The sequence below is a fragment of the Aulonocara stuartgranti genome, assembly GCF_965226115.1.
Source record: "Aulonocara stuartgranti genome assembly, chromosome: 11".
Classification (NCBI taxonomy): Eukaryota; Metazoa; Chordata; class Actinopteri; order Cichliformes; family Cichlidae; genus Aulonocara; species Aulonocara stuartgranti.
Window position 1 is genome coordinate 7,473,213 of NC_138947.1, and position 144,179 is coordinate 7,617,391.

General features: G+C 40.3%; 4 protein-coding genes across 27 annotated transcripts; 3 read left to right on the top strand and 1 right to left on the bottom strand.

Annotated features, from left to right (window-relative positions):
- The first annotated feature begins 9,356 nt into the window (after nucleotides 1-9,356).
- cspg5a (chondroitin sulfate proteoglycan 5a) lies at nucleotides 9,357-68,633 on the top strand. 12 transcript variants are annotated; one of them, XM_082551921.1, is made up of 7 exons: nucleotides 9,357-9,923; nucleotides 31,232-32,216; nucleotides 49,482-49,670; nucleotides 57,278-57,434; nucleotides 60,487-60,543; nucleotides 64,119-64,220; nucleotides 67,574-67,664. In XM_082551921.1, the coding sequence occupies exons 1-6, from the start codon at nucleotides 9,827-9,829 to the stop codon at nucleotides 64,203-64,205; spliced, it is 1,572 nt and encodes a 523-aa protein (XP_082408047.1). In that variant the 5' UTR covers nucleotides 9,357-9,826; the 3' UTR covers nucleotides 64,206-64,220; nucleotides 67,574-67,664. The 12 variants fall into 12 exon arrangements, with proteins under 12 accessions (XP_082408047.1, XP_082408039.1, XP_082408038.1 ...); XM_082551913.1 differs by having other exon boundaries at nucleotides 57,278-57,356; XM_082551912.1 differs by lacking the exon at nucleotides 64,119-64,220 and having other exon boundaries at nucleotides 67,574-68,633.
- A 12,241-nt stretch (nucleotides 68,634-80,874) lies between these two features.
- On the top strand, nucleotides 80,875-83,505 carry elp6 (elongator acetyltransferase complex subunit 6). The gene is made up of 7 exons (XM_082553050.1): nucleotides 80,875-81,355; nucleotides 81,482-81,560; nucleotides 81,657-81,727; nucleotides 81,958-82,082; nucleotides 82,221-82,428; nucleotides 82,522-82,683; nucleotides 83,031-83,505. The coding sequence occupies exons 1-7, from the start codon at nucleotides 81,302-81,304 to the stop codon at nucleotides 83,154-83,156; spliced, it is 825 nt and encodes a 274-aa protein (XP_082409176.1). The 5' UTR covers nucleotides 80,875-81,301; the 3' UTR covers nucleotides 83,157-83,505.
- Nucleotides 83,506-83,544: 39 nt separating this feature from the next.
- Nucleotides 83,545-118,573, top strand: scap (SREBF chaperone). 9 transcript variants are annotated; one of them, XM_082553043.1, is made up of 25 exons: nucleotides 85,405-86,334; nucleotides 87,474-87,524; nucleotides 89,799-89,999; nucleotides 93,219-93,339; nucleotides 93,707-93,864; nucleotides 94,354-94,574; nucleotides 96,302-96,407; nucleotides 97,153-97,325; nucleotides 100,432-100,558; nucleotides 102,244-102,356; nucleotides 102,444-102,538; nucleotides 102,690-102,788; nucleotides 103,091-103,303; nucleotides 103,696-104,081; nucleotides 104,564-104,713; nucleotides 110,617-110,818; nucleotides 111,382-111,497; nucleotides 112,043-112,187; nucleotides 112,278-112,586; nucleotides 112,678-112,763; nucleotides 113,154-113,236; nucleotides 113,510-113,676; nucleotides 113,865-113,945; nucleotides 114,117-114,323; nucleotides 114,709-118,573. In XM_082553043.1, the coding sequence occupies exons 1-25, from the start codon at nucleotides 86,192-86,194 to the stop codon at nucleotides 114,952-114,954; spliced, it is 3,999 nt and encodes a 1,332-aa protein (XP_082409169.1). In that variant the 5' UTR covers nucleotides 85,405-86,191; the 3' UTR covers nucleotides 114,955-118,573. The 9 variants fall into 9 exon arrangements, with proteins under 9 accessions (XP_082409173.1, XP_082409174.1, XP_082409168.1 ...); XM_082553047.1 differs by lacking the exon at nucleotides 85,405-86,334 and adding an exon at nucleotides 83,545-84,892 and having other exon boundaries at nucleotides 112,043-112,586; XM_082553042.1 differs by lacking the exon at nucleotides 85,405-86,334 and adding an exon at nucleotides 84,908-85,204 and having other exon boundaries at nucleotides 87,107-87,524; nucleotides 112,043-112,586.
- On the bottom strand, nucleotides 116,264-135,805 carry ptpn23a (protein tyrosine phosphatase, non-receptor type 23, a). Of its 5 annotated transcripts, XM_082553040.1 has the most exons (25): nucleotides 135,568-135,805; nucleotides 133,524-133,598; nucleotides 132,623-132,750; nucleotides 132,148-132,224; nucleotides 130,704-130,753; nucleotides 130,483-130,614; nucleotides 130,308-130,388; nucleotides 130,090-130,221; nucleotides 129,946-129,993; nucleotides 128,576-128,632; nucleotides 128,268-128,326; nucleotides 128,104-128,183; nucleotides 126,920-127,034; nucleotides 126,743-126,808; nucleotides 126,372-126,517; nucleotides 125,520-125,837; nucleotides 124,882-125,036; nucleotides 124,450-124,781; nucleotides 121,761-124,281; nucleotides 121,369-121,553; nucleotides 121,160-121,264; nucleotides 120,795-120,933; nucleotides 120,361-120,474; nucleotides 120,003-120,032; nucleotides 119,833-119,900 (listed from the first exon to the last, which is right to left on the bottom strand). In XM_082553040.1, the coding sequence occupies exons 1-24, from the start codon at nucleotides 135,649-135,651 to the stop codon at nucleotides 120,006-120,008; spliced, it is 5,226 nt and encodes a 1,741-aa protein (XP_082409166.1). In that variant the 5' UTR covers nucleotides 135,652-135,805; the 3' UTR covers nucleotides 119,833-119,900; nucleotides 120,003-120,005. The 5 variants fall into 5 exon arrangements, with proteins under 5 accessions (XP_082409162.1, XP_082409165.1, XP_082409163.1 ...); XM_082553036.1 differs by lacking the exon at nucleotides 120,003-120,032 and having other exon boundaries at nucleotides 116,264-119,900; XM_082553039.1 differs by lacking the exon at nucleotides 120,003-120,032 and having other exon boundaries at nucleotides 116,264-119,900; nucleotides 135,572-135,761.
- Between the last annotated feature and the right edge of the window lie 8,374 nt (nucleotides 135,806-144,179).

A 144,179-nucleotide genomic window follows, 5' to 3' on the forward strand; every position in this document is an offset into this window, starting at 1 on the left:
GATATTTGACTGCTGTATCTGCATGTTTAAAAGGGCATAAATGTTGTGCCTGTGTGTGCACTGTGTATGTGCCAATAAGTGTCTGTGAGTATCATAAAAAATGGAGAAGGGTAAAGTAGGCCAGCTGTTCACAGCACTACAGGAGCTGGTGGAGTGAAGGAGTGATACAAAGACTGCACCCTTCCCTTCCTCTCTTTCTCATCTTTTGTCTCCTCCCCCAAAGCCATTGTTTCACTATAGTCCTTTATCTGACTTTTACACACATGTAGTCAGTGATGTGGACTGAAAACTGCAATGTTGTTTGAAAGCATGACGTGATAGTGATGACTTGAGTCATGATTTAAACCACGATATACAGATGAGGATTTATTCTGGTTAAATTAATGATTCAGTTAACTCTGCATTAATTTTTATTGCTACAGTCATTCTAATGATTGAAATAGACCTGCAGCAGGTTAGGGTTATTAAGGACAGAAATGTCAGTGTACTAACAAGTAAAGTGAGCGTGCTGAGAAGATGGATGGAGTGCTTTGAGGCGCTGATGAATGAAGAAAATGAGGGAAAGTTAGTCAATTGGAAGGTGGCTGGCCTAAATAACTTGCCTGTGGAGGTATGAAGATGTGTAGGAAAGAGGACAGTGATGTGCAGGGGTGCAGTAACCACAGAGGGATACATCTGAGGAGGCATACCTTGAAGATATGGGGAAGAGTTGCGGGAGCTAGGTTAAGAGGAGACGTGATGGTCAGTAAGTAGCAGTATGGTTTCATGCAGAGACAGAGTCAATGTTTGCTTTGAGAGTGATACTGGGGAAGTATAGACAAGGTCAGAAGAAGCATCACTGTGTCTTCTAGAGAAAGCCTATAATAAACTGTCAAGAGAGGAACTGCGGTACTGCAAGTTTGCGGTAGGGGTGACTGATGGGTTCAAGGTGGCCATGAGATCATCAGGTGTCAGCTCTTAGGCCCTTCTTATTTGGTGATGGACAGGTTAACAAATAAGGCCAGACAGGAGTCTCTGTGGACTATGTTGTTTGCAACAACATAAGTGAGAGCAGGGAGCAGGTGGACAAGAGTCTGGAGAGGTAATATATGTAGCAAAGACGATGCAAAGAATTGAGGTATTGAAGGTGGACGAGTTTCCATACCTTGGGTCAACCATCCAAAACAACAGACAGTGTTTAACGGAGGAAAGAAGAGAGTGAAGGCAGGGTGACGTGGGTGAAGATGAGTGTCGGGGTAATTTGTGACAGACGGACAGAAGAATGAAAGCTGATGTTTACAGACATGACAGTGGTGTACAGTGACGTTTACAGAAGGGCAAACAGAGATTCAGCAGTGTCATTGAGTTTCATGGGGCCCTGTTTTGAGACCAATAACCTTTGCTCCATACATCTGTCCCTTAAGTAACGTTATAAAAAAACGCAAAACCTAAATTTTTATTGCTATTTAAAGAGGTATATTTATCTGTGAAGCCAGATGATAAAGAGCAGTTAAACTACAGGCATGTTTAAAAGACATACAGGCCTGGGTGACCTGTAGTTTCCTACTTCTAAATTCAAACAAAACTGAAATTTTCGTACTTGGCCCTTGAAGAAACAATGTGTCTAACCAGATACTGACTTGGATGGCATTACCCTCGTCCCTAGCAGCACTGTGGGGACTCTTGGAATCATTTATAATTCATTATTATTGGGTTGTTCTGTAAGTTCCCTTAAAAGCTTTCAGTTTGTCCAAAACACTGCAGCGAGAGCACTGACAGGGAAGGGGGAGATAATATTTCTCCCATATTTTGACTTGTCTTTATTGGCTTCCTCTAAAATCTAAATTTCAACTTAAAATCCTTCTACTCACCACAAAACATTGTATAACCATGTCCCATCATATTGTTAAGACCTCATAGTATTATATTAGATGTCATATTAGCACCTATCTTATCAATTGAACACTTTGCTCTCAGATTGCAATCTTATTTTTTTCCTAGAGTTTCCAAAAGTAGAATGGGAGACAAAGCCTTCAGATGTCAGAGTTTAGCTAGGGCTAGATCAGGTGACCCTTAAGCCTCCCTTAGTTAAGCTTCTGTAACTTCTGGCCTGCTGTGGAACTTCCTGTGATCCACAGCATTTCTTCTTCCAACACTGACCTCATTGGATTTTACAATTCAGTTCAATTCAAGTTTATTTATATAGCACCAAATCACAACAACAGTTGCCTCAACAGTCGCTTTACATTGTAAGGTAGACCCTACAATAATACATACAGAGAAAACCCAACAATCACAGAAAGGGGGATTTTTTACTCTAAACTCAATAAGAGTTTAAATTGCACATTAGATTTTGATTGGCTTTTGTCTAAGTTAACAGTTTAAATGAATTTATATTACATACAACTGGCATGCCACTGTCATGGAATGGGCCCCAGTCCTCTCGTGACTCAAACAAACAGCCGCATGGATTTTCTTATCATTTCTACCTAATTGTGTTATAGTTCTTAGTGGGTCTTATTAACTAATGAAAACAAATTATTTAAATCTAGCTTAGATTTGGTTGGTTCTTTTTCTTCTCTGCCACCTCTCTGTACTTTCTGGCAAGCGTGTCTCTCTCACTCTGGAACTACTCGATCTGTGGTGACTGGTCCCACCAACCTGCCAAGTATTTGTTATGCTGTTTGCCATCTCTCTACATTCTTTTCTCTATCCTCGCTTTTTCCTAACCTTTAGTCAGAGCACATGGCTGTTCTCACTGAGCCTGGTTCTGCTGGAGGTTTTTTCCTGATAAATCGGTTGATATTTATGCCCAGGTGTCAAGTATTTCCTTACAGGAGATTGTTGGCTTCTCTATAAAGTTTTTTAAGGTAAGTGAGGTTAGTGTTTATTTTTTATTAATTTGCAGTACATAATTCAAATTTAACTGAAATGAATGAGTGTATGTGGCTACAAATGAAACATCTGTTGAATGATCATGACAAGGACAGAAGTGATGTACATTAAATTTTAATTTCCGCAGAGCTTCCAAGTTCCTGTGTTCACCACAAATGTAACATCTTTTCACTGAGATAGATTTAGTTTTGTCAGGTGTTTAGAGCATGTTGGACATGAATCAGGTGGATTTCCTGTAGAAGAAACCTGTTGTATTCTCTCCCTGTGAAGCAAATCCACTCAATACTGCACCTGAAGCTTGTACTATGAAGCTGGATTTGAGCTTATCTGGATAACTTCAGGGTTAACTCTGAGTTGTCGGTATGATGAAGGGAATTCCATCACCATGGTAACTTGTTCAGCTGAGCTGATCTAACGTGCTCCGAAGCAGGCCATGTTTGAGATCAACAGATATGAAATAGCCGCTTACTGACAGTCAGTTCACAGGAAAACAGTGCCACCATTCCTGGAAGATGCCTCAGACCTCTGTGCAAAGATGACTTTTAAAGATGCTGCGAACACTACATGTTTTTTGTAGCTAGACTGGTAAACCTTGGGTTGAGCTATCGAGTTGCTAATCACCTTTGTGTGACCCCTTACCCAAGTGAGGGCAATCTGAACCCCTAACCCACATCTGAAAAATGGTCATATGACTCATTTGACCATTTTAGCACTTTGACATGACCCTGACTCATTTCAAATGAGTCAGGGTCATGTCAAAGTGCCAAAATTGCTAACATAGGTTAGCTGTGTCCATAAACTATGCAGCTACATCACACAGACGGCCTCTAATGAGTGCTACGTGCTTATAAAACACATTTTCATTCACCAAAACTGCAGCACAAACTTCTTGGATGTTTTTTCCTCACAGCAATATTTATCAGATAATCCTATGAAAATGCTCCAAAAGGCAACAAAACAATAAACATTCGTGAGAAGTGGCAATACTAAATGTCAGGTTGGAATTAGAAGGAGTAAAATTTATCCCACATGGGGAGAGACGATCCAAGTTTTTTTGACAGGAATGATTTCAAGATATTTATACGAAGAATAAGTGAATGAAAATGTGAAGATGGGTGAGAGCCTCCATCTGGAGATAGACATTGCTGCTGTAGTCTACAAACAGGAAACAAACGGGAAATGTTTGAAATGCTCTGTTTGTTTTTTGAACCACGCTGTTCTGCTAAAAATAAAGTATCAAAAGATACAGCACACAACAAATTATTGTTAGGTTTCAAGTACTGTGTAATCATAACAATACTTTAATACGTGGTAAATTTGGGACTTTATTACATAAGCCTTTTTAAAATGTATCTATCTGGCTGAGGGTCTTTTGCGGTGGTCTGTTGGTGCAGCACATTCTATCTTGGGATGCTCAATGGATGTAACGGAGGTGTGGGGAGAGAGAAGAGCTCTCTCTCTGTCTTCACTGAGGAAGAAAGCCTCCCTCCCCCTGCATGAAACTCTGACAGCACTGGACAGCTCCTTCAGTGACCGGATGCTCCACATACAGAGTTCAAAGGAGCAACGCTGCACGTCTTTTCCTCCCGCTGCTGTCAGATTGTTCAAACACTGTTCCCTAAACCCTCCTGAAATATGTACACTATTTGTTTGTGTTTTAATGTGTAATAAAAACAGTCACACTGTAGCATTTATGTTTTTAATGTGTGAAACTCATGCAAATGAAATCTGTAAGTATATCAAACACAGTAATTATTCCTCATCTTTTTGGACCACAAATGTTTTTTTTTAGGATATAGGCAAGAAAATGAATGAGCATCAACTCTAAAAAGACTGACTTACAAAATCTGTAACAATAAGTCAGGAAACAGCATCTTATTTTCACATGTATGCCAAGCAGCATTCTCCTGGTTTCAAAACCAGATTCTGCTCTCGTCACCCTTTGTCAAAGTAACCTAATGAGACTGGATATAATTTACGCTGCGTGTATGGAGATATAGGTCATACAATAACCCCAGGTCTGCAATTACTTACAAGACTGCTGTGGCGTTTGTTTCAGGAAGCTCCAGTTGTTTGGAACACCACCAGTGAGCAATTTGCTTTATGGGTCACAACTACATCTACCTTGTGCAGATGCTGACTTAAACTGGCAGGGTACGTGTCCCCTCACAAAGCCCCAGCACAGTTATTTTCATACATGTCCTAAAATGATTTCTGTCTTTATTATTATGGGCCAGAATAATGCACCAGCCAGTCATCCAAAAGTGTATATTTTCCTCTTTTATTTCAAAATTTTGAGGATGTTGTTCTTGGCTGGAACTTCTAGATAAGGAAATGACACTGCAGCAGGGAAATGTGAAACTCGTTGGTTGTTCAACTTTATTAGAAATGATTTTCATTATTCTGCTTGCACTGTGACAACAGAGCAAGTGGAGGATGGAGGAAAACAAGAGTAGGTGATGAAGAATGTAATGCTCAGGATGCCATATCATTTATTATTCCATCAGAGGTGCTGAGCCGGGGGGGATGGGGGTGGGGTGGAGGCTTCTTTTGTTTCAGGGGTTGACCGAGAGATTAAATGGGCCTAATCTGTGTGTTGATGAGCACCGTTTCCTGTTTAATAACACAGAAGCGCCCGGACTGTCATAACAACAGCACGTGACCCTGATACGTACACGATAGTAGAAAGCATTGACCCTAAAACAGTGGGAAATGCCACACGTCCAGACAGAATTAGGCTGATGTTCATGTGTAGTTCCTAATCTGTGTGCTTGTTTACAGTGAACATGAAGGTTATCCCGTTGTAACAGAAGACATCAGACCTTACTATCGATACACATTTTGTTTGCAGCTGCCAAAGAAACTGTGTTGGAGTTTCTGTGATACCAGTTCTTGTACATTTGAAGACTTTTAATTATGTAAACAAGTAGCCTGTTGACTAGAAATTCAACAACAATTTTAGCGATCAATTAAACTTTCATGAATAGCTGGGTTTCCGACTGATGCAAACAGGAAATTTGAGTCACCACCATTTAAGATTTTTAATTTAAAAATATTAAATTATATTTTTAATCCTAATTTAATGAACATTCTCCTTTCACAGCAGATTTATGACATTACGTTTTATGAAATTGCCATGTTTACTTGTGCGACTTTATCTCAGTGCTGTTTCTACACACCGATTTAAATGATGCATACAATACACTGAGGACATTTTGAGTGCCCAGAATAAGAATCCTTTTATCTTATTGACTTTTTGTTCCTCAAGTGCTATCATGAGGTCGATCATTTGCTGTTTTGATTCAATTGTCAAAACAACTCTTGGAAAGATTTCCACGAGATCTGGTGCCCAACAGCCAGCTGAAAGTCACGGCAAACCATGAAATAGTCACCAAACTCTGGTTTCTTGCTGTAGGGCCTTCTGTGGAATTTGTTCTATTGTAACCCTTGTGTTGTCCTCGGGTCAAAAATGGTCCCTAGGTGAATGGCAAACAAGTATATGGGAATCCCGAGGACAACAGTGCTGTGCTCCAGTTTCCTCAATAAGAAAAATTAAACAAATAAGGAAAATGAAGCAGTACTCATCAGAGCAGCATAACACCTAATCCTTTTTGTTTCATACTATTACTTACCTCTCTATTAATTAATTACTTGACCTACATCTGCCAAAATGTGAATCTCTTCATTGTTGGTAACTTAAGGTTACCTCTTCACAATGTGGAGAAAACAAAAATCTGTGAAATGTAACTCTTTAGTTTTTCTACTTTGAGATTTGGTCCTGATTAGGATTCATTCTAACTCTAATGCTACATATTCACCATAGGCCATATCTGATATGTTATCCTGCTAAACTATGGGCATGATACCCATGAAACACCAGCATGCTTAGACTGTTAGCGTGGAAATCTTGCTTTGCACACCTTAGTTCTCCTTTATTGCATCTTCCAAAATCATTAGTTTATAAAAATGATGAATTTTGGACCAATAATTCAGCCTGCCAACTGACAACATTAATGCAAACAGCTGAATGAGATGAAGAAAACACTGGTGAAAAGGCAAATAAACCATTTTATTAGACTTGGGAGATATCTCGTTTTGGTGAAAGATTGTTCTGAAATGCACCAGAAATGAATTTTCATACCAGATAGGGCAACTTTTGTTATTTCTTCTCTGTCCAGCATTGCTGTCAGTGGCATCACACAGTGGAATAGATAAAGCAGTCGCCCAGAAAATCAGATGAAAGCTGAAATGAACAGAAAGGTCAGCAGTGTGGATGCATTATTGTTGTGGTCATGAGTACACTGAAGCTTCTGTGGGTCATTGCAGGAGGTGGAAGGAGAGAGGGAGATGAAGAGTATTTTGGTTGAGGATAGGTCTTTGTTACATGCTGGATCTGTAATATTTTATATTATTTAAATCAAAGCTGCCAAGTTGTCCTTGTGACCCACTTTTCACAATTCACTGCACACATTTTCTATTCTGCTAAACATTTAGTAAAAAATCCAAAATCTGCCATTGCTGCTGCTTTCAAATGCACAGATGCACATAAGCAGCCAAGTAGAGTTACAAGAACACACACATATATGTATAAATATAAATACACATGCACACCCAAGCACAAAACACCTCCTGTTGCCCAGCTTCGTTCTCTTCCTTTATGCTGTTTTTGTGTGGAAGAATGCCCACGACCCCCACCACGATCATTACCCCCAAGGCCCTTGGGCATTCATCACCATGTGCATCCCCCTCTTTTCACCGCAGACACCCCCATCCCTCCTCTAGGCCTACTCCCCCTCTTTTGTTTGAGTCTCTGTGTCACACCATCAAACAAAGCTAGTTGTTTTGACTGCACTACACTTTTTTTTTAACATGATCTCAAACTACCTCATTCTCTCTGAGACGCATATGCAGTGAACAAAGGAAAGTAAAGCTCCTTCGATAGTGACTGATCTCCTTCGTCGGAAAAAAAGTGGCCAGAGTGAAGAGTGCACTTCTATTGAGATCCAGCATGATCAGATGAATAGCAAATGATCGCAACCTGTGGGAAAGGGTTGGAAGGAGGGTGGAGGTGATGAAAAGTTTAGAAAAAGAAAAGTGGGAATGGAAGAGTGATGGATGAGGAAAACTTTGACTCTCGGGGAAGAAGTGAGAAGTCTTGGGATGCAGGTGGAAAATCGAAGAAAATGTTTATTGAAGGAAAAGGAGGCTTTGACTTAATCAGTGAAGAAGAGGAGGGAAACTTTCTTAAAGAATGAGAATAAAAGGTTTTAACAAGAATGGGAAAGGTTTTTGGAAAAATGAAGAATGAGATATATTCTGCAATAAATACATGAATTAATGTATGTATAATGAGTCAGAGGAAGAAGGACAAAAAACAAAGGCATTAAAAAGAGGGGGTGATGAAGAGAGGTGAATGAAACAGTATGGAAAGAATAAACCATCAACAATGGGAAGACAACATTCCATGTTGACCTTAAAAAAGAGTGAAATGAGGTGGAAAAGTTGGGAGAGGAAGAAAAGAGTCACCCAGAAAAGGATTCACTTGTTTTTAGAAAAAAGGGGAAAGGGCAAGTGCCTTAGGATGAGGAACTAGAGAAAAAAGAGTTCAAAATGAATGAGGGAAAGGAGGAGGGAATGTGTTTTGAGAGAGGATGGATTTAGAAAGAATAGAGACAAAGACAAGAATTTTGAAGAAGAGGAAGCTGCCAGGATTAAACATATATATATATATATATATATATATATATATATATATATATCTGTGGGAGATTCAGCAGTACTGGGAATGGTTGGCGTGCTAGTGGGAGATGCTTAGGCAACAAAAGACCAGCATCAGGTGTAGTAGGCCTCTTTGCTCAGTGAAGGAGACTGAATCAGTCCTCCAAGCTAAATGTGTGCAGTAAATGTACCATCAGTTAGTGAGTTACTACAGCTGATTAGCTGATAACTTGGGGATGGATGCTTCCCCTAGATGTCAAAGCACTTCTTTAGGAATCATAAACTAAACCTGTAGCTGCCTGGGCTGTGCGAACTTCAATTTATGTCAAGCACAGATTATTATCCATAGCGTTTTAACTGTTTTGAACTTTTACCATACATCTTGCTCTGTTCTGTTTGTGTTTTAAGATTTTTTTTGACTTAGTGAGGAGGAAAATAATGCCAGAGAAAATTGTAAGGATGGCAGCAATAATGGGCAAAAGTAGAGGTTTAGGGTCTGGAAAGGGGGCGAAATGGAATATGAGGGAAGGAAGAATATTGTAGGAGATGTATACATGGGGGGAGACAAAATGTTTTATGGATAAGCAAGATGGATAAAAGGGCTTTGGCGATAGAAAAAGTCGGGGAAAGTTTTAGGAAACCGGAGGATGAGGGGAGTAGGAGTAGGGAGACTTCAAGGGGAAATGAACGAGGGAGGGAAGGGAGGAGGGATGAGGATGGGGGCGTAGGGAAGAAGAGGAGGGGGGCATCACCGGCCCTTTTTTCTCCTCCCCAGATGATGAGAAGGCTGCCGAGCGCACTGCACACCGCCGTACGTTTGTTCCCTTCTCAGTCACAAAGTGCCCAAAGCACCAATCCGTTCCGAGCTAAACCGAGCCACGGCGTGCGTCTACTCCCCCAAAAGTAACCCCCGCCTCCACCACCACCACCACCACCAACACCCCACCACCGCCGTCTCCGACCGCCGCTTTTTGGCGATGGAGCCGTAACCAGCCTCACTGCGTTGAACAAGCGAGTGAAAGAACGGAGCAGATACGCGGAGACAGCTGAGACCAAGCGGCTATGGAGGAGAAGCGCGGGGAGGCTTGAGTCTAGACCGCACGCAAATCAGCAGCTGCACTTGTCCGGATTACTTTTTGCAACCTCCACCGAACTCTCTTGTTATTAAAATTATAACAAAAAGGAATCTCTCTTCTTTCGTCTGACCATCAAAGCCTATCACTCTACAGCAAGGATGCAGGAGAAGCAAGCGATCTTTTGCACGGGATGCTGGAGACTAACGCTGCTGTCGTGCGTCCTGGCTCTGCACTTGATCCCGTTGTCTGTCCGCGGTAAGAAACTGCCCTTCACTGTCCAGTTTAATCACCTCAAAATGTTTTATTCCTTGATTTTTCTTTTTCTTTTTTTTTCCTTTCTTCCTTTCTTTTTTTTTGTTAAATTTCTTGCTGCTGCAGCAAGTCAGGGTACCTTAACACACTCCCACAGGGCAGCCAGAAAGGAGGTCAGTGAGGCTCTGATTGTAGGTTAGGCAACACTTCACACTCAATAGACTACAGTTGGGTGCCATATTAATAACGTTTTATTGGTCATTTTCTAATCAATGCAATCTGAAATAAATCTGATTTCGGAGGATGCGTCGTCGAAAATGGGCTATATGTTAAATAAATATATACATTTTATTGACAGTAAAACAGCTGTCACCTGGACATCACGCTGTAGGGCTTCCTGTGCAATTTCGTGTGAATCTTTACATTTTAGGAGAGAAAATGTCCTGATTAGCTCACCATTGAACACAGGTCCCAGTGGGGATGTCATGGAGATGCTACGAGAAACAAAAATGGCATAAAGCAAAATCAGGTCAGGATAAACGCACGAGTCGGCAATTTAAGTCCTCGTGAATATATTATGGAAACACCAGAGGAGGCAACAACTGGGTCAATTTAAACCCATACGGACACGGCGCAAGAGGGGGTGTTAAGACATAAGTTAAAATATTACCGTGAGTCTGTGGAAGGGCTTATATGGGGATGTCATAGAAGTATACGACTATATGTTCTCAGTGTTCAGTGTTGCAAGCAATGTAAGTCATTATGCAGCAGGGGAGGGTTTAAAAACCGTTTAACTGGCTCCAGCATTAAAGACATGCCGATGCACCGACACGGCGGCATTTTGGACGTCAGTCACCGACAAATCAACTCAGTAAATCATCACTTTGAGCACTGCGGGCACACATTAAGCAGCAGCAGGAACATTTTTGGGAGAATTTAGAGATTTGTGGCAGTGACAGCGTCCAGTCGATGCAGTAAACCGGTTCCCTGGAGGCGCACTGGCACTACAGCGACACAAAGGCGAGGATTAGGGCCGGGGGGGACCTGATGAATAATTCATGAAGGGATCTGAACGGACATTCTGATACACAGAGAGGAAGGGGAAAAAACATTAAAAAAGACAAGAAAGCTCTCTGCCTCTGCCTGTGTGTCTGTGTGTGTGTGTGTGTGTGTGTGTGTGTCTTTGTCTGAGATTCATTGCGCACGGCCGAGCTACATTGCTGTCAGATTAATAATGCAGGAGCGTGCACGAGATGGAATCAGTCTGGCGTTATAATCTAATATAATCTGGCTGATTCCTTTCATAACGCTCGCTGAAATTCATGGAGTGTGATTGTGAGGTTAAAGCCACATATTTTATTGTCCGCCTGTTTAATACTGAGCAAAATCCATAAATGTGTCTGGAAGCTTTCTACACATTCAGCAGCAGCCGAACAAAAATAATGACTTAACCCTCCGACCAAATTATGTCATTTCATTCAGCAGCCTTTGTTCCAGTTTCCCGCACCAATGTCATGGATGCAAGCAGGCCGTTTCTCCTGCTTTGTCACACTAAAGTGTGATGATGAAAACCAGTTTTTAAAGGATTTTAAAAGTTTTTCAAACCTTACCCATGCAATGTAATGCACATTGATGATAGAGCTTTAGATTCATTTAAATGAATATTTTTTTTAAATGTATTTATCCCAAGCAAAGTTATATGTGAGGATTAATAATGCTGCAAGGCTTTCTAGGACAACTGGAACCCTCCCCCAAAAGTTAAAAACATTCAACTACATGCATCTCTAAAATTATTTGCTGGAACTATTTCTAATCTGGGCGCAGTAACTCAGTGGTGTCTTTGCTGTATGCACATTTGTCAGAATATTAAGAAGTTCCCTTAAAGGTGTGTATTGATATTGCATCACGACTCCAAACTTAAATCTTTTTGGCAATATTAATCAGTTATTGCAGTGGAATCATTAAAAAATTTCCTCACAGCTACACTATCATCTGTTTGAGAGTGTAGGGGCAGCACTGCTTTGAGCTAAACATGATGAACACATATATTCTTTCCCAAATTCACCATATTAGTTTAGCACCAGGTGCTAATGAGCTAATGATTCAACCTCTTAAGCCCTCAAATGTCAGTAAGAAAATATAATTCGTTCAGCAGCTGTTGTTCATCATCACCTTTGTGGGTCAAGCTAAGAATTTTAGGGTAATAAAATACAGTTTGATCACCTTAAACTCAACTTGAGTACCAATAACTCATTTAGGGTCTTTTGTCCACACTATAGCAGGCATTTGGTGTCAGCGCAACCTTAAGTGGATGGATAACAAAAACAGGTCAGCTGATGTGGTGCAGACAACATAAAACAACCTTGGGCTAACAATCCTTCCCCCTCCTCCTTCTCCATCCACACATACACGCACATCATCATCATCATCATCATCATCATCATCACATCTTCTCGCTTCACCGGTGAATAAGGAGGCGGCAGCTTGCCCCACATCTGTGACTGATGCTCAGACGACCAAGGCCAACTGTGCTGAGACGATGACAGCCGACCAGAAACCCGTCACTCATTTGCTGTCGTCTTTTTCTCCCGTGGCCATTTGCAATCCTCCTCCCTCTTGTGTGTTTAACACTTTTATGTCGCCGTCTCTCCCGTCGTCCCATCCCCTATGAGCATTTCAGGTGGTTGATATGTGATGGATGGCGTAACGGTGTCCAGCGCTTGTTTCTGTAATGAATCTCATGAATCTACGCAGCCTTTCCTCATCTTATGCTCTCCCTTCATCTCCCCCCTCCTCTCTCAGTGTCTCTTCTCTTCTGGCCTGCTGACACATATCTGCATGTTGACAGATTATCTTTGATGTGCACTGGGTTAATCTTCAAGCCAAATCCTCCCTCCATGACTCCACTAACCCAGTCCAGCCTCTTTATTTTAAAAAGCAAGCAACACAAAATTTACTCCGTCTATGCTCTGGTTATTGGTGAACAATGGCTTTGCACTCGCTCATCCTCCACCTTTTGGTCTCCATGGAAACCACACACATCCACTGAACAGTGTGTTCATATCACGGGCATAATGTGCGATCGCGCTTTGAATTCCATTAAGTTCAAAATGTTGGTTGGATTTTTGGCTAATGCTTACATTTCTTGCCAAGTCTGGTGGTTCTCCGCCTACTGACCATACATGCATGTGTGTGTCTGTGTCCACTGAGAGTGGACGTAGTCTTTTATTACCAGCTCTAATTTGTAGATGTTATCATTATTTGTACTGTCTATTCATTATTTCTGGATAATGATTTCATACTCGGCGCAGTGTTTGATTTCCAGTGGAGCCAATTTAGTATTGGCTCCAGAAACAATAGTGTCTAAACTCAGCACATAGAAGCAGTCTTCATCTCTTCATGCCACCTTGCAGCTCATATACAGTTAGCCTTGGTGCTTGTTACATGTTCAGAGTTTGCATATGCACTCCAGGTTTTATAAGAAAGTACAGAAAGTGATGTGATTTTATATATTGCATCATATCTTCTATCTGAGCTGGCATGAGTGTGTCGTGGACATGCAGAGCAGCCAGGATTGATGGCTGGCGTTTCCAAAACGCTGCAGTTGTGTATAAAGAGCAGAGTTCAGGAAGCAATTAGCCGCGACAAGCGGTCTTGTTAGTAAAGTGACAGAAAATGAAAAGACAGCAGTGATATCCATTTTGTCTTCCTTGAATCAGAACAAGGAATCTGTGATGCAACACTCTGAAGATGTTTTTTTTTTTTTAAATGATTCATTTTCAACTTCTTCTCTCAGCTGATCGCTTTGTGAGGTAACCCCAGCATATCATTTTCCTCTATTCTATATTTTATGCCCAATGCAGCCCTCCTCATTTATCCAGGCTTGGCACTGACTGAAGGAGTACCAGGGCTTGTGACTTCACTGTGACTGTGTTATTTCCTGTAATACACTTAGTAGCTTTATTTTGATGCTTTAGCAAAAGTGACACAAAAAGCTTTAACATATTAAAAACATGGATTGCATATTGCATTGGATGTGATGCATATCATTAACAATACTACTTGCCTTTTAATGGTCTGTATGAGACTCACATCAGTTCATATAAAGGTCACATCCCTCTGCACACACTCACAAACTGGGCTGCACCATAGACCTAGTTATCTGGTATTCCAGTTTTTAATCCAAACATAACTGATGCTTGTTTATCAGACCAGCTCTCTGTCATTTTTGATGTGCTGCTCCCTCTCTCCCCTACAAAAACCACATCTCCCTTTCCGCCAGTCACATTATATTAATTCCTCCATTGCTAACAGTTTTTGTGGGGCCTTCAAAGCCGCCTTAGATATTTGGACTGTACAGGCTCCCCTGCCCTATCCCAGCACTGAGGACCTTACTAATTTATTAAACACCACTTGCTCCTCAGTTATGGAGAATCATACTCCATATAAACCGAAGAATCCCAGGCCTAAACAGTCACCCTGGATCAGTGACGCCACTAGAGCTCTTAGCAGAAGATCAGAAAGAAAATGGAAACAGGACAAGATTTAAGTCTCATTTGAAATCTTAAAAAATAAACTTCATCAGCACTTCTAGGTCTATCATTTCTCTTCAAACAGGCAGTTGTTCAACCCCTGCTGAAGTGAAGAACAACCAGCTAGACCCCATCTTACCCAACAGCTACCAAGCTATGTCTTAACTTTTCTTCCTCTTCGAAGTCTTGGAAAAATAATTTTAAATCAGTTTCTTACATATTTGCAACATAACCAAATCTTTGAAAAGTTTCAGTTGGATTTCGGGGCCAATTATAACACAGAGTCAGCCCTGCTGAAAGTATTACACCGATCTGCTCCTGTCAGCTGATTTAAGGCTAGCTGATATCAAAGCAACATCCCCTGGTATTATGAAGCATACATATCCCAGTGACCGACAGTGATGATATTCCACAGATCTGAATTTCAGTGGCTGACATGAGGGCACAGATGGATATTTGATTAAAGTAGTATTCAGCACAAAGTGAATCTGCCCACAGTTTACGATATAAGTCAAGCAGGATGTTATGAAACTTTTATGTTAACTTTTGAAGTTGTGCACTTTTGCAGTATTTTAAAGGTACTGTTTGATACTTTTAGCATTTTTTCTTTCTTACTTACTGTTTGGTGGTGTGTGGAAATAATGCAAAGTTGCATCCCAAGTATAGGAAGCGTTATATGAATACAGTTATACATGTGATGACTTATGTACAAAGCATTATCATGTCATTGGCTATTATGTGTTTCATCCCAGATAAATCTGTTTGTTAGGAACCTATATGATCCTAATCTTACCTGAAATATCCTCACACCTGGATCTGCCCACAGATCACTGCTAGCATACGCAGGTGGCCACGGGCTTGACCCGACCAGCTGCTGTCCAGGCTTTATTGGCATTGCTGTGTGTGTGCAGACAGACTGTCCTCTACACAAAAGTGTGTGTGTGTGATTTGTCGAAAAGTAGCAATGCCCAGTGAAAAAGGACAAAAAGTCTAAAATGTGTGTTGTATGTTCCAGGCAAAGTGGTACCAGTTTGCTTATAGTTTCAGCGATACATCACGACACAAGCATAATTTGTTAAGTTAATAAAACTAAATGTCAGATTTTGCTTATTGAGGTCACAAGTGAATAATGTCCTTAAAAGCAGACACTGAGCCAAATGGAGCAGCAAGCTATGAAAATAGAACGCAAAGTATGTTGAGTTATTTTATGTGAACACTGAGTGTTTTCATTATGCATAGTAAAGAAATTATAAATTGATTCAGAAACTGTTGGGTATCTCTGGAAGGGCAGTCAGTCTCATATTTCTAAAGGTTCTTGTGTTTATTTGAGAAAAGTTGTGGCTTTTAAAAAATTGAACAACAGCAATACTGCAAGAAAAACTCTTTAACATGAAGATAAATGCAGAGTGCGATACCAGAACTCCTGCTGAATGTAATCACATTTATTCACTGATGGTAGTTTAAATGGTTTCGCTGGTTGGAGTGTGATTGAACGTGCAAATTTACTGCATCAGTTCCACACATTTGGTGCGATTACTTAATTTGTTCTTGTAGACAAAATCACCAAAGTGACAGCGGAGTTATTTTTGCCATACTTATTAAGACGCCCAGTCTCAGGGCTGTCGCATTTAAATAAACCACCCACCTCTGCACTTGGAACAGCTGCTCCTTAGTGTCGCTCATATTATTGTTTCAAACAAGAGCTCAGAAAGTGAGTCCACAAGTGCAGCAGAATTAACAGAGTCCACCTACACTCGCCGTTCCTTGTTCCACAACCTGTGAATTACAGCCCACATCTGACATTTCTTCTTCCAGGCTGGTGGTGTTCATTGACGTCTGTTTTTTGCAGTGTAATGTTTATTTGTATCAGGACAAGTACAGTATGTAATATAAATTAACGCAATAGTCACCTGCATTCATAGCTAAAACACTGCACTGTTTGAAGTACCCAACATAGGTTGGGTTTACAAAGAGGAACATGGGAAAAATATTCTTACATAGCCTTGAAGCTTTAAAAATTGCCACAGAATAATGAGAAGAATTAAACTGATATGCTGGAGTGAGAACGGTCTGCCTTTGATATGGTGAAACTGGTAATCTTGCAACAGATAAAAACTGCTAAAGCTCACCTGTGTCCCTCTATTTTCATTTTCTTCCCTTTTATGTCATCATCCTTGTGCCCAGGTGTTTTTGCTGCAGCTCTGACTCACAGGTGTGATTGTTGTCAGTAACCGTCCTTGGCATTGATCCTCTGCCGTTTTTTTCCTTTCCTTTTCTTTTTTGACTAAAGAGAGTCATGAAAATCCTTGACAAAGTTTCATGAGCAGTTTGACAGTCATTGGGTGCCTCTGTCCTTTCTCCCCCCTCAAAGACAATATGATACAGGATGTGTGCTTTTTTTTTCCTTTGCAGTGCTGAGTTGGCGCACTCAAACTCTGCATACCCTTGAACATTAATTTACATGTTTCTGTCTTTATGCAGGTAGTGTGTGTGTGAGGCAAAAGGTGAAAAATGTATGAAAGATGAATCAGATCTTTTTTCGCTTGTGTGTAGGCTTGCACCTGTCTCTTTGTGTTACCAGTACTACAGAGTAGCAGCTTTCTACTGTCTATCTCTCTTAAAATGTGTTTGTTTTTAATGTGTTATGTAGGTGCTAGACTGCCTGTCTGAGAGCGTGTCCTTGGTGATGCGAGTCACTGAGTTCATGCTCGTGCACCAGCTCTCCTTAGCTGGCTGTGCGCATTCCCGCCTCTACTGCAGGTTGTCATATTAACATTCAGTCTGCCCATCACACACCACTGTGAGCGTATACACAGACGCACACACACCTGTCGTGGCTAACAACCAGGAAGGAAAGGACATAATTATGCAGCTGGGTTTATATAGTTTACATAGTGGTTTGTTTTTTTCCTATTGTGTGATGTTTGCTTCACAGTTTACGGTCAAATTTGCATGACAGTAAACTCTAGTATCACACAAGGCAGGCAGGCAATTAGTCTTTATCACCAATCAAGCACATTAAGTGATTGGACATTAAATAAATTGTTTAATCAGAGTTAGTCTTAATAAAACTGATTTCAGGCTTTGGGAAATTGTCATGGTAACATGACAAAAACATTTTAAATCCAGTATTTCTGACACTAATGAGCACAGGGTCTGCAGCATCAGAGTCTTATATTACAATGTCCAGATAGATATAGGTCCTGCTAACAGTAAATGCTGATCTGTGTACATCTGACTGATTCATTCATGCATGCAGCAGCATTGTGGTTCATGCAAAATAAACAGGTTTGCCTTTTGTAATAACTATGAGGGGAGTAGGCTGGGGTGGATGGATGGGTCAAAACATCAGTTTTTTCATGTTTATTCATCGTCTTCTGCAAGCTGGTGAACCCAGACCCAATTTAACTCCTAAAGTTATATATTTAAATATTTCCCAAGCTTTCCAAAACAGACTATCTAGCATTTGCATGGAGTTCTTGCTGTGATTGGCTACGTGTTTGGACCATTGAAAGATGTTTATTGTTATCCCATTAATTAAAAAAAACAAAAGTCATACCATTTATGTCCACTGTGAACGACCATCTTTGAACAGAGGCGGTGGCTTACGACACCTACTGTCTGCCATCTATAACCCAGTTTTGAGATTCCTGCCCAGACACCTTAACGCCCACTCACATCCTGGGCCTGTTGACCTTAGGAATTCACATGATAGGGTAGGGCCAGGTTTCACAATGAGTTGACCCGAAACCTTGGCTGAATGCGAGCTACACCCGTTTTCACACCTTGGCTCATGTGATTAGGTAGAGGATCAGTATGGGGTCCTTGACCCTCTTGGGGGGACACTCCTACAGGGCTCAAGTCTGGAACCCTCCACTGTTTGACCTTAGAACTGAAGAAGCTTCTCAGATGAGACGTGAAACGTCTTCAAGCAACTTAAGGAAGTCCAGACGCTTTTCTTTCCAACCTCCTTAGACTACGATGACCTGAGTGACTGAGAACCTTCACAGACGTCATACCTTTGATGACTTTCCATCAAGACACATTTTATTTACACATAAACAAACTTAACCAGATCATTGTCATTTAAACAAAACACTAAAAAAAAACACTTCAGTTTTTGAAATATATGTAAGGAGTTTGAAAGGTAGAGACAAAGGACATAAGATAAGAAAATTCCTGTTTGTGTCATTCTAATGGCAGCTACAAGCTGAGTAAGTTGACTTTGAGTTAGTAAATGTCAAAACAGTTTGAATCATTTTTTTGCCTCTTTTGTCAGTACCAATGATTTTGTGTGATCTTTGCTTAATTCACACAATGCTATATGTTGAACACAATGCTATTTGACCTGAAATTTCTACAAGCGTTGAAATAAATTGTCCTTGTAGAGGAGCGTTCTGATCATTCTCTCACTCCCTTTTAAACTATGAGATACAAAACTTAATACTTGACCCCAATTTATAAGAAACTTGTTGGGTGTGGATGAGTGAGACAGTTGGAGTGAGCTGGTTGTAGTGGGAGTTAAGGTTGATCTGGCTGCAGTCTTTATAATGACATTTTTTGTAGTCTCCATGGGAAGCAGAGGGCAAGTTGCTTCGAGTGTTTGACCATTTTTCAATACTAGTGACAGAAACAAGGTCCACATGCAACATCCAGCTACTCCTTGTACAATGGTAACAAATTACTAGCAGACTGAAATCATCCACTCATTGCTCAAGGCACCTAAATGCAACTGCCTAAAATGATGCAGCAGATATCCTTGTTGTACGAAATTCCCGCTCACCATTCATAAATTAATACCAAAAAATTTGGCATTCAAATTTCAGATGAGGGTGTTGAGTGTGCTGTTGCGCTCTCATAAACCCATATTTGTTGCAGCAGAGGAGGAAAACAAACTGTGTAACTTTAGATGCGTATATGGACTTGTACCAAATCTGTCACTGAAATGAAAAGAGGTGGAGGAAAAGCTCATGTGTGAGCAAATGTGCACAAAACTTTGAGATCAACCTTCACAGACAAATGTTGTATTATTTAGTGTGCATGTGTGTGTGTTTGTCCATGAGTGTGTTAGTGTATGTTTTATGTGTATGTATGTCGTTCTTGTTGGGTTCAGAGCACTACATCAACCCTAGAGAGGCTGAGAGTGTATCCATGGCAACACATCCTTCCTCCATCCCACCACCTGTAGAATCAGAAATGAAAGGATTTATACGACGGAAGGGAAAAAAGGCAGCGTCAGACTGGAAAAGAGAAATCAGTGTGAATCAGAGAAAATTACCGGTAAGAGACGGTGATAGAGAGGAAGAATTGCACAAATGAAAGGGAAAGTGAAGGAGGAAGGGATGACATGATGAGTAATATTTATGATGTAAGATGTGGGGAGGTTAGGAGCATGTAAGGAGATGGCAGGTCAGAGAGAATAGGAAAGGAAATGGATGAGTGAAAAATAAGAGAGAGTGAGGAAAAACAGTTGCAGAGTGCAGAACGCTGCTTTATGTCGATATTAATGAGCAGCACGAGTAAAGATAAAGAGGCCTTGTGTCCCATTCGTTAGAACGAGTGTGGGAATGGGATAAGAGATGAGGAATGTGTCTGTGGCTCTCATGTGGTTCAGGTATTTGAAGCTGGGATCAATGAGAATGAGTTAAAGAGGCTCTCAGTCACTCTGTTTCATCACCATTCACTGGGCTTCACTGGTCTCTTCTGTGGTCACTTCTGTGCCAGCGCCTTCACAGAATCATCTCATTCCTGTGAATAACATCCAGTCACTACTAGAAAAACACCAAAGTCCTGTTTTTTGCCTTTAACAACTTGGGAAAACCATTTTGGGGATAGATTCGGGTTTTATCATGACTACATGATCAAATTGGAGTTAGATTGCTGTGTTTTTAATGAATCTTTATTTAAGGCAAAGATACTATTTGTAGTGGGTTTTTTTTTAAATCCATAATGACTAATCCAATAAACTATGAAAAATGAATGGCAAATATTCCACCTAGATAAGGGTGTATTCAAAGTGAAAGCATTTTTTGTCAAGAAAGCAAAAAATGTGAACTGTCCTAGTAAAACTAGAAACTCATGTCAGTTGTTGTGTTATTTTTCAGTCTATTGGTTTTCAAATGCTTTTGGTATGTCAAACCCCTCACAAAATATTATATGTAGAGGGGAAAAAATTCCCTTTTAACAGCAACATGCCTGTTATGTTACGCTACTTTGCAATCTTTGTTTCTGTAGATGTTTGTGTTGTTCACCTTTGGATTAGATTTTGGCTAAAATATTTACAGATAAATGTGAGAAGTTTCAATCAAAATAACAAAATTGTGTGATTTAGTAGGTTACAGGATTTTTTTTTTAATGCAATGAGTTCTATTTGCGAAAGTCAAGTAAAGGGCCATAAACAGACAAAAGATGATCCAAGGGACTGCTTGAAGATCCAGTAAAAATTAAATAGATATTCACTTTTTAGTCACTCAACTATTAGTCACTCATAGCTACGTAACAGAGTCCAAGACTGAGAATATGGAGTACTAATACCATTTGAGAAACAGTTCTCTTCCCACTAGCACCATGTAATTATTCACCTTTAGTTCGTTTTAAAGAGATGCTGATTTTTTCAGGATTTCCCTTTTTCAATACAATTTGCATTATTTAGTTCACACAAATACTACTTTGTGCGCTTTTTGCAAGGATCCTCCCCTCGTAGATATTTTTTATCTGCCCACCACATCCAACCCAACTCCACAGCACTTTATGACTGATGAATAAACTTACACTGCCTCCAATTTTCCTTTTCTTTTTTCTTGGCAGAGCAAGTGATTACAGATAATCTGTTACATGCTTTCAAATTTTAAGCTAATACTGTAATGTAGACACACCAAAACAGCATCATGGGCAGTTTAGCACCACAGTGCTTAAACGGACGCTTACAAGCCTTTCTATGTCATCTGTCCACTGTCCAACCTTTCACCTTCAAAGTCCACTCTGGGTCACCAAAGTGACTGGCGGGCCCTAACTGTCACTATCAATCAACTTCTTCTTTACAGTCTGTCAAGGCCAGTCGGAGTCCCCTAGGTCTGTGGGTGGTTTAGTGGCTTCCTCTCTCCAAACTGATCTGGGTTAAACAAAGGGCGAAGCCTGAGGGTCGGCAGCTCGCCAGAACAGGCTAACAGCACTTGGCCTTGAGGCGCCATCACCCCCTAACAATCAGTCTGATGCGCACGCACACACACACTAAAGCCGAACTCTCTCTTCTCATTATGACCATCCACACCCTTCACTGGGGGAGCTGGAAGCCACCCCAATTACCAGTGGGCTGTGCTGGCAGAGAGACAGCACAGACACATACACACTCAAAATCACAACCATAAACAGATTCACAGACATGCGGCGTGAGGCGTCATCTTGCGTAATGCTGTTTAATTGTCTCATTTGAAGTGGGAGGGAAACAAACAAAGGCTCTTTTATTTCGGTGGTTTCTCATTTGAGCCTCAACTGGTGTGTCTCAGACCCTGACAGAGTCCAAAATCCTGTACTGACGCTCTCTGACTGAACCTTGCAGCTTAGGTTAACCAGTTTTGTGGCATTACTCGGGTATAAGGCCGTTCGGTTAAGTTCTTCTTTTTAATGCAAACCCTACTGTATTATAGAGTAAACTATTTTGAGCAGGGGCAAAATGTTGGACTTTTGAAAACTAATTTCCAAAACAGTCTCTGATAAAATGCAAAAAAAAAAAAAATATCCCCATGTTATCAACACATGAACTCACGAATCTCACTTTTGATTTAAAAATAAGATGAGACAACTTTCAGCTTAATACCAAAGTTCAAATGTCAACCAAATTTTAGAGGTGTGATTCACTGAGAAAATGATACTGTAAAACAGGCCTTTTGTCCATTTTAGTATCTGCTCTAAACCTTTGACGATCTCTATGATGTACCCTGCTCGGCTGATTTGTGGGTGAATTTATTTCTTCTGTGTACTTTGAGAACTTTCCATTTATTCTTGGTGTGAAAGCTGAGGTTGAACATTTCTTAATCCTAGAAAGTGCAGGGTGCAAAGCCACACCATCAAAAGGTCCAAGCAACAAATGGTGAGTTTTGAATGTGCAATAAAAGAACTGAAGATGTCACTAGTGACATGATTAAAAGCAATAGAACATCTACTGAACTGACTGTGTGATGAAACTGTTAGTGGCTGCTTTGATGTGTTATGGAAATTCTATGTTTAGTTTTTAGTTTTGTTGGAGGTTGTGCTTCTATCATCGGCGAATCATAATGAGATCTGAGTTTTTAATGACACATACACAGACTGGGTTATCGCAGCCCACAGGTAAACAGCTCTGTAACAGCATTTACATAAACGTTGGTCCTTTTGTTCTTAAGTTTCCTCTTATGTTCTGAAGGCATGAACATAAACAATGAAACGCTTATGTATGAGTCTTAGACAAGGCAATAAGTCATAGCCTGATTATACCATTTATTAATTTAGTTGTGGATATTGTGCACATTAAAAATGCTAAAGTACTTCAGGTGACTTATACCACCACTGAATAGCAAATATTTATTCTGTATAAATTGTGAATTTTCTACATTACCTGCAGCTCATTAGAACAACTGTGGGATAAACATGCCGTGTACCGATGTGATGCAGAACTTACTTTCTCGGGCTGTCACAGACGCAGCTCCTTAACCAGCTGTCTGTCAAACGGTTCCTCCTCGTTAATCCAATTAAGCTAATGAGCCATTGAAAGGAAGACAATTGCACTTAACTGGAGCCCAGTCCACAGATGCACAGTGAGGCACATTGACACCACTGTGGTCTCAAACAGCAGACCGCATGAGTTCTGTCTGCAGAAGTTATTGTGCATAAACAAGTTTGAGTGTGCTAACTTGTAGATGAGCCTTCTGTACTCAGCGTCTAGCAGTTGGAATGTGGGCTCAAAGTTATCTTTCATGTGTAGAGGAACAGGTCTTCAAGTAGTTTTAAAGCAACTACAGTTTTAAAGCAACAGCTCTACTCTTCTTTGGAGTGTTTTTTCATTGGTGATACAGTATGAGAAACTTTGTGGCTGTGCCTTACTCATTTTTTAATTACTGTAGGCGGGTTGCACAACATTGCATATGTAAAGATGTAAGAAAAAAATGCTTATTCTGAATAATGCAGAGTCAGTCAGTAAAGTGCATCAGCTGTCAGTAAAGCGAGTGCACATCCACATTGATTTCAAGCTTTAGAGATGCAAACTGCTGGTGAAAAGTTCACTGTGCAGAGTAGAGAACAGGCTTTAAGTTAGAGGTTTGGCTCTTGTAGAGTCGCTTAGTGGATATCGGCATACTGGCTACATGAGATCTGTGTAAAGTTACCCCAAAAGATTGTGAGGAGAGCTGATTACAAATCTACTTTGTGCAAAGAACTGAGAATATAAGAAAAACTGTCATATAACAAAATGTTAACTAACCGAACTCATTTCTTTCTTTGAATCCTACAAATCAGACTTATACTGTGTTTCATTGTGCTTATAACAGTGACGGAAAAAGATCTATTCTATTCTATTCCACTAAAAACTGTCAAATGACAAGCTCCAAAATTTTTGAGACTGGCACGACGCCAGCCTCAGCTTCGGTAATTTTTGTGCTCCACCCATCCTCCATTTTTATTCAGAATGACGCTTTTCTGGCTCATAAACAGCTGCCAAGAATGAAGCAATGTTAAGATCCAGTTTCCGTAATGTCCTGTCATTACTCATATCTCACAACAGAATTATGTCAGTGCTGTTTTACATCCCGTATGGTAACAAAGTGACAAGTCATTAGAGATGTTTGTCCTAAAGGCTCGGTCATGCCTGTCACGACTCCTTGCAATTACTGTCGGTGAAAGCCTACGACAAATCACCCTGCTAATTCAACATGTTTGTGGAGACCTGTGTACCTATGATACTGCAAAGCACTGATAGTACAGTTGACTACAGCTGAATATTAAATGTGGAACTAGAAACTAAAGTGTACATATTCTTCCAAAACACGTCACAGACTCTGGATCTGATCTGATCATGCAATTTTGTGTAAGTTGAATGGTACCAATTGCAAATGCTGTCAAGCATGCACACACCAGTGGTCTTTAAGCACTGCCTGTTGAACCAGAAGCATACTGTAATATTATCCAGCAGAAACAGTGTTAGATTTAAGGTGACTGACAGCTGACAGTACAGAGTGGATAGGAGATCTTTGCAGTGTACTTTTTTCACTTTGGCTACTGACAGACATAGTGAGAGTAAAACTCCAAGAGTATTTCATAGACCATGAAAGTATCCTCCTCTCTCTCTCTCTTTGTCACTCTTACTTTGGCTTTTTCACCATCTCACTCCATCCCTCACACTGTCACCCCCTCCCTTAGTTTTTCTTTGAGCTCCCCCCCCCTCCCTCTGTCACTGTGTTACTTCTCTTGCCTTGTCATCATCTCTCACCATCACCCTGCTGTCATTATCTACGGTTGTGCTGTAGCCATTACTGTCTGCTTCTCAGCCTGTACGGTTTGTATTCATCAGGTTTGTTGCAGCAGCTAAAGGAGGAGTATGTTATGTCGAATACTGTCTGTCTGTCTCAGATATTGTGCTCATGTGGACAAGCTGTCATGCGGTGAGTCTATTCCCATCAGGTGTGTGTAGACAAAGAGCACGAGATATGGGAAGCAAACGAAAGGCAGTGTGTTTATGCACGCATCTTAAATCCTAATTTTCTAGTGAGCATCAAATATTAGGCATGTAAAATGTTTTTGTGTAGTTACTGTGAAGCCCATTTCTTTAATGTGTGTGAGGGAGCAATAGAGAGATTGTGGTTTTGGCATATTATCCCCTGGCTGCTCAGTTGATGTGTTAAACAGCAGTACATTGAGGGACTGCTGGAGGGATTAGCCCCAGAATGACCGCAGCTTCAAAGATGCAGCTCAATGTTGCAGCGCCAGAAAAGAATCTTTGAATAAACTGAAGGCTTCCACCTGTCAAATACCTTGCAGCTGATGTGACAGCCTACTGCCTAATGATGACAGGACCGCTTGGAAGGAGCCTTACGCACGTGCGCTTATTTGGATTAGTTTGTTTTAGTGCAGTGTATTGCGTCTTTGAACATACTGTGTGATCTTGTTTACTATACAGTGAATATAATTGTGAGTCTGAGGGAGTATCTGCAGGTTTTCACGATCCCAGAAGCATGATAAGACCGCACACTGAACTTACATACAACAGGCCCCAATCTCATGATATTGCAGCTTTAAACTTGAAGTGACATAGTCAGGTGAATTATGGTCCTATACTTATGTGTGCTGATGTGATATTTTTAATTATAAATCATAAATTTGCCAGTCTATCTCTACAGTTTTCATATTTTATTAATTTTTTAATTTATTTATCATATTCAAGGCTCATTATTTGTAATTTTGTGGTAATTTTTCAATAATTAAACATGTCATTTGGGCAGTTACAATTTTCAGATATTTTAATCTTTTTCTCTACCAAAATATTCAGTAGCCAGATGTTTCTTTTTTTTCTGCACTTGTGAAGTGACGCCACTATTAGATTGCAGCTTCTGACTATCTAAGGGCGTGTGTTTGCTTTGGTCAGACATCTCGTCATAGTCATAAAATTTTGGTGGCAATGAGATTTAACGAACTTCTCGCTGTGTAAGTGGAGATAACACCGAGTGTTCAGGAAAACGTTTAGAGATTAAAATGCCCACAGCCTCACCATCTGAGATTAACAGCAGTCAGCAAAGATCCTCGCAGATATCCTCACATATGCTTTTTGGAGGAGGCTGTTAGCCAAAGCTCCTTACAGGACCAACAGTGCATTTATTCACTGTGTGGGGATCATTGGTGACTCAACTTTGGTGACTTGAATTAGTGCATGCCCAAAACAGGTTACATAAATGTGATGTCAGTCCTTTTTATGAGTGCAGATAATAAATGGTGAATATTGCAGTCAGACTCAATATTAATATTAAACTCCAGGCTGATACGATCTTTTCTTATAAAGCAGATATGATCTCTCTTCAGATAAATATGTCATGCAGAAGACCTTTTTAATATCTTGTGCTTATTAAAAACTCATTGTGCATAATGTTTTCTTTTCTATTGGAGCTGACTAGGCCTTGGTCTCTGATACAGTAGTCAGTTAATTAGGAAATCTTATCCTCTTAACATGGAAAAATATTTTTGACTGGAACCATTACTATTGCATTTGAGCAGAAAGTTGGATCTAGGAAAATGTAATAAACTAGAGTACTAAATCAAACCATCGCCGTAACAAATTTAGTCTGAGTCACAGCCTGATATGACTTGTGTCTCTGCCAAAAGAGACTGAAGAGCCATTTTATTTATTTATCATTATTCATTTATCTTTTTTTCCTCCGAATAAAACTACTACCTGCCTAAAAGAAACAGTTTTCCAATGTAAATTTCTATTAAAACACTTCATTATCAATTAGTGGCTTATAGCAAAACTAGCAGGAGATATAGTAGCAGAGACGTTAGTGAAAAAAATTCCACTATTTACCAACTGACGGCTGAACGTGTCAGTCGGTAAGAGTCATGTCGAGAACATTACTTCTATGTTTGAGATCAGTTGGGAGGTTCTCTGTGATTGGTTTACTGGAAAGAACTGGCACATACTCATTCTGAAAATGAAGTGCAATGTTTCATTATGATTTACGGTATAAATGGCATGTTACACTACAAATTTAGGTTACAGTTTTCTTACAGCTGTCGAGACATTGTCTTGTCTGAGTCTCCCCAAGATCATCACCTCCCCCCTGCAGGGCACCCCCAAATCCCTTCCATTCTCTAGTCCTGTAATCCCTAATCCCAGCTCCTCACCATTCAGAGACATTAGTGAATTATTCTTTTAATCCAAAGAGGGAGCGGCAGCAAAGCAGCTTTCTGCATGACTCAACAAGCCACCCTCGGATGAAGTAATCGACCAAAGGATAAGGATACAGCCAATCATGCCTCGTTTTGATTTGTTTTACTAGCCAGCCTCCTTGAGCCCACTCTGTTCGTTCTGTAATGACAAATAAGCTCCGCGTGTGAAGTCACTGTGTGGATCACTGGTTTGTGAAACTTAAATTCTCTGGAAAGCGCAAACAGGACCAGCTGAATCATTATTGAATATGTATGTAGTTAATTAGAATTAGAATTAGAATTCAACTTTATTGTCATTGCACATGCACAGGTACAGGGCAACGAAATGCAGTTTGCATCCATCCAGAAGTTAACAACAGATGTTGCATTTCCTTCAGTTTTTCTTGTTACGTTGCCAATATTTGTGTTCCCATGATCTGATTTTAAGCCTCTTCCTGGTGATAGGCAGAGTACATTGGTGTTAGATACCCATAAATAAGCATTCACTTTGTGCTGCTTTGCTTACAGGGCCAGGTCACATACAAAAAGATGGTGATGTTTTCGGTGATCTGTTCCCAACTCCTGTTTCAGTCCCTTGATGGTTTAATATTTCATAGTAATAGTTCTGATGTCACGGCTTATTTGGGATCAGCATTTTTCTTCTATTTCTGGATGCACACAATTTTTTATTAGCTAAGGCTGTTTCACAAGCCAGGTCATAAAGGGGAGCTTTATTTAAGGCAAAGTTACTGCATGAGGTGAAAAAGATAGTTTCCACCTTTTGGATGTTGATTTGGCTTTTTTATCAGCACAGTTCATCTCATCAAGGTTATTTAACTACCTTAAAAGCTTTCTGATTGTCAGATGTAAAAATCTCTAAGGTAGAGATGGCACGATACCACTTTTTTATGTCCGATACCGATACCGATATCATAAATTTGGATATCTGCCGATACCGATATGAATCCGATATAGTGTTTTTTAATCAATAAAACTGTTTTTTTAATATCTTGCTGCATTTTGTATAAGTTCATACTCAAGTTTAAATAAACAACAACACTAAAGCTATTCTGTTATACCTGTATGTAAAAAATACACTGCACCCAAAATATTTCATAGTTCAGCTAAAATGATCAATCTAATAAACTTAAACCTACTCCATCCTTCCTATTCTGGTATTTTAAAGAGTATTTAACAGAAATATTAAGCAACCTAACTAATAGGGTTTCAAACTCCCAGCAAAAAAAAAAAAAAATAGGGAACCACCCCCCACCCTCCACCTCATGATGCTTAATCAACGTAATCAACTTTAATTTGATGCAGTGTGGAAAAAAAAATACAGAGAAATAAATTATTTTTCAAGAATAATTAAATAGATTCAACATCTTTCTTCAACAGAATTGCAGACTGCACAGATGGTATCTTCCCAAAGGAAAAAGTACTATAGCTTACTAGGGTTTATTAGACTTAACAGTTACTATATACAGTAATGGACTTCTATATATTTTACATCAGATTAAAACTTTGGGTGTAAGATTCAGATAATTATTTATTAAAAGCTAGACATTTTAAATGAGAATAAGAAAGAAAAGTATGTCTTTGTGCCCCCCTTTTCCCTGTTCATACCCTATCGGCCCCCCTGGCTAAACTTTGCTAGATCCGCCCCTGCACAGTTACCAGTTGTCAGCTGCATAGAAAAGGATCCTGGTGTAGAAAGTAATATTAAATACATTCTAACAATAGCTTATCAAGGTTAAACGTGCTGCTGCTGTTCAGCCGCTGGTTTCCTCTTTCTGGTGCAAAGTGGGCCAAAAACAAAGAAGAGAGATGGACTTGCGACAGAAAAGCCGATCAGCTGATCATTGATCAGTTTCATGATTGAAGTAGCAACAGGAGAGGGAAGGAGAGAGAAGAGGCGCTCCATAAATCGGTTGTTAAGCTTAACGCTGGAATGCTTTACAAACATTCAGAGATGAACTTACACACTTGCTTTACTTCTCTCTGGGATAACTTCCTCGGAGATGAAATGCCGGTTTGGTAGGGAGGCTACAAATACACACAGCCGCTCTATCACGTGAGCACACTGCTCTGACGTGCTATGGTTATGAGCCGAGTTACGCCATGTTGCAAGTTTTGTGAGGTGCTTTTTTGATATTTAATGGATCGGATTACATTTTTTATTTCTCTCCAATATCCGATCCAGTAATTTACGTCAGTATCGGACCGATAGCGATATGTAATATCGGATTGGTCCATCTCTACTCTAAGCAGGTATGCTGCATATAACGTATAACATGGTGGTCATTAAACCCATTGTTGCATTGGAATTTAGAGGAACTACACTGGTAATAGGAGTTTGTTTTAACCTGTCTTAGAGCACAGCTTTCTCTGATGTTGGTACACAGTGGTCCAGATGATAACAAAAGAAATTTGAAAACTGCAGTTTTGGCTTTAAATTAATAATCTGTGGTAACTGCAGCCGGATTAACCTGTTGGGGGTCCATGAGCACAAATTTCCTGTTGGGCCTCTTTTGTTATAATTTAATTAAGGACAACTTAGTGTAGGAATACATGTAGAGCACAGAGCCTTATAATGAGCTAATAAAAATGGGGTTATTTGCTGAAGTTGTGACAAAGTGGTTCAAATATTTGTGAATTAAATCATCCAAAAATCAAAACATGCTCAGAGGGTTTGGGGCTTTCGGGATCCTCGGGGAATTGAGGTTATCATCACCTTTTAGTCAGCAGTACAAACATATCCAAAAAAGGAATATTAACATAGTTTGATCATTGTTTTTTTTTAAAGTGTATTTTATGGAATTTCTCAGTCACTGTTAATAATGCAGTCACTCAGCGTCAGAATCATACAGTTTAGGTCCTACAAGTCAAAGCAGCTATGTTTCATAGAAATAGGTTAATTGGAGGGTTAAAAGGTTTTTAATGATGCAAATTTGTCTCTTTTCGGGAGCTAAATTGTTTTCACCTCATTAAACTCTATGTTTTCATTCAAGCGGTACTGAAGCATGACTCTGCTCACAGTTTCAAAAAGAAATTCATGCATAATGGTAAACCCCAGTGTTTACAATTATATTCATGGCTTGAATATTCATAATGCAGAGTGATATTTATGTAAGGCGGCGTTTCCCATGGGCCACTTTTCAAATGCTAACAGAGTCGATTGACAGCTTTGGCTGCAGTTCACATAGAGGCCGCTGTAGATGTAGTAATGAGTGAATAAGAGTTAAAGGGGGCTAAATGGCTAAATTGCTTACACCTGCTTTTGACAGAAGAACTGTATTTTATTTTCGTTTTTGCAGTGTTGATCATATGATTAAACTGAAATGAAATAATACAGATGTCCATTTGTTTTTTCTTGCAGTGAAGCGGATTTTGCTGAGAGAAAAGGTTGCACTCTGCTAATGTGGAATTATGACTTATTAACTTGAAGGCACCTTTTTTTCAAATGATGACTTCAAGAGATGCTATTGGTAGTTAAATCACACCAGAAACTTAGGCTGTGCAAGAGAAGCAGCTAAGGTGGTCAAAAATGACGTCTGTCAGATGGCTTCTGATCAAGTATTGTGTGAAATTAAAATGCAAAATATCAAAAAGTAGCTTGTAGTGCTGTTACCAAATGTTACTTAGTAAAAACTTTTTACTACATTTTAAACCCACATAAAAAATTAACAAACTCAACCACATTCCTTGTCTCTGAACTGAAAACTAAAAATATTAGAATTTTCTTTTTTTAGATCATCTATTTTACACTTTTGGGCCTCTTCACTCTGGATGATTTTGCAAGTGGCGTCTTCCAGAGAGTTCAGAAAGTGGGAATTCTTTGCTATTCCAAAATTCCCTTCTGTTTACTTTACACCTCTTTCTGTGTCTTTGCAGGAAACGCTGTTGGGATCAATGTCACTGAGCCGGATAGTGCGTCCAATGTCACCTCCCTGCTTAATGAAGAGGAAGGGCCAATCAAAGTCAACAAAATGTTTGCTGTGGTAACTGGAATAAATAGCCCAGCCACCCCTGAGCCAGTCAGCACCGTGACCCCAAGGGCTGGCCGTATCCCCCGTGGCGGCGAGGAGGAGGAGCAGAGTAGTGGCATGTTTGGTGAAACGGTGGTTTCCACAGTAGAAGATGCCAGTGTGGCTACTCCACCACAGCTCAGCCCCGACTCAGCTGAGACGGAGCATCTGTTGCCTAGCAACCCACGCAAACAGGGAGTTGACGAGGGCAAGGAGGAGGATGATGATGAAGAGGAGCGTCAGCCACACACTGACCCACCTTGGATCCATGCCAAGGACACAGCTGTGTTCGACCTGGACCACCTTTTCACCACAACCGCTGCCCCACCCCCAGCCGCCACTAACCCCTCTAACCCTGATGTCCTCCACGTGGACTTCTTTGACCCCTCTTCTCGTGGGCGCAACCTAGACCTCGCCCCCGCCTCACCTTCATCACTGGCCCATGAGCTGCAAGGTGGCGACACAACCTCCTGGGCAATGCCAGATACTTACGACTATCTTACACCCTATGACGACGGTGTATCCCCCACTGCTGATGAGTACACCTACAGCACCACAACTGATGCTTATGACACCGATGAAGATCTCCGACTTGCTGCTGGGTCTCCTGCTCGTTCCAAGCCACAGCTTCCCGGGTCTGGCTCATTCTTCCCTGGGGGGTCATTTCCTGGTGCAAGAGCTCCAGTACCAAAAGACCCTGTGGTAGCCCCTCCAGCGGCCTTACCAAATGGATGCCGTGTGGGCTACCAGATGATAAACGGAAGTTGCCGCTCGCAGTGTGACATGCTGCCCAACTATTGCTTCAATGGAGGACAGTGTTACCAGCTGGATGGCGTGGAGGTTTTCTGCAGGTATGACACATGACGATCACTCAGTCACACCAGCCTATACAAACACTATATGAAACAAGACCAAACCACTCAGCAGGTTCTGTTAGTGTGCTTTAACCTGCCTCAAAAATATCACCCACTTAATACAAATGTAGCTGTGTGAGGCTTAAACGGGTTAACTTATTTGCGACTGTGTTAAAAAATAAACAAATAAATGTGTTATCTGATAGGCTGAATGGAGCTTCAGCAAACTTCTGATTTAGTTTTCTGCTTTTTGGTTAGAAACATGTGGAAAAGCTCAGAAACAAAATAAAAAACAATGCATTTTAAGAGCATTTTATGAGGGAATGGCCCCCCATTTGCCAGAGCTGGACTTTGCACAGACTCTAATAAACAGGATTTTATGAACACACATGCATAAAGTTGAAGGCAAAGTTTTGTAAACACATACAAAGACTCTCTCAGATGTATATAACAAACTGTAAATTAGATGCTATCTTAAATTTAGGATCTCATATTTAGGACCAGTTCTGTGTCATTACATTACGACTAGCTTCTCGGGCATCAGCTACACGCTGCATTAATAACTTTCCTCGGGACTCAGTCCAATGGGGTTGCTGTGGAGGCGAATCTAGGTGGAGGTCAAAAGTCAAACGGATTAAGTGCATCATTTATGAAAATTTAATGTAAGCCACTGAGCATTTTCAGGTCAATGTGAGCACTGAACGTCAACTATCAGAGAGCATCTGTGGATCAAAACATTGCCTTGTAGTCCTGTCCACATTCAGATGAGGGCAAAATCATTTCACATTTAAAATGACTGAGTTCTGAATACTAAGATTCATTCCAGCCCCGGCTTTGTGCGCCAAACTAAGGGTTTGCTTTTCAGAAAACAAAACTGACTTTTGAAAAACACAGACAGCTGTTCACAGCCCTCACTCCAGCTCTGAAAAGCTTTCTAGGATCCTCAAAGAGTCTCAATTAACATGTTGATTAGAACAAAAACATAAGGTAAGGCTTTGGTGTTTGTGCTGTTACACACAGCTCTGGAGACTGGAGAAATTGGAGTGACGATGATATAGATCACACAGCTGTCAACTAGGAGACCACATCATGTCCCTTGTGGGAGTTTTGGTTTGGTTTAGTTTTGTTTTCACTTTAGCTTTCATAGTTTGGTCAGAATCAGGCGCTAAAACTATTTGGTTATGATTAAGAAAATAAATTGTGGTTTGTTTTAGAGAAGGCAAGTTCACAAAAATGCGTTAAAACTTGACACTGGACTGAGATCAGCTGATATGCAACACTGCAGCTGTGGTATGCTTGGGTTTATACAACTCAACAAAGGCATTACCACAATCCAATCACATCCCAATTTCCCTCGGGATGAATAAAGTATGATCAATCAATCACTCAATCAATTATTATATTATTTATAGTGCAGCTCAAACTTAATATACTTTAATCATACAATTAATCATACAGAATTATTTTCACTGCATTTATACCCGCATTGTGCACCTACTTTAAAGAGAGAATTGTTTTGACCTCTTTTTCATCTTTATATTATTAAGTACTTTTCAGTATGCAATAAATGAAGTCTTTGAGGCTGTTGATCACCTAATATTTTATTTTATTTTAATTTTTATTATATTATATGTTATTATTTATCCATTTATTTTGAAAAACAAATACTTAACTATTCATGCATTTAAACACGGGTACATTTAGTAACGCTGCTGTACTTGGTGGGCCAGGTGGACCCTCATCAGCGCATGTTGGCTGGTACTGAGATCGGCCGATATGCAGCACTGCAGCTGTGGTAAGCTTGCATTTATGTAACTTGAAACAGGCACTATTACCGCAGCACAGTCGATGCAGCTCAAGATTAATATACTTAATTAATAATTATTAATTATTAATATGCTATATTAATCATGCATTATCAAATTCTCTGTGCTTACACCTACTCTGCACTGAGTATTTTCTTTCATCATGCAATAATTGTAATCATTTCTTGTGCAGTTTTTGTTGCTCTTGCTTGCTTTAATATGACTGTACATTTAATATTTGACGAGCTAACTGCTGACACAACAGCACACTCGAACACCTCATTTTCTTAATGTGTGTATTTTATTCTGGCATTTTAAACTTACTAGCAGGGGCACTAAAGTTTCTTCACTATATTTAAAGGATATGCTTTTTGTTACAGTCTTCATAACCATGACTGTTTCTTGATGCAGCACAGCCACTAATCTGCATCAGACTTCTCAGTTTTGAACTCTTTGATGCCTCGTTCACTCAAAGGTCAGCGTTGTCAAGGCAGCTTGCAAAAGGTTAATTGTATGAACTTTCAAAATTTGTGTGTCTATAGTTGAAGTTTAATGATTTCATCATAAAATTTTGCATTTTTCTCTTCTGTGATATATTAAAAAACAAACAAACAAATAAACAAACAAACAGAGATTCTGTGATTTGTAAGCAGCTACTAACTAAAACAGTTAAAAGGAAAACAGCTACACCAAAAACAAAAATCAACCACAGCACACCAATGATCTCTGATGGTGGCTCGTCTGTGATTTTACACACATTTTCCTTTAATTATGAAAGGAATCAACTAATCGGTGAGAAGCTACTTCTAGTTGCTGAACAGCTGCATTGATTGACATGCAAATTTATGCACAATGGTGATCAGCTCCACCACTGGAACTCAAAATGTTGCTCTCATTCACACACACCAAACACACTAACAAAACTCTGTATGCACTCCAACAAGAATGTAACATTGTGAATAAAAAGCCCAGATTTACCTTCATTAAAGCAACAAGGTCAGCGATTTATCCCCTCAGCTTACTTTAACTTAATGGACCACATCGCATCTCATCAATGTGGGACTGACTGCCTTTTATCCCATTTGGTCATGACTTCTTTCTTAGCTGTTGTTTACCTCACTTTCCTGAAATAAATGTATTGCAGGTAGTGGTGTTGTAAAGAGGAGACGATTGATTTAATGTCTGGTTTGAATGACGTTGCATCAAAGTTACTTAACAGAACAAAACCCATCCCAAGTATTTTAATTTCAAGTATTTTTATATTTTTTATTACTGGGGATGATTCAGGAATCAATCAAGTAGTCAGTATGTGGTTGATGTAAATTCAGATTTAGATGTGGTATTATGAGCTTGACGAGTTAGTCACTGCTAAATGTCACTTAGCTGTCTCTCTGGTATGGTTGCTAAGTAGACAATTAACTTTATAAACGGATCTATTTCTGGAGACTGACTGGCCATGATTATTGAACAGTATGTCTCATGATGCACATCAGTTCACACTAGAAAAAGCTGCATTTCCTGCGAAAATGCAGTGTGAATGCCTTGTATTGGAATCTGCTGAAAACAACTGAAAAAGCAGAATTATCTGCTGAAAAGAGGTGTAGAAGCAGAAGTGCTTGCTGACGATGGCTGTATGTGTAAGGATACACTGGAGAGTGTCAAGAAAGCAGAGCGCATACAAGCAAGAAACATGTGTGGCAACTGTCACAAGTAGGATTTGATCCTCTGCCACCAGGTCTCACAGCAGCTGCTCATCCCTCTGAGCCAAATGAGTTCTGTTCACAAACAAAGATATGATGAGAGGAAAAATGTGCAATGTGGAGCAGAAGCTCAAATTAGCAGAAAAGAGGTGAAGAGGAAGAACTTTGTTGTGAAATGAGGTAAAGAAACTGAAATTTGGGAAAAATAGAGTTGAAGAGATAAGGAACCTGAAAATTGTGCTGAAAAGAGGTGAAAAAGCTGAAATTCTTCTGAAAGAGCAGAAGAGGCTGACATTTTTCAGCTACTCATTGAGCCAAACTGGTTCTCGCGTAACTGAAAAAAGGTGAAAAAGCTGAAAATTCTAATAAAAACAGCAGAAGAGGATGAGATTTCTGCTGGTAAGAGGTGAAAATGCTGAACCAATCAGAGGTACTACTTCTGTCTGCTTCATCAGGCTTTGTACTTGTATGTATTTCTGCCATGGAGCGTTAACAAGAATCTGAGGTCCATATTAGAAAAGCTGCCAAAATCATAAAACGTTGCCGAATTGTAATAAATTACCAATATGAATTACAGGTCTGTGATAGTGTATCAATTTGTAGTGAAAAGATAATATTAGACAAGGTGGATTCGAACCCAAGACCTTTGGTGTGAAGATCCGTTTCATTACCAATCAGCTCCACCACTGGAACTCAAAATGTTGCTCTCATTCACACACACCAAACACACTCACAAAACTCTGTATGCACTCCAACAAAAATGTAACATTGTGAATAAAAAGCCCAGATTTACCTTCATTAAAGCAACAAGGTCAGCGATTTATCCCCTCAGCTTACTTTAACTTAATGGACCACATCACATCTCATCAATGTGGGACTGACTGCCTTTTATCCCATTTGGTCATGACTTCTTTCTTAGCTGTTGTTTACCTCACTTTCCTGAAATAAATGTATTGCAGGTAGTGGTGTTGTAAAGAGGAGACGATTGATTTAATGTCTGGTTTGAATGACGTTGCATCAAAGTTACTTAACAGAACAAAACCCATCCCAAGTATTTAAATTTCAAGTGTTTTTATATATATTTTTATTACTGGGGATGATTCAGGAATCAATCAAGTAGTCAGTATGTGGTTGATGTAAATTCAGATTTAGATGTGGTATTATGAGCTTGACGAGTCAGTCACTGCTAAATGTCACTTAGCTGTCTCTCTGGTATGGTTGCTAAGTAGACAATTAACTTTATAAATGGATCTATTTCTGGAGACTGACTGGCCATGATTATTGAACAGTATGTCTCATGATGCACATCAGTTCACATTATGCAAAAGTGGATGGTGCACCACAGCTGTAAATCCTGGGTTGCATTGTCTCTGGACGGTCTCACCGTACTAAGTCCTTAAAGGTCACCGTTGCTTTTATGGAATGATGCTAATTCAAATTTATCTTTTCTCATTCATCCTTTGACTACGATGACCTGGATGACTGAGAACCTTCACAGACAATTCACATTTATAGTTCACCAAATTTGATCTCGATATGAAAAAATTGGGTGAATACATATTTCTATACTACAATCACAGGTGTTTCTAGAAGAATACGTTCAACACATGTGCACTAGACAACACAATGGCAACCTCCTGACAGCAACAGGAAGTGATGCTCTGTTTTGTGATTGTCAATGTACAGTATAAACAACAGGACATAAGTATTGTACACACAACAAGCATCCAGTTTACTTTTCAGGCACATACGCATCCCATGTAGCCTCAGATTTTGGGCTGCACTTAGACGTCCATACAGTGGTCCATACGAACCTTCACAGGCATGAGCAGGTTTTCAAATATATGTCGCACAGATGCTCAAGGACACTCAGGCATAGAAACCATGAGTTTGAGCACATGCTTTACTTCAACTTGATCAGTTCTTCTTAAAACCTGCAGTAAATTAAAGCTTAACCTACTGAATAAAAACTATTATTATATATATTCGCAGACGTCATGCAAACATCATGCAAACAAGTGTCAATTTGGCTCTCAGAGAATTACAACATAGACTTAATCTCAAGTATTTTACCTGCTTTTAGTATAGTAATTTCCAAATCAATAAAACCTAAAACCCTAAAAGAAAAAAGCCATTACGGACCGAGCACGACTGAAATAATCATCTCTGTTGCATGAAATCAACAGATTACAAATATCATTGACTGAATGGGAAATGGAGCAAAGCTCACTCAGCGATGCTGAAAAACTCTTGCTAAGCGGACAGTGTGATCCAGATATTTAGGGCAGATTTTGGGCTTCAGTCACTGATGAACCTCCTGAGAGTGAGTCAGATGAGGGCTGAGAGATACTGAGAGGCGTTTGACTGCTGGGCAAAAGCTCAATGTGGGTCAATAGAGCGCTGGCACAGATGAGGACCAATATATTCGTCTGTGTGTGCGTCTGATTACACATGTGACTAGGTTTGCGTGTATGTTTCTAATTGTGTGTATGTGTGTGTGGTGTACATTTCTGTGCATGTGTGTTGGAGTTGGAGCTGGACATGGAGCCAATTCAATTACAGGGGGATGAATGTTTGGACCTTTGACCCTCTGCAGTAAAACTCATGACCCTTTGAAGTGTGTTTTACTGACCTCAGACATGCCCATCATATCTCTTTTAAAGATAGAATTACATACCTGCAGAGGTGCAAAGCTTTCCATTTTCATCATCAGTGCTTGTAGGTATGGGCTGCACTGCAGTGGTTAGCATTGTTTACCTCTTTAAGCAAGAAAATCATCTGTTCAAATGCACCAATTCACCATCCCTTTCTGTGTGGTGTTTGCACGTTCTCCCCGTGTCTGCATAGGTTGTCTCTTTCTCTATTCTACACTGGCTGTAGGTTAGGATGTGACTATGAATGGTTGCTTGGTAACCTCTACCCGACTAGTGACCCTGACCTGTATAAACAGTTTAGAATATGGATGACTGCTATTGAACAGTTTCTAAATTTATACTTTTTATTAATATTTAGCAAATAATAATAAGGCAAAGTATACATTTCACTGAATGAAACACAGACAGAACAGCTACTGCTGGTAGAATGACTTTGAATGGGCACTCTATTGATTTTACTCGTTAAAAGGGATGTCACAGCTTTTGAAAACTGTTGGCTGCAGCTTGATATGCTGATGCACTGTTTCACAGCACTATTGCCTAATAACAAAGACGTCCCCCAGTTTTGATCTTGTTCCTTATCTTAGGCTAGTTTTCTGCTTTTACAGAAAAGTGCTGTGGGCCTAAATTGCTGCATTTCAAATAATGCAATAATGTGTGGCACACACTAATAAATGACTGAATCATTTATACTTTTGTGTGGTCATGGAGGTAATTTCACACACAGCGCAAAATTTGAACAGCATCTAACAGCAGATGTCCCAGGTGGTATTCAACAATGGAAATTAACTAAACATTAACATTAACGACTTGTGTGTAATGAAAGCAGAGTTTCTAATAAAATATGTGCAATTCAGCATAGCTGGGCCTTCAGTGAAGTTCCATGACTGGGATTTATAGGAAGCAGTAGTTTGATCAATACCATAGACTAAAAGTTGATATATTTTAGCCTTTTCTGCTTAGAATATCCCTTTTTTATGCTGTATATTTGTACTTCAGAGTCAAGGTCAATGTAAGGATGTAAATATATATTTTACGTGATAAATACTGAAGATTGGAGATGTTTCATTAACAACAAAAACGGCACCAGATGGAAGTTCCTGAGAAGTTTCAGCTCCACTGCAGCCTGAGCTGTCTTGGACACACACTCGCACTCGCCTGTCTGTAGCAAGCTGAGACACCACATGTCAGAGCTGTCATTTTCTTTTCAACTAAAATCACATTTTTATTGGTCAAGTTTACTCTGTTTAAGCAAATTAGATTCTTACGTGGCCTTCAGTTTGTACATGCATTTGTGACTGCTTTCATTTTGTGAGATGTTAACTCTAAACCTCAGTCGTTATAAACATACTGCAATGTGATATCTTGTTTTTTAAGCTATCTGAGGCATCTCCGGTGCTGGCTTCCCTTGTCCTCCTGACTGATGGGATCTGACAGCATTAGTGCCATAAATTGCCTTCTCCTCTGGAGCTGCAGGACTGAAAGGACCATATTCGGAGAAACAGATGAGAAATCTGAGGGAGTGAAGAGCGAGGGTATGCATCAGGGAAAGAGAAAGAGAGGAGAGGAGAGAGTGTTTATGTTCTGCTTGTGGTAGGGAAAGCAGATTAATGGAAGGAGAAAGAAAGTGACATACAAAGGAAATCAAAAGAGTGATCAGGGAAAAACAGAGCGAGAAACTATCGGCATGAAATAAAAAGGAGACAGATATAAAGGGAGAAGTGGACAGAGAAAACAAGAGGAGGTGGAGGGGAAACTGACTGAGAGAATGAGTCAGAACCTTATAATGTTTGCCAGTATGGAAACGACTTGGGCGAGCCAGATCGAGTTTACTAGTGTATGTGTGTCTGTGTGTGCGTCTTGCAGCTTGATATAATTAAGTGAGGTTTTGAGAACCAACAGCAGTTTGCATTCATTTAAGATTTCATGATCAGGACATGGAAACACACAAAATACCCACTTAGATGCACACAAACACTCAAATGCTCTCACACACTGGATTATGGGTGCATGAGGGATCACCTCAGAGTCACAGAGCGTGGGGGTCATGGAAGCAGCTCGGAGTTCAAACACACAGGAGATTTACAGCTGAGGAGAACGCCAGGGAAAAAAGACACGCACGCATTAACAGACACAGTTTGTTTTTGCCAAAAATCTTGTCTGACATAATGAATCGCTGGCTGCACACACGCATACATATTCACAAATTTGTTTTTGGCCAGGTTTGTCTAGCTGCAGGTTAGCTATGTTTCGATTATTAGCTTGTGTGTACACAGAAATGCAAACAGACACACACACACACACACACACACACACACACACACACACACACACACACACACACACACACACAAACAATTCCAATCCAGGTTTTTTTCTAATCTATTAATCACTGTTCAGAGTCCATCATATCTCTCTGTCTCTGTTTTGGTTTCTGCATGCTCTTATTTTGAAAGAATTGTAAAAAATAAATAAAAAATAAATAAAATAGTCTCTCCTGCATTTTTTTGTGCTCTATCATAGTTTTCCCCCTTTCCACAAAATCCAACCAGATGCTCAAAAAGATGATTGAATTGCAAAAGAAGTTGTGATTTAAGAATATAATCACGACACTTTACTACAATTGAAAAAATGAAGTAAAAATGCCAAAGAGGTAAAAATGTGATTGCACACCTGCTGGTTTTTGTTGTTGTTGTTGTTGTTGGGTTTTGGGGTTTTTTTGGGTTTTTTTTTTAGCAAAAATCCAATAAAATCAAAACCATCTGCAGTCATATAAACCTAAAAAAACAAAAACTGTGAGAAAATCCAGTTAGAGAGTTTAGTAGCCTGAATCAGCTGTGAGATGAATCAAATGTAATGCAGGTTTCATATGTTTATATCCCCACAAAATAGGTTTTGCTTATAATCTTGGAGCCACAGTGCTCAATGTAGCTCAGCTAGTATGGTTAGTGCTTCATCTTAGACTCTTTAAGACATAAACATAAGGTGGGTTGGATTTGGCTGCCAAAGGTTCAAGCTATCTATTTTTATTCTCAGCTATACTAACAACACTATCTGCACTGAAATGGTCAAGTTCAGCAGAAATAAATGCTGGGTCCGATCTCCTCTCTACATTAGTGGTTGTAAGTGGATTTTGTTATCTGTTCACCAACATTTCATTTTTTCATTTCATTATTTAATTGCATTAAGATGAATCCATTTGTCAGCCTGTTTGGGAAACCCAGAGCATCGTTTGATCTAATTTACTGTATTCCTCTCAGGGTCACACACACAGAAGCTTTCAATGCACACATCCCCCACGTAATTCCTATAGTTAGTGTGACATGGGACACATCTGCAAATCTGTAATTGGTTTGCAGTTTATAGTGTTGCGTGGGTGCTCTCCAGGGATACAGGGGTTTTATGTAAATAGGTTTTGGTTACAATCATATCTGCAGCTCTGTGCTGAGTGACTCATTTGCAACATTAAGCAGCCTCAGTTTATTTATAATAGCAGGAAGCTGAGTACTTACAGTCAAGCAACTCTGCAGAAAATGATATGTAAATGTGACAAGCCAACTGAATGTGCTTAATTGGGTGTTTATATTTAGATGTTCCAAGCAGGCAAGCATATGCACCAATATATGTGCGTCCTTGCCTAGCTTTACCCTAAAATTGGAGCAAAGTCGTCCAGCACAATGCCTCTAAACAACACTCTTTCTGAAATTTTTTAAGCTAAATGTAATACATTGATCGTGTTGTGACATTTCAAATCCCGTTCTGTTTTCAGTTCAAGGATTTACCTTCGCTGGATGATTGAATGGTCCAGTTTTTAACCCTCTGTGGCTGCTAATGAGGCTATAATGGTTTCATCTGCATAATGGAAGCCGATGTGGTGATATTTTATTTAAGCTGGTTTGTTTTGAATGTACTGCAGATGATGTGATGCCTCAGGGAACTCTAAGTGGATGGCTAATAAAGAGAAAAAGCATCTGACCTGAAATAATACAACAATGCACATTAATAAACCAAAGTGGCCGGGATTACAAAAACAGTGTCTCTTTGTTCATTTATCTCTTTTATTTTTTGAGTTGTTGCAGAGAGCTCCCTTCTTAATAATCAGTTTTATTTTTCATTGTCTCCTATCTGATTATCTAGTGTCTCATGTGATTAAAACAACAGCAGAAAAGCCAGTAAGTGGTGAAAGGTGTAAACGCTTTCAGCTGCATGGTGTTGCACACAAATATCACAACAGTTTATTGAAACAGTGTAAAGTTGGGCTAAATAACCTACTCCTTTTTTTAATCAGAAGCCGGTGCTCAGGTGGAGAGAAAGCAGAAGATCTAAAAGCATTTATGAGTCAAATAAGTCTTTGTTACTGTTACAAGAACAAAACATAGAAAACATCCAAACTCAAGACCAACTCTTAGAGATTACCGATTCTGTCATTGTATATGTGTATGAAAAGCTCGATATAGCTAATTCCATTGAGCCAAGATCAGAAAGATTTTCTATAAACTACAGTTGTCGAGACATTGCTCATGTTCTAGGACTATGGCGGGGAAGTTAGAAACTAGGTAAGCCTCAACAAAGGTTTTAGCACCATAATTTGGTAACCACACACCAAATATTAACTGTTAACTGTCTAAATGAAGACTTATCTGTCCCACTTTATAACATTTAGTATGTTTATATATGTAGATAGATTTAATCTGAAATGGGACTTTATGTGTCATTCAGTACCCGCAAGGACGTGTTTGATTGATTTTAGATTCATTCCTGACAACCTTCAAACAACTTTCTTCAGACAGATGAATGAGAATAGAATAGAATAGAATAGAATAGAATAGCCTTTGTGTCAAGTATTTAAAAAAACTGTGCAAGTTAACTAAGAAGTGGTTGTATTTGGAAATCAAAGAAACTCAGATCAGAGCAACAATTCTTGATTGGACTGAGGTGTTTCTGACTACACAGAAAGCAGAGTCCTGTACATACAGAGGGTAAAGTCTTTGAGTGCGCTGGTGAAGTCAAGGGTATTTTTCATGTACCCTACTTGATTCTAGCCCATTCAAACATAATTTCCTTGGTAAAACAAAACCAAGAAGCCGTGAACTTTTACTCTCTGTCTTAATTAAATTTCTAGTCTGATGAGATTCTCTTTGCATCCAGTGTTTCCTCGCTCTTTCCGTCAACGTTTTAAAACCAGCTCCAGTTTTATAATCCTGTCCTCTGTCTGAACCTTCCTAGAGCCCTTAGGAAAATGAGAATGTTTGTTTTCATTCAATAACAGAAACTCAAAGTTTTGTTTCAGAGCCAGTATCAAAGCTTATGTTTTATAGTTTTCAGACGCAGCGTGCCGTGCCCTCTCCTGTCCTCCGCTGGCCTTTAATCCTGACGTTCACCTCTTTCTGAATGACTCAGTTTTTCCCTTCATACTCATTCTGGAGTTATTGCATCAGAAAATGTGTTTTGCTTCAAGGAAAACAATGTTTGAAAAAAGCACAGCTTTTAATGCAAATCTGGGACTTATGCTAAAATATTCAGGAAACACCCAGCTTTGCTCTCTCTTGTCACCCCAGATCCAGCTCTTTTAGATAAGACATGTTTGGTTGTTTCTCCCTCTAACCTTCCAAAGACCCTGATAAAATATGCATCTCCCCTTTGCTTGTTCTCTCTTTACTCTGCAAAATAATCACTTTCCCTTAAGGAGGGTATTAAACAACAAAAACAGAAGAAAGCACGGGATGCCAACTGCTAAAAGTTGAATATGCTTATCATAGTTCTTCATGGGTCCACCTGGTTTTAAGGTGAGCAAGTTAGGCTATATTGCATGGGAGCTGCATGACAATTTGTCCAAAATCTGAGTAGCAGTATCTGCTTTTGGCTCCAATCCATCGATCGTAACCCTTGTGGTGTCCTCGGATCAAAAATGGTCCCTAGGTGAATGACAAACAAGCATATGGAAATCCCGAGGACACCATTGCTCTTGCACAGTTCCCTGTCCTACCCTAACTTTTTTCTCATTACCCCCCTCATATCCTCCATTCTCACCCTCCATTACTCCTTATCAAAGCTAGCAGGGGGTCCTATTAGCCATTCTGCACTGTTGTCATCCTCTGCAAGTTAAATAAAAACTCTGTCTGCCTCACTCAGCACAGCAGGCCAGCATAATCAGGTAAATATTGAGAGGATTTGTTAGCTCTTTGTAATGTGGCTCAGGATGCCCCAAGTCTAACTCCGATATATTACTGCCAGGCTACAACGTAGCTTTAAATGCGGCTGTGGTGAGCCGCGGCAAGGGAGATAATGATGGGTTAGGGAGGGGAAAAAAACTGTGCTGTGGGACACAAAGGGAAGGGCTGTGGGATATGTGGGAAGTGTTATAGAAGGAAGGACTGGGAATGAGGGAGGCTGTCTGTCATATCTCAGCCAAAGTGGAGTTGGGTGCTTTTGAAGGAGATTTAACAGTAAAAGTTTTTTCCTCCCTGATCAAGGGTCTTTTCCAGTTTGATTTCACCCCTTTTCAGCTGGTGGGGACGCGAGACTTTTGGAGGAGGAAATTCAATCCTAAAGATTCTCTTGGAAATTCAGCCAAGCCAAGCCAGCCGAGCTATTTCCTCCTGTGTCAGCCTGTTAAGCTGTGTTCCAACAATCTTAATGGAGGAAGCCGGAGTCATTCTTGCTGTCAACACATCCCACAAAAACAATGGAATTAGCTGGTAGTTCAGCTTTCAGTCATTTCTTTTTACTTTTCTACCTTCTTTCTCCTAATTGATTCCAAGTGCAATCAAACTTTAAAACAGGCTTTTATTCAGTACTTAATAATTACTCGTGATGCTTTGAAGTCTTGATGGCATGAATTTTCCCACAAACATCTCAGTTGGTCCTTTTCATGGTTCCTAACCCAACAGTAACAAAAATGACATCAGCTGACTGCGGGATTTCATGGGTTTCTGTATTGGCTTGATTGGCAAAGACCTTCCTCTGTCAGAGTAAGTCATTCAGATACTTTACACACTGGATATAAGAGAAATGTTGCTATTAGCTTAGTTCTTCTGTTTCACAATCAGAATTTAAACTAAAATCTCCTTAAAGTTTCTGGAGGATATCTTGTGTCACAGAGTCATTATTTACATCACAGAGTGAGCCCCGTTCTCAATCCCAGGTCATCAAATACTGACGTCTCTGAGACAGACACAGGCACTGGTGCCTAAATCAATGGCTCTCTTCGACAGCATGTCTCTGTGTCCTTCCCCTCAACCCCAACTAGCCCACCCCTCCCTGAGCCTCCCTGGTACTGCTGGAGGTTTCTTCCTGTTAAAAAGGAGTTTTTCTGTCCCACTTTTACCAAAATCTTGGTTCTCAAATTAAATCAAATCACTTTTATTGTCACATCACATGTGCAGGTACATTGGTACAGTACATGTGAGTGAAATTCTTGTGTGCAAGCAACAGAGTTGTGCAAAATACAATAATGTAAACAAGCAAAATACAAGAATGGCTACATCTGAAACTAATAAATATATGTACAATATATAATAGTATATGCATTTCTGGATGTGTATCCTAAATATTTTTCTACGTGTGTGTGTGTGTGTGTGTGTGTGTGTGTGTGTGTGTGTGTGTGTGTGTGTGTGTGTATACACATATTTTACAAATTAAATAGAGCAAACAATAAATAAAATATATAAAAATATACAGAGTTGAATATGTGCAAAACAGTGGCATTACTGTACAGTATGGAGTGCATAATGTTAAAGTTCCAGTAGTGAAGGTGAGGTGTCTATGACGTGTTCAGCAGTCTGATGGCCTGATGGAAAAAGCTGTCTCTCAGTCTGCTGGTACGGGACCAGATGCTGCAGAACCTCCTTCCTGATGGAAGTAGTCTGAACAGTTTATGGCTGGCGTGACTGGAGTCCTTGATGATCCTCCCCGCTTTCCTCAGGCAGCGCTTCCTGTAGATGTCTTGGAGGGAGGGAAGCTCACCTCCAACATAACCTCCAACCTCCAACCACCTACATAAATACAATTGAACTGAACTGAATTGAAAGATGAGTTGTAGCAACAATGAAATAAGTGTCCTAGTCCTAGCCCTGGTCATTATTAAAGGATATCATTAATAATAATATTGCTCTCCTTGTTCCTTTATCATTATTGTTAATGTGTCATATTAAGTGTCGTGTCCTTAAAGCCTTAAATGTGTGGGTAGCAAAACGTGAACTTAAACCTCAAAGGAGGAACAGCAACTGCAGCCCCTCTGTTGATGAACTGTCCCGTTTTCAAACATAATTATTAATTATTGGTATTCAATATCAGCACAGCCAGTGCATCAAAGCACCGATGCCAAAGGACACCTTGCTTGTATCCTTGTCCTAGCAGCTTCTGACACAACGTGTAAAGTATTTGATGGGCTACAATGGGAATGTGTTGGCAGGAGAGTGAGTGCATAATAACAAGTGTTAGCATGGTAACACACTAAATTAAAATGATTGATTATTGATGAATTTGTCTCAGTTGGAGTTTTGGAGACAAGCTGAGCTGTAAATTTAAATTCTGTTCTCTCATTTTGATGTTGATGAACTTTTGTGTATTACACGAATAAGATAGATCAGACTTTGGCTACACACTCATTACAGATAGGGTCATTGCTGGCTTTCGTTTTGCTCATTCCTTTACAACTATAGCAAGATTACGATATTCGACTCGGACTGCTGTGTTCAATCCTAACGTCAAAAAAAGAGTAAAAAAAAAATACAGTTGCACAAACTGAAAGGAGAGACATAATTCAGCTGGAGGCGCTTGACAAAGTGCAGGAGGAGGAGGAGGAGGAAGGAGAGACAAGAGAGATGAGGGTGGAGATGAAGGGAGAGAAAGAGAGCCACTGAACAAGAAAAGAAATCTTTAAGAAGACAAGCAGCAGGAGTGAAGAAGCAGGAGGGGGAGTGAGGGAGGGAATGGGAGAAAAATAAACGGGGAACTGGCCACTAACACAGAATGGTGTCCCTCCGGACCACTCAGAGCAGATGTATGTGTCTGATGGCATGTCAGCCTCACGTCTGCTCTGTTTGCCGCTCAGCTGGGTTGCCATGGTGACTAGCACATCCTTGCTCGCCTTCTTCCTTTATGCATCCGTCCCTTTCTCCCCCACCTACACCCTCCCTCTATCCATCTTACATAAACCTCTTACTTGTATGAATGCAGAAACACTCTGAGAGTGAATGCAGTGAAGTCTACATTTTTAAAAAAAGTGATATTGGGCTTCATCGCTTCTCTTTCTTGCATACATGCACGAACTCAAAACGTCTCCTGGCATGTTGCCAGTGTTTCCTTCAGCTGGCAAAATAAAAGCATCACGGATTCAGGAAGGATACAGGAAGTGAGCCAGTGAAAGAAGCCTGTTTAACATGTATGGAGCTCAGTCAGAGGGTATGAGCACCACCAGCACCTTTAATCACTTTTATGGTCCTCCGTTTGTGTAGATCTGTAGATCTATGGATACAATACGTGACACAGAGAGTAGCGGAGATGCAGCCAAAGCCAAAGCTGTCACCACACGAGTATTAATTAAGGTTACAACATGGCCTTTTCTGAATCTAGAGTCCCTGGAAGGTTTAAAATGGTTAATGCAATCATATATACCCAAATCAGAGATGCAATTAGCTCAGCTTAGCATAACAACTGGAAACATTCAATCTAATCTACTGTCCAAATATCAGAAATACACCTAATCAACATATGTAGAGTCGTTCATTTTTAAGTTTATACACAGGTTGTCAAAGTTTGGATGGATCAGTACCATTTTAGGACTGCTTGTTAATAATTCACACATCAGACAAATTAAATTATGAATGGCTGCTTTTGGTTGATGATGACCATTCTTTATTCTGGAATGTAGTTTTATAAACATGAGAATGGTAGAATTTCTTTGTACAAGCTGTGAGTTTAGACAAAGCCAGGGTAGCTCAGCTAAGCTTAATACCTCACAATTCTAGCTCTGTGACACACACACACACACACACACATTAGTTCTATTGATCTCCACATTTAACTGTTGGCAGGAAAACAAATGGGTGAAATTAAACTAGACATCACTGAGCATAGTTGGGATAATAAGCAAAAGTCCTTTAAGGCAAAAATGAACCTCCACTTTTTTCATCTGCATTTTTGCACTTGTGGCAGTGAGGTAGTGCCTCTCTGCAGCATCACAGTCTCATTAAGTGGTGAAATAGTCATTGCCATTTCACACGCCAAACAGTCTGTAGACAAAGCCATCTGCCCCTGTCGTTTATGTCCCCGGGCGGACACCGTACTCCGCCAAATGGCTATGAAGGGAGTCTGGGACTTGCATGGCAGCTGTGTGTGTTTTTGTGTGTCGACGTGTGTGTGTGCACACAATATACATCCACACATGGTTGCCCATATGTTTTGTGTTACATGTTCTAAACGCTAATATCTTTTCTGACTGTGTATGCGTGTGTTTTTGTTTGATGGCGAGTGTGTTTATAAAAAAAATCACCTCAGGCTGTTTTTCCTTTTTCACTTTCTATTTTCAGACACACATAGTGATGACTTTGTATATTTTTCAATAAAGCGTTCACAAACCTGCCGGCGACAAACGCTCTTCTAGTAGATGGCTTTACGCTGAAGGTTTATGTAACACGCATCATGTTGTGGAACATTTGGAGGACTTTTGGCAGCATGTAAAGAGCCTCCTGAATTCCCACATCTCTCTGTTTCTGATTAAAGATAATCAGAAGCAGAGAGGAAATCCTGAACTTTAATGAAGAGACTTTGAGTACGGAGGCATTCACAGCATGTGTGTTCATTAAATAATTCTTAAAAGCCAAATGTATAACTTGTAACTGGCTAAAACGTGAAACTGACAGGCACACAAAACTCGCAGAAATTGGTAAGACATGATTTTAACTCACTGATCTCTTTTTTCCTTCCCTTTCTGCTCACAACTTATTTCATTTCACATTCTTCACTGTTCATCGTCCCGGTCATATCTTTTTGTTCTGCTCTGTTTCCTCCCCTTGTCCCCGATTTTACTCTCTATATGTAATTCCACCTGACTCAATTTCTCTCTCAACCTGTCCTCTGAAACCTCTTTGTCTGCCTCAGATGCAACGTCCAGGACTACATCTGGCACAAGGGTGCCCGTTGCGAGTCGGTGGTTACTGAGTTCCAGGTGATGTGTCTGGCCGTGGGCACCTCAGCTCTGGTGGTCCTGCTGCTCTTCATGATCATCGTGTGCTTCGCCAAGAAGCTCCACGTGCTCAAGACAGAGAATAAGAAGTTGCGTAAGCGCAGGTGAGGAGACGACAAAAGTCTGAAAAAAAGTTGGGTTTTTTTACCCTTATTTGGTTTGTGCCTCAAAATAACAGCATGTAAAGATTAGTACCGCTGATGTGTGTATGGTAAACAAGACAGTGAGAGCATTTTGGGGCCAAAATGGGTAGGGTGCACTGGTCTCTTACAAACCAGTAAATAATTATGATCATAAAAAGTGACAAAAACAAATGCATTTTGTTTCAACTAGGGCAGGACATCTTGAATAAACATTCAAACCATGATCATCCTACATAAAAATATTCACTGAGTAGCAGTAATTTATTAGTTTAGATCAGGGGTGGGCAATTCCAGGCCCCGAGGGCCGGTGTCCTGCAGGTTTTAGATCTCACCTTGGGCCAACACACCTGAATCACATGATTAGTTCATTACCAGGCCTCTGAAGAACTTCAGGACATGTTGAGGAGCTAATTTAGCCATTTAAATCAGCTGTGTTGGTTCAAGGACACATCTAAAACCTGCAGGACACCGGCCCTCGGGGCCTGGAATTGCCCACCCCTGATTTAGATTCTCATAAATACTTTTTTAAAAGTGTTAAATTATATATTTGGGAATGGGTGACTTGGCTCTTGCCAAAGTAACATTTGAAGTCACTTTTCGCTTTAGAAGTGCTGCTAGGCAGACACAACCAAGTCCTTTGATATGCAAAGCTCACCTTGTACTGTTGTTCACTTTAAAAATACATATCTTTGCCCTTCTAACTCTTCAGTACTAATAACGAATAATCCAAAATCTCAAAATCTTCCTTTTATTTAAAAAAAACCTGGAAGTTGTTTATCTTCCCATTTTTATTAAATACTGGATCTTCATCCAGCTCAAAAAAGAAAGGATCTAGTTGTTTAGTCTATCTTCACTCTGTCTGGCAATACCACCAGCCTCTGCATGTTAGATATATTTTTGTTAATGCAAACAAGAGCTTCCAGAGAACAAAATAAAAGATGGTTTAAGTCCGCTGAGTAGGGAAATTCTGAAGAAGAAATAAACAGATAAAACCCCCTCTGTCATGTATCCTGCAAACTCCACACTCAACTTTCACTTACTTCATTTTTTTTTTACTTTAAAAGATCAGTCAAACAAAACTAAAAACTGGGGCCTTTGGGCAATATGATGCAGCAGATTTATTATCAGCTACTCGGCAGTCGCTGTGTCTCAGCTGCAGTACATTACTCCCTCCATCGATGACTCAACCAGAAAACAGTTTATTGGCTGGCACTGCCGTTGGGCCAAAGTGCCACCCTGGCTTGTGTTTGTGTGAAACGACAGAGAGCGGCTGATGCAGAGAGAGAGCACAGGGGAAAATAAGTTTGGTAGAAGGAATCTAAAAAAGATCTGTTTGAAATATCTGAGCTCGCAAGGTCCTTGGACCAGCATGTCTGAGCAAGTGATGAAATCAGTGGTGTACAATAAGAAAAAGGAAAAAGTACAGAGTTTAAAACCGCAGCAGGATTGTTTTCAGAAGTTTGGCTGTGAAACATGTTGATCAACAGGCGGCAAAGACTGAAAATAATAATAAGAACCAAGAACAGCAGAATTTCAATGAGTATGATAAGCACCTCCCATTGAGGGATCCTGCCTCTTTTTAGAGAGCACTGATCTACAACAACAATCTCTGATTAATTTAAGGGACCCAAACCCAAACTTGATATTATTTGAGAAACAATTTCTGTTTTTTGTAAAAGTTACATTTTAATTAAGAATGTTGCACCATTTTAATTTAGATGTTTAGAGGTGATTAAAGGGAGCTGAAATCACAGAGTGAAGATTTCGTAAAATGTCAGAGGCTCGTAGCAGAATTACAGAAAATATTAGAAACGTAAAAAAAGAAAGGCAGGTGAGGTAAACAATAACACGAGTCTTCCTCTCTCAGAGACAGGGCTGCAGAAAATGCTTGTGTATTTTTTTTTTTTTTTACAGCAATTACTTCTCACATCTCACAGCAAAGTTTTCAGGAAAGAATGACTCAGAACATTTGAAGTAAAAGAGATTCAGTGCTGAGCTCAAGGACGAAAGAGTGAAACTGCAGCTTTTCTGCAGCAGTACAGCGACTGCATAACCACAATCACGACATGCACGTGTCAAAATTTTTGACAACAGTGGAAATAAATGAATAATGTCCTTTTACCATAGACTTAAACCTTTGAGGTTAATAGGATGCTTGGTTATAGAGTCAAAAATCGAGGTTAGTCTGAATCCAGTTTCTAGGACAGAGAATAGTTTAACGCTATTTAAAGTGAAGCTAAGAAAGAAAAATACAGGTATAAAAGTAGGAGGAGAAGGGAAAAGCCAACAAAGAAAAGGCAAAGAGACGAGGACAGTCTGAAGGAATGCAGGAGGAAGCCAGGGGTGGGAGGGGCGGCATGGAGAGCTGATGGCGAGCAGCCGGCTGAAAAACTGATGACAAGATAGATGCGGCAGGCAGTGCAAAGAAGAAAAGCAGGAAAGGTTTTGTTCTGGTTTTGAGGCATCCCAAGTGTTTTTGATGCATGAAGCATATTTGATGTGAAGGATTTTTCACCACCACTGTGGTTGAATGGTTTCATGTGGTTCAGATTTTTAAAAATGTTTTCAGCCTAATGTTTTATGATTAATTGACCTGCCTCATTTTTGAACTGCTTTAAACATTTTTGGAAAAAATAACTGTTTTAGTTTCTTACAGCACACGGGGATGTGTCGAGCATTTTGCAATCATCAAATCTTGAGATACTGGAGAACGATTAGCATTTCTTTTTCAGTCAGTCACTGAAGTAATTTCTCTGCACTGCATCTTTAATTACATTGATGTTACTAGAGTGTATAGAGAGCTCTTTAAGAGTTCAGATGTAAAGTTTTGCAGATTGAACCAAAAGTAATGAATATCAAAATGTTTAGTTTTTAGTTTAATCACAAGAAATAAGAAAATTAAACATTAAAGAATAAGACTTAAAAATGAGAAACGTTTGTGCATACTTCAAAATGCAATATGGGGTCAGAACATTAGAAACACACATTTTTTTTGTTAAAAAAGTAATTGGGGGCTTTTATTTTGAAAAAGTGACATATTAAAGGATGCTGATACCTTTCTACAACAAACTAATGGATTTTATTTTGATAAAAGATATTTTCCTGAACATCCTGGTCATTTTTCACAGCTTTAATGCATTGCATCCTAAATGATTAACACCTATAAGATGTGTGTTTTTATGTGAGTGTGTGTCATACCAGTAAACATTGGGGCAGAAGAGCTGTGCTGGATTCAGTTAGATTGCACAGATCACTCCCATGTATCTAATGACCTGACCACTGAAGATAATACTTGGGATATTTGAAGACCTGTATATGTATATATGTGTTGCAAAGAATTAACAAAAAATGCTCTAATATAGGAACTGCTTTGGCCTCTAAAACACACATTGTTAGTCGTGTTCAGGACAATTTATGGAGTTAATGAGGGACCTTATTCTGTAACCACGGGACACACTTGTAAAAATGCACAACGCGAAAAAAGGCTGATTCTTTGATATACAGGACAGTGAAGGAGAAAAAGAGAGTGACAGACAGATTGCAGGGCTGGACTGAATACAAGAAGAGTGGGTGGGGGTTGTTTCGGCATTGCTTTGCCAGTCCTGGCGTTTTAGTGATGATCTCCCTAGCAACAGAGCTGTTGTGGATGAGAAGCATCACGGATGCAAATGTGAACCCAAGGACCGGCTCCTCATCACCAGATCCCACGCTATAGTGTTTATTTTTAGCTTCACTGAGAAGGTTATCTTCCTGCTAGTCATGGTAATGGAGATTATGGACGATGAGGATGATGGTGAGAAGGAAAAGTAGTGCAGTCAGTAGCAGCTGTAATGCTAGTGAGCAGAAATTAAAAAAAGGGGGGGATAGGGTGATGTCAGTGGTACTCTGGATCCAGCTGAAAGTAGGGCAGTCTGAACAGGCAGAGGGGAGGGAGGCTGGGAGAAACAGGCGGAGGCGGGGTTGACCTACATACAGCTGTGCGACCTGAGGGGTGTGAGCGGTAGGGTGCAGCATGAAAGAGACAACAGAGCCTCATCAAGTGGTCGGCAAAAGAAATCAAAGAGGAGCAAGAAAGGAGAAAGAAGCAAGAGAGCATAAAGGAGAAATGGAGGCGAAGGGCGACATTTTAGGGGAGTAGAAAGGAGGGCAGGATGAAACAGGCAGAGGGACTGTTGCAGGAAAGAGAAAGTGAAAGAGGAATAAAAGAGGGCGGATACAGAGAAAAAATCTCAACGTGACACAGAGGAGAGTGTGTGTGCTTCTCACAAGCCTCATGAATACATGCGACTCCCACACTCCCCCATCTGCTTTGGGTAATTGCAGTGTTTCTCTGCCGCAGTCGAGATCAGACCCAACATCCTGGTCGAAGATGGAGCAGGGGGAAAAAAAGAGAGAACGGGAGGGAGGAGGAAGAGATTGATGAAGTGCTATGAAGCATTTTCAAATTCCTCAGGGAATTTCATCTATCTGAACAGTAATGAGCTTTTTTCTATCTCGAGTATTTAAATGATCAAATTATAGGCGTCACCTATCTGGAATCAAGCTGAATACCAGTTTGTTCATGTAATGCTGTTTATACTAACTGAAGCTGCTCATTGTCATTAATGACAAATGCTGGAATGAGATTAAACATAGGATCCTGAATCAATTGTTACATAGTTACTATTCACCCCCACCCCAAAAAAAACAAACTTGGTTTCACTTTTAGGAAATAATATGTTTATTTATTTGTTAGAATTAAACATTAGTAGATGCTATAACAGTAACAATAAGACAAATTCAATCAAAATGACAGCACCAGTATGAAGTTAGATTGACCCATCCATCCACCCAGACCTTCTTCAAGACAAATAATCTGGATATTATTTCAAAATCCAGAACGACTGTTTCAACCTTGGTCTGTCTGACTTATCATAAGCACTATACTCATTACCCTTACCTGTCTGATAGATTCAAGTTATGTATTTAACTGCTCAGACTACATATGCATGTTTTTATTACGTTATACTGCAGTTTATTGTTTCTTACATTTAATTCTTTGATACTAATTTCCAGCTTTACCAGTATGTTCATTTAGTGACCAATTTATCACCCCCTGTACTTGTCACTGGCAATTTTCAATAATCAAAAATTACCAAACCTGTAGGATATATTAGGGCTCATTATTGTGAAGGAAATAATATTAAGGAAAGCCTGTTTAGGCAGGTAGAAAACGTCATGATACCTGCAGCTGCTATATGGCTAATTGTGAAGTTTTTCATTTGTGAATCTGCACAAAACTCTGCAACAAGTATGTAAATATATATTTGTTATCTTAGGTGCAGCATTTTAACAGCCATTGGCAGAAAGACAGCAGAGTGAATGGTCCAAAGCTGGTGATGCACTTCAGTGTCTCCCCCTCTCGTGTCATTACCTTGTTTTTCCTGTTCTGTGGTTCATCAAATATAAATCTCAGGAATGCGGATCAGAGAAGCAGTAGTGTTTTTTGTGTGTCTGTGTAGTAAGTAGATCACAGCCTTTTGTTTAACTATTGATAAGAAAGGGATTTAAAATGTTAAGAGGCTCAGGATAAAGGTTAATATGTGCGTGGGACAAATAACAGCTGACAAGACACAAATCTATGAAACTCTGCTACTGTCTGCTTTGACCTCTGAGACACACATCTCTTTGAGTTAAGAAGTTGAAGTGGAAGAAAATAGAAAGGGAATTCCTCTTTGCTGCTTCTCTCCTGAGATGAAAGAAAAGCCAGAGTGTATCTGTGTCTGTTTCACAGCAGTACACCTCGTTTTCAGGAGACAGATTAGATGGTGAATGACAGAAGCGCCATAGTTTAAACCATACTGCATATGTCGTCAGTGCTCCATTGTGTGTGCTTAGTAACCTAACATACAGTAAAAATATGTTCCTTTATGGCGTAAGATGGAAAAAAGAAACACTTTGTAGGAATTTTCAATACATGTTTCTTATCATCAGAGGAGAAAAGGAAATCTGAGCTATACACAGATGAAGTTGGGTTGGATGGATGGGTCAACAAAATATTAGATTTTAGCTGCAATTTATTTACTCTTTCATTTTTTTAAAAGGCAGTTTTTTTTGTTTTGTTTTTTTGATTTTTAATTTTTGTGCAATTCCATATGAATCCCTGGTTCCATCCCAGGAGGAGATACAAATCCCTTTGGGATTGAGTCAGGAAGGGCATTGGGTGTAAATAATCTGCCAAATCAAACATGCGGAGCTACCTGCTGTAGCAGCCCCTTGTGAATAGGGGAGCAGCCAGAAGTAGTTAACTGCTTTTTATTGTAACAGTGACAAAAATAGTCTTAAAATGCTAATAAATAAAAAATAATAATCAATCAAGCCAATAAAACTGTAGTAAAACAGTTAAAAATCTAACATCAGAGCATTAAAATTTTAGGACCTGGTGCAGATTTTGCATGCCTTTTGCTGAAAATAGCCAATATACAGCTGCTTCTTTAGGAGAATAATGATTTTTTTTCCTCCTACATCCATGTTCTGATCAGGGAAGTGATGTGTGAAAGCAGGTAATTTCACCCCATTAGTGTCTGATTAAATAAAAGATTGTTACATCAGTGCTCGCATTTCTAATTCCTTTCTGAAAACTGCTGATTGAAAACAGCAGGTTTCATTTTGCAGGGTTTTGAACGATGTTGTAGGTGGACAATCCAGACTTTTCGCAACCTGTAACCACCAGATATTTTTGCAGTCCAAGACTCGATACTGCTTCATATTGTGGCGGGGGATGTGTATAATGTATTTGTATGGTAGAGATTTTTATTTTCCTAGATTTTATTAACACAGATCAGTTGCATCAGTCGTGTCAGCTGAGTTGAGAAAAAGCGAATCTACACAAAAGTATGTTTTTAACTTGTTTGGATTTTTCCCTGTTTTAAACAATCATTGGTCAAATGTGAGTCAAGGTGAAGTCTTTTGACTGATCCAGGTATCCTTTTATTCTTAGTTCGTTGCATCACAGATAAAATGTTTGTGTCTGATTTTTTCTGACAAGCAGAAGTCCTAATCTTTTGCTGTCTGACTAATGCTGCTTTCTTGCTTTTTCTCTCCCCTTCTATCTTTTTTGTCAACAATGTAATCTTTCCCTAAATTTGTCATTTTCTTCACTTTTTCCTCCACTGATACTTTGGTATTTTCTCCTATGATCCCATTTTGTTTTACCATCTCTCCATTTGTCTTCTTCTTGTCGCCTAATGCCCTTTTCTTTTTCACATCATTGCTGCATCTCCCTTTTTTACTTGCTGGATCCTCAAATTGGCAACTTACATTTCCAAACCTGGCCCTGCAATTTTCCTACCGTTACTCTCGTTACTGTCATTCTTTCTTTCCTCATCTTCGCTCTTTTCCAACCTTCTTTTTTTGTCCTCCCAAATTCACATCTTTTCACTTTCATCTTTGACCTCGCTGCTGTGCTCTGTATTTTATTCTTTCCTTCTCTGAATTTCTCAACATCTTTATTTTTTTCCATCTTTCTTCTCCTAATTGTTTCCTTCTTTTTTCTCATCATCCTCTCCATCCCATCCTCTGATGCCCAGCAGTAAGTACCGGCCTTCATCGGAGCAGCACAATGATAATTTCTCGCTGTCCACCATCGCTGAGGGCTCCCACCCAAATGTAAGGAAACTGTGCGACACCCCTCCTAACGTCCCTCATGCCCGTGCATTGGCTTACTATGATAACATTATCTGTCAGGTAACGTGGTTCTCGCCTCTATCTCTCACCCCTTTTTCTGCATCTCCCCCAAATCCTGCCCGGGCCCTCGACTCTCCTCCAAATGCATGGGCATGAGTATTCTCCAATACTCCGAGGTGTGAAATGCTAAAGGAGGGGGATGGGAGTGGTCATAGTGCAATAAAGAATGGTGGGAGTTTTCTAAAATACTGCAGGAAATCTAAATGCAATAAAAGCGAGTGGGCATCCATGCACTCTAATAATTTCTACCCTCACATTCATAGGATTTTATCTAAGAACAAATTTAATCCATTAATCAGAATATCACATGAATTAATTTTGAAGTTAAATTTGAGCCTGTTTATCACAAACAAATCACACTCTTTTTTTCTACAGGTTTTCCTGTTTGGTTTTTTTGTCTTTGTAATACCTCAAATTCTTATTTTAATGAACCAAGATGAAAACTCACATAACATTAGAAGCTATTTTGCATCATCTGCAAGTTGAATTTCATCCCATATATACATTTCAATTCCTGGAAAAACAAGAAAAATGCATTAAATCTCTCAATTCTTACATTTTAAAATTTAAATTTAACACGACTTCAAGTTAAAGAGCATAAACATGTGAAAATATGCTGTTCTGTACTATATACGGTACCCATGACAATGAAGTCATGTCCTGACTTATATTTGTAATATCTGCACAGATAGTCAAGGACCTTTAGCAACTGTAGATCTACACACTGCATTTTCAATTATCATTTTAACACAATGAGAAAAGCTAATTTGATTGAAACTTGAAGAATACGCCTTTTTGAAACACTTCCTGTTGTGGATCGTCATGTCTACAATGTCTTTACAATGTGAAACAAGTTTCTCATTAACCAACACAAAGGTCCCGCATGTCATACAAATGCTGTTCTCAAAATCACTGACAAGCTACAAATATGTGGACTTAGATGTCTGCTGTTAAGTTATGAAGCACCTTGAGGCGACTTTTGTTGTGATTTGGCGCTATATAAATAAAATTGAATTGAATTGAATTGAATTATGGACTGTAATGAATCATAGAAATAAATACCCAAGGAGTAACTGAGCTCCCCTCTGTGACCCCTCCCTATCCCATCTCTTTCTGATCACCTCTTGCATCAGGATGTCATGGCATGCCTGCTCTGTCGCTAATATGCGCCACCCAGTGGCCATATCAGCCACCGCAGCTTTGCTTTGCTGCTAAGAAATCTGTACTTTTAACAAATTGTCTGCTTGACTTGTTTATCCTGAAAGTGGGCGGGGAAATGGGAGGGTTTTCTGGATTTCTGGGGGAGGAGAAAATGGGGAAAGGAATCCCAGAACCAGGTAAGCTTTTAAGGGATATTCCCTGGACATGGTTGGGGTTATCAGGATAAACATCTGAGATGCAACGTCTCGCTGCTGCCTGAAGGAGGCAGCAGAGATTCGACAGGTACCTCACTAACTGAAGCATGGGTAGCTTGTAGAGCTAACGCTAACGTTGTAGCAGCATGGGTAGTTGTAGTGCTACAACTGCTAAAGAGTTTGTTTTGTTTTCAGATTTTAAACCTTTTGAAAATGTGGTACCACCCTCTAACAACTTTGTAGGTTTTTTCGGGTTTTTTTGTTTTGTTTAGTTTTTTTGTTTTTACTTTATGATTATCTTTAATATTATGCGACAGCATAGGCTAGCAGTTTTTAGATGGAAAACTGTCACAACCATTCATTGTAACCACACCTAAATACCATTTACCATTTATAACCCTGAAATATCTAAAAACTCAAAGCAGTAAAAAAAAAAACCATCATCGTATTCTAACATCGTCTCTTAGCTCTCCTTCCTAACTCAGGACAACCCATCAAACCCTGCAAATTACCTCTCATCATTGGGTTGAATAGTATTTGTAAACTGTTTGCACAATTTAAGCTACACTGTGAGATCTACACATAATTCTGACGATTATGTATAGTACACATTTCTGATGCAGTGTCATACATATCACTGACTTATAGTTAGCTGGTGAAAATGAACCAAGAAATGCAGGAATTTGCCAGAGAAGACAGTAAAAAAAGAACCCACAGGCTACCAAACATGGAAATGTAAAAATGCCTTTAGGACTGTTGTGCAAATATTTTCCATCACAGTATTTGGTGAGAAGGATAATATTTATTTACAAAAATATACCTTTAAGCACAAGGCTGGGTTACGATCACCGTAGCAATGTCAGGCTTCACATATTTATCCTGCAGGTCTATTAATTTATATTTGTATTCTGAATTAAGATTTCCAGTGTTTCGAATGAACGTTTAATAAAAAAATGCTAGTGCTATTGAGAGTGAGGGTGTCCAAGGGTAAAAGAAATAAATCAGAATATATAAAATATTGCAAGTGATTATTAAATCATTTACTTATGTAACTGATTTCCTTCTCTAGTATCTTACACTATCTTAAAGTTTCCAACTACTATTCAACCCAGATTAATTTTGCAACAGGTTTGCCAACCACATACAAAACTGACCTTTCCATATGAACTTACCCAAACCAAAAACCACACGAACTCACCAGTTTTCCCCAAATAAACCCCAAATAATCCTCTAATAAAGCAAATACCCTGAATTCCCTTCCAAACTAACAGCGCAGTGTCTGTGCTATGAAGGCTGAGACCTGAACAGAAATATCCAAAACTGTACGTACTGTGGTGATACAGAGTTACAACCAGGCAGCACCAGAGTCCGCATCTGTAGCCAGCTGGGAATATCAGCTGACATCCGAGAGGAAGTCTAGTTACTCCTACTATTGGTCTCTGTCTCCAGTGCTCCATCTCTCTCTCTCTGTTTTATCTGTCTCTATCTCTTCCTGTCTGCCTCCCTCTTCTCCCTCTGCCTCTCTTGCCACTTAATCTCTCTGTATCACCTCTGATCTGCCGTGCCTCTCGCTACTTCTCTTTCTTTCTTTCCGCTTCACCCTCCTTCTTTCTCTGTCCGTCCTTATCTGTCTTTCTGAGGATGCCTTGTATGGTTTTTGAGGAGTATAACCCTTTGCCCCATCCCCCTCCCCTCAGAAAACCATGAGCAGATACACCTGGGAGTGTAAGACCAAAGAGGAGTCCGACTGTGAGGTAAGATCAAATCCCAAATGTTAGATAGTCCCGATCCTCTCTTCCGCCTTCCCAAACAGCTCTTTCATTGTTACTGTGGCCCTGTCAATCACCCTTTTCAACTATCAGTGAATCAATCTGAGCCTTTCCCACCCACAAAATCAATAAAAGCCAAAATAAAAACGGATAGTAAAGTCAGAAAAACATGCTATGTTAGAGCAGAACACACAACTAAAATTAACAAAGACAGCCAATATTTAGTGTTGACCTGACATATTTACATTTGGTAAACTTTGGGCTCCATTTAATATTAATAAGAATTAAAAGTATGGCTTTATATAATACCCTTATTTTTCCAGCTTTTATGGTCTTCAGGTGTTTATTTTGTTTTTGTTTTTGTTTTTTTAAGCAGTGTTAGTATGTGTTAGCCAAATGGATGCAAATATAACTTATTTGGTAGCATTAAACTGACAGGTTTTTTAAAGGGCAAAAAAAAAAGCATTTAATTTTGACTTGTGTAGCTAATTACTTTTGGCTGCTCCCTTATTTTCTGAGAGATCACCACAGTGGACAGATCAGATTGGTTAGATTTTACACCAGATGCCCTTCCTGATGCAAACCTCCCATTTATCCAGGCTTGAGACTGGCACTAGGACTCGTGGGTCACACTAACTCATGAAGGCCCTGCGAGTGTAAGGCACATTTAAATATATATATATATATATATATATATATATATATATATATATATATATATATATATTTCAAATTTGAGGGGCTTTACACTAATATTCTACTTCCAGATTTTGAAAAAAAATTGCTAGCTAGCTCATGAAAATGGAGTAATGTCTTCTTTGAATGCAAAGCTTCATTTATTTTCAGTTTTTAAGACAGAAAAAAGAGAATATTTTAGACATGCCGGCTTTAATCTGACTATTCTTTTGTTAATCTGTCACATGAAATTTTATGAAAGTGAGATACTAAAGTAGCCCTTTAACCCTTTTTAAGCATTTTTTTGTAACACATAGCATTTAAATTGGTTACGTTCCTCCAGCAATAAAGATCCAATGCCTAGAAGTTAAAAAATCCAGTCTAACAAAGGCATAAAAACAGCATCGCTGCTGCCACAAGGAGCTGCTGACCTTGTGAGGTCCTTGTCACATGTCCAGACAGCCACTGTACCACCTCCATAACACACACAGGCACACATGCTGAGGCTTTAATGGAAGAAGAAATACCATTCAGAAAAAGACGAATTTACAGAGAAATTGAACCCCCTCACACAATGCCATTTCTGCACAATAACACAAAAAACACTCAAAGTTTCCCGGCAGTAATAGAACGCTTTGTGTTTCATTCACCGTGGTAGATTGAACCCACTTGTCCCTAATCTTCCCTTCACAGAAATTCAGCAGAGTCCAGACACACAGTTTTCTCTGCAGCAAACCCTGAAATGAAATTGTTTTCTGTCAATACTAAATAAATTCCACACAGAAAATGAGTTGACCAGGCAGAGCTGGCTGTAATTTCTAAGAGGATTTCATTTCCACTGACTGAATTGGCTCTCAGACTGACTTATCATAACAGAATTAACCTGAAGTGCAAAGGCTGCAGGTTTGATGTGTAAATCAGCAAAGAAAATACTAAATACTCTCTTTAAAAATGATTTCGTTCTTATGATCCTTTGTGCAGAGTGTGATCCATGTGGTCTTAAAACAACAAACTCTGCGATTAATCTTTGATCTCGATAATAAAGTAGATAGTTGAAAACTTCTGACTTTAAATTTGACTTCTCTGTAGGTCATTGTGACAGCGGTGAACTGTTGTTGCTATGATTCATGTGACTGTCCAAATTTTTCGAGAAAGGACGCAGCTTTAGAATCACTTAAATAAATAAATAATAAAAAGGTAAGTGTGAGTGCATACAGGTACTTAACCATTTGCAGTAATAAAATCCAAAGAAATTGTTCTTTTATGATTAATTCTACTAATAATTATTTGTTGGTAAGACCCAACTTCCTATTCAGTGACTTGTTTCGTTAGGGGAATTCACACCACTTCAGCACAGGCCTTTAAAAGACATAAGACTATATGATGTTTGCCCCTCCCAGAGCCTGCTCCTGCAGGTTTCTTCCTGTTAAAAGGGAGTTTTTTCCTTCCCACTATCACCAAGTGCTTGCTCATAGGGAGTCATCTCATTGTTGGGGGTTCTCTGTATTATTTCAGGATCTTTATCTTACAATATGAAGCACCTTTAGGCGACTGTTGTTGTGATTTGGCACTATGTAAATGAAATTGAATTGAATTGATAAAATGCATACAATGTAGCATATGATTAAAACTCAAAATACTCCATATTCAGATCCAAGTCAGGATGTGGGAGTGATGCTTGCCATGCTATTCCTTTTTGGATTAGTCACACAGTCACAGCCGCATTGTGCAGTGTCCCGACTGCCTGCCTCACCCTGTGCTTCCCCCTAACTCTGCACAGTCCTTATATAGACACATATCCACTCAGGGGCAAACATCAGTCAGTAAACTCAAACAGCTATGTATACACATGCGTGGTGGCATTCCTTTTAATACAAGCAGGCAAATATTAGCAGACACACATGCATTCCAGTACAAATATTTTAATATGATGTGTGTTCATGCATAATGCTAATGCTAAAACACACAAAGGTGTATTGACTCTTAAACACTGTTAATCAGCTGCAGAGAAAAAACTGAAGAAAATATTGATACATAAATACAACACCATCAAAATGTTTTGTAGCTAAAACACTAAATCCTTAAATTCAGGTCTCTGACAAGATCCAAAACATATTTACCCTTTTACTTAACAAAAACCCTCTATGTTTATTATTTAAATATTTCTGACTTTGGCAACCATAAATAGTGTGGGAGTAGGGCAAGTGTGGAGAGGCTTAGGATTTATCATTTAATAATGACCAAAGAGTATTTATGTCAGGTTAGGTAGGGGTGGAGAGAGGACGCAAATGCAGGACTCTTAATGGTGATGTAAACCCAGAAACACAAAGTTCAAATGTGAAACCAAAATAGGTCCAAAAACCGAAACACAAGGACTAGTGAAACACATGGAGGGGACATAGGGAGGCTTTATAGACATATACATGAGGAGCATTGAAGATCTGGCACAGACTGAAAGTTATAACAATCTGAAAGGAGGGAAAGGAACAAAAGCATAACAAGATTTGAGAGAAAACTAAGTAAAACAGGAAATAACTGAAAGACAGAAAGACTAACATCAAGTTTTATTATATTAAAATTACAGTGATTGCAAATGAATCTTAAGTGCAATATTCATTTATTTCCCAAAGCTTTCATGCAATTTGCAGGACCATTAAACTAAATTGGAATCCAGTACACAAGAGAAGGACGTCAGGAACTGTCCATGTGCCTCTATCATCATCATCATCATCATCAAAGCCCTGTTTTTCTCTGTTCCCACTCTCCCAAAATGAAACCCACTCAAAAGTCCTGATGACTCTGTGACTGCTGCCCACTCAATGCCCACACCCCTCTCCACCCATGCACTAAAACATTGAAATCCAACAAACACAAACATTTTACAGTTTCACGCTGACGGGAGGAAAGAGGGCCCCTATCCCGTAACCATGGAAGTGACGTATCCACACGTCTTGCCTGAAGTTACTATCTAGGCCAGCAGCCATCGGGTAAATGCTCTCACTGCTCTTCCTTTCTAAAAAAGTGCCATTGAATTTAAACACAAACATTCAATTAGGGGGTGTTTGTGAATGGCACAGGCCCCAGGGTCTGGAATTTGATGTGTGCGTGCGCACGTGTTTGAATGAATGTGTCTATCTCGACATACTCTGTTTGTGCTTGCCTGTATGGGTGCACCCTTGCGGTTGTGAGTGTGACAGAGAGGCTCAGGCTGACGCCCCAGGATGCCTCAGCTCAGTAGGGTCGATGATGCCATGCAAAATTAATGGAAGCTAAGAGGCTGGAAAACTGAGCTAAAATAGACTCTGCAATCAATTTTTCCCCTCTGACCTTAATTAAATTCAGATGAATTAAACTGAAACCTCTAAAACACAACAGTTTTCTCCCCCGGTGGGTATGTATGACGGTGGTACCCACAGATAATCAAACAGGGTTAGTTTACTTTTGTTCATTTTCTTGTGTTTTGGGACACTAAATGGTCACGGTGGAGGTGAAGCAGGAAGACGCTGGGTGCACTGCATGAGCAGTCATCACTGTCCATGGGGTGTATTGTAAGGGTTTTGCATGTGGATGTGCATGTGCTTCCTGGGTTCCCTGAAGGTGTAAGGAGGGCGGGTGGATGGTGTCGCTCATGCAGCTCACCTCAGTGTCGCCTCAACCAAACACAACATACCAGCCAAGCATGATAAACAGCAGAGCTTTTAAACCACTGAAATGACTGCTACTAAAATTATTTTTGCTTTCAATACCTTCTGTTTTTCCTGATGGTATTTTTCACCATTCTGACAGCTTTTAAAGGCTTATACGTGTGTTTTTTGCAGAATTTAAAGTTTTTACTACAAATCCAAAGTCAAACCAATTCACCAGCATTTTTCTGCAATCACTTTTTGTTTATAACACACTCTAATGAAGATAGGTGTAAACTGATCATCATAGATTATTGTATTTTTTTCCAATATAAAACTTTTAGTTGTAAATATTTTCACAAATGCTAAAAATTACAACCTTTTTATTACATGCTTACATTATGATAGCATTCGAGCGTTTTTTAAACTAGTCACAAAATATTATATAGGCTGTATACTAAATGTTATGAATGTTCTATTTTGCTTATGAATTTCAGATTGAAGAGGTTAAAGTGAAGAATTATCATGCATTATGGATGCTCACCTTATAATTGCAATTTTCAAATCTAGCTGACATTTTAAGTCCTTAGCCACACAGGCCTATAGAAGAGCCAGTGTGACTGAAGTGTGGCAGCCCCTGGTATTCAGAGGCTGCAAGGGAAAAATGTGTGTTTCCCAGTTGGCAACTGGTTGCTGGAGGTTGCTGGCTGTCATTAGGTGAAATTGGTCACAAATAGCGTGCTGGATCAAAAACCTCCTTACAGTTGCTTTGATTGCACCAACATGTTTCAAAAGGGTGCTGCAACTTTAAAAGACAACTTTTACTTTGAAGCTAAACATTTTCTTTTTCTCTGTTTTCTGTGTTGCACTTTCTCAGCTCTGCAAGTAAGTTGAGTATTTGCAGACATCTTTAAGACATCTTACCTGCAAACTAGGGCTAACTATGGCAATCTACTAGCAACCAAGGAAATCACAAGGAGGCTGTTGGTGCAGTACTGTATATCTCTTTATGACCAGTTTCACTGTCAGCAACTACTCGTCAACTAACAAAGAATATGTTGGCAAGTGTAGTTGCCAGGGAGTCCCTGACTTGTCTTTAGACCTGCATAACTGAGGCTGTTGCAACCGATTTCCCAGCAACTGCCAGCAACCATTCACCAGTCAGGAAATACACAGTTTTCCCTAGTAACTGGTGATTGCCAGAGTGTCAAGGACCGGTTTCTCTGTGACTGGTCCCAAAACCTACTTGAATATACCGGTATACTCATCACAGCAAAACTTATGTTGGTTTCATTTCATGGCAGATAGGTTTTCCTGTCACAAGGGGGAAAATGGTTCTTGCTACTTAAACCTTAACAATTGTTGCTTTATGTTTCCAGTAACCTGTGGCAGGTAAATCGAATTCAGTCATCATTATTTCACAATTCTGATCAAGATGACACAAGATTTAGCTGAGATTCTGTTTCAGTGCACGAAATTAAAGAAAAATCGATGAATGCCCATATTGAGCAGTTCACTTGCATTTTATTTTTAAACATGGATAAAATACATATTAAATCTTAAACGCTTATACATGGTCACACAGAGCTCCCACACATACATAAATTCAAGTGAACTTTTTGTTCCATTCAGGGTGCCGATCTGGCACAATAGAGCCCCCCACACACATTCACACGTACACTGATATATGCACAAAGCATCTGTCAGCTTCCCATGCTCTACACACAAGAAAGGGCATTCGGCCTTCTACGCTTGTGAAAACCTAAAATTACATAACGCATTTTCATTTATATTTTGCTGTTTTGAGTATATCCTTATTTCACCTCTCACACCTGTGCTCTTCTGTCCAAGCACTGATAAATGTCAGTTCACAGTTAACCATTAAGTGCAGACAAAAAAATCAATCAATCAATCAATACCTATCTTTACTTTTATGTATTATTTGATGTAGTACTGATTGTATTATTTTTGGAACTCATTAGATCCAACTTTAAAAGCAAAAGAAAAAGGTAAACACAGCAGCAGTGTGGTCCATTAAAGCACCACATTAGAACATGACAATTTGTTTCCATGCATGAAATTAAAGACAAATTAAAACTTATCAAAAATGTGTTGAGCCAAAGCTCATTTTTGTTTTCTTTAAGTTTGTAGCTAGAATAGGAATGTTAGTACTGGATGATTCAGTAAAATAAATATTTAGGTTCAGTGCCAGTGCTGACGTCTCAGAATCTGTGTGCTTGGGGTGAATCATGAATTCATTTTTCTGAAAAATACACTATGGTGAGTGTGTCTCACTGAAAAACTATTGAAAAATGCTTGGTCAACATTATGGAAAATGTGGGTTTTAATAATGTAAACTACTGAATAGTGGCTGGATGTAGCCATATATCGATTTGCCACTCCAACCTCCACATTCTTTCCTTGCCTTGGTACATAAAGCACAAAATATTTCCTAAACTGGCACTGAATGCTGGCATTGGGCATACATTGTTAATACAGAATTACTTAATATGGAACGATTGGTAATCTGTTTGCTGAAGAATCCTCGTGATAAAGAAAGTCCACTCTTTTCTTTTGCAGAAAGTTTAAATGAACTCAGAGGCAGTTCTCGACCAATAAGCAGGGTTGTAACTAAAAATCAGACTGATGGTTGATTGATTTCTTTGGTTCTAACTGTAATTTATTCCCCCACTCCTCCTCCACCCCTTCTTGGGTAGGATGATCCTAATTCCCAGAACAAGCTGGAGGACCCGGTGAAGGCCCCGCCCAAGGAGGATGACTCCCTCAACATCCACAACTCTCTGACCCCCAAACATGAGAACCACAAGGTCCTGGGCGAGGAGAACTCCTCGGAGGTAAACTCACTGCAGAACAACATGATGTGAAACAAAACAACCCCAGCAACCCATCAATCCAACATCGAAAAACGACAAGGTGCGCCGGCAATGGGTGCCCGCAAACCCCTCCCTGCTTGCTGTCCATCCGCTGCCGTGTGCACCTAAGTGGTCCAACCAACCAACCAACCAATCAGCCAGCCTGCCAGCCAGCCAATATACCAGCCAACCAACACAGTCTGTACCCGTTTCCAACACGGCAACACTGCCACAAAGCGGCCCCAAGTCGCCGCAAAAATCATACACGACCATCGCCGCCGTCACTGCCCCAGGTGAAAGTAACCCCACCCCCACCAATTGCACCCTGCTGCTGCCCTGCAACACCCCCTTACATCCAGCCACACCCCTGTTTCGCAGCCCCTTGTTACCCCCTTGTTGCTGTCACTCTACTGTCCCTTATCTTTCTTACCTGCACACACACACACACACACACACACACACACACACACACACATACACACATAAGAAGCATACACCCACTGTGAAAAGATGACGACATAGCCACACTTATATGTATACACACACACACATAGACACACCCTCCCCCTGCCTGCATTGGTGTATTTTGTAAAAAGAAAGAAATCATACAGAAGTTTAAAACGTACGTAAAACGTCAATGTAAAAAAATAAAAAGTTAAGATAAAGCTACTGAGAGGTTTTGATGTTTGTCTGACTAATCCAGTGAGTATGTATAAATATTGGAGAAACAATGCTTGGATTGATTTAAAAGAAGCAACACAATGTGTCTTGGTTTTCATTGATGTGATTTCTAATCCTTTGATGTACTTGTTTTTTTGGTTTTTTTTGTACTTTTTTGGGATTTCGAACAGAGAATAAACAAACAAGATTCAGACAGTTGTTGAAATAAACCTTTTTAACATGACCTCTTTGGGTCCTGTGTTTTACCTCAGTGTCGCCTCCCCCTTTTCTTACCCCTGAATTCCAACGCTCTGTGCATGGCTTTGAACGCAGCTTCTTCAGTCCTTGTCATAAATGTACTTCCTTGGTTACGCAGTCAGGTTGGGGAGTCTGATCCGCTTCACAACAATTAATAGTTATTTTCAAAAAGCACAGATTATGTCTAATATTGATATTTAGTATCACATATAAGCCTAAGTGGCTGTTAGATGCTGACATATATTTCACAAGAAATCACAGCTCGACCTATTAGCTTTCACACACATCCCATGGCCTTAATCTGTAGACTGAGGTGTCTCAGTTATCCTGGTTTAAGTGGTATGCCTTGAATATAACTGCAAACTTAGGTAAAAGTTAAACCTCTGTGTAGTGACTGAAATAGTTTGATTTGCTGTAGGCGAAGAAGATGACCTTTGTTCCTGTACGGGTCATTATGATTTTCTAACCTTAGTGTAAAATTTCAAAAACAAACAAACAAAGAATTTTTAAAAGTTTGTGATTTCTGTAATTTAACAATATTTAGCAGAAAGCTCTTTAAGGTAGGCTGGACGTTAGGGTGGGAACAAAACACCAGGATTTGAATGATAAATTCTAGGACTATACACACCAGTCAATCCTGAGGGATGTGTGTAATCTAGTTTATTCCAGACAAATATAAATAAAAGTAGAGTTGTAGATGAAATGGAAGTTGGAGGAAAAGGTGGGTTAATTGTTCCATACTGGTTAATAAACTTAAAATAAATTGTGTTTTTGATGATGTAGGAACTTTCAACATGTAAGATTTTGACCTTAACAAAAACATTGGATGCAGAAATTGCTTTTTTTTTTTTATTACAAAGATAGATGGATGAAAATAAAAAATCAGAGATTTGACGATGTTACTGGCATTTTGGTCTACTGTTACAAAAATTGCCCTCACAGCACATAAATCATGACAACAAACACCAGGAACCAGTCTGCTGCTTTTGCATGTTTCCTGCCTCCAGAGACGCTTCCCTGTTTCCAGCTGGACACACACACCATGCAGACATGCTCACGCTTGTGAATAAATAACACTTCGGGATGAAAACCCCCCACATCTGCTGCATTCACATTTACCGTAAAATCTGCTATAGACAAAAAACAGTGCAATACAAAGGAAATTATTACAATAGCTTTTGGTTGACAAAATATTTGTATTTTTTATTTTTCAGACAGTTCTTAAAAATAATCCCTCAATGTTCACACACAATTCCAATGTTTCAGCTCTACTTTAGTAAATCTTGTATTTTTTTTTTCAGATGCCCCCACATATTCACAGGTACACTTGCATATGTACAGAGCATCGGTCTAGTCACTAACATATGAGCAAACACCGTCCACACCTTGATGATCACATCTGGTTTCAAAACATGAAAATGGCACTGGCTTCACAATGTGGTTCCAAGAACCACTGGGTTACCCAAGGCTGCGTTCATACTTTATATAAAGCCTTCTACATCACCATGCATCATTTAAAATTGGCCACGGCCCTTCCAGGTTTCTCTTTATGTGAGCATGTGCCACTTTCAGCACTCCTGCTATGTGACGACAGCTTCCTCTAAGTCTTATTCTCACCAATTATACGTGTGCAGAGAGTAAACACTCTGTGTCAGACTGACATGATCTTCATGATCCTGCAGTGTCCACACCTAAAGGTGATGCATCAGGAACAAGCCATTGTTATTCTCACCAGTTGTTGCACACCTTGAATTCATCCCTCAGAGTCAGCACAAACAACCTGAACCAGGCTCACTTTTTTTGTCCGAACCAAAACAATTGTGACTGGTCACATAAACTATTAGGAAACTTTTGTTCCCTGTGATTTCATCTGATTCTTCTAAATTAAATTCAAAGGCTGTTGCAATGTCAAATCAGCATTAGTGCTAAAAGTTGCTCAGAAGTGCATAAGAAGAGGACCTTGAAGGGTCTTTTTATGGATGGAGCCACAGAACCTTTTGATTGGAAATGATTGAACAAAATCAGGTATTGTGTGTTTCAAGGCATGTTCTTGTCAGGTCTTAAGCTTAGTTTCAACAAAATCAGTAAAGCCAGTCAAGGTAAGTCTGAAATCATTCTAGGTGACAGCTTCCTTTGTTTTTCTTGTTCTGGGGGTTTAAACTTTTAAAATGTTGATATTTTACATTTGAGAAAATTCATAAATCATTCGTTTTTTTTCTATGGGTTGCATCTTGACAGTTTTTTGTGACTTTTGTGAAGTAATTTCCACAAGAATAAAAGTACAGTAACAACGAAACACACATTTACCAAGAGCTGTAAAAGACCCTGATTGGGTCTCAGATGAGGCTGGAGTGCCTGCAGCCTTTTGTCAGGTTTCTTTTTTGGATCACGAAGAAAAAGACGGGTTAAACAGCAGTATTGTGGTGGATCCTTCCCAGGCTGGATGGGTGCTGCTGTGTGGAGAGTGGGGGAAGGTTTGGATGCCCTTCTCTTTCTTCAAATAAATAGATCGGGGGTAAGAGAGCATTTCAGCCCCTGAAAAGTATATGAAAAGACTTTTTAAAAGCACAGAATAGGAAACAGCAGTCGGTGAGCTACAAAAACAGCAGCAACAGTGATTATCACTCTCTTTATTCCTGCCAGCCTATCATACACACTTGTGGAAGCTGGCACATGCAGTAGCACATGACTGCACATGCTCAAACACACACGCACACAAACTAAAGGAGGGTCCTCTGAATTGAAGCAAGTGAAGGCAAAAGTACCATTGGACTCCATGGCAACAAGTGGGCATTACATTACCGAGCGAGGGAGGGTGGGGGAGGTGCCGTCATCCCTCTGAGAGTAACACTGTGACAGACTGAACCTTATTTATGAGGCATGTTTCTTCAGTTAATGGCAACTAAAATGCAGATAAAAGGGATAATAGATTTCCACGATCAATCCAAAAGAATAGCAGCTAAATATTTCTTTCTTTCTCACGATTTGGTTTATTTTTGTCTTCATCTTTGTGATGCCTACTCATTGCTGTGGCATCTTTTCCTTTCAGGCAGTATTCAGTAACAGATATTTGTCTACTTTACCTTTAAATCTTTGTTTTTTGTGGTAAGATTAAAGCAGATACATTTGAAAATGCATTACTGCATGTATTAGGAGGATAATCCACATGTAGCTGTAGCAGTTTGCAAAATGCTGTCTCTATGGGGACTATTTAAGCATACTGTCATTGCACTTGGGTGTGTTCTAGTGACGCAGTTCTAGTTCCATGATTTCATTAGGTTTTAAATTTGTAGACCTGAGCCAGTAAATGCTGAGAACCTCACCAACTGGGGACCATTTCTTGACCTGAATTTGGACAAGATGCAGAACTAGTTGATGTTGGTTTTCCAGGGCAGCATTCATAGTCTGGTGTTATTTCTTTTCGCCTACTGGATTTGCACTATGGGGCTAAACCATTTCAATACCAGAGAAGGCATAAAAACAACTTTAGTGTGAGTGTTGTTTTCTTAAGGCAAATAAGTAAATGATATAATTTAATTCATTAAGTTCTTCTTATCCTGTCAGTGCTATCCTCTTCCTCACAGTTAACAGCTGTAAATGGCCTCTATTTATATAGCGCTTTACTAGTCCCTAAGGACCCCAAAGCGTTTTACACATGCAGTCATCCACCCATTCACACACACATTCACACACTGGTGATGGCAAGCTACATTGTAGCCACAGCCGCCCTGGGGCGCACTGACAGAGGCGAGGCTGCCGGACACTGGCACCACCGGTAGGCAACGGGTGAAGTGTCTTGCCCAAGGACACAACGGACACTGCTCCAGTGCTTTCAATTGAGAGCTGTAGTACACAATTATGAGGGATTAGCAAATTATTTCAGTGAGTAACCTTTTGAAGATGATCCGATGATCCAAAAAACTATTAGGAATGTCAGACATATCACTAAACATGGGAAACAGTAAAGCTGTGTACCACAAAAACTAAAACAAAATAAAGTCCTATTAAATAAAACACCTACAGTTCAGATAACCCTGAATATTGCTGAATAGAAGCACACATGATTTATTGCAAAATCAGGAAGCAGTATTATAAAATAATGAATGTTTTCCCAGCTGTACCCTTATGTAATACATAAAGGTCGTGTTTGTTTGTGTTGTTCAAGGGAATTAGATAACGAGGGCAAGGGTCAGAGCCGCAAAGTATTCCACAAAGCTTCACTGTATGTGGGATGATAATAGGAGCTTGGAAGATTTTTGTGAGACTGATTTTAAGCAGAAAGATGCTAACAGTCTGCCCCTTGATCCCTCTGAGAAAAGACTGAAACCTGTTGAGTTAAAGCAGATATTAGCCCTGCATGAGGATGTGTGTTTTCCATGTGCACTAACCCTTTTCCCGTTATACGCGCACCCTTCTCTTTCCTCTCCTTCTGTTCTTCACTCTCACTTATCTGCTGCTGGCAGTGATTTTGTGCATCTTCAGACAGAGGGCGTCATTGCCATGGAAACCCACATTGAGGCTACAGTTTGAGCAGACGAGATCCAAATGCAGTGACCTCCAGCCTTCTCTGCCTTCACACGCACGCACGCACAAACACAAACACACACACACACGGATGGATGAGGCAGATTAAGCGACTCTTATGCAGCTTTACGGTCATCTAGAAATAGACTGTAGAATATCAGAGCATTAAAAGTGCTCTTAACTCCACTTTAGGTTCAATGTTGCACCCTGCAATCTCTTCAGACAAACCTAATCCTCTCCAACACAGCTGTCCAGCTACCACTTACAGCTGAAATATCCACTGTACTTTGTAATGTCCTCATCATGACTCTCGTCAAATTTTAGTGTTAGTTTATAGTGTCTTTCAAGAGAAACACAAAACAAAAATTTAAAAACAATTCAAAGACTTGCATGTCACAAGTCTGTTGGGTCGTGGCAGATGGCCGCCCCTCCCTGAGCCTGGTTCTGCCAGAGGGTTCTTCCTGTTAAAAGGGAGTTTTTCCTTCCCACTGTCGCCAAAGTGCTTGGTCATACGGGGTCATATAATTGTTGGGTTTTTCTCTGTATGTATTATTGTAGGGTCTACCTTAAAATTTAAAAGCACCTTGAGGCAACTGTTGTTGTGATTTTGCGCTGTATAAATAAAATTGAATTGAATTGAACTGAACTGAATGTCAACTCTGAACTTGTGTGTAGGTGTAAATCCGAGAATGTGGTTGTCTGTCTTTCTGTCCTGTGATGGACTAGAAACCTGTCTAGGGAGTATCCTATTGCTGGATCTGAGTGAGGAACTGAGGAAACTCCAAAGACTTTGCGATGTTTCAATAATAACCCCCAAAATCGTACCATGTATCACAAGTATCATAGATACTTGTCTATGTTACTCGTGTATAATCCACAAAATTAACATTAAAACTCGAAACTAAGGATTGAGACAATAAACTCATCAGGAAAGTGTTTACTGAGACCATAGTGGGCATTTGGATCTTTCTCCAGCTAATTTCTACAAAACCAGATTCGCCTCCTGGTGGCCATTAGAAAAAATGCATGCTTAATTGCACTAGGTTTTCTTCTCTTTTTTTAAACTCAAATTTGTTTGTGACTCCTCATTTCATTTGTTGAGCACAAATTACCACAGAAGGGTAAACTATCCACGATTAGACAACAAAATAGCCCTACACATTATTTAAAATTACCCCACCAACTAACTAACTGACACAGAATTAAGGAAGAGCAGTCAGCCAATCTTTTCCATTTCTGGGTTTGGTAAAGGTTTCTGTGTTTAGTCCCTGTTTTTCACCTGGAAACATTGGCGCACTGGTTAGCACTGTTCCTGGGTTCAAATACACTGGCTGCCTTTGATTTTTCTGCATTAAGTTTTCACATTTTACCTTTTGCTCTCCAGCTTCACTGTCCAAAGACAAGCATTTAGTTAGCTTAATTGGTGATCTTAAAATGTCCATGAGAGTGAATGGTTACTTATCTTTCTATGTTAGGCCTGCAACACACTGTTGACCTATCCACGGAGCACTGTTTGATAGCTGGGATAGGCTCAGCTTCCCCACAGTGAATTAGATAAGAGGATGGATGGATTATTTAAAATCTTATGACCCATTTTTTTTAAATCAGGAAGGGTCTCAAGTCCCATCGCATAATCTATAACATTATCAGCATGTTTTTTTTCTTCTTTTTTTTTAAATTCAAAAACACTTTCATTCTCTCTGAAATGCTACAAAGAAGTTCCGCTAATAAGAAGAGTGCATTTTTAAAGTGACAAGAACATCAAAAATACACAGCATTTGAATTAATGCAGCGAGTCACTTTCATTTTATCTAGAATGGAAAACAAATGCTCTTTTTAACTTCATATTATGGGGAAAATCCTCTATCAGAGGTGTAAAGTATGTATGAAGGGTACAAGCAGTAAAATGGGGGCAGCAGCAAAGGAACTAGAAAAAACAGTGAACATGTTGAAGGCATGTGAAGATTTTTTTTCTCTTCTGTTCAGAGTCAAACCTGCTGGGACTTGGGATTCATCAGCAGGCTGCGATTGGCTGACAGCACGGTGGAATGATGGTGCTAGGATCATGAAGTGGCCGTTGTGATTGGCTGATGCAGGCACACAAATAGTAGGGTGCATGAAGGAGGCATGCACACTCAAACACACACAATCATGCACGTATCTGTACACAGAAATGCTAAAATTAACACGACGTGCACACATTTTCACACCGAAACACAGATATAGTGACACACATGTAGAAGCAACCAGATAACTGCCCCAGTGCTCTCAATTGAAATCTACATGCGTGCATACACAAGTGTACTGCGTGCCTTACAAAGCCGCATTAAAAGCAGGACAGAAATCAAAAGAAACAAGACAGAAAGCAAGAGGGGGAGTAAGAGAGCATGTCTTACCCACCAACCCCCGATTTCTAAATGAATCATTCTGGCACCGTCTAGTTTACTAATGAGGCTCTGAGGAATGCTGTTGATCAGAACAGGACCCTCTGGCCTTTTATGATGGAAATGTGGTGATACATTACCAGTCCCAACCAGAGAAACCCACCCCCTGTCCTCCGTTCCTCCAAGTGAGTGAGTGAGTGAGTGAAACAGTTGACAGCCCCGTAGTGCCGTGCAACAGTGACTTTTACAAAGCTAAGAGTGATGTGACCCAAATGTTTCCTTAAACAGAGACTGTGTAGTCTGATGATGATGAAGACGAGGCCCCCTGACTAAATAAAGTCTTGGCCTATTCATGTGTTGTTGTGGTCGGGCTTTGTGTGTTTTGTTTCGGGATCTGTCTTTTCCTTGTGTGTGTGTGTGTGTGTGTGTGTGTGTGTGTGTGTGTGTGTGTGTGTGTGTGTGTGTGTGTGTGTGTGTGTGTGTTGCCAAAATCTACTCCTTGAGACGTCTGCTTCAGCATAAGTGACCAAAAAGGTGATTTTGAGTTTGGCTTTGGAAAGCAAGCCACCACTTGTGTCTCTATTTTAGGCCCTTTCATCTGTAATTTGTAAATAGCCGCAATCTCCACTTTCTGTGAAGAGATTCAAAGTAGAGTGTTGTCCGAGCACTCATCATTGTGGCCAGCGTGATCCCACTGAAAGTTGTTCTCTTGTTTAACCTATAAGTGATCGCCAATCACTTACCATAAATTATTGGAGTAGTTTTGGAGTAGATTTGGCCACTCCTGCCAACATTCACCGCTGTTCCAAGTTTTCTCCAATTGTGGATAATGGGCATTCCCTGGTTCTTTGGACTTTCAAAGCCAAATGGCTTGTAACTCGTTCCAGACTGATAGTTGTCAACAAGTTTCTTTCTCATCTGTTCGCAAGTTTCTTTAGATTGTGACATTACGTGTTTTTTTCTGAGGTCTTTTAGCCCGCAGACAGGTTCTGCTTAATTATTTCTTGATTCAACAGGTCTGACAGTAATCAGGTCTTGGAGTGTGTGTGTGTGTGTGTGTGTGTGTGTGTGTGTGTGAGAGAGAGAGAGAGAGAGAGAGAGAGAGAGAGAGAGACAGAGAGTGTGTGTTTAAATCTTAATATAAAGCTGCACTGTGTATTTATTCAACTTATGTTCTATTATCAGAATTTGTTTGTTGATCTCATCAATCACTGCCTCAAAGTAAGTTCACACTTATCTGGTGAAATGTCATCTGTTGGGTTGGCACAGAATTTGTTGTGGACATTCATATTTCCCAGATGATGTATTTTTGTCACTCTTAGATTAGCTTTACAGCCAAACAAACAAGCAAGGTTTTGTGAGGTTTCCATTGTGGCTGGTCTAATTCCCTTTAAGTGTCAGCAGCTGATGTCACTACCTGCAGGTTAGCATTATTTACTCACTCAAAACTGCTGCAGGATTTTTGATGGCATTGTCCCATTACACCTGTAAACTACATAGGCAGACAAATTGATGGAACAAAGCAAACATTGTCCGAAAGGCATGAATCCTAGTTACTTTTTGTATTGCAATTTGTATTTTATTTCATGACTTTATAGATTTAGAGAAACTGGAAACATGGGCGGAAAAGTGGAGCCTATGACATTCAAATAATGTTCCCCATCCGAGAACTGAACCGTTGAAGTTGTATCCAACTGCAAATGTATTTTCTTAATTTTCTGCTGTGCATCATTGAAACTAAAATTATTTCAGGTCCTCAGTTATTAACTTACCATGAGATCCTGTCTTCTAACTGTGTACTCTAAACAAATATTTAAATATTTAAACTCAAACAAATACTCGAGACTAAACAATTTAATTGCATACTTTTGATTTCATGTCAAATTATCATGTAATTGACCAAACTATTTACTATGCATCTCTAATAAAATACTATAAATCAGATGTATCCAGTCTGCTTTAAAGAGAACAAACACAATTTGCAAACATGTTCAACAGGAGAATAATTAGTTGTTAATATTTTTGTGCATTACCTCTCTTACTTTACTCCTACATTTGCGTATTAATAACCAGTCTATTTCTGCACTGTAAGGTGACCATCAATTTGGAGCTCCACCTCAACAAGAACGTCAAGCTGAAACCTTCCAAAGGACCTGTTGCACACTATGACGTTTACCTCTACAGGATGCCCAACACCAAACCACACATCACCAACGGGCCAAGTCCCAGGACTGTTAATGGCCCCAGCAAAGCTAAAGGTCGAGTTTTAAAGTGGGCGGATGCCCTGTACCCAGCTTCTTCTCCTTGTTCTATCTGTAACCCCATCAGTACTCCCTCTCTGCCAGCCTCCATCACCAATGAGCAACAAGGGTACAGGACATGGATACTTAACCCGTACAACCCCTGATGACCTGTTCCTTGTACATTTCACTGTCATCTTGAAAAAGGTTCTGTGAATGTGCATTTTACTTGTTTTTGGAGTTAATGAAAATCTTTCATTCAGGGAAATTGAAATTCACAAAATAGTGTTTGCTGATCTGCTTCCAAGGTTGGATCAGATTGGATTATTATAACGCAGGGGAGGGCGACAAACTCTGGAGTTCCAAGAATTATAAACTGTCCTCAGCTGAGAAAAGCTAAATGCACGATGTCTTCTGGAAGGGGGAAAGAGCATTTGGATATGTATTAGATTATATGCAGTGACATGAATGCAAACATCAAGCAGTGAATAAAATATAGTAATAATATTTGGGAATTTATTTCAGATATGTTTACATTGTTTTAAATATTTATATATTTAAATATTTATATTAAAGTAATTACAGAAGCACAAAAAAACATTAATAAAACTTTTTTTTAAAGTCTCTTTATACTTTAAAGTTTACAGCTACACTGCATTGTGCTATTTACTGTTTTTCTTGGGAACACTTCAGGGACGATGGGAATCAGACCAGTGACCTTCTGATGGTCTCAATCCACAAAGGCTGCCGACAACCTTCACAGAGGCAGAAACTTGTATTTATTTATTTATTTATTTGTATTTGTGTCAGTCCTCAAACAGTTACGCCAGACCAAATGGTCATTTCACCAAACAAGTCAATAAAAACTTACTGGATTTCTTTGTATTACTCTTCTCACTTGATGACTAATTACTGGACTAAATATATTTTTTTTATATCTTGCTGATTATTTAAGTGGTTAAGATTTTCGAGCTGGTGTGTCCAGAGAACTGGTGGAAATGAATATAAAACAAAAGAGCTTTGTTTAAACTGCTAAACTGTTAAGTGTTAAAGTACACAATCTTTATCACTTATTTCAAAACTACACGAATGAATACTTGACTTAAAAATAAATAATATCCACATGTATTGTTAAAGGCACGCCGTTAGGAAGCCATCACTTATTATCCATGTAAGTTTTTGAAGCCTTCTTAGCATCTTAAGCTCGATGTTTTGTTTCTCTGCCCGCAGCTTTACTGTTTCGGTCGTCTCGCTGCTCTCATTACATCATGTTTGGCCGCAGCAGGCAGCTGTTCCCAAAGAGAAAAACTCAGCTGAACCAATTTCAAAAGTAGCAGACAGGCAAACCCATTTAACCCCTAGCTGGTGAATAACTCAGGGCATCTGCAGCTGAAATAGAGACAAATGAAAAGAAAAACTGAACCCTTGAATCACTTCGATGAAGTTATCCGGGAGGTTTATTTTTCTGCAGTGTTTTGTTGCCAAGGCTCACATCGCTGCAAACCAATACAAAATTTGTTCTCAGTGATCACCTTCATCCTATCATTAAATCAATGCTTCTATCCTGAAGGAAGCAGTCTGCCACCATCCTCAGGGCACAAGGGGTCACTGAATGGTGAAAATTATGTGGCTCATGGTGTCGACTTTACAGTCACCAGATGTCAACTAAGCTGAACATCTATGGGATGTTTGGAAATTCCATGTCAGACAGTGTTGTTCACCACCACTATCAAAACACCAAATCAGGGAATACATCATGAAAAAATTGTGTTCATCCCTCCAGTGGAGATCTTTGACTTTAAAGCTCAGTGTTCATGTGGACTGAAGCAATTTTTCTTTAATGTTTTTGCCTTTTCTTTATTTCAAGTTAGTGAAAACCAAAGAAACTTTAGATATTCATCCTCTGGACACAACATGCGCCTGTATTTCTACTGGATATGTAAGTTTGATCTAAAATACCTTCAGGCAGTCAGGATTGAAATTAGTGGAAATAAAAAGAAAAGAAGTAATTGAATAAATTCAGCAAATCAGAATCAGGCAGCTAATGAGCTGTCTGCTTTTGCCGGTAATTTTACAGGCACTGCGATAATGTCATCACGTGCAGTTTCATTGCATTTACTGTAGTGATCTCTTTGGTGTTGAGTTGTGTGAGAGTTACACAGTGCCACCTGCTGATTGGAAAAATGTCCGGTGGCTTTAGTTCTGTTTCCCAGTTTAACTAGACCGAGCTGGTTGCTTGAATCGTGAATGTAAGATGGATGACTTGATATACACACACACATTATGTAATCAGGCTTTCTGCATTTCAACACAAACCGTTCCTTAAATTTGGACGGCAACAACATCAAATATAGCAACAAAACTGTATGTTTCACAAAGACTTATCAGCTGACTGATGTCAAAATTTTGGAAACCTCCAGTGTGATGAGAATTGTTGAGGCAGAACAACCCAAAGGTTAATGAGTATTCCCTCAGAAGTGCTTCACCATGAATAGAATCTGTCATTAAGTTTAAACAGAGCAAGACATAAAATAAAAATGATGAAGAAGGATGTGCTGAGTGATGAATGTGCAGAGATTCAATCTTCAGATCTTTAATTGATTAATAATAAGCCAATACTGATTGACATTCAAGCGGCAAAAGAGATGCAAAATGACAGTTTTAAAAATGCATAGCAAATAGAAATATTTAATTGCAGTTTTTCATTTCACTTTTGTGGGCTGCTAGATATAGATTTCATATCACTGTTGGAACTTATTTAAATGCTAGATGTAAAAAAAATGTCAGAGGAAAAAATGTGTCTCTGGAGATGAAGACTGGAGTGTGCAGGTGCATCTCTGAGGTGAAATTGGTCACTATTACCATGGAATAATAATAATAATAATAATAATAATAATAATAATAATAATAATACTTTAACATATATTCCTGTATATACCTGTTTTTGTGAAATACTCGGGATGCGTCTACCACCACGTCTATTACCACAGTACCACCAGCATGTGGGGCTGCTTGCACACGACATTAAGACGGCAACGCCGAAGAAGTTTCCATGTGCTTACGAAGATTGTCTATGAAGACGATGCGCACTCGCTACCACGCTTTCCTGTTTGCTAGCCCGTAGTGGAATTTATTTTTAGTATGATCGTAAGCCAAATATTAAGATTTGCCTTAATATTTGTCTTTATTATAGCTTGAGTGTAATGTGCCAAAATAAAAAAAATTGTGAAAATGATCGAAAAGATTGTCACGGATAAAGGGTCGGAGTGAGACCTCTTCTTTGGTTTATATTTCCAGGCGTTAACAACAAGCAGAAAGCAGAGACTGTGGAGAAAAGCTTTCTAATCTTTGATTTGTTAAAAATAGAATCGTAAGCCTTTAATTTTATCCCATATATGTACAAAACAGACATGTCGGTTAATTTCTGTTAAAATCTCCTGGTGTGTGTCACTTTGAAACCGTTTAGCTTGTATTATTTACAGTTAGCTTAGCTTCCAAGGTTAGCTATGTTTACAGAGCTCAACAGCATCCTGAACGCCACTCCAGACAGCTTCACTCAGGTAAGGAATGCAGTATTTTCAGTCTCACTTTGAACACTACTTTACTTGTAGTCGTGTATTTGTAACGAGCTTAAGTGCACTGCAAGTTATCCAGCGTCATTAAGTGCCACAATGCCCATCCTACAGGGGGAATTTATTTTAGTGTCTGACAGACAGAGTGATGCCTCTTTCCTCATTCACCACTTCCTGTCTTTCTACCTGCGAGGTGAGGTGTAACTTGCCACAGTATTGTCATTTTCTAGCTGTCTGTTTAACAGCTAATGTGTTTAATCTGTTTTTTTGTTTGTTTTTTTGGTTTTAGCGCGATGCAAAGTGTGTTTTCTGGGTCTGGTGCAGTCCTTCAGTCACTACAGTGCAATCAGTCAAAGACTGGTGAGTGTTAACTAACATTTTCTGCAAGAAAACATCAAAACCACTGGCATGAAGGGCAATTTCCATCCTTCCCCAGTGAGCCACTGTCATTAAAGACATGATATCTTATTCAAGATCTAAATCTATTTAAACAAGGATCAGCAGCAGAATTAAAACGCTTTATTAGTGACACAACAGGAGTCAAATATTTTTTTAAAAACCTCTTTTTTGCGTGAAATGTGTGTTCTCAGGGTGTAAGTTTAACACAGGCAAGGGAAAAGGGTCAGCTGATTTTCCTAGAGGGCCTTAAGGAGTCGCTATCTATTTTGATTCCTCAAGAAACCACAACAGGAAGTCAAGCCATGGACTTCCTCAGGTATAACCACTGTTCTTACTCATAACTTTCATTGCATAATTGTCACGTATTTAAAAAAAAAAAAACATGTTAACAAAAAAAAAAAAACCTCAACTGACTTTAGGACTAGTCAGACAGCATCACCTCCTTTGTCCCCAGAGATCCTACCGTTGGCCTGCAGAGGCTGTATGAGTTTGTGCGGTCCAGTGTGAGCAGTGATGGTGGTGGGGAGGAAGGGGTGGAAGAGTGGGGTCCTCCCGTTTTGCTGGTGGATGACGTCAGTGTGCTTTTGAGTCTGGGGGTCAGCGCTGGAGCCGCGCTGGACTTCAGCCACTACTGCAGAGCCACAGTCTGCTCTCAGCTACAGGTTAGACCAAAATGCCCTTTCATTAAAAGTCCTCTCCTCAAATTAAACTCAGTGGATTCTACAAATACTCTTATAAACATGTCTGCACTGCAGGGGAACATAGTGATGCTGGTACGCTGTCATGGAGAAGAAGCGGAGGATGATGGAAGTGATGAGGGATCAGAGTGGCTCCTCAAGGGCCTGACCCACCAGTGCAGCCTCACTCTTCATGTACAGGGTCTCCCAACTGGCTACTGCAGGGACATACACGGTCAGGTATGTGTGTGTATGTGGATGCAAATTTTCTAATTCAGACTGAACACATCAGAGACACAGATCTGCTCATTATCCAGGTGTTTAGATTCAGTTAACAAGTCAAAATCGATTTGAGCTTTCTATGTTATAGAGTTACAAATATTTGAACAGAAAGAGGGTAAAATGATTGTTTTTGGTAACTGTGATTAACATTTTTGTAATTAAGAACATTATTACTGACTAATTTTCTGTTGATTGATTACTTTATTAATCTCATTTCAGCTGTACTTGACAAAATCCATCTAGTGTCTATTTCTTGTCCTTAAACAGTATCAAATTTAGCACAAGGTGCACTGTTGTTTTTCCAGGTGGAGGTTTGTTGGAGGAGGAGACGAGGCGATGGGCAGCACACACAGAAGAAGCTTTTTCAGTACAAGGTCCACGATAAAGGAGCCTCCTTCTTTGCTCCTGGGACATCCAGCGCCGTTCTCTAGTTATACCCTTAGACACATTTAGTCTCTTTTACGTGACAACAGAACAACCACTGTTATGTTTTCATGTTGCGCAAATAGCAAATGCTGCCAAAGTGGTTGGTGAATTGGCCATGGCTGGTCACTGCTGTCAGCAAACAGTGTCTGGATCCCAAACCTTGTGATGGAAGGACATTGTGATCCAATTCCAGACCTCTGAATCTCCAGAGGATAGAGTTATTATCATGCTGACTCGTGATGTTGTCATTATTTGGTCGATTTCAGTGGACGACTCAACAAAATACTCAGAATGCAGGATTGCTGGTGGTTTGAAAGAATCTTGTTAATGAATAAAAGTATTATTCAAAGAACAGTTTTGTGGAGCCGTGTTGCCAATGAATGTTAATATAATAAAATCGAATTCATTTTTTCTTATTTAAATGCACACATTTTACAACAACAGTTGTCTCAGGGTACATTACATTGTAAGAAAAACACAAGTAAAATATGTTTGGAGAGAAACCAAGCCTACCTCATGAGTAAGCACTTAAAAACAGAAAACTCAAATTTTACTGGAAAAATCCTCTGGCAGAAACATACCTAGGGAGGTAATCCACCTCTGAAGGCAGACACCTGGAGATAGGTACAGGTGGGAATAGTTAACAATGATTAAAGCCCAAATGAGCCCAAAGAGTAAGAAGAAACAATCTTAATTCAATCTAATAGTGGTACTTGAATGCCTGGAGTATCCTCAGTGGTCACCTAAGTAGAGAGGGTGTCACTTGAACCCAAAATGGAAAGCTCTCCATCACATCCTAATTTTTAAAACTTGTAGTTGTGAGGAAAAGTGGTCTGTTGGGATAGTATGGAACTACGTGGTCTTCAAAATATGATGGACCTAATTAAGCGCTGTATAAGTGACGAGGATTTAACAGGGAGTCAATGAACAGAATATTAGAGAGTTATGAGCCTCCTTTGTTCATATTAGTACTCTTGATTCCTTCAGCATTTTGGATGAATTGAAAGGTCTTCAAAGATATCAGGGCACCTGATAAGAATTCTTCTGACTACTTCCTTTAGTGTTCAGCACAGCAGATCATCTGCCTCGATCTCACCCTATACCTAGAGTCCTCTCCTGCCACACCAACCCTCTGCTTGTCCTCCTTCACTACATCCATGAATCTTCTCTGTGGTCTTCCTGTTTTGCTCCCTCATCCTTGGAAGCTCCATAGTCAGTATCCCTTGTCCAATATAGCCACTATACCTCCTTCTCAAGCTTGTCCCTCTAACTCTGACTACAACCCGATCTGTCTCTCTTATGTACTTATTCCCGGCACCTTCAGCCCTGCTTTCTGTCTCTTCAGTGCAACCGTCTCTGACCCATACATAAAAGCAAGTTTCACTATAATAATAAATTACAATAATCTAGCCTAGAAGCCACAGACACGTAGACTCAAACAGGAAATTGGTTCCTAAATTTGCACAGGATGCCTAAAAAGTCGCCATCATATCCACTAGATGTCCCCACTGTAACAGCGTGCAAGTTGAGAGGTCGAAGGGGAGAGGTTTCATTGGGATATGACAGCCAGTAACTGCTGAGACGGTGCGTCTATATGTTGGCGTTTAATGGGAGGCATATGCGTTAGCATTTAGTAAAATCTGGAACCGAAGGAATAGAGCGATTGCTTACCAGTTCAACCACGAGGACAACATCAACTACAACAACAGCATCATTAGGAGGGACTCTGAAATTTGTCCAGGCAAGTTGAGCTGCGCACTGCTAGCATTAGCTGTGAAACTTAGCTTCGTGTAAGTGTAAAGTACCGGAACTGTTGAATTATTTATTATGTAGGTTACTCAATGTTGCTATGAATGTAGCGTTAAAGCTGCCGTCTTCGGGCTCGAATAAGCTCATAACTTAAGTGTGGTACTTACACATGAACCCGGAGCATCTCAGAGCGCACTCTAACGACGTGCTAACACCAAGCATGCTACCTGTAGTTTTACTCTATTATGCGCCGTTGTTGGAATCAATCTGTGGTACTTTATAAGCGACAGCTGTGTTAATTGAGGTATGTTAACTGTCACAATTTGTTTCTTTTTTAAGCTTAAAGCGTGGGTCCATATTGGGACCCGGGTTTATTTACAGCTAGCAAAGCTAATTGTTTGCTAGCAGGTTTAGCCTGAGCTTCATGACATCGTAAGTTTTTACATAATACATAAAACACATTGATCTATCATTATTATAGCTGTTTGTTCAGCACTTGTTTTCTGCTCTTATGTTTAAGGCATTTTAAGTGTTATTTAATGAACCATGATGAGGTAGCGGTGGATATTGTCAGCTAGCCTTTTTTGCACATGCCATTTTAATAATAAAGCTAGATGCTCTCATATGGAATATAAACCTGTCAGGGCAAACGGTGAGATTTAACTGTTCCCTTTGAGGTTTTTAATTGCATGTAAACATAATTTATCATTGCTTCAGCTCGGTGAGTGGTGTCTTCTCGCTCAATTTGACATTTGTTGGTAGGCACTTTCTAATGTTAGTTTTTATAAATGAAATTAAGACGTGTGCATATTTAAACTGCACTTTCTGATTTTATTCATTAATCCCTGCCGGTTTCTGATTGTTGGTTTGATAATTACTGTGATTACCAGCAGGTGATATTGCAACAGGGTTGCATCATCCTTCTTGCAGTTGTTCATTGTCTTGTGATGGCTATGTCACAACCCTGGTTGCTTTAGTATACCTTAGAGCGTAAAGAAGACTTTAGCAAGTAATTTAGTATATGTCCATCAATTAACCAAGATATATTTCATTTTTAAAAACTGTATTTTGAGAGAGGTGCTTGTAAGGAAGTAGACCGCCTATTACGCACCATCTGTTATTCAAATGTGGTTACTCATTGACAGGACATTACCCTCTTTTCTCATCAGCGCTGGTTGTAAAAGTCGGCTCATCCATATTGAGCTACTCTCTGCAATTATAGCAGGACTAATGGTCCTCAGTTATCAGAGGCGCATGCCTCAGAATTATGCAACTATGTCACTGAATTTTGATGCAATTATGCCACAAAGAACGGACACAGCTTAATGCTTGCTGGAATGTTTGTGGGTATTGGTATGGTGCTTGGATTTTTGCAGCAGTTTATGAGGAAATATTGTTTAAGGAATTTACATTCATGGCATGTGTTGAAAAGAGGTAAGCTTTGCGCTTCTAAATTTTATTGATAATTTGCATCTATAAACTCCGTGCACCATTTTTCTCATAGCAGCAGTCTTTTAGCTTTGTGCTTTTTGACAAAGTCTTACCTTAGTCTTAATCTGAAAGGTACACTAAAGAGGTCCACAATGATCTCCTTAACTGAATTTGCACTTGCAATGTGAAATGCTGTGTTTTGTGAGTAAATGTGCTGAGTTTTCATGTAAGATGCATACAAGCTGTTCTTTGTTAGATTATTTGTTTAGCACATACTCACAAATGCACATGGTTATTCATTCAGCTGAGACTTTTCCCTGACTTAGTCAGGAAATATTATTTGTGTTATATAATATATATTGTTTTTAATGTACTACAGCCATAGTGTTTGTTAGGGAACACCATCGTCTATCTTGTGATACAGAATAGGATTTCTGAATAATTGCTGGTCACTTGCCAAAAATGGCTGAAGATAAGAGAAAGGCTACTCCTTACCAGCACTTGACCTGTGACTGGTGTTAATATATCTGCCCTAGTTGTTACGTTTTACTTGTCAAGCCTCTCTCAAATACACCATGCTTTTGAGATGGTGAATGTCTTGGCTTGCTGTAACTGGCATAATAGTACGCTGGCCGGCTTTGGCCAGAGGAGGAGGGAGATGATGGGGGATGGCTACAGGTCCTGAGCCCTGCTCGCTGAGTTTCCGATCAGCTCAATCCGGGATTAGTTCACTGACGGAGATGGTGCTGACCCTTTGCCAAATTGGGCCTTACAGCTACACCCACTTACCCTGCTGGACAAACAACTGAGAGATGGAGGCATTCATTGAAAATTTTCCCTGGCAAGATGGCCCCTGGAACCAGGACCAGGTTGAGAGCAGAAAGTCATTACTTCAAAATCTGCCTTTAACGTTTGCTGCACCTATTGTGCAAGGTTACTAGGACATTGCTGTGTTTACTGTATGGAGTATTTATAACAGCAGATCAAGAGACTCCTGAGGCAAATTCCTCCCGGGGAATGTTTCCGCTGTTCTCGGGGGGACAAGCGGAGCAATTACACAGTCTGTCTGAGTCGAGGAGGGAGCACTGTGTTAACCACAAAGCGCACGTAAAGCTAAAAAAACCCACCGTTTCTGCTTTCAGGGGACTTCAGCGGGTGCAAGCCAGAGAGATAAACTGGTCTCCCATCGGCAGGTATGCTCTTAGAACAGTCTAACTTGTCTAACAACACTGTTTGGTTAACAGTTTCATGCTGCTTATTGACATGATTTTAGAAGCTGAGGTGAGAGCGGGTGGATTAAGATACTGAACAAATCCAGCTGCTGTATGTGTGCCAGGAAACCCAGTTAAATATTTTTAATAGAGCAGTGTTTACACTGATAGGCAGCTCTGAACGTGCCGACTGAGTAAACAGGGAAACGAGAACTGCGATTGGAGGCCAATTTGGTGATTGCGTTTGTTGTTAAGTGAACCACGTTTACGTCAAAGAGTTCAGTTTTTCCACCTGAGTTGACATCCGTGTTCAAGCACAGAGTCATGTTAAGGGGGTCAGGCTGGAGAAATCAAATGTTGAATTCAGATAAGTCACATCAAACTCAGCAGTTAGTCTGGCAGTTTACATCATCCTAACATTAACATTTCTTTATTTGAACGATGGTCAATTTCCGGACGTTGTCATGATTGTGATTATTATTGTATAGAATGGAAACCAGAGATTATGATGCCAATCAGAGTTAAGAGTATGTTAACCTGTTGGTTGATCGACAAATTATCAGTGCATGGTGTCAGTTAAAAATATTTTTTGTGTACTTGTACATATCTCTGTCGATACTCATATAATGTGTATAAAATGTGCACCTATGCCCGAGAACAATTCTTCAGTTCCTATAATATGGATGAAAGAATGTGGTCTACACAACTATCTAACTTTTAAATTTCAATCGATGGAAATAGCTAAACAAGTTTGCTGGTTTCCTTTAGCTGTTTCCTTTATACCATATGGCACATAGTATGTGTGCTGTACCATGGCTGGATAAATTGGGATCATCAAAGTTACCTAAAAGTTCAGCTACTAGAATTCATTAGCATCAATAATGAGTATACAGGACTGTTGTATTCAGAGTTTCGGGGCATCCTGTTGTATGAAAAGCATTTTGTTCTGTTTATAGCTATGGAAATATTAGGACTGGTTCAAAGGATGATTCATGTTGGAAGACTGCTAAGAAGTCCAGCAGTCAGATATGTGTTCCAATTGCTTTCTCTGTCCAAAGGTCGAAAGATATTTAGGTGGTGACTAATGATTAATGACTTAATGAATTCGTCTTCTACAAATAGCTCTTCAGTACCTGTGTTGTTATTATTATTTTATTTTTTTATTTCTTTAAATAGTTAAACATTACCCTCTTCCATTTTCACCATCATATCCTCCTGTGCATTATTATCTAAATGTAACTTTACAGGAAATTTCTGAGAAACAGTTGTTTCAGGGAACGTGGAGGTTGTAATTTTCCCCAGGTGTGACCAGTAAAGCATGTATGTTTCACTGCTGTACCACAGTTGGATATTTTCCACCGTGGGGAATGTGTCCACACCTTTTGGGCTACTGAATGAGTCGTGTGTTTAAGTGCTATGCAGCATGTGACCACAGTATGAGCTGGTTTGAACGAAAAAAACCACACTGTGCCTTTAGTTAGCAGTAAGAATGGCACCACAAGATGTGTGTAACAAATTAGTTTTCCAGGACAGAGCTTCTCAGTAACAGAGCTGACCTCTGTTTCTGTGTGTTAGTCTGTGGAGATGCACTACACGATTTGGCCTGATAAGAGAGGGATGACAATATTTATAAAACTTGCCTCTGTGCTGCTATTTTGTTCCACATGTGCTTACGTCTAAACAGTGACAACTGTGCCAGTTATTTAAAAATATGAAAACTGTTGCTTTTGTAATACATCTTTATAAGATTGCTGACACTGCATCCAATCAGTCTAAATAATGCAATCTCAATATTTAAAAGTACAATCTATTTTCTCTGGAAGGAATTTATGCTTTTCTTAGACTAAAATATTGAAGTAAAAAAAAAAGTATTGTAATTTTGGATGTCAAATGTTATATGTCTGAAAAGGAAATATGTCTTATGTATGCAAATAATTATTTATCAGTTATAAAACAGGATTTCACTCAGTTTCACTATGTCTGATGAATCTCCATAACAAGTTTAGTCTTAAATATAAAGTCTTCCCCTTGTCCCTTCCCCTTTCTCTGAACTCTCAGATCTCATAGGAGTATATAAGACATTTTTTCCCCCTAGAAAATCATTAAATGACTTAATTATTATACCAGATTCCCCTCTGGATTAAAAGTTTTAAAATGAATAATTTTATAGTCAAAATCATCCCACGAGTTTTGGCTTTAAAATGTGTGAAATTAAATATTCATTCGGTGAATCTATTGACTCGCTTGCACTCGTAGGTCCCTGGATGCCCCGCGGCGAACTGTCCTCGGCCGCCCAGTTCTTCCCAATGGCCGGGAGTTGACCAAGCCCACCAAGATGACGCTGCGCGAGCAGCTGAGAGAGAAGATTTCAGCGGCCTTCTACCGCCACGGGCTGCTGTGTGCCTCCTATCCAGTACCCATCATCCTCTTCACCTCGGCCAGCATCCTCACCTGCTGGTAGGTATTGAGTGTAATATAAGTAATTTGAGCATGCAGGGAACAGTTTCAGTAATATGGATTTCTTTTTAACTTTGAAAAACTGACAAGCTGGCATTTACACCTACGTATTATACTGATGAGTTCATTGTGGAGCATCTACTCGTGTTCTTGTTCTTGTATACAACCAAGTACGTTAATGGTGAAACTGTCTGATTATGCTCCCTCTTATTCCTTATTAAGATACACCTTCCCCCTCCTCAGATTCACTTTTTACCTTCCCAGAGAGTGTGGTTGTGTTGAACAGTTGTACTGTGACCAGCTAGTTGACCACCTATGCAGGGTTCAGAAAACTGCTTTTGAAACATTGTCCAGGGCTGCCACGATTAGTCGACTAGTCACGATTACGTCGACGACTAATTTAATAGTTGACGCATCGTTTGAAGCTTTGTAAGATCCCGAAAGATGCAGGAATAAGTAGTAGGATTTTAAGAGCGTAATAACGGACTGAACGGGGCAAGGCTCACTAGAGCTGGTGAGAACACCGGACTCCCGGCAAATCATTTTCAAACCCACCGCCGTCTTTCGCTACTCAGGTTAAACATGATATAAAAGTCACTTAGGTAACTTAAAATGTGATTTTTTTTTTTTTTTTTTTTTTTTAGTATTTTATTTGTTCCTCAGTAAATCAGTTTGGCTGAGATTAAAGTTATAGTTTTTACACAGCTTAATAAACGTCAAGCAGACAACTGATTATCAGAAGTGTGAGATGCTCGAGAATATACTCCGGTGTCCTGTTATATTTTAGATAGCAAGGAGCAGACGGCTGAGTTTATTAAACTCCACCGAAACAATCTGCAATCTGCATCTTTATTTTTAGTTAGCACATACCTTAAACACTTAAAGCTGTAAGCTAATGATAGTTATATAAGAGCAGATGCATGCTGGTGCAATAAGCTGTACGTTTTACTTCCAATGGATGCGCGATCTGATTCGTTGACTTATCGCAAAAATAATCGGTGACTAGTCGACTATCAAAATAATCGTTTGTGGCAGCCCTAGTCCAGTCAAAATCTACTAAACAGTACAGCAGACTGTTTTGCAAGAACCTGTGGACATGATGACCTCCTTTTAGTACCAATTCTGTTAAAAGATGAGAGGAAATCTTGTCATCCACTTTACAGAAACAGACAGATGGAGAAAGTGACTTCAGAGGGGAAAACTCAGTTGGCCAGTTCAGCTCAGTTTAACTGGCCATCTGTACACACACAACAGCCTCCTGCTGACATGATGACACAAACATTCACTGAACTCACGCACATATCTCCTCTTGCTAAATCACTCCTCAAAAGAGAGGACATGGGTCAGAGTTTGACAGGCTTTGTAAGTAAAGGCATTGTAAAACAATCAGAAACGCACACATGCACCTGCAGCGTGCTGTCCTTGCTGCAACTTACAGCAGGGGTGCTGACCAAATGGGCGACTGACTACCACCCGGGGTAAAATGAAAGAAAAGAGCTGGACAACGGGGATGTTAAGGCAGGGCTAGAGCAGAGGGCTGTGAGAAAGTGGCCCTGTGAGAATGGGATGCCTGTCCCTCCATCTGCTTGTCAGGAGGGGGGCTGGCTCGGCACAAAAGAGGCCTTTGTGGAGGTACAGTGACCTAGGAGAGTGGAGGAGGCATGAGGGAGAGGGAGGTGAGGCACAGCGAAAAGCAGGCAGAGGTTTCCATCGAAAAGACAAGAATTGATATTTGTATTAGAGTACAATATGTTCATATAAGCTGTCTGGATACAAAGGTACCAGTGACCCAATTGATCCTTCATCAGCTGCTGAGATTTCTGAACCTCTGTCAGACCACTTTTCCTTTTCCAGCTAAAGATGTACATCATCAAAAATTAAAACGTAACTTTATTTATACTGCTAAACTGGGGTACAGCTCAACTGCTGAAGGCTGTATTGTGTCATTTTTTTTTTTTTTTTTTTTATAGAAAAAAGAAAAAAAGTGTGATGGTGATGTTTGGGGAGCACTTAATTTTCTCCAGGCTTGACCTCATTAGGAGAGAGCCCATTTTTATTAGATGAATTCTTACTTTGTTTTATCCTCAGCGGCCTTGACGACAGCCATGTGGGCAGCACAGCTACAGCTTAGTTTAATTAAAAGTGAACAATTTGTCAGCAGCTGCTTTTGATAATTAAATCATGATTTATTTTTAATATAAATATTTAATTTCTTTTACATTCTCTCATGTGAGAATTTGATGCATTTCTTTGACATTAAAACTATTTTGACTTTTGGACTATTTATCAACTACAACACGACCTTAGATTAAGGTTATGCTAACAAATGGAGGTGTATCAGTGTTTTTCTTGTTTTTGACAAAATCAACGAATTCAGAAAGTCAGCATTGCGTTAATTGAGAATAAAATTAGTTGTTAGTTGTAGCCTGAGTGGGAAGCTTGAGGTGCTCTGCTAAAATCCCTATTATAAAGCTGATGAAGGCACATTTGATTACTTTTGGCTGAATTTGACATAATTTAGGCATAAGAAAAAAATAAAAATGTAGTTTGTGGGTTTTTTTTTTTTTTTTTTTTTTTTTTTTTTTTTTAAAGAAGGAATTGACTTCCTTTGATAATTTTGTGATGACTTTTTTTCCATTTTAAGTAAGCACCAAGACAGTGGGCATACATCCAAAACACTTCAGAGAGTCTTTTAAAAGCTTTATTCCATCCACCTCTGTTGCCACCACCAGCTCAGTCTTTCAGGTATTTTTCAGGGTTGCTCAACACTATCATTTCAAACTGAACGTGCTTCCTCTACATATAGACACATGCAGAGAAGGAAGGAAAGAAGGGAGTGGTTTGGTTCTCAGATGAAGTTTTTCTTGAAGACCTGCCCATTTCCAGGAGAACTAGGGAGCGGGTCTCTCTGGGTTGCGCATGAAACTTAATCTGGCAGGAAAAGCCAGAGGTGCTGGTTTCATCTACTCAGAAGTGTTGCAACATGCATCACAGGGAAGCGCTCACCGTTATCGTGGTGGCTTCATTGGTCTGTAGCGTATAGCTGTCTGCTGCTTTCTTTGAAAGCATGCATGTGGGTTTGCGTTACAGTGAGAATGTCTTTTCCATTTATTAATGAATGAACAAAAGGATGTAGATGCATAAATATAAGTTGAACTAAATTCCTTTGTTCCTATTGTTTGACATGTGAACCCCCCCCCCACATTCTCTTCCTGCTAGCTATCCGTTATTGAGGCTCCCCCTGCCTGGGACGGGTCCTGTGGAGTTCACCACAGGGCTTCGAGACTACAGCGTTCCTTTCCATGAGCCTCAGGGTGACTTTGGAGAGCGCCCTGACTGGGTAGGAGAAAAAACATGAAATCTATAAGATTCTGTATTTCTGTACTGTTTCTGACTATCACTTTTGTTTTATTTCCTTAGGATGTGTTTAAGCTTTGGCATTCAAACCTGAAATACATTTTAATCTTAGGCTTGAATATTCAAAAATGATGGCTGGGCAAAGCTGGAGGCTCATAAATAGTAAAACAGTGGCTCACACGATTTGTCAACACTAGTTTTAATTTGCTGTAACAAGGGGAATAAGAAACAAAGAATACCTTTTTAGTTAATATTAAATACTAATATTAAAATCAGTCAGCAGTAGTAGCTGGTTCATTGTACTTAATCACAATCTGTTTCTTAATAAGTTGCCTACATGTTTGCCCTAGTACCGGGGTCCTCCGGTCGCCTACATCCAGCAGGTGTTGGTGAAGGCAGCAGTGTCTCCATGGGACAACAGCCTGGTGCCGGTGGATGTCTTTCGGTCGCCTCTTGGTCGAGTCTTCAATCTGCTGGAAGAGATCCGCAACCATGTTCACTCCGACAGGTAAGCTTGGGTGCACTGATATGTGACGGTGGTAAATTTGCAGTAACACAATGAAAAAATACTACATTATGAAGTGTAGTCTAAGTATAAGGAAAGACTAGAGCAGAGGGCTGTGGAAGGAAAGCTGTGAACCAAAAGCTTCTTTGAATTTAGTCCAAGGGGGGGGGGAGATAAACATCAATGACCTTGAGTTATTGATCTGTTGTAAACTACAAAGTTTATGGTTTGTTCTGTTTGACTAATCTACTGTATCAATGATAGTTCCCAGAACAGTTTGCTTTGCTTTTGTGCTTCTGGTTTCAATTAAATACTTGTTTAACTATTTTTACATTAACGATTTATTGCTGTTCAATACTTTATTAGTTTATTTAAATCTCATTTATTCCAGGAGCATTTGGTATCCGTGAGCTGTACTGCATTGATTTCCTCGTCTTCTGTCACACCTCCTCTTCTCTTGTCTTTACCGCTGTCTCGTTCTTGTCTTGTCAGCTCCGGCATTCGCAGTCTGGAGTCTTTGTGTCTCCAGGTGACAGATCTGTTTCCAGGGTTACGGCGGATGCAGTCGGTGCTGCCAGAGCATGGCTGCCTTCTTGTTTCTCCTGGCAACTACTGGCAGAACCAACGGGAGCTGTTTGACTCGGACCCCGACCCCCTCAAGACCATCCAGAAACATGAACCGAAAGGCTTGCACACCTCAGCGACATTGCGAGGTAGTAATTTGGAAAGATCTGATTCAGTAGTGGCCTCCCCTCGTGTGTGTGCAGTAGGTTCTGTGTACAGGGCTGCTAACAAACCATTCCCTTGACAGACCTTTGATCAACAAGCGAGTACATAAATATAACTCAGTTTGGTCTGCTACCATATTCTACTCAGAAAAAGCCCTTGGACATTTTTCCTTTTGAGGTTCTACTCACATTCTAATAATTGTTACTGTAACCAACTGTGTGACTTGTGTGATCACTGCGTACCCTGCCAAGGAGTGGTTAAGTGAATGTGTTCAGACAAAGTCTCTGTCACCGTCCGCAGAGCATGTGGTGTCATCCTGAAGCGTGCCCAAGATTAGAGCTTCAGTGCTTCCTTAACTGGTCCTTGTGAAAATCGATGTATTAAGTAATTAACAAATCGTAATACAATAGGACATTGTCATTGTGTCCGAAATGTTCTCACGCCTGTCAGTAGGTGTGGGAGCATTTTTTTTTTTATTTTGACAAAATCTGAAAGCTCCAGTCTGGCCTGTGTTATTGCTTTTTGCCATGCAATGATCCATGAGATGACTAATTCATTCTGAACTACAGGCATTTTTAAATCAAGTCTGTCACAAACTGACATTGGTGGTCACCATATTGAGTACCTCGTGCCTGTTGTATAGTCTGTTAAAGTGCAGGGGAAAAGAATGTGTTATACTCTGACTGCCTTGTTGAAAGTAGTCTGCCATCATTCAGCATGAGTAATTGTCGGTAGTAGTGAGCAGGGGATTAGTTGTATCAGCCAACTAAGAGGCTTTCGTATTGACAGAGAACAAGCAGTTTCATTCCTTGGGAACTTATTGAATTCTTTTAAAATGCTACCCACTGACATAGTGAACCAAGTTTCCCCTTCAGCATTTTGCCACATCTGCCACTTCAAGAGATATTAAAGATATAGTCAGGGACAGCTTGGCTGTCAGATAAAGTTAGACTGATGTGCTTGTTCACACTGAGCTGACTCGAGGCTTGTCAGCCTGGTTACATTGGGGATTATATTTCAGCTGCTCTTGCAGGGCAGGGGAGCCCCAAACTCCACCAGGTACCCAGTGTAAAATATATAACTATGAGAGATGGCAGTCAGTGAGGATGAATGTATTTTGAGGTCATTTTGTGAACGTCTGGATGGATCTGAGTTTAGTGATTGTGTTCCAGGCTTGCATTCTAATGGCTTAGTTTTTAGTTTTATAGCAGTTGCCATTTTGGTTCCTGAACTTATTTACTCCTTTATAACTTCACCCTCATGTCTGAGACCAGAGCTGATGGATTGATTTGCTTTTCGAGTGAGCTTCAAGTTGTCGTTTAACTTCATTATTGAAACCAGGATGTTGTCACTTAGGGTTTTGGGGGGGGGGGGGGGGGGGTTGTTGTTTTTTTCCCTGCTTTCACGTGTGCTCCTGATCACTAAGATGTTTCCTTGTGTTGTGACTAAGATCAAAAGAACTTGGTGACAACAGCAGATTCCCACAAAGCTTTCTAAGCCTAAAACTGCTCTAAAACTTCTCTTTTCTTTTCATTCTCATAAAGAAGTGGTAACTGTATCTGTTCTGACACAGACCTAAGGGCTTTGAGAATGTTTGGCTGGTAACTAATAAATAACCAGTGGTCAACCTAAAGTGATCTGTAAAAAGATGGTCTGTTACTAGAATATGAAGAGTCTATTTACATGAAGATGTTTACTGTGTGTGTTTTAGACTTGCTGTTCGGGGTTCCTGTGAAGTACTCGGGGGTCAGTCACTACAACAGGAAGAGGGTGGTGACCTACACAATCACTGTAGTTCTATCCAGTTATGATGCAAGGTGAGTTACAAAGGCAATAGAACAGTAAACTAAAAGCCAGTTCTATTTAAATTTAGTTTTAAGGGATGTCACTGGAAAATTTAGTTTTTTGTTTTTTTTCTCGTTTCATATTTTTGTCATCTCTAACTCTGACTCTTGGACGGTAATGCTGCTTTAGAAAAAGCTTAAGACACAAAATACACACTTCCTTAAACTTTAAACTAATAGAGTTAAAATCGGTAAACAGAAATAAAAAAATAATAATTACAAACTACACTTAAGAAATATATATTTTACTAATGGAACTAAATTGGAAAAATTTCAATCTTTTGTAGTTTACTAAAATTTTCAGAGAAGAAGCTTGAGGAGCGTGAGACTGGGATGTTTCCATGACTTTGAGTCAAGTGTCTTTTGGAAAGTGTTTTCTGTTGTATCGTCTGTCTGTTCTGGGCTTGCCCACGGTCAAACTATGTTTCTATGCATTAAAAACTAAACTAAAAGAACAAACCAACTCTGGAAACTAACTGAAACTGAGATCTACAAACTAACTCTGGAGCCTGAACAGAGTAGGAGTCTGTGACTTAGGTTTTGCATTTTATTGTATTTCACTTTTTCAATAGAACGGCATAAATAGTCAGAACTGTCTTCTCCTTGGATTAATGGCATCTGTCCCTCAAGGCAAAGTGTCTGTTTCTCAAAATTTAAAATGGAGTGATGAAGTTTGTTACTCCATGTGACGATGATTAATTGTTATTTGTGTGTCCAGGTTCCTAGGCAGCCTACGGGCCCGGCTGAAGCAGCTTCACCCATCCGCCAACTGCACCCTCAGAGATGACCACATGGTTCACGTCCACTTCAAGGAGGAGATCGGCATTGCTGAACTCATCCCGCTCGTCACCACATACATCATTCTTTTTGCCTACATCTACTTCTCTACACGTTAGTCCAACTCCCTTTAAATCTGCTTTGTACTCGGTGCATGTTCAAACATCTCGACTCCCCCCACCACTACCACTTGTTTGCACACCTCACCATAGTTAAAACAGAAAAGTGCCAGAGAATGAGGGCAAAACGTGCTGTGCCCTTTTGTGTGCACAAGTGTTTGGGTGCCAAGGTTGTCCCTGTCTGCTGCAGGGATAATCCTCACATGGGAACATTGCACACCGCTGTAAGAATGCAGCCACCAAACCATCGGCAGCTTGCCAGCACAAACATTAGCTCAGGGAACAAACACACACACTCGTGCACACAGACACACACACCGTCCAAGTACTCAAATGAATTTTCACCTGCAAGGTGGTTAAATTACTCACATTTGGCTCCTGATATGCACTTGTAATTGCAGTATAATAATTTAGATAATTATTCAATGAGACTACCGTATTTCCCGGACTACAAAGCGCACCTGAATATTAGCCACACAAGCTAAAATCAGGGGAAAATCCTGTTTTGTACATACATTAGCCGCACCTGACCAAAAGCCGCAGGTGTTTCAATGTTGACTTATCATATGTAAGAGAATGTGCACTGTCAAGTGTTCCTCTGACTGTGAGGTGTCCACACTTGAAAAAGACCAGACTTTGAATTTCACTCAACTTTATTTAGACCAACTAGTTTGATAGCTGGTAGGTAGCAGCAGGTAAAAAACCTTTCAACACAAAAATAAAGAACATTTCATTAACCATTCAGATAAATTACACAGAAGACAGATGAAATAACAAAATACACTTCAGTAAAGCCATTTACCATGTGGTTAACTGTGTTAATTTAACTGTGGTTCTTAAATAAATATACACAATGTGTCTCCTTTGCATTTAACACTTTTTTATAAACAATTGTATTTTAAAGTATACATTTTAGAGTTCACAAACATTTTAATAGACTTTAACTAAGGATTTTCTTTACAAAGAATTATTTTCTTTAAATCAAAACCAAACATTTAGGAATTGTCAGGAAAGAGATGGCTGTTTGGAGACACACCCCTTTTATTAATATTTTGAAAAACAAGTTATGGGTACATATTTGCACATGTAGTACATAACAGTAACCTACAGCACACCAGAAAAATAGATTCGGACTACCTTTTAGGCTCAGGTGCAGTGACACGGCTTTAACAAGAAGAAAAGTCAGTCATTCACCACCATCTTTCTCTTCTTCCTGCGCACTAAAACCACCAAAGTCCTCTCCTCCAGTGTCGGAAACGAACAGGCTCAGGATGGCTTCGTCATCCACTCTCAGCTTCTCTCCTTCGTTGTCAGTGTCAGAGTCGAACACCCTCAGAAGGGCCGTGGCGGTGTCCTCCTCTCCATCATCAGTCCAGCCCTTCAAAATCCGTTGGTGATCGTGGATGTTTTCACACTTTTCCACGCTGTCAGATTCCACCGGTGGAGTTGGGCATAACTTGCTTTTCGCAAGTTTATCGCCGCTCATCATCCACGCCTCCCGCTGAACGCGTAGCGCTACTTTGAAGTTTGTTTTTCGCGCTACTTCGTACGGCACTACGTTGCCTGGCGGACGGACATGTGACTAACATACCACTCTTGAACCCCGATCCTTCCGCCAGGCAACGTAGTGCCATACAACAGCGGAACAAACAAAACAAATCGTCTTACGATATGACAAAAATCACGGACAATCCATAGAAAAGCCGCACCTGACTAAAAGCCGCAGGGTTCAAAGCTTGTGCAAAAAGTAGCGGCTTATAGCCCGACAATTACGGTAATGTTTCTTAATGAACCCAAAAGAGAGCCATAATATTCTATAATAATACCGGAACACCTTGTGATCACAGAAAACATGAGGTAAACACAAGTGTAAGGTTTTATTTTGATGTCAGTATCTCCAAAGCTTCAGAGAAATACCTTGATGTTTGTTGTTAGCACATCTTTCCTGCTCTTGGCACGTTCATGCTGTTTTGAATTCTCAGTAACACAATATTTGTTGTTAAACAGTGAAACAAGCAAGAAATCACACACACAAAACCCATTACAATCAATGCAAACACAATTTTTCACTTTGCTAGTAAAATGCTGATATCCTCTGAAAATGTAACCATTCAGAGATGTTGAATAAATGGCTGTGCTGTAATTTTGACCACCAGAGAAATATTTAGCATGTCGCTTTTCTATGATTCAGATTTTTAGCATTTTTCATAGGGGTTTTTTGTTTTGGTTTTTTTGTTTGTTTTTTTTTAGCATAGTAACCAACATTGCCTGACTTTTATGCCAACTGAAAAGTGAAGAAACTTTGATTACACGTCAGAGCAGACTGGGCTGCTAGTGTCTCAGACAGTGAAGTGGTGCTGCGCAAAGTACAGTTTAAGGAAAAATTCTTCATGAAATTCACATTAAACCGTAAAAAGAAGGGAATTTTATTTGGGACGTGTGATATGAAACGGGGTCTGTGCAGCATTAGACAGTGGAAAGAATGTGTGAGAAAGATGAAGCACACAGTCTTTATTTCTGTTCTCCTGAGGTTCGAGGAAAGCTGAGAGGTCAGAAGGGTCCACGATGTTTCTTTGCTCCGATAATAAAACGGAGCTTTCTTTCTTATGTTGAGTCTGTTTAAGTTTCATTCTTATTTTTGATACATCGGGGTCAGAAAGTTCAGTTATTTGTCTCACCATTGTTTTGCTATCTGTTCCCTTCTGAGAAAGACCTCTCCTTCCAGTCTGGAAAATCAGAGTGTACACTTGAGGCTGCCTTGGAAAACTGTAATTGAACAAACATCTGTTACAACAATATGCAGCTGCTGTTTTATTTTACAGTGTAGTCATTTTCAGAATTGTCATTTCAAAGAAAACCTGCAAGTTTGAGAAATGGATAGCCTGTACAGTTTCATTTCATAACCCCTGCATATTTTATCAGCAAGCCTAGTGTTCAGTGTCATCACCTGCCATCTAGAAATGTAATTTTGGAAATGCTTAAACGCCTTCTCTACATGATCACCATCATTTGATTTAAGACAAGGTCTGGCTGAGGATTTGAATAGTTGTACAGCTGGTTAGTGTGAAGTCCTCAACATATCATCTTTTTCTTCCTTGCAGGTAAGATCGACATGGTGAAATCTAAGTGGGGCCTTGCTCTGGCTGCTGTGGTCACAGTGCTCAGCTCTCTGCTCATGTCTGTGGGTCTGTGTACACTGTTTGGACTGACACCCACACTTAATGGAGGGTAAAAACCATTTTCTACATACTTGAGTGTCTGAAGATTACTAAAGGAGTCTGGTCTCTGCTCTTGTTCATCTGCCAGGAACAGTAACGCACATGCCATTTTGGCAGCAGATGCTTATTAGATTTCAGCCTAAAACTTAAGCCAAGGAATGCAGAGACTGTTTCAAAAATCAGGCAGCCAAGAAAACAGTTTAATCAAGACGCAGCAAAAATGTATGTTTGCATCACTGAGAGCAACTTGGTACTTGTACTTTCATGACTTATACTCATTGTTTCCCTTGATTACACCAAAGCAAGGAATCAGTTTCATTACAGTCAGTGCCATTTTTTTTAAAGTAAAACATTGTTTTGTTTTGTTTTCTTCTCGTGTTTGCATGTAGAAACTAATGCATATGGCATCGTTGTATGTTAGTTAACTGAAGTAGCTTCCAGTGCTATTGCACTTACCTTCCACAGTAGCTTTAACTTCAGACTGTAGTGATTAGCACTTGAATGCTCCTTACACTTTTAAGTGCATGAACTGTTTTTACAGTACATTTTCTTTATTATGAATGCTGTTTAAACCAGCCTAAAAGCTGTCTTCATGCACGCTCAATCATCCAGGTAAGGAAGTCCTAAAAAATTCATTCTGTACGTCTGGATGTAGCGTTTTCAGGAAACTCTCTGAAAACACTATGTCCAAATGAACCGAGTCAACTCTTTGCGGCAGCCTGAAAACACTTACTAGCTAATATTTTTAAGAGGTTGAAGGATGAGTTTAACTTGTGAATCACTACTGAAATTATGTCTGCAGTAATTTCATTGTTCTCCTGCTCTTACTGACATTCAAATATATCCTGTTAATGTTAACACCTCTAGCTGGCTGTCAGTTGTATCCTTATTTTTACCAACTCACGTGCACGTACCTGACTTTTGACTTTCCTCTTCTTCTGTATTGATCGTACATGGAGTTCTGTTAATGATCACTTCATGTGGGCAAACAGCGTGTTAGTGTGTATGAAAAAGGAAGAACACTGTGTGGAAGTGGGATGGACTGAAATATGGGGCAGATGTATTCAGATACTGACGTTTAATGGCTGTCCAATCGTGAGCTGTTTATTAGGAAGCAGACCTCATGGCGTGACAGTGGTACTGTTAACCAGCCACTAAGATCCATGCAAGTCCTCCATGGGCTGTGAATGCCCAGGCCATGTGCTTGCATAAACACACATCAAGGCCAATGTACCAAAACTATGACTGCAACATGCAAATCTGCAGAGTCATAATCGACTCCACACACAAAGCTGGTGAGATACAGATAGTGTTGGGTGTGTGTGTGTGTTTTATTATGTACAGTGTTACTGAGTGTGTGTGTGACCCAGTTATACACTTGCCTCATCTAAAGCTTATCTATCCTGTCAAACTAATCTGTCACACATACTAATCTCAGGGAAATTCCCAGCTATGTGGGCCAAGAATTTAAAAAAAAGAAATTGAACCCTAAATGACTGATTTTATAACTAAAAAACAAACAAAACATAGGAGTGGACCACATACATTTTCTCGGTGCCTTGGCGGCTGCATTATTAAAGTACATTTGTGTTTGTAATTTAAACAGAATTCCACACAGTGGTAATGTGGTGAAAGTGTATATTACCAAAGATAACTGTACTCAAAGTTGAGGGTATTTTATTTTTCTCCCTGCAGTGAGATCTTCCCTTATCTGGTGGTGGTAATCGGGCTGGAGAACGTCTTGGTGCTCACCAAGTCTGTGGTTTCCACCCCTGTCGACCTCGAGGTCAAACTCCGCATAGCTCAAGGTAAGTTTGGAGAATGTAGTTTAGTCATGGCTTATTAAATATTGTGCATTTCTTTATTTTTCCCTGATTGTTGTTCTGTTTTTTCAGGCCTTAGTAATGAGAGCTGGTCTATCATGAAGAATATGGCCACTGAGCTGTGTATTATCCTCATTGGATATTTCACTCTTGTGCCAGCTATCCAGGTAAGAGGACAAATGCTGGAACTGTTGAAGGAAGTGCACCAGGAGAAAACTGTAGTTAAAGTTATTGTTATTAAATAAGCAAAGCATAATGCTAAATCAAGCCAGGTGGGAAATGCTTCTATGTGGTTAATGTCTCTTCTGTTTATTTTAGGAATTCTGTTTATTTGCTGTTGTGGGGCTGGTGTCTGACTTCTTCCTGCAGATGTTTTTCTTCACCACTGTACTATCTATAGACATTCGCCGCATGGAGGTGAGAAACGCATATGCATACTTTCAAATCCCCCTCCCCCCACACACACACACACACACAGTTAATATGCTGGACTCAACATTAGATTTAAGTAGCAAGAGTTTTATGTGATGTAAACCTTTGTGCACCAGGCAAGAACTGAGTTTAAAATAAAATAAAAAAAACAACAAAAAAACACAACCAGCACTGAGACACATAATCACTCTTGATATTTTCAGCATGTATTGTGAAGTTGACTTAAAATACAAAAAACGATGTTTTAAAAAAAAAAAAAATGTGTGAACCTCATTATTTCCCTTTAGCTGGCTGACCTGAACCGCCGCCTGCCAGCTGAAGCAGGTATGCCTCCACCCAAGCCAGGCCCCCTGCGTACACGTGAGGTACCCCCTCCACCGCGACCCTCTCCGCATACAATCACTCTGCAGACACCAGCCTTTAGAAACTTGAGGCTCCCCAAGAGGCTGCGTGTGGTGTACTTCCTGGCTCGCACGCGCCTGGCTCAGCGCATCATCATGGTGAGAAGACAAATTCAGAACTGACTGTAAATGTTTTTGTGCACTTTGCTGCCATTTGTCTTCAACTGTCAGCTTCTAATTCTTTCATACAATGGCAAAGACTGACAAGATTTTTTTTTTTTTTTTTTTTGGGTGGGGGGGTGAATGTCTGTTTCAGCTTTAAAACTAACAGAATAGCTTTTACAGTCTGCAAGCTTATTGCTGTGCCTACATAAAGCCAACAATGTATGTAAAGATGCCTATACTGTAAGGTGGATTCGTTTAATACAAGCATATACATACATTAGGTTAAAGTGGTCTAAATTAAGTAAATATCAGCTCGATGTAAAATGAAGCTGGCCACATATTCCAGCTAACTGATCAACATGACCTTTTTATTTTTTCATTTTTAGGCTGGCACAGTGATCTGGATTGGTATCCTTGTGTATACCGACCCAGCTGGAATCCGCACCTACCTGGCTGCACAGGTGTCTGAACAAAGCCCCTTAGGCGACACCGGGGGAGGTGGTCTGCCCCCACACCTGGGAGTGGCCCCGGTTTTTCGAGGTGGGGATCCTACCAGCACCTTGAGCATCCATCGTGCACCAGATCCAACTCCTTTACCTGAGAACCAATCGCAGGGACATCATGGCCCTCCAAGGGCAGGGCCCATTCCACAGTCCCCACCCGCTGTACCTCAGATCACCTGGGGGGAGGAGGATGAGGAGGGATGGAGGAGACTGTCCTTCAGGCACTGGCCATCACTCTTCAGTTACTACAACATCACTTTAGCAAAAAGGCGAGTGCTGCTGGGGAGTTTTTTGTTGTTGTTCGTCAGTCTGTTATTTTCTTAATTGGGAAACGGTATATTACACTGTAGTGGAGATCCCAAATTTTCCATAAAAGCAAGCAAAGCAGTTTAGATTTTCTTGCCTCGTTATGATACTGGTGCAGCATAATGTGTTGCTTCATTCCTGGCGTGTATGGGATGTTTCTGCAAAATGAAATGCTGCATTATGAAGTTTATATCAACTCCAAATAAAAGCTGGACAAAAAGAACAACTAATTTCTGTCAGCCATTCTCCACATGGAAAATGCAGCTACAAACAAGTAACCTACTTCAGTTATGTGCTTATGCGTTGTCCAACAAACACTTTCCCACTTTAAAGGTGTAAAAGCCAGGAACAATTTTTTCTGTTTCTTTTTTTTCTTAAGTCTTTAATTCTGCTTCGATGTTTCTTTCAGCTTCATTATGTCCACTATGTTATTGTCCTTTTACAGGTACATTAGCATCTTACCTGTCATCCCAATCACTGTTCATCTGACACCCCAGGAGGCCATTGACGCACGTCACCCTCAGGACACGAGACACCCTCAACCACCCATTCTCAAGGTTTCTGCTGACTTGCAGACAGACCTCACCCTCTACAAGTTAGTAGTCAGAAAGACACAGACATCTACCCGCTTTAAGTTTGAACTGCCTCACAAACTCTTTGATAAACCTGCATGCCTTAAGGTGTTAAAAGGGTAACTTTTGATTATTTAAATCCAGCAGATTTTCCATCAGTGTGGCTACTTGAGTTGTTTGCCCCTACTATTCTAGAGACTCGCATTGAAAAGGACGTTTCTCAAAGCAACATAAGCCTCCTACAGCTCTCCAAACAAGAAATGAAAGAATTTCTGTGAAAATGTTGATCTGACCAAATATATGCATGTAGGATCTACAGGCAGGGCAGCTTACCACCTGTTGGGTCATGTTAATCCCCGCTTGTTTGGGTACTTGTTGTTTTGGGTTCCTGCTGTTATTATTAGTTCATGAGGAAGTTATTTATGTGTAATATGTAGACACATGCTTAACGAAATAAGGGGGAAATGCTGAAATCTCAGAATCCTCTGAATGCTAAATTACCTGCCTTAATTAGTATCTTATGAAAGAAGGTACAGATGAACCAGCTCTGATTGTTTTTATGAGTTCATATAATTTTTTTTTTTAGACAAATTTACAAAGAAACATAATTTTCTTAGCCTAATTGAATGAGTGATATCTTTTTCAGGCCCTAGCTTTTCTTAGTTTCAGTTCAGTTTAGCGATCACTGTTTTTGCACATGGTTAGAAAAAAACAAACCTTGACGTCACACAGCTGAGTGTAAATAGGGGCCACGGCAGGTAAAGGACCTTGACCTTCACACTTTGTACCTGTGTCATTGAACCGATTGCACCTTGGACACTGAAGCCTTTAAGTTCCTTCTGCAGTTTTGCTGAAGTTGGAGCAGTGAAGTACAATAGCATTTAGGGCATTTGAGCCATTCAGGTTTAGTTTTCCAGACATGAAATAACATAATTTTGGACTAAAATCTCTTTTTTTCAGCTGCAGTCTTAGTCTGTCTGCGGAACTGCTCTTGGAGGTCTTGCAAAGAGAAATCATGACACTTCTCTCAAAATCAAAAACATTTTAAGTTACTTTTAAACTTGTCAGTGCTGTAGATGTATTTTCTATTACAGTATTTAAGTTGACATAACACAGAAGGGAGTAAAAGAGCACCTACGTTTCATGCTTGGCTTAGTGTTCACTGTTGCTGGGCTGATGGTAATCTTCTTTTATGTGAGGTGAAAATGCAGTTTCTTTGTGTGTATTCTAGGGCTGCTCAATTAATCGAATTTTAATCACGATTACGATCTGGGCTTTCAACGATCATTAAAAATGACTGAGCCGATTATTAGACCCTCCCTCATGCTTTACTCTCGCGCTGCTCCGTGTGGTAAGTCAAGCGCACCGCTCTCCATTTCGAACACGCGTCACAACAATTAAGAGGACCCGAGGGAAGCTCGGAAAGCTAAGCAGAAGTTATTTGGAGAGGAGAGTGATTGCCGTTGGTTGAAAAGAGGTAAAAAAAAAAAATTCAGTGGTGTGGGAACATTATGGGTTGGCGGAGTTAGACGTGGATCAAGTAGACAGTGTGTAAACTTTGCTACGATGTAGTAGCTGCACCACAGAGCAACACTGCAAAGTTGACTAAACATAGATGTTTACATTTTTCATTTATTTCTTATATTGCAAACATTTGCACTGTCATCAGTATTTGCACACTGTTTTATATTATTTTTTAAAGTCATTATTCAATACATTGTTATTGTTAACCCTTTAAAGCCGGTCAGAGCAGCACACTCCGTTTTGCGTAACTATTTTTAAATCCCTGTAGAACCTGAACCGCTAAGCTAGCGCAATAATTTGTTTTGCATATGAAACCGGAGGAGTTGTACTTACATCTGATGCCATCAGCTTGTCCTCGGTCACGGTTTCCTTCCACATAAAGCTTTGCAAAAATTGCATAAAAAGCGCTTGCAGGAACAAAAACATAATATTCCAGAAACACGCTTTGCCGATCCATCAGCTGTTCCTAACACTTCCCACTTTGAAAAAGACTCAACTCGAACTATCGCATTTCCTGCCCGAAACCGGAAGTGATGTCATTTTTGCGGAAAATGTAGTTTTTTACTTGTAGGCCTTAAGTAAAAAACTATACTATACTATACTTATACTAGTGTTTTTATAAGTCATGTTTGACTCTATACTTTTCTGAATAGTTGCTGGGATGCTTAGAACTCGAATTGCACAGCTGGAAATAGTTTATTTTGATGCACGTGCTGTTTTCTTTGCAAATTTGCATCATAGGATTTTTTTTTTTTGTTTTTCCTGCAGTATATAAAAATTGCTGTATCTCCAAAATAAAACTATGAAGACACTTGTTAAGTCTAATTGTTGAATGTTGCCATTGTGTTTCTTAAATTTGTACAGTCTTAGTTTAAGCAGTAGGATCAAAGCCATCTCTTTGATCCTGACCACCTTTCCAGCCACTCTGTGCTGGGGGAGGTTTTATTGTAGATACATCCTATCTGAAAGATCTGTTTCTTTTGATGTAAACTTCCTGGGTTTATGACCCTTTGGTCAGCAGGAGGTAACACACACACACACACACACACACACACACACACACACACACACACACACACACAGTGCCTTGTCTATGTAACCAAAGGGGGGTTGCAAGGGGAGGTGCTTTGTAAACTATTGTTTGAGGATTGTCAATAAAAGGCAGCGAGAGGAGGCCACCATTGGGGTTCTTTGTCGTGCTGGACACAGACGAGGCCTCCCTTGTGCAAGTAATGGATCGATCGACTGTCTTGTTTTCTTCATGATGAATAAGTCTCTAGAATTAGCGGGGTTTGTGGAAACACAGACCCAACAACACTCAAAATAAATTTCCTGTTGTTGTAAACTATTTTTTGCAACTTTTTTGTATTTAAAGTTTTGAGGGATAAACCTCTTAAATTTCTCCAAGTAGAAATATATGTAAACAAAACAAAAACGATTTTCAATTTTTTTGTAGTTTATTGCACTTGTTTGCAATTAATGTAGTTACTATGGACTTAATGCAAAATATGGGCTATAACAGTTGTATTGATGTATAGCAACTTGAAATGCTCCCACAAATGGCACTACAGCATGTACAAAAAAAATAATATAAGCTCTGGCGGACTTGGTTCTATGGTAGGTCTTAAAGGGTTAAATAAATATCGTCAAATAATCGTGATCTCAATTTCAGTGAAAATAATCGTGATTATCATTTTTGCCATAATCGAGCAGCCCTAGTGTATTCTAATAATGCCAGGGGTTATCTCCGTCTTTAGCAAGTATTCATATTCTCTAACTGGCCAAGCCTGGCTGACTTGTTTACTTTACAGGCTTTGTCAGTGTTTTTTTGTGGGGCTTTTTTTCCTTACCCTAGCAGGTGACACATTCAGGGACAATGGGCTAATCCTGTGTGGGAAGTATTTACTGTACAAGAATATCTTAGGAATTTCTTCAGTGTTAGCATAGACTTCAGTGATGACTTTGGTCAGAGGTCAAAGTCACAGTGAAAAATACAATTTTAGACATAATTGCAGAAACTCTCACTACAACTAGACTAGCTGTCAGTGGCATGGCACATTGGCGAGCACGTTTAAGCTCACCCCCAGTTTACCATAGTACTTAAGGTACAACACCATTAGAAATGTTGTTAGATTGTTATTTTATGGAAATTAAAGTTTTAACTTTGGTTAAAATTTGTGAATTCTGTAGTTTAGCAAATCAGTCTTAAGACTAGAAGTGTTCTTTTACACAACAATGATGAGCAATCTGTGTGTGTGTGTGTGTGTGTGTGTACACACAATATCGGTCCAATAAAGCTGCTAAAATGGGAAGATAATGTTCTTTTATCTTAGAGGGAGGTTCAGAGACACCGATTCACTGTCCTTTCCAGCTTTATCAGCTTATAACAGCCTCATCTATCTGCCGCAACAACACTGTACCGTGTTGTGTAAACCAGTCTGTCACCTTGACATAAGTGTGATGTTTTTGGTCATCTTTGGACTGCAGATATGATTGCTATCAGCAGTTTGGTCGGGGTCGTGACCTTCACAGTTGGGAATTGGCAACTGACATCAACACTGGTTTCGATAGATGGAAGGCCAGACTGATAAAGGTGTTACAAGGGAATTCTCTGTACTTTTAATCTGGAGCAAAGATCTTTACATGTAACAAACGAGTCAGCGTAGCCTTGTCTTGTTTAAGAGAAGTTTTGAACTGGATAAAGTCTCTCATCCTACTTTTGTGTGATCATACACGAGCGATTTCACAGACTAACACAAGAAGAGCTTTCCAGTGTTCCGCTTAACACAAGTTTTTCTTCTCTTTTTTTGAAAGACATGGGGAAATTATATTTCCTTTTAAAACCATCTTGATCAAAAGCAACTTTAAACAGGAAAAAAGACAGCTAAAATAAAAAATTGTGCAATCAGTGGTTAAAGTTAATGACACAGTTTGAACCAGTTAATACTGACTCCATCTCATCTGTTTCTGATTTTACCTTCGAAAACCGCTGGATGTTTGTGTGAAGTAACCGTAGTGTGTAATAGGTCTGAAGACAGGATTAGAGTTCATCATCATTTGTGCTGTTTCTTCTTTTTTTTTTTTTTAACATCTAAAATGAGTTTATAAATAAAAGTACATGGCAAGGACTGAAATGCAAACTCAAGTTTCCTCCTGTTCATTCTCACTGCTGTTCATCTGTTTGTATTGAACAAGTTCAAAAATCCCACTACATCATCACCAGAAACCAATGAGCTACACATCTCCCTCACAAGTGGCTACAGTCCAAAACGGAGCTAAAAGAAAGTGAATATTTTGCCGTTTATATTGTGAACATGAGTAAAACTGCAAATAAATGGCAACGTTGCCCCAGAGGTGCTGGATGTGTAAATAAGCAACTGTGTGTCAATGTTGGTTCCCCAACTCGTTTCTGCTGCCAGTAATTCTCCTGTTATTGCAGTTAAAGTGTTTTTAAAAGCTAACAGAAGTACACAGACTGCCTTGTTTTTGTTTCTGCATGAGTTTAAATGATGTCAGGGACTTTAGATGGATTATACTCATTGGAAAACAAATGGCCAAAAAAGTAGCCATTAGCAAAATAAAGATAAGCACAGAAAGTAGTAGTAGTAGTAACCCTTAAAGCTCTTTTTCTGAACTGAGTTTGTCCCATATTGGCCTGTTTGTAGAACAAGATTACTGACTGTGCATCAGATGTTTGTGCGATGTTTGTTTCCCTATACAGCTGCATTTCCAAAAATCCTGGCCGTCAAAATGTTCCCTTCATGGGGGAAAGGGTTAAAGCTCTACTTTCACAATGCAGATGTGAGGTTTTTTTTGGTTTTTTTTTTTTTTTTTAAGCAGAGAAAGTCAACACTCCTCTGCCAGGTTATCATCACATTAGCTCCACATTCCACAGAAGAGCTGGCACATGCGCTGTTTCATGGTTTTTCTTTTCCAAGCGGTCAGTTCCACATATTGTGAGTTAGATTTGTACAGTTGTACTTGTTCAACACACAAACTATATAAACATGTGAGTGTGCAGCTGCAGAACAATGTTTTAGGTAAACATCGAGATCTGTTGTCAGTTATGAGCAGTTTCTCACTTTGCTGCTTGATCTTTATACACTAGTTGGGCTATTTACTCATCTGACTGTGAAAGTGTCCAGATAATATTTTAGGAAACTCAGCATCTCCACAGTATTTTGTGAGAGATAAAAAGTCTGTTAGAGATCTAGAGCTTCAATTAAAAGGGTGAATTCATGGAACAGATGACACACAACAAATGTGCAGTACATTGAAAGATTTTGTGAAGGAGTTGACGAGCATATACAGAAGTTCAGCTTCTGTGTGATTGTTTCTGGTAAATGTGTCGTAGTGTGGTGGCACTGCACTCCTGACTCTTTTGTGTTGTCTTTGGATCCAGGGTGGCAGCTCTGGGCCTGGCTGCGGGTGTCCTGCTGGTTCTGCTGCTCTTCTGTCTGTATCGCGTTCTCTGCCCACGAAACTACGGTCAGAATGGTGTCCCTCACGGGCGGCGGCGGCGAGGGGACCTGCCCTGTGACGATTACGGCTATTCACCACCTGTCAGCGAGATCTCACCACTGCTGCTGAGGGGCCACAGTATGGTGAGACTAAGATGGAGACGCCGCAGTCTTTGTTTGTCCACCAAACAAACTCATAAGAAAGGCAACACTGTGCATATATAAAGAAAAAATAGCATGTGTTGTTTATTTAGTCAGATTTATTTGCACACTCCCTCTTTCCCTTGTCTTTATTTTTTTTAACAATGTTAGTTAATTTGTATTTCAGATGTATTTTAAGACCAGATCTCATCTGTGGTGCAGATAAATCCAGTGTTAATGAGTTCAGTTGCAATGACTCAGATACTGTAATTATATAAAATCTGCTTAGCAAATATAGATTAAATGTCAATTTGAAAAAAGGGTAAAACAAACAGCTGATTCCTATGCTTTATAGCGATTTTAAAAGATACAGAAATGTGTTTGTGCTGTGTTGAGGTTTAAGCCAAGAGTACACTCACACTTGCTCATAGTACTATACTACAGTATAGGGTGGGCCATTTAAAACAAAAATGCTGAATTTAATAAATGTGTATTAATTTCTTTTTTTGGCTGATCGCTTTAGTCTTATTTAAACCGGCTTCCTGCTCCATGTTTCCGTCCTGTAGGATATCGAGTGTTTGGCTAGCGATGGGATGCTGTTAGCTAGCTGCTGCCTGGCTGGACAGATCCGGGTTTGGGACGCACAGACTGGGGACTGCTTGACTGTCATTCCAAATCATGGGTGAGACACTCTTAATATCTTGTTTTAAAAACATTTCAATGTCATATTGATCTGTGAGATGTTTCCAGATTTGCTTTTACATTGTTAGGAATTGTTTGTTTTTTGTTTGGTTTTTTTTTTCCATTAAGTAAAATTTAGTTTAAAAACAATCTGTCAGTTTAGGAAATTTGAGGCTGAAAATTGATTGTATTAAAGTGAATATGTTGGAGATGTCAGGCAGAAGAGGAAGTCTACAGAGGTTCATGGATGTAGTGAGAAAGGACACTCAGAGGGTTACTATGACAGAGGATGTGGGATAGGGTGAGATGGAGGCTGGTGATCATCTGTGCTGACCACTAAAGGAAACAACTGAAAGTAGTAGTCATGATCTGGAATATGCAGTGAGCAGGGACAATCTGGTATTCATGGGTGGTTTTTAGATTATCAATTTATTTTTGCCTATCAGACCTTTTGTGTGTTAATGTTTGCCAGTAAATCTGCAAACGTAAAGTCAGTTTATCTCTTCAAGTCATGCTAATTTTTTTTTTTTTTTTCTTCCTTCTCAGGCTGAGGCGGAGCAGCAGCAGTGGCTGCTGGGACCACCGGAATGGCTGGGACAGCATGACCGGGGCTCAAGAATCAGAGTGTTTGAGTGCTGAACGAGACATCTCGTTTAATGGAGACGGGCTGACAGAGGACGAGCTCTACCCAGTAAGACGCCGCACCACGCCCAGTCGTCCCACTCTTTTCATTGACCAGCCCGATCTCACCCCGCTCATTGACACCAACTTCACCTCCCAGCCCCCTTCCCACCTGTCCACCGCACCCAGAGCAGGCTTTGATTTTGGAGGACTGGTGGAGCGTGCCTACATGGAGCACGAGCCCCCATCACCATCTACCTACGCCTCTCCGTCCTCAGCCTCCTCCTCGCCCCCATCAGGCGCTCAACTCCAGAGGAGTCCGAGCTTAGGGGAAGCAGCTACACCTGTAATCCAAGAAAGATCCCCGATGGCTGGGGCGCAAGCGGCAGGAGACTGGGAAAGTTCTGTCTGGGCCATGGAGCTCAGAGGAAATCTGATAGCTGCCGGGAGGAGCAGCGGCAAACTGGAGGTTTGTAAAAATTTCACATGTCACTCTGAAAAAAGTCATACTCTTGATCCGCTGGTGTTTAGAATCACTGTACAATTGCATCTGGTTACAGCTGTGGGATGCAGTGGAAGGGTGGCTACGCTGCAGCAATGAAGACGGTGTTTCTGGGATCACAGCTCTGGCCTTTCTCAACAACAGGTTAAACACATACGTGCTCTAAATCGGCAAAAAATATTTTTCGGTCATTTTAATGGCACACTAATTAATTTTATTTTATGTGATTTTCCAACCTCTTAAAAGATGTTACTTGCTTCTATAACATTAGATTGTAACACATCAGATGTATGCTGTAAATTGTAAATGGCCTATATTTGTATAGCGCTTTACTTAGTCCCTATGGACCCCAAAGCGCTTTACACTACATTCAGTCATCCACCCATTCACACACACATTCACACACTGGTGATGGCAGCTACATTGTAGCCACAGCTGCCCTTGGGCACACTGACAGAGATTCAAAAGTGTGTCATCCTACATGTGGCTACTATGCGCGGCTGTTCTTTATTCGGAGTGTCTCTTCCTTCCCAGAATTGTGGCAGCTAGGCTGAACGGGTCCTTGGATTTCTTCACTGTTGAGATGAACAAACCTCTGGGTCTGCTGCAGTACAGAGGTGAGGCTTGAAATGTTTCTGCATCAGTGTTGTATGAGTTAGATTTTTAATTGGTGAAAAATGTACAGTATGAGTTTTTTTTTTTTTTTTTTTTGTTTTGTTTTTTTTTGTTTTTTGTTTGTTTTTTAATTTAAAAAGAAAATGAGATGAGGTAAACCTAAGTGGAGGGTTTTTCTAGTTTTGTGGGGGGTTTTTTTTTTTTTTCCTTTTTTGTTTTTTTTTTTTTTTTTTTTTTTCCCCCCTCTTCCTCACGTAAATAATTTTTCCCTCCAGGTCCCCCTGGGCGAAGCAGCATGCCTCAGTCTCCCTGTTACAGCAGTGAGGATGTGATCAGCTGCCAGCTCACACGCTCCGTACAGTGTGCTCACCAAAAGCCGATCACGGTGCTTCGTGCAGCTGCCGGCAGAGTCGTCACTGGCAGCCAAGACCACACAGTCCGGGTAACAGACCTGCACTCTGTCCTTTTTATTTCAAGTACAACAAATATTGTTTTGATTTCTCATTAAACTCAATAGAATGGATCTTACTGGCAGTAAAAAAAATAAAATAAAAAATATGAGCAAACTCCAAAAGCAGTCTTTGTGATAGTGCTTTTAATAGATCATCCTTATCTGCGTGTGCTGTTTAGGTTTATCGACTGGAGGACTCTTGCTGCCTCTTTACCCTGCAAGGTCACTCTGGAGGGATTACAGCCATCTACTTAGACCAGGTCAGCAATATCCCCGTGTCTCGTAACATTTCATATTGTGATAACGGAGGCATTGGTGAATATTTTCTCTAAAAACCGTGGGTCAAAATAGAGGAATTACCAAAGTAAAACCACGAAGTTGTTTCATGAAACAGTAAATTAGACTCTCAATTACAAACTTTTTCCTCTCAGACGATGGTTCTAGCAAGCGGTGGGCAGGACGGCGCCATCTGCTTGTGGGATGTCCTGACAGGGAGCCGAGTCAGCCATGTTTACGGTCACTGTGGTGATGTCACCTCGCTGGTGTGTACAACCTCTTGTGTCATCAGCTCAGGACTGGATGACCTCATCTGTATCTGGGACCGCAGCACTGGAATCAAGCTGTACTCAATACAGCAGGTACTGTGCTCAGTCTCCTTCACGTCTTTATTTCTTTAACTCTCTAAAGCCTAACCTGGCATCAGACAGGTGTTTTGCAATTATTATTTTTTCAACAGTGTAATTCCCTGTAACTCCAAAATTCCAACTGTTTAGCTCCCTTTAACTGGCTCCTGTTTGCATACCCAACTGGCCATATTCAGTGTGATAGTACTCGGCTGTGTCTCTATATCTGACAGAGACTAAAGAAACTCTCCTTAGTCATCACAAAAAGCTTTCCAAAAATGTCCTGATTTCTAATCCTTTACATGATAAGCTTAATTTCTCAAGAATACAAACAGTAGTTGGAGCCCTTAAAATGCGTTACACAGCAGTCTGTTATCAGCTTCTCTTTTCTTCCCACCAGGAGGTGGGTTGCGGGGCCAGTCTGGGTGTGATCTCAGAGTCTCTGCTGGTGACGGGGGGGCAGGGCTGCGTCTCCTTCTGGGACCTGAATTTCGGTGACCTGCTGCAGACGGTGTACCTGGGTCAGAGTAGCGACGGTCAGGGTGTCCGGCAGCTGCTGGTGCTGGACAATGCCGCCATCGTTTGCGACTTTGGCAGCGAGCTCAGCTTGGTCTACGTTCCCTCGGTGTTGGAGAAACTGGACTGAGAAGGGCTGGCAGCTATCAGTGGGAACAGTCAAAGGATCCAGTTTTTGCTTTGTTTCGTTGCTTCTGGCGTTTGGATGATGTGCGATCATTAGATACAAGACTATCTGTTTTAACAGGGAGGTGTTTTAAAGTCTGAATATCATGAGGAAAAACTGGCCGTTGAACCTACTGCGTTTTATCAGAGCCATCTTGCTGACGTTACGGAAGGTCACGAGTTTGGTTAAGGTTGGATTTTTCTCACTTGAAGGGAGCTCGCCAGTTCTGAGTTTGTGCTTTTTGTGCACGCACATTTGTTTTTGCAGATCTGCCCTCTATGCTGCTCACACAGGGCGGGGGGAGGCTTGTGACCCCACCCACCCAGAGAGGAGGACCATAGAGCTCCTCTTTTTTGTTTTGTTTTCTTTCTTTTTAATATTCCTGCTGTGCCGTGCGCTCAACAGCGAAGTGCAGCCACAGAGAGCTCGACAGGTCCATCGCCTGCGGGGATGAATTGAGCGTGTGTGTGTGTGTGTGTGTGTGTGTGTGTGTGTGTGAGAGAGAGAGATTGATTGAATGAGTTTAGACCCTTTTTATAGTAAAACTGCTGAGAACAAAAGTTGATTGGTTATGTGTGCGTTTGTGTGAGGGAGAACCAATGATTACTGTATAAACTAAACCTCCAGAGGGGGCTGTTTTTATGTCTACATTTATTATTTATTAGCGATACTTTTTTTTTTTTTCCCCTTTTTGAGTAACAGTTTGTATATGAATGACTAATCACAACTTTTAAATAAGACCATAATAATGTGGAAAAGGTGACTTAAATGTAAGAAGGTGTTTATTTGTTTGGCAGCACTGGGCTTTTGGTTGTTTGTAACACTGAGGTGGAAACACGTGTGTTTGTAGATTTGGAGGCCGCAGGGAGGCAGAAAGGGTTCCTCCTTTACCCCATCCTCGGCCTCTGACTCTGGGGTTACTGATGCTGTATGAGGGGCTGCTTTTCTCCAGTGTGTTACACCTTCATCAGGCTACCTCCATTTTTCAAATAGCTTGAATTTTGGATGACTGATGTTGCTTTTTTTTTTTTTTTTTTAATATAAATGCATTCTATGCTTTAGAGAGGTTTTTTTTTTTTTTTTTTTTTTAAATCACCATTTAGCCATAACTTGGTCACCTGATATCATTTTTAATCCACAATCTTTAATTCAAGCCACAAAGGGTGACACAACCTTGTCGACTACTTGGATCACGTTAGATATACTGTGTGTATATTTTTAGTTTTTGGTATGTTGTTGATGCACGCTTAAGCAGAGTTTGTCCTGAAACCTGTTCTTCTTCTTTCTTTTTTTTTTTTCTTTTTTTTCAGCGACCAGTTGGTAAAAATCTGAAGGAAGGTAACAGTGAATGCATCCTGTCCCTAATTTTGCATAATACTAGTACATTTTAAAACGGTTTGCAGTATTGATGTTGGATTTTTCACATCAGGAATGGGTTTGAGATATAACCTTTTCAAAATTTGGACCTGACACATGTGACACTGTTCAGATAATCTTTTCCTGAAACACACGCAGTATTATATCACACATTTTTTAATTAAGTCTTTTTAATTGGACAAAACAGGAAATGTCAATAGTATTTTCAGTCAGTTTTTCCACTATTAGTCATACGGTTGCTCTCTGTCAGGTATGAATGTTTTCAAACACTTGCTAGACGCCTTAAGAAACCAGACAAAAGCAATGCATGTCAATCATTGTTTTGTAGTGTGTATAATATGAAGCTTCTGTCTGAACATCGAGTAAAGAGCCTTTTGTACTTATTCTGCACACAAGGTGAAAATCCTGTCAATACTGAAACTGTTAAATTCTTAAACTCAACAAGCCAAGTATTTATGAAAGCAATGCATTTTTCAACATTTAACCCCCTCGTTTTTGAGTCTGTGCCTGAACTTCACTTTTTTACTCTGGGTAGAAAGAATGCAATCCTGCAGGTTAAAGATTTTTCTCTGATGCCAACAACATCCACAATGTCCAGAATGTATTTTCTCCCAGTTGTCATCTGTTGTTTCTATCTGTATGTCCTGAATGTCGTCTCAGAAAATCCGTTAAAAGACCTGCACCTGATCCCTGCGGTCACAACACTAACTCCTTTCATCTCTAACCCTCTGATGTACAAGCTCACACACATTTTTAGGCACTTTGTTTTTGCAATTTCAGCTTGTATGCAGAAGAGTCGGATGTAACTGGACCTGCAGCGCTGTTAAACACGCACGTGACATATAGACTGCAGCGCTTGTTCCTCTCGGATGCAGCGACCAGAGTTTCTTTTCCAGAAACAAGCTGATGATTATCGTATGATTTTTTATTTTATTTTATTTTTTTATTTTTCCAACTGTAGCATCAGTATTCACATTTCAACTTCTGAGACGAATGGCACCTCCATCACAGAGGCCAGTAATGTGATCTTGCTGCTGTGGCTGTTGATTTATTAGCTTTGTGGTTTTTGTTTAGTTGAAAGCTTTAGAAATGGGGGAATGTTTTGTTTTTTTTAGATTTCAGTTTCACATGTGTTTTCTAGAAATGTGAATTAAAGCTCAAGTTTGATATTTTGGGAACCTGTATTTGCTTTCTTGCAGAGTTAAATACTGCCGAATGTACACAGTGACTGGGTTAGCAACTCCAGTTAACTCTGCTTGCTGAGAAGTTGGTCTGAAAACTGCAGCACTGAGATGTCAAGGAATTACACTCTATATTCAAAGAAATTGTCAGAGCTAAAACAGCCGTTTTATCGTTGTGCTATTCTGTGATCACAGGGGCTCTATGCTGAGGATATTTTAGTGTTGTAAAACAGAAATCTTACATTTCTAAAACGGTGAGAAATCGCCAAGTGTAGTGTTGCAGGCACAGTTCCTCAGAAATGTGACCCTGATTCTCTCATGCCTTAGTTTATCTGCACATAAACAGTTTCCTTTAACAGTGTTTACTAAATATCAAAGTCAAAAGGTCGAGAAATTATATATAAGAAAGACGAGAACTTGTGCCGTGTTACTCAAACGAAAACTTTGTGGCAGCATCAGTTTCCTCTGCCAGTAAACGCGTACACACATTTTCTAAAATGTCAAACTATTCTTTTAAAGCTGAAGGATAGGAAGGTGGGTTGGTGTGGTGATTGAGTTGAGTCACTGCTTTTTCTGAATGTTTCTGTTTATAAAGATGAACTATGCCTTTAATTTTAGATCGCTTCATACCTTTCCGTCTCGTTTCAGCCGTCACGGCACCATATCAAGAATTTGTGGATGCAGCAGCGACCTTTTTAATCATTTAGGTTAAAATAAATCTTTAGCTGCATCCTCACAATGAATGGCAGCGATGTTGTGGGTCTTGTTTGATCCTCCTCCAGCTGCAAATACAAATCAGTGTAACATTTCTTACTTAATATTTTTTTTGTTTAGATTGCTGTAAAAAGCATCGCAGCACATAAACAAATGTAATCCCCAGGTGTTTTCCTCCCCCCCATCCACTCCAGCCTTCTCCCCTCATTGGCTGGCTACAATCTACGCAGGCTGTAGTAACTTGTTTACTATTTTGTAACAGCGCAAAACTTTGTACTAATTTTCAAATAAAGAGGCTTTGATACCACAAAGGTTGACTGTCTACTGGATTTATTTCAGATTTTACAATAATGAATGATTAGTATCTTTTTTTTAATTCCAGAAGGACAATTTTTGTAATATTCTAGGTTTAAGATATTTACAGTGTTACAAAGAAAAATAATCAACTTGTTAAGACGTGCTGATTTGTATGCTCCTCTGTTAACATAAAAACTGAACTGTACGCACTGATTGAGTTGGGAGTGCCTCCACATGCCTGCAACTTCATCTTTTATTCCAGCCATTAAATAATCACAGAGCGGCCAAGCGATGTCACACCCTTGGCGATGCTTTGATGACCAACAGTGAGGCGCCTGTGAAGTGGAGTGCATGCTGGGATTTTTTTTTTTTTTTTTTTTTATAAGATGAGCGCAGGTTTGGTGCTGGAAGAGCAGACATGCTTCCATCCACCACACACGTAAAAAGAAAAGCAGCAAAGAATGAAGATAATACCAACGAGTGCATAGTGTTCTGGTCCCAGAAGCCATCAGTGATTGAAGGAGAAGCAAGTGTTTTTAGTTTCAAGCCTCACACCCCTAAAGCAGTGCAAAGTACACATTTCAATCTTCAAAACTGAACCCTTACAATCTGCCACTAGGCACATCTTGGTAATCAACCACTAAAATATCTCCAAGCCAATTTGTTTTGTTTTCCTTCTTTTTAAAGCAGGATTAGAAAGCGCTATAGGCCATCACTGACACCTGGTGGTAGAGTGGGTGAAAAGCAGAAATCTATAGTTTCATCTCAACGCTTGCTGAGGCTCCAGAGGGGATCCAGGCTACTGAGCGGGTCGTCTCCTTCGTCCCCTCGAGTTCCGTGGAGACCCTGGCCTTCTGCCGGCTGCAGAAAGCTTTGTTTAGTCACCCGCTGTTTCCCTCGACCCACCCCGTCCATGGAGAAGGCTTCAGGCGTCAGCGAGGCCAGGAGTTCCAGAGATGAAGGAGCCGGTGCAGAGGAAGCAGGAGGAACACTGGGCGGAGCCTCTGGGACTGGCTGATGGTTGGGTGCTGGCAGAGAAGAAGGGGAAACGGCATCAAGCCCGTTGGGTGGTGGAGGAGAGGCAGTGGGCGAAGTGAGAGGCGGGCTTAAGGAGGATGGGGGCTGTGGATCTGTGGCAGGACAGAGATCCTGGAGCTGCTGGATGTCCCCCAGTGAGTCAAGAGCAGGTAAGAGAGGGCCGACCTGCTCCTCAGCCTCCATGCCTGCATCTGTGGTACTTGGAGGCCGGATGCTTAGTTTAGCAATGGTGGCTTGAATGGAGCTGATGGGCATGTCACCACCGAGGACAATATCCTGCTGAGATTCCTGTCTCGGGTAAGGCTTCAGAAAAACAGAGAGAGGTGTTTAAGAAATACAAATGAAAGAAGTGATGCAGAGAAAAAAAAACAAATACCTTCAGTACCTCAACTAACCAGAACTCACAATTCATTGGGAACAATCAGGAGTGCAAAACTGTAAACAATTAGAGGGTTACAGTCAGATTAAAGTTGTGCAATTAGATGTGAGATGCTAGGGATTTGTTTTAAGAACCATTTCAGAAGTCCATGTCTAGAAATCTACAATAGAGGTGAGTAAAGTTTTGACTGCATAGCTCACAACACTGAACAAAATTGGCTCCAGTAAATATATGTATGTGACATTCTGTCACCTACAAGCTGCGTGGCTATGGTTTTTCAAAGGATTATTAATCAGCAGCAACATATCTTTCCCTTTATGGTGCTTTGTGAGCCACTAACCAGTTGAACTTATTTGAAAGGACAGTATAAGAAGAATGACAAACCTTTGTGGCTGCAGAGTTGGTGTTCTTGCTGCAGGTGGCGGTCGTGATGCCGTGGCGCTGAAGAACCTGCTCGGCGTGCTTCAAAACAGCCTCATAGCAAAACTTCAGGTGGAGCTGGAGGCAGACCGAAAGATGATATAAAGTGTGTACTATATGAAGAGCTATTCATCAGCAGTGCCTGATTCATGATGTACTTTGTCAGCATAGTCACATATTTCTACATTTAGGATTTTTGAGCAGCACTTTGCAAAGTGTTCTGTGCAACTCTTCATTTATTTCATAATGCTTAATTAAAATTTAGGTTTTAAACTCCTTGAAATGTACAATCAGCTTTTTCTGTTGTCTATATGTACATTTTTGCGTATTGCAACTTTAAACCTGCGACAACAAAGATCAATCCTAAACACAACATCAGAGTCCCATCTCTTTCTTACCTTCTCCTGTAGCATGTTCTTCCTCTGTTGTCTCATCTTCTTCACCAGCAGTGGAAGGTCTGGGATCCCATTTCCTGCCTCCAGCTCCTGAACAGCTGCATACAGCAGACAGAAGGCGCCAGTGCGTCCAACACCCGAGCTGAGACAAAAAGTGTACAGACTGATTAACAACAACTGAGATGCTAAAATGAATAACAAGGATCAAAACTTAGTTGGTCTTTTATCAGCAGGAAGCAAAAACAGTACACGTGTGTTATGTGTTGTCTACACTTGAAGGCTATGACCCGGAGGGCCAGGAGCATTTACATGCATTGAAGAAATTCCCTGTATGTAAATGGAATGGACAGCCACAGAAATACGCTCACCTGCAGTGCACAACAACAGGTGTATGTAAGGGTCTCTGGTGAAAGTAGTGTCCATGAACCTCTTGGATGAACCGCAGCAGATTGCTCTTGCTATCAGGAAGGCCCCTAATGGGATATGAAGAAATAATATTTGATGTACTTACGTTGCACTGCCAGGCTGACTAAGAAAAGTCTTTATCTACAGTTTTTAATATAAAGAGATGACTTACAGCTCTGGCCAGGAAGTAAACTGGAGATGGACAACAGTCCGCTTTAGGCTTTGGTCACGGTACTGCAGACTGATCATGCGCTCCACGTGTGTTGGTGTCATCTTCTGTGTTGTTAGGCTGAGTGTTATTGGTCCCTGAGAGAGTTGCTGGCCACGCTCCGTTGGGAAGTAACGCCAAACCTTTCCCTGTGAGGATATGGAAAGATGTTAAACACACAAACAACAAAGTAAATTAATTTAATGATGTGTAGCTTAATTTATTTGAGAAAACAAAAAAAACAAAAAACAAACACAAAAAACTTTAAGTTCTCTTGTAAAAAACATTTTTACACACTACTGAAAAATAGTAATGTACAGATTATATACTTCCACTGTGCAAACTAAACTCTGTACCTTTTCCAGCTCCTGCTCCGAAACCAGCATAACAATCAGTGACACTTTCTGCTCATACACCATCAGCCAGAAATCTGCTGCTGTGCCGGTGAGCGGAGCCTGCGTGGCAATAAGGCGTGGGCAGTATGGTGACAGGTCTTCCACATAGCTAGCGTTAATGTAGTCATCTTTCCCTGACTGTAGCACCACACGGTTTATGTCATAGGGCATTACGTCCTGATGACGGTTCTTCATGGTGTAGCAGCGGGCAATAGCAATGGAAAGCTGGCGAGCATCTTTCTCCTGCTGGTCCTGTAGCTCTTTCCAGCGGGCATCCAGCACAGAAAGCCCTCCCTCATTCTCTGAGGGGTTCTCCAGGGAATCTACTTGGGCTCTGTAACGTTCTAGTTCACTGTGAAGGCGGGCGACACGCTCTGGGGCTTGGTATGGGTCACCCTGGATCAAGAGAACTCCCTGGGAGCTTTTCTTTCTACGCTCCCCATCCTGAGGGTCAGCTTTGGTGGGTTGGAGAACATTAGTGGGGGCCTTGGTGCCTCCCGGTTGGCTCTCTGGACTTGAGGACAGGAGGTCATCTGTGCTTGAGTTCTGTCGTTCAAACAGTGAAGTGGAGGAAGAAACAGCAGAGGGAGAGGGAAGAGTCGATTGGGCTGTGCCTCCAGGAGTCGGGGTTGAAGCGGGCCTCTGCTGAGGGTTCAGACCTAGAGAAGACGGACCTGGAGAGGGTGCAGGGGAGGGAGAAGGTGAAGGGGAAGGTGGGATACTGTTGGGTGGCTGTGATACTATAGGGCCTCCAGGAGTGGGCTGAATCATGTGCTGAGTAGGTGGGGCATGTATACCATGTGGGCCTATGGCAGTGGGTGGCTGTGGGGCACTTGAAGGTACATTAGGTCCTGGAGCTGGAGAATACATAGCTGAAGGCTGTGGATGTGTCATAGAAAGAGGAGCCTGAGGTTGTTGCGGAGCAGCAGGCTGTGGTGCCAGAGGCTGCTGAGGCATCATTGGCGCTGCTCCAGGGTAGCATACGCCCCCAGGATGAGGCAGCTGAGATTGGGGTTGGTTGGGCATCCGCATGGGCTGCTGCGGCATATTTGGCATGGGAGGCTGTCCAGGGTGATGGTGGTGCTGTGGGGGTAGTGTATTGGAGGGCATTTGAGGCATAGGCCCCCTTGGCAAGTGGCCCTGAGGACCAGGAACCATATGGGGTTGTGAAACAGGAGGCATCTGTGGGTGCATTGCAGAGTGAATGGGTTGGCTCGTTGAGGGCATGTAGTTTTGTGAAACCGGAGGCATCGGCTGACTTGTGGGGGGTGCTGGTGCTCTGGGACCACCTGGTATTTGCATCTGTGGGTGAGGCGGTATCTGCTGGGCACCGGGGGGCATGGAGACCTGTTGGTGCTGTGGTAGCATGTGTTGATGAGGGAGTGCTTGGGGCATCTGTTGGTTGGAATGGGGTGGGTAGGGTTGAGATACAGGGGGTGCTGCTTGAGAAGATGGGGGTCCTGGTGGGTGTGTAATCTGAGGTGGCCTTGGCATGGAGCCTGGCATCATTTGAGGGTGTTGAATATAGCCCTGTGGAGTCTGGTAGCCTTGGCCTCTTGGAGGCTTCGCCTGAAAGCCATTTTGTTGTGACTGTAGCTGACCTGGAAATGCCTGCTGGTACTGGGGAGGAACACCAGGCTGTTGGGGCATATATGGATGTGGGTAGGTTTGTTGGTTTTGAAGAGGATGAGAGCCAGGAACAGCCCTTGGTCCAGGCTGGTACCCCTGAGGGAGTGGTTGTCCAATTGGCTGGGGGTACTGCTGTGGATGCTTCTGCTGTTGGGACTGGGGAGTCTGGCCTATACCCGGAATGGGACCTGTCGGTTGGGGAACAAACTGGGGGTATGCCCCTATCTGTGGAGGCACAGTGTAACCAGCTGAGGCTGCAGGTGGGACAGGGTGGTGTTGTGTGGGGGTGTAGCTGGGTATAGGTGCCTGGATGCTGTCCACCGTGGTGGTTGAAGGTCGAACAGGGACAGGGGCAACATGGCCAGGTTGGGGAGCTTGAGGAGGGGGAGGCCGATAGCTAGGGAGCCCTGCCTGGGGTGGCATTTGTGGAGGCCTCTGTGGAGTCATCTGTGGTAGGGGCCCACGTGGCAGGGGTCCCTGTGCTGCATGAGTCCCTGCAGTAGGAAACTGAGCAATCCGTGCCAGGAGTTCTGGAGGTGGCAGGTTAGCAGGGAAGCATGGAAGACCAGCAGCTGAAGCAGCCGGCCAAGGCAGAGAGGTGCCACCCAAGTTAGCACCAGGTTGCATGTAGGCATCAGGACCCGGCAGATGTGCTGCAGTGCGAGGGAGGGAAGGAATATCAGGAGGCAGGCTGCGGAGATCCTCAGGCAGGTCACCTCCCAAGGCCAAGATGGCCGCATTGATCTGGGCCAGTTCTGGATCCTCTAGGCCAGAAGAGGTGGAGTCAACATCCTTTGGCTTAAGGGACGGCTTAGCTGCCGTCGGCCTCGCTGGTGGCTTTTTCTGGGTCTCTCTGAGGAACGGCCAACACAAAGAGGACAGCATGAAAAATCACAAATGTGGATAGCATTTGTCTTTTACAAGTAGTTATAAGTTACTACTACATGAAGTACTAGTGATTTGTTGACTATAATTAAAGTACTCAAAAAGCTTTAAAATATTATTCTAATGTCTTCCTTACTTTTCGAGTATGGGCTTCCTTTCCTCTGCCCTGGTCTGACACAGGGCCTTTGCCCTCTCCAGTAGACGTGATGCTTTAGCTTCCAGGTCATCGTAGAACTCTTTTCCCTCCTGTGATTTCTTCATCAGGTCCTCGTAGGCTTCATATGAGCCCACCAGTCCCTGGATAGTTGTGTTCCACTGCTGCTCAGTCTGGGTCAGGCTTTTCCGAACAGAAGCGTATTGAACATTGGCTTCGGTTAAAGCCTTCAAGATGTTTTCCTGCGCTGCGAGGTTCTGGTCGATGTATACCTTTACTTGTTCGTACTTCTTCAGCTGCTCCTCAAATATGTGCTGGAGAGACACAAGTTAATAAGTCTCTCACGACAGCATTTATTTAGCAACTTAAACAAATAACAGTGTAACATGGTTGCAAATGTGTTTTGCCAAACACCTTCATGTCTGCTCGCTCCGTAGTGACGAGGGTGGATGTGATGTCATCCTGCTGGATGAGGTCACGTAGCTGTTTTTCCAAAGAGCTTCTCTGTTCCCTCATCTCCTGCACCTTTCCCAGGATCCGCTTCATGCACTGCAGACCTGCTACTTCCTCTGCACAGACACAGGTGCATGTACCATATGTGTTTATATTCACAACTCAAACAAAATCATATTCACAGTTTGACCAGTTAAAAAATAAACAATTAAGCTGTAGGGTATCAAATAAGACATTGCTCACTATTTTCCGGCATTTTTTTTAAGAGAAAATAATTCCTTAGTCACTGGACAGTCAGCTGGCTTACTGATTTAAACTAATAAAAAAAATTAGCTACTAAAACATATTAAAACATATACTGGATTTTGTCATTTGACCTAAATCTTAAGACTTTCCATTATTCATTAATGCGCAGCCCTGACTGTAATGCTACAATAAAAGTAATATACAACTAGGTTTCATATTTATAGTAATTATCTAAACTTTTTAACTTTGAAGAGCAGAAAATCTTGGGTGACTTTAAATGACCCTAATGACTTTATCTGCTCTACTAAACCTTGCAAAATTACAGTAACCTCTCATTATCAAAAAGCCCTCACCTTCACTCAGCTGTGGCCGTGGCAGGGCTTCTCTCAGACTATCCAGTGGCCCCCCCAACAGACGCAGATTGCTGATGTGCAGGTTCATGGCCCGGTGGAGCTCCGTGTTGGTAAAACTGGCCTTCTCATGAGCCTCCATATACTTCTCAAGGTCTCTGCGGATTTCAGCCAGAGCCTGGCCCTGGGCAGCTGGGTGCAACTCACCCACAGCAGGGCCACCAACTTCCTGGAGGGCTCGCTCACCTGCTTCATCCACCTCTAGCACATCTCTGATCTCTTTCAGTGAAGACTCCACATCAGTAAAGACACCAGAGAGCACTGTGCAGGAGAGGACATGAATAGTCATGAAAATATTGCAAAAATTTGGGGGGGGAAATGTGGCTTTTAGTTATCAAGAGATCATGCATGCTTAATTTTGTACATGCATATTTGTGCAAACTATTATGGACACACACCACTCACTAGGACAGTTAAAGGTCAGCAATATTTTAATGTTGTGACATGAAATAATCTTCAATTCAGCTTTGGATTTAATGAAGAGCTTTCACTTAAATAATTTGCTGTAGGGACAGCAAATTATTAATAATGACCCACAATTTCGCTGTTTGTCATCGGATGACCTACTCACTCAATTGCTTCAATTAGGAGACAACTGTTTCATAAGAATGTAGCTTTTCTAAATCAAAGTGTTTGATTAAATTATTGAGCACCAGCTGCTGTAGCTGGGAAAAACAATTCCAGCTGTTGAAATTCGAGGGTTTTGCGTCTTCACTGTGTAACCTCTGTGCACTCGCATAATAAAAGATAGCAACTGCAATTGTTAGGTCTGCTGTGCTTGCCTGTGGCACTCACCTTGCATGGACTGAATGAGGCTCTTGACGGTGTCAGGACGGACGCTGAGGGCAGCGCACTTCTCCATCAGGACTGGAGGAAGGTGGTTGTACATATCGAGGTTGTCTACAGACTCTGGCTCCAAGCCTAGAGAGTCCATGAACTGCCTGTAGAAGGAGGAGGCAATAACAGTTACCTAATACTGCAACAGAATCTTTAAAACAAAACCCTAGTATTTTAAGTACTTTAGTATTTAATGTGGGTATAGATTAAAAGTTTTGCTGTACCAAGATTGGTTCTTATTTAAAATTCAACTGGGGGAAAGAGAGATATTGAGTAAGCCTTAGTTCGTTTACCACTTGAATGCAAAATTAATGACACATCATACTCACTCTAGTGTTTCATTCTTGCTTTCAATCTTAGCCATCACATCCCTCAACAGCTTGGCCTTTTCTTCACTAAAAAAAAATACATAAGATATAAAAATGAAGATGAATAACGTACTAAAATATGATTGCGGATATTTTCCCATTTCTAGGATGAACTTGACATCCACAGAGGGAGCCTACCTGTACAAAGAAGAGGCTTCGTGGGCAGCCATGGGCACCAGTTTGGCAAAAAGGTCTGGTCCAGTGACAGTCGGGTCGGTGGGATTGACCGGCAGAGCTTTCACCAGAGGAGCACCTAGAAAGACAAAAAACATTTATGTAAAAGCGCAGATGAGCATAAAAGGAGAGCATGTAACCAAATGCATTCAAAAGAAGAGACTACTGTCATTTTACTTTTTAGCATCACTTGTACCTAATTTTACTCTTACATCCCAAACGTGGGGCAACTTGATTCAACAAACATAAGTTTGTCTTAATGAAATAAAAATATTCACAAAAAAAAAATCTTTGGTAACATCTCAAATCTGAATATTTAAGAATGTCTGCAGTATTATGACAGAGTAAATCACTTACTTTGGTTATGGGAAAATTAACCAACCAAGAAAAAGCAGTTTAATCAGTCAATAAAGTAGACTGATACCCCAACGTAATTTGAAAAAACTGCTTGGCCACTGGTCTGTTTCAAAACAGAGAATCATGTTCTGCCCTCAAAACATCACTTTATTGCATTTAGTCATTAGTAGTTATTAAACTTTCATTCTGTCTCTCTCTGCTTTCTGCTCTTTCCTATCACCTCAAACTGGTCGCAGCAGATGATTGGTTCTGCTGGAGGTTACTTCCGGCGAGTTTTCCCCCCATAGGGGGTTTTCTAATTGTTGAAGTTTCTTTCTAAAATTGTGGGATCTTCTCCCTACAATAAGAGCACCCTGAGATGACCGTTTGTGAATTTGTGCTATATAAATAAAATTGAACTGAACTGAACATAATTCAATTAATTGACGGCTTATTTCTCAAAAAGGGCCTAATCTAGAATAAATGGTTGTCAACTTTTGCATTTAAATATAAAAACTGGCTAATATTAGCTTTGACTGTGCATTACTGTTGGCCAAGCATAACATGACATGCAAAACTACTTTAGAAACGACATATACATTAAAATCCATGAATTTTACTTAGTGAAACTTGATGATTAAAATAATTATATCCAAGGAAAACAGAAAACAAAGGCACGACACCAGGATAAAAATGAAGGAAGATATACAAAAACATATTCATACACAGTGTATACATATTTGCAACACCCTATATGCAAAACCAGCTTTGCATGTACTGACTGAGCGAAACATACTGATGCTTCCTGTTACCTTTTACAGAGGCTAGAGTCTCCAGAGACGGAACAGTCTCATGATAAATGAAATCATTGTCCTTTTTGGCAGAGTTAAACCTGCAAGGTCAAAGAAAAAAAAAGCTCAAAAACCGCTGATGATCATGAAGTGGCCGTAACTGTTAACTAAGAGTTTTTGCTCACTTTCCACCGATAACATCCATGGTGAACTTCAGGGCCTCTTGCACGCTGTCAGGTTGTCCCTGGTTGTAGTAGGATAAAAGGAGAATTCAGAACGAGTGATTGAACATCTTTTTTCTAAATCACAGAGTGTGTTTCCAGTAATAGGAGGTCTATGCATCTGTATGATGCATGTCTGCAAAGACAACTTCAGAAAATTTGATTCTCCCAAAAACATTTGAAGTTCAAGTGTGAAAACAGTTCAAAGAAAGTTCAAGTCACACTAAAACGACCTAAGCATGGATTGCCGGGAAGGTAGAGAGAAGTAGTACCTTTGCTAGTTTGACGGCTTCATTGAGTTTGTCCAAGGAGCTCTGCAGGTAAGCCAACTGTGGGGGAAAATGAGCATTTAAGCCATTTAACCGACAGAAAAATAAACATGACTCAACAAAACTAACTAAGAAACTGGTCAAACTAACTGAAACAGTTTTACCTCTAAAATTTAAAATAAAACTAACCATTGTGACACTCAAACGTCATGTTTAATTCAGATTAAAAGAAACTATTCCCTTATTAGTACCAAGAAGGAAAGAGTTTCTTTCCAGTTTCCCAGGATGTCAGGAAAGGGTACATGTCACTAATGTCACTAGTTCCTGGTGGCAGGATGCCAGTAAGACAGGAAGAGTCTTCATTCTTACATATTTGTTTTTAAACATAAATAAATCTATGAGGTAACATAACCACTGTGCTCTAATGTGCTGCCACCAACCCCCACAAACCAAATGTTAGTCATAGGTATTGGTTTGTTAATAGTGTGATATTTTCTCATTTTCACATTCTTACTAAGATTAAGATAAAGAATATCCTATTACCTCCTGAGAACAGTGGAAAAAAATGTCACGTCACTGTCTTTACAGTTAGGCTAGTTCAGCTGCATACTAGCCCAGCTTTATACGCAGCATACAGACATGTTAAAAAAAAAGGTCAAAGAGTGTATTTCAAGAAATGCAAAACAACAGTTTTTTAAGCGATGACGAGCTGGCATTTTTAGAGTTCTTGCCACTCAAAGCACTATGAGCTGTGTGCACTTTAACCACTTTAAAATCACCAACAACCAAATAAGAGTTCGTTGAATGTGGGAGGAAGCCACAGTGTTCAGAAGAAATTCATACAGGCATATGGTGAACAGGAAAACACCACACAGAAAAGCCCCGTTTGATATGAACCCAGGACCTTCCTGCGTTCAGGCAACATTGCTAACCACTGAACCAGCTCGCCACTCAAAGATTTGCAGCACCAGGTGGGCTTCCATACGTGTGCTAACCAGGAAAAACCAACTTAGGCGAAAGATCAGACCACAGCGGACTCACTATGTTGATGTGGCTGTAAGGAAAATGATCAGCTGGAAACCCTCAATTTGAGCAATACATGTGCATTAGTAGAGATTATAAGACAAAAATACCCTTTCTAATCTAGTTAAAGAAAAAATACTTGTTTGTCTTTATTTCAGTTGAACTGTTAGACAATTAAATGTATTAATAACATTAGAAAATGGGAAAATTTTAAAATTATATCAGCACTAATTCCTCTCGTGGGATTTTTAATCATATCAGTAGCAATGCAGCAAAATATGACTGCACAAATATAAACCACAGCACCCTGACAGTGGAAAATAAATAATGCATCTGTGTGTTGGTCCTACCCGTTCTCCATACTTCTGCTGCTCCTCTGCCTGTTTTCCCATATGAAGCTGTTGAGAGAAGCGAAAGCAATTACTGAGACCAAACTCAGCACACACAAACAAGTGCATACATGTAGGGAACTAATTTGCCCCATAAACACTCACATGCGCGATAGAAGCAAAGTAATAAATCTTCATCTGAACCAGTTTCTTCCAGTCTTTCTGGATCTTTCCCAGCATGGAAGCCGTCTCCGAGTTCTCCAGAGCCCTGCACGCTTCTTTGTAGTAATCCACCACCTGTAGCAACAGGGCCGCAGTTATTAGCATTTAATATTAAAATTAATGATGACTATATGATTCATATTTAATGGTAAGAAGTCAACCTGAGCACTTATGCGAGCAACCAGGAAACTCTTCCTGTTGTCCAACATGGACTTCTCCAGAAGACATTCCTGAGCCTGGCCCTGCGAGAGGGACCAAGGTTAAGGACACTCATTTGTTTTGTGTGTGTGTGTGTGTATTTTAATCTATGCATGCGCATGTAGGTGTGTAATCTACCAGCATAAGGTTGATGTTGAGGTTCAGAATCTGGTGGCTCATATCCACACTGAAGTTGTGGCTGAAATGGTCTCTCAGGTAGGAGAAGGCTCCTGCTGAGCACTGGAAATGAGTGCAGGACACCTTCATCCCCTAAAAATGAAACAGAAAGAGTCAGTGGGACTGTGTGAGCAAACAAAATGGCCAGAATTACTCTGCGCCCATGTATGTGTCTCTCTTACCTCCTCAGATACCCTGTTGTCCATGGCTCCCAACATGGAGTGCAAGGCCCCTGCAGACAATCCACAGATAAGTTTGGTGGAATTTGTAGGTTTTGTTGTTCACATTCAGTAAATAATTGGCATTTAAGCTGAAAATTATCTGAATTTCTCCGCATTGTTCTTTAAAGGAAGTGATTTGTGTGACACGCTCAATAGTGGCATGCCCCTACAGCATATACAATATGGTACTGAGGGGTTTCATGTACATATTTAACATTAACTTCTGAAAATCTCCAACACCCTGAAGAAAAAGCGATTGTTTGTGTCAACCATAGAATTCTGAAATAACACAAGTCAAAGCTAACACAAGTAAACACAAAATGCAGTTTCTAAATGAAGGTGTTTATTATTAAGTTATTATGTTATGACATAAATTAAAATGGTAAATGGCCTGTATTTGTATAGCGCTTTACTAGTCCCTAAGGACCCCAAAGCGCTTTACACATCCTGTCATCCACCCATTCACACACACATTGACACACTGGTGATGGCAAGCTACATTGTAGCCACAGCTGCCCTTGGGCGCACTGACAGAGGCGAGGCTGCCGAACACTGGCGCCACCGGGCCCTCTGACCACCACCAGTAGGCAACGGGTGAAGTGTCTTGCCCAAGGACACAACGACCGAGACTGTCCAAGCGGGGGCTCGAACCGGCAACCTTCCGATTACAAGGCGAACTCCCAACTCTTTGGAAAGCTGAGTTTCGCCTGCCACACCTGTTCTCAGTCAAGACATCACTTAAGTAGGCCCTGCCTGACAAAGTGGAGCAGACAAAAAATATAATGAATTCTGCTGTCTACCAAAAAATCCTGAAGGAGAATGTCAAGCCATCTGTTTGTGACCTCTAGCTGAAGCGCACTTGGCTTTTGCAGCAGGACAATGATCCAAAACATATCAGCAAGTTTGTTTCTGAATGACTTGAAAGAAAAACCAAAATGAAGACTTTGGAGTGGCCTAGTCAAAGTCCTGACCTGAATCTGACTGTGATGTTGTGGCACGACATTGAAAAGGCACTTCATGCTTGAAAACCCTCCAATGTGTCTGAATTACAACAATTCTCCAAAGATGCTTCGACAGTGTTGTAAAAGACTCATTGTGAGTTATTGCAAACGCTAAATTGTAGTTGTTGGTGCTAAGTTATTATGTATTGGGGGTAATCACTTTTTCCCACAGGGCCACGTAGCTTTGGATTTCTTTTCCCTTAATAACAAACACCCTCATGGATGAAGCTCCATCTGATTAAAATATAATTTAACAAATACTACAGTACTGAGCAAGACAGCATCGGACGTTCCAATCAATTGCTTTCATGTTTTTCATTTTTTGTTTTGTTTTTTTAAACTGACATGTTCAGATGCGGTTAACTGTTACAGTTTATTACTATTATTGACTCTAAGTGACTCACCCAGATTGTACAGGATGCAGGCTTGCTCATAGCTGATGTCATCATGGGTGACTGTTTTTCCAGAGAAAATTTCAGTCCTGTTTTCCAAAGAAAATAGAAAAGTATTTTTAAAGAGAATCAAATGCCTGAACAATATCATATATTATTGATTTCTAAACCATAGTATTAGAATGACACTGTATTCACAGACACTACAGAAAAAACACTGAAGGACTGCATTAATTAAATGCAGTTGAATTAAGTCTAAATTAGAATTTAGCAGTACAGGTTCGCACGCCTAATGTCAGTTCATTCATTCTATCCACATCCCAACATTCAGCAACTAAGCCAGTGTGCTGACACTGCTCTCTACGAGCAAGCTGCAGTGAGTGTGTCTCTAAAATAAGCTTCTCTGGTGTTCAGCAGTACAGACTGCAGTTGGATGGGTATGTGTAAACACTCCATACAGTTTCTGTGGATTCCTGTGTGTTATTACCATGAGATGGGTACTGCAGCCTCCTGGCCGGTTCCCATGGGCACCCGGCTCTGCAGATAATGCAGCTGGCCAAAGTACTTCCTCAGTGTGCTGCATCCCTCGAAATCCCTCGTCACATTCACTGCGCTCTGCGAAGCAGACACAAACATTGTGTTTCTGATGTGTTTAATCAGCTACAAAAATCATTACTCTTGCAAAGACGCTGTGACCCAGCCCAGCGATGAATTATGTAACAATGGGTTTCAGTGCTTAATGCTCAGAATTTATCATTTTCCTTGGCAACACTTCAAAAGGCCTCATTATGATATGATTGATAACTTGTATCAGAATGTTTTGTATTGAAAATCCCTGTCCACATGGAAATACTACTATTAATGTAAAACTGCACACATATGACTATACATGATGATCTTAACCTCATCACAAAACAGACAGTTTGTAGTTGTGATGCACTGGATGGAGGTTTCTTTTACTATCTGGTTGGGATTGTCAGTGTTAAGGTTAAATATTAATGACTTTACGTGATAACCAAGTTTATTCATCACAATTTTATTTACACAGTCCTTTCAAGGTGCTTTATAGTGAACAGTATACACCTTGCAGTGTTAGAGAGAGAATCCCAATAATCAAAAGATCCCCTGTGAAGAAGCACTTAGCAATGGTGGGAAAGAAGAACTGTCAACAGAACACGGCGTCCTGCAACAAACACTATAACCCCGGCAATATCCCAGTAAGGACTCATAGCCGTATGTGAACTATGCCTGGAAGTTGGGAACACTTAATTTCAGGTACAAGGAGATGTCTAAAAGTGAATTCCACTATATTCAATAGCAACCCACATAACGATGGACAAGTCCGAGTCACAGAAATCTGACTGAGAATACTTTGACACAGTGCTCACCTGCCGCAGCGTCTCCAGTTTCTTCAGCTGTTCGTTGTAGTTGTCCGGATTCTCTCCATAGTTCTTCAAGATGAACTAGAGAAAAAGAAGCAGAAGCAAGAAGTAGGTGAATGTGCTGCTGAAACTCAGGTAAAAACCAAATTAAATGAAGGGTTAAATCCTAATAAAGAAATAAAATATCATCTCTAATACTGAGGGTTAAATTCTTTAGAAAAAAAAATTCAAATGTCTTTGAACTGGGGCTCATAACTCATTATGTTAATCTTTAGTCTTGAGCATAAGCCAAGCATTTAGACTCTTGGAGCTTCAAGACTTCCCATCATGCTTTGCCAGGACTCACACTGTCCCCCATAAGCACTACAATAAGCTTTAAGCTACTACCGTAATTGTCAGGTCAGGAGGTAAACAGCCCTGCAGATACTCATTCTTCTACTAGTGCTTTTGTTTCAATTTTAATTCAATCATGGAAAGGTCACAATGACAAAGCAAGAAGACAGGCACAGTCACGTTGTTACTCCTTCAGGCCAAATATGTGCTGTTGTGCATTAGTTTGGGGTAAACAGAGAAAATGTTGGTATTTTAGATACATTTTAAAATAATGTTGTTCTGATCGACTACCCCTTATTTAAAGGCTACACTTTTAAGGCCAATAAAAATAATAAAATAATCATTCTTAGTATTTTTTAAGAAAACACTCTGTCGTTAAATTAAATCAAAATAAATCTTCCTATTACCAAAAAGAATTACTAATAAGAAAGTCTGAAACTGCATCTCCACCTCCACAGTGGCTAAAAATATACTCCACACAATGTATGAACTGAATCCTTGGACCTAAAAGGATGTCTGGATCCAGATCAGTTTGTGACATTTTTGTGGAAACATCAAGATAACATCTCTCGAATTTGCTTAGATAAATCTGAAATACATTTGTGAAACTATGATCCCACAAGTGCAATTTTGTTCTCTGTGCCATAACGATTTGCTAACAAACAAACCAAACCAACCATATAACCCCTCTGATTATTGTATTTAGTCATGAGGACAAAGTCCTTTTACGTGCACGAGGAAGAAGTTAGGGAAGACAAATGAGTCACCAGATAAAGATGATACCAGCTTTAATAAGCAGTCAAATGATCTGGAGTTTAAATATCCCAGATGAGTTTTGGAAGCAGCAGGCCTAAAAAAAAATCCGTTAATATTTAATTTTCTTTTTTTCAAGCTAAGAGCGAAATCCCTTTTTGACACCATACAGGAATAGGCTCTTCTAACGCCCAATGGGAAAAATAAAGCTTGGACGCTCACATAAACAAGGTTTTCTCCCAGAATGGATTTGAAAGCACCAAAAAAAAAAGGGCCCGAAACTCTTTCTTTTTTCCTATTTTTTAAAGAGTTATTATCTTTCATATTTGTTTGTTTCTGTTTTTAAATGCCTTTATTTGTTTTTAACATGCGCTACATAACAGGATAGCCCATCTTTCTTACGGTTAAGGTAAGAAGTAGCGTCACAGGTTTAGTGACAACTTTCCCTGTGTATTTCGTTATAGAAGCTTATGTAAACCCGTGTTTATTATTAAGCAGGCTGATAGTTTGAATAGTACAAACTGCTCCGCTCGCTCAGGTGCATGTGACAATGAGATCATTGTTTATTATTCTCATGTCGGAAGGCTGACTCGAGGCGTAGGAGTCCTAGAAATACTCACATATGCCTTTCGCGTTGGCAGTATTTTGATCGATTCCTACAAAGCTAGCCACTTAGCTGAAAGCTAAATATCAACTTGAGTTTTTAGCTTATTACCAGCTAGCAAGCAGCTTGCTAACGTTAGCAAACAAAGGCAGTGAGCAGGAGGGGTTTGCCTGACACAGACCTTTGCTAGCACGTCAGCTACCCGTTCTGGAAAAATCTTTTACCCTCGACAGGTAGCGACAACTGTTGCTTTGAGTTATGGCTAGCGGTATCCACTTGACAAGGTTATCCCTTCGTTCATAATCCTTGTTAATTGACTTTCGACCTCAGCCCTGTTGCTCCACTCCCCACCCAGCTCACCTGCCTCACGGACGGGCTGAACTGGAACTCCCCAGCCTCTTTCAGATCCAGCCAGATCATCGGCATCCGGGGGACCGCCTCCATCGCGGCCGAATCTACACGGAGCTCTCAGTCGGTGCGATGTCAAAATCCCGCTGACGAATTTGTGGACGTTAACGGTTTTCCTGAAGATAGCTTTTCCCCCCAAACAACTGTGTCATGTATCCATTTACACTTCAACCGGAAACTGGAAACACACGTGACGTAGGCCTTCGATATGCTTGTGAGCGTTTCTGGGAAATGTAGTTCCTGAAGAAACTAGACTTAGGATATAAATCACACTGGAAAGTAGCTAACGTATAATTTTATTATACAGCCACAAATTTAAAACATTTACAACTAAATATTTTATAGGAAAAAAGTGAACCCAATATAATTGATTTTCTTGTGTCAGAAGAAATGAGAAAGATACAAATCGCCATAGCAAGAGTGAAATGTTTTTGTTATACTTTTAAAACTTTAACCTAAATCAAATCTTTTTTTAATAATATATTTATATTATGTAAAGCTAATTGGTTAATGTGGTCATAGTTTTTAACTTCTTAGTTTTTAATTTATTACAGTAAATTAAAAACTACAACTGCACACTCATGTCTTTAAACTAATTGTTTAATTAAACCATAAGGATTATTTGTTAGGGAATGGTTTACCATGATACTCTTTTTTAAATGTTGAGCAGCCTATTGGTTATTTTATTTTCAGCACTTCACCAATGAGTGAATGATTCTCCTGGAGAGAACAGTAGTGCATATTGGGCTGCAGATGCTGGGGATCATAATGTCAGAGTTCTAAAAACAACTGGGTCACAGCCTGGGGCAGCTGTTACAGATTAATTATGGAATAATATTTAGCCTAATCTATAATAAGATGCATGTGCATACTCGTCTACCTCCATGGAACACTGATTGTTTTGGCTTTACAGACATTAGAGTTAAAATTATGCAAACTGGCAATGAAGTTCTAAACAGTAAACAGCGTCACCTGTTAAAAAGGTTTTTCTGGGAACTAGTGGCAGTTTTTGAAGGCGCTGTGTATTTATTGCATGTTCACACGATCTCTGCATTTTAAAATAAGTGGAGAAATTGGAGCTTTCACCTTTTTATCTTTTTAAAACAGCCACATCCGGGATCATTTATATTTATGAATTAAAGGACTGCTGCTAATGAAATGGGGCAGACCCATCTCCTCTCCTAAAGTAAAGCCGACTGTGTGAGTGAAAGTTATGATCATTTACATTTCTGTTACCGTGGAGTGTCAGCTTTGGCTGATAAGCTGTCATATTTGCGGCAGTGTATGAGAGAGAGCTGGAAACTCCCTAGTCTGTGACAAACTCATACATCATTTCCTTCTTGTAATTACATGAAAAAGAAAAACTTATGCAAGAGGGCTTTTTTTTTTAGCCTGTAGGTTATGTTTATGGTAAATCTGAGATCTAGATGGTGACAGGAGTTCAGTTATAAGATGACAGAAGTTCTTTTGGAGTGGTAATTCAACAAAATATTACTGAAAGTGGAATGACAGTGTATAAATCATAGAAATTACTCCGGCTTAGGTTCTACACAAATATTTACCTACATTATAGCAGCTACCAGCCTTGAAGTACTTATTAGATCAGTGAAGGTGCACTCAGTGTAGGTAGGTAGGTAGGTAGGTAGGTAGGTAGGTAGGTAGGTAGGTAGATAGATAGATAGATAGATAGATAGATAGATAGATAGATAGATAGATAGATAGATAGATAGATAGATAGATAGATAGATAGATAGATAGATAGATAGATAGAGGAAGTGGCTGACATCCAGAAGTCCCACTAGTGGCTGGACAAAGCTGGACTGAAAGACAGCACACAGGCTCTAATCATGGCAGCACAGAAGCTGAGCACAAGATCCACAGAGGCTGGGATCTATCACACCAGGCAAGACCCCAGGTACAGGCTGTGTAGAGATGCCCCTGAGACAATCCAGCACATAACAGCAAGCTTCCAAGATGCTAGCAAGCAGGGCATACATGGAACGCCATAACCAAGCGCCCGGCATAGTATACAGGAACATCTGTGCTGAGTATGACCTGGAAGTCTCGAGGTCTAAATGGAACACACCCCCTAGGGTAGTGTTGACTGACTGAGCTAAGATCCTGTGGGACTTCCAGATACAGACGGACAAAACGGTGGTGGCTAACCAACTGGAGATAGTGGTGGTAGACAAGGTGGCTGTAGTGATAGATGTAGCATCAGGAAGAAGGAACACGAGAAGCTGGAGAAGTACCAGTGGCTCAGACAAGAGCTCGAGAAGATGTGGAGAGTGAAGGTAACGGTGGTCCCAGTGGTAATCGGAGTTCTAGGTGCTGTGACTCCCAAGCTAGGCGAGTGGCTCCAGCAGATCCCAGGAACAACATTGGTGATCTCTGTCCAGAAGAGCGCAATCCTGGGAACAGCTAAGATACACATGTTTGAAATGTTTGAAATAAAAATGAAATAAAAAAAATAAAAAAAAGATACTGCACAGGACCCTCAAGAAGCTCCCAGGCCTCTGGTAGAGGACCCGTGGTGGAAGGATTGACCGCCCACAGAGACAATAGGGGAATTTATATATATATATAGCTAAGCTGCAAACCCGCCTCACCCGTTTTTTGACATGACAAAAAAGAAAAACACACATTTTAAAAATAATAAATAATAGTAATCTGTAACCATCTTGCATGGTTTTCAGTAACGTCACCCTGTGCAGAAAACACCTGTCTTCATATGTGGTTATCTACAGTTGTTCTCACGTTCTCTTCATTCTTCTTCTGCCCTCTGTTGTGTTTTTCATTTTCTTACCACCAGAGGGCACTGTGTGCCTCTGTACAGAACAGCGTCAGAGCATCAACACCGAAGACGTGCTGAAAACGACGGCACTGCACTGGGAGGCTCCGCACGGCCACAGGGAGCTGGCCGAGCTCCTGCTGGGGTGCGGTGCAAATGTCCTCTCCCACAGCGAGCTCGACATGATGGATCCCAGGAACACTGAGCTGAACGTACTGCTACAGGTGGATGGATGGGAGTGAGGACGGAAAGAGAAAGACTGTGAAGGATAGAGGAATCCAGACAGTTAAGAACAGGGAAGCGTAAGGACAGTGTGAGAGAGTAAGGAGTCAGTAGAAAAGACAGATAAAGGATATTGAGGCAAAGTGGAGTGAATACAGACATAATGGTGAGATAAAAGAGGGAAAGTGGCATGATGGGAAGATGAACAAAGCAGGCAAAGAGGACATTGTAAAGATGAGGGAGGACTAAATAAAGAGGGACCGAAGAGATATAAGGACATAAGGAGAAAGATAGGTTAAGGACAGAAAAGCTGAGGCAAGTCAAGTTAGGTCATCTGGGTTTCTGGCAGCATCTCAGACACATAACATTTTGGCACAAGGTTATTAAACAAGATAAGGGAACAGGAGACAGTGAAAAAGACACAAAATGACCAAGCACATTTCAGCCAAGGCAGGTAAAAAATGAACACAGAAGGGAGAGCGAGATGGACAGATAGATGAAGGCGGAAAGGCAAGGAGACATGGATGGATAAATCAGGGGCCTGTGAGAGAGGAAGGAGGGAGAAAGATGGACAGAGATTATAGGGACAGCAAAACAGAGAGGAAGGATGAGGAAGAGGAGAAATGGTGAAGCCAGGGATATTAACAAAAAGGGCTGATGGAGGAGGACGAAAAGTCAGAAGACTGTGGGACTGCAGGCGCCAAACATGTTTGCATGGGCCCCCTGTGATTTCCAAAATACGTCTGATGTTTTCTAAGTGCGACTAGCGAAGCCCCAGTTTGACTGGTGTTGCTATGGTTTCAATAGCCATGCAGCCTCTGTCTGTCAGATGTTGCAGACTGTTTTTTACCATAGCACCCACATTAAGACACCATTTCACAATATAGAGGATTAGACCCAGTGATTATTAAAATAACAGTTAAATGGTTGTGGATTATATTAAAATGGGTGGACACGGACACATTTGGAGATTTTAAAAGGCCCACGTGCTTTCCTACCAAGGTTTTACATAATTGAGGTGTGTGGGGGCTCTCAGGCGATACGTAGGAGGCTCTAGTTATCATTAGATAACTTATCTCCCTTATCAGGACTCTTCAGCTAGCCAGACTAGAGATAGTAGGGCCTCGAGCAAAAGCAATGGATGACCCATGCGACACGGTTGCATACAACAAGGCACCGATACAGAACGTGTTTATGAAACATAAACACCCACGAGGAGGGAATTCATGACTTTGTGAAGGATGAATCACTGTAAGCGCACATTATGCCAACACAAGTTCATCGTCGAAAGTTAACTTTAACTAGGGGATTTTTGAGGCATTTCATGAAGCCACAAAAATGTTTTTATCATGTCCAGAGAGCACAGACACTCAAGTGGTAGGCAGATGTCTCTTTCAGATGAGGTGCACTAAATTGAGACAGGATTCATTAATAGCATGATTTACTTTTTTGCAAAAGAGAATGTGGTACAGTCAGTATAATGCTTTCTTTCTAATCCTAGGCACTTGCTACTCTTTATAAAAAGTGCTGTCACATTCAGTTACTAAGTATTTGCCTCCATCCTGATTCCTTTTTTTTTGTATTTTTGTCACGTTTCAAATCATCAAATAGATTTTAATATTAGACAAAGATGACCCACATAGATACAAAGTGCAGCTTTTAAATGATTATATCATTTAGTAAGGAGGAAAAAAAGCTATCCAAACCTTTGTGAAAAGGTAATTGTCCCCTAAGCCTAATAACCAGTTGTGTCACCCTTGGCAGTTTGCCTTGACCTGTGTACATCCCTGTCCTTGTGCAGATTTGTTGAAAAAAATGTAGATCTTCTGAGGTTACCCTCCTCTACATCTAAAGGGTCTATATTTTTCCAGTGCTAGGCACCGCAGGACATCTGTAGAGGTCTGTCCATGTCCTGAGTGTTCAGAGCTGTTTTGATGGCACAAGGAAAACACACTATCTGACAAATGGTTTGATTTGGGGGCAGATTGGTTTGCAGACTATTAGTAAATGCAACGGAAATAAATTTTACCTAATTGAAAACCACCAATTCCTTGTGTGCTTGCATAGGACAGCTTACAGAACCAGAAACAACTACATCTACGTCATCATCCATGCTGGTGGGATTGTCAACATTTCAGAACTGGGCCTTCACTTCCAGCAAGATCACGGCATGGAAGTGGAGGCAATGGAATATGTGAAAAGACACCTAACAAGACACATTATCTTGAGAGATAAAAAAAATGATTTCTGACAAGAAACAAGAAAAAAAATTAAAAGTTACTGAACAGTAACTGACAACTGTTAAACAGAACAACTCAGAAAATGTTCTTGGAAGGAAACGCTTTCAACAGCTAACATTCATTTAGAGCAGCAATCATTCGCTTACACCTGTGAGAATAGAAGAACATCAAAAATGTTAGTATGCACAGCTTAATCCCTTTTTCCCTTTGTGGTTGTGTAACAGTTTGGCTTTGTTTCATTTTTGTACGGCAGCAAAGTGTTGGAGTGGTCCTTTGTGGCTGTTATCTAACAAAGCTAGCCAACTGTTGTCTTCAGACAAGTTAGAGAACACTATGGATGAAATAATTCTTCAGCATGGCTGCACAATGGTGGGCTAAGGGTCATCTCTATACTGGTGAACCAGGAGCCAGCAGCTGTGGGCCAACAGTTCATCCTCACCCTGCTTTGGCAGCAGAGCGAGTGGGCTATTTATGTGCTCAGTGCTTTTGAATACTGATTAGGAGGTAAGGGAGATCAGACATGCACTGAAATTATAATAATTGTAGCTAGTTTTGGTCAGCTCCTTTGGAAAAAACCCTCAAAAAACAAAAGACAGGGCAATTAGTGGATTAAAACATGATAACTATTAAACACATTAATATGGGACACTATGGAGAATGCAAGAAAAATAGAGAAACTGATGCAGCATACCAATCTCTCAGTGATGATTCCCCAGTAGCATGTCTGACAATCTCAAGGTGACATTCACTTTAAAGTGAGAGTGAGAAAACTTGTCTTCTTCTTCCTCTTTTAAAGGAAAGTTAAATTCAGCATAGAGCGCGTCTTAGAGTTCAAAGACTAATTGTTACAAAATATTTTCATCCCTAAATGTATGTGCATATTTGCATGTACATTATATGCTATATACTCTTACGTGTCTTACAATTCTTTTTAAAATGTTTTCTTTCCATTTTAATTCTTTTATTATATTATCCTTCTGTTCAGCACTTTGGCCGACACTTGATGTCTTTTAAATGTGCTATATAAATAAAGATGACTTGACCTGACTAAAGGGGATCATGCTCAAAAGGGTTAAGAATTACTGATACATTATACACTTTTTTCCCCAGAAGAAAAGGATGCAGGTTTCTGGTAATACTTTATGTTAAAGCTTTATTCCTGCAGAAGTCAACAGATCAATAAGCTGAAGGAAAAAGTTGTTTCATTAGTGTTTCACACTGAGTCTGCAGAAGAAGCAGTGGGCAGACTTTTAATGAGCTTCATCATTTAATCACATCAAGATGACTTATCATTTTAAAACCGCCAAATAAATGGGAGCTGAAAGTTTTGTAATATTAATGGCTCCTTCTCTACAAAATGTATCTAGAATTTACTGTTTTACAAGTTACACAGGAGCAAAAACAGTTTGTGAGGCTTCTTGGTGAGCTAACCTAAAGTTAAACACCTACTAGTCAGGTAGGAAAGAAAAAAGCTCCATAAGTATGTGAAAATATCCTTTTCAAGTTTTATTTTTTTATTTTTCTGTCAGGATTTGTGATAAATGACCTCAGAGTGATGTGCCAGGCAGTAAACGTCTCTGGAGGTGTACTGTATGGACAAATATAATAATGAAGCAATTACTGTAAGAGCACTTCATCCGCTCTTATCCATGATGACCTATATCAAGCAGATAGAAGCTCTATGTTGCACTCAAGGACACTTCAGCAGAACCCACAACAATAGTTTATCTTCACTGAATCAAAGTTGACCTTTGTTGTGGAGTACCCTCCTCCATCTACATAGCCACTATAATATAGATTTGATTTCAATGAGAACTGGACACATCAACATATTTTGGAAATGAAAACTACATTCAGTAAATAATGTGAAGGTGTCAATAACTGCATTCCCTCAAATGGTCACTTTAGGCCGGCTCCAAAACTTTCCATAGATTCCCAAGATAAAATACAAAAGTTTACAGCAGAAATAAATATCTGAAATGAACTGATATAATGTAGAATTTAAATTTAATTAGCGTTTAACCCAGGCACGGGGGGATTTCCATACCAGATTGGCTGAGCCCTGGAGTGTGGAGATGGGAGTAGGGACTTTAAACATGGATACACTATATATAGGACAGCGGTCCCCAACCCCCAGACCACGGACCTGTACCGTTCTGTAGCGCAAAAAAGGTTGGGGACCGCTACAGAACGGTACAGGTCCGTGGTCTGGGGGTTGGGGACCGCTGCTATAGGACATTAAATGGCCTATAGTGAGTTGCATGAGAGACTGGACACTAAAGAAGGAGAAAATGTCATATAAATTTCCACATCAGAGAGATATTACTAGAAAGGATGTGCAGCAGGTTAGGGAGAGCAGGTTAGAGATGGAAATGTACTAACAACTGAAGTGAGCTCTGAGGACTTTGGGGCAGGCAGAAGAGAGCCTGGAGAGCACAGGGATGCACTGGAGAGAGGAGGAGTGAAAGTCAATAGAAGCAAGAAAAATGCGCGTGTGGATTTGAAGGAGACGTGTAACACTGAAGAGGCAAGGAGTAGAGATAGTCAAGGCAGATGAGTTTAAATAGCTGGGATTAACCATCTAAAGGCACAGACGGTGCATGACCACAAAGAATATTGATGAATGTACTAAATGAGGACATGCAGAAGGTTGATGTAACAGTGGATGATGATATAAAAGGCTGAGATGGAGGCTAATGATTTGCTGTGGTGTCCCCTTAAAGGAGCAGCCAAAAGAAGAAAAAAGATTAAGGCTTAAAGTCATGTGGAATCAAGGACACAGTGGCTGCTATTTGATCTTGTTAAGTTTTTGATTGAAAGTAAGTGTTCATTATTGCCACAATGTGCATTTGGTTTTAAACCTGTGGGTCACAAGTCCAATATAGCTCCCTTTCAAAATCACTTACATTTTGGATACACCTTGCTAATCAAGCTAGCTACTCAGCAGTAGCATTAGCAGAAAACTCCCAAGTTCTATTCCCTCTTCTAAATGTGACATATACATTTGTTATGGGGAGATTTGTCAAGTCTCAGATTGGACTGGTGACTATAAAATTGATAGTGCAAGCCTAATTAACAATGAGTTTAACTGGAGACAAATTTGCACTGTGAAAAATGAAATTCTTTTGGATGATGACTCTTGGGACTCCTGGGCTAATTTTCTTTGACGCTTTGACAGTTTTAATCGGTCTCCTGTGAGCTCTTGCATGAACAATCCTAAAGTGGCTTGAACAAGAAACATTTATTTTATAATTCCAGTTCCAGAGTTCTTTCTGAAAGTTGTTTCTGCTTTGCATTCACTGTTCCTGTGT

Bases quoted from the DNA above. Each gene is read 5' to 3' on its own strand.
- cspg5a (XM_082551912.1), top strand. From the start codon at position 9,827: ATGCAGGAGAAGCAAGCGATCTTTTGCACGGGATGCTGGAGACTAACG. The intron at 57,435-60,486 runs GTAACGTGGTTC...CCCTCCCCTCAG, and splicing joins ATGATAACATTATCTGTCAG to AAAACCATGAGCAGATACAC. The intron at 60,544-67,573 runs GTAAGATCAAAT...CTTCTTGGGTAG, and splicing joins AAGAGGAGTCCGACTGTGAG to GATGATCCTAATTCCCAGAA.
- elp6 (XM_082553050.1), top strand. From the start codon at position 81,302: ATGTTTACAGAGCTCAACAGCATCCTGAACGCCACTCCAGACAGCTTC. The intron at 81,728-81,957 runs GTGAGTGTTAAC...GTGTGTTCTCAG, and splicing joins GTGCAATCAGTCAAAGACTG to GGTGTAAGTTTAACACAGGC. The intron at 82,429-82,521 runs GTTAGACCAAAA...TCTGCACTGCAG, and splicing joins CAGTCTGCTCTCAGCTACAG to GGGAACATAGTGATGCTGGT.
- scap (XM_082553041.1), top strand. From the start codon at position 86,192: ATGCAATTATGCCACAAAGAACGGACACAGCTTAATGCTTGCTGGAAT. The intron at 113,237-113,509 runs GTGAGGCTTGAA...TTTTCCCTCCAG, and splicing joins GGGTCTGCTGCAGTACAGAG to GTCCCCCTGGGCGAAGCAGC. The intron at 113,946-114,116 runs GTCAGCAATATC...TTTTCCTCTCAG, and splicing joins CAGCCATCTACTTAGACCAG to ACGATGGTTCTAGCAAGCGG.
- ptpn23a (XM_082553036.1), bottom strand. From the start codon at position 135,651: ATGGAGGCGGTCCCCCGGATGCCGATGATCTGGCTGGATCTGAAAGAG. The intron at 132,751-133,523 runs GTGAGCACTGTG...TCTGCTTCGCAG, and splicing joins AACTGGAGACGCTGCGGCAG to AGCGCAGTGAATGTGACGAG. The intron at 130,389-130,482 runs GTAGATTACACA...TCCCTCTCGCAG, and splicing joins TCAACATCAACCTTATGCTG to GGCCAGGCTCAGGAATGTCT.